Source organism: Ochlerotatus camptorhynchus, unplaced genomic scaffold (assembly GCF_037179485.1).
Source record: "Ochlerotatus camptorhynchus isolate MF236.1 unplaced genomic scaffold, CSIRO-AGI_Acam_v1.1 ptg000608l, whole genome shotgun sequence".
Taxonomy (NCBI): Eukaryota; Metazoa; Arthropoda; class Insecta; order Diptera; family Culicidae; genus Ochlerotatus; species Ochlerotatus camptorhynchus.
Window position 1 is genome coordinate 7,122 of NW_027041088.1, and position 144,179 is coordinate 151,300.

At 40.9% G+C, this 144,179-nt stretch overlaps 4 protein-coding genes across 4 annotated transcripts in view; 2 read left to right on the plus strand and 2 right to left on the minus strand.

Annotated features, from left to right (window-relative positions):
* The first annotated feature begins 29,533 nt into the window (after positions 1-29,533).
* Positions 29,534-33,606, plus strand: LOC135714088 (uncharacterized). Its single transcript, XM_065237355.1, has 2 exons — positions 29,534-31,681; positions 32,959-33,606. Exons 1-2 carry the CDS (start codon positions 29,534-29,536, stop codon positions 33,604-33,606), a joined length of 2,796 nt encoding a protein of 931 aa, XP_065093427.1.
* A 10,315-nt stretch (positions 33,607-43,921) lies between these two features.
* On the minus strand, positions 43,922-89,405 carry pb (proboscipedia). Its single transcript, XM_065237354.1, has 6 exons — positions 88,879-89,405; positions 55,289-55,446; positions 45,392-45,485; positions 45,225-45,329; positions 45,034-45,167; positions 43,922-44,975 (listed from the first exon to the last, which is right to left on the minus strand). Exons 1-6 carry the CDS (start codon positions 89,324-89,326, stop codon positions 43,935-43,937), a joined length of 1,980 nt encoding a protein of 659 aa, XP_065093426.1. The 5' UTR covers positions 89,327-89,405; the 3' UTR covers positions 43,922-43,934.
* Positions 89,406-124,373: 34,968 nt separating this feature from the next.
* LOC135714089 (uncharacterized) lies at positions 124,374-128,400 on the plus strand. Its single transcript, XM_065237356.1, has 5 exons — positions 124,374-124,945; positions 125,071-125,320; positions 125,379-126,056; positions 126,253-127,909; positions 127,967-128,400. The coding sequence occupies exons 1-5, from the start codon at positions 124,374-124,376 to the stop codon at positions 128,398-128,400; spliced, it is 3,591 nt and encodes a 1,196-aa protein (XP_065093428.1).
* Positions 128,401-138,818: 10,418 nt separating this feature from the next.
* Positions 138,819-144,179, minus strand: part of LOC135714090 (homeobox protein Hox-A2-like) — a 6,898-nt gene continuing 1,537 nt past the window's right edge. Inside the window, exon 3 of the mRNA XM_065237357.1 lies at positions 138,819-139,068. Within this exon, the coding sequence (XP_065093429.1) occupies positions 138,819-139,068 (250 nt within the window). The remainder of the gene's footprint in view (positions 139,069-144,179) is intronic.

Here is a 144,179-nt window from a genome sequence, read left to right on the forward strand (position 1 = left end):
ACGGGACAAGACAATGCACCATCCTACAATGGTTACAAGTGGTTCTGAACTCGTTAAGGGTGCCATTTTGAGGCTACAAAAATCGCCAAAAATCCATTTTTTTCACTTCGGTTGAACCCCACAAATCCATTTTTTTTTCACCCCAAAAATGCATACATTAACGCATTCTGATCCCGTTATTGTCATTCTCCACACCCACGGGACAAGACAATGCACCATCCTACAATGGTTACAAGTGGTTCTGAACTCGTTAAGGGTGCCATTTTGAGGCTACAAAAATCGCCAAAAATCCATTTTTTTCACTTCGGTTGAACCCCACAAATCCATTTTTTTTTCACCCCAAAAATACATACATTAACGCATTCTGATCCCGTTATTGTCATTCTCCACACCCACGGGACAAGACAATGCACCATCCTACAATGGTTACAAGTGGTTCTGAACTCGTTAAGGGTGCCATTTTGAGGCTACAAAAATCGCCAAAAATCCATTTTTTTCACTTCGGTTGAACCCTACAAATCCATTTTTTTTTTCACCCCAAAAATACATACTAAACGCATTCTGATCCCGTTATTGTCATTCTCCACATCTAGGGGACATTCCATTGCACCATCCTAGAATGGTTACAAGTGGTTCTGAACTCGTTAAGGGTGCCATTTTGAGGCTACAAAAATCGCCAAAAATCCATTTTTTTCACTTCGGTTGAACCCCACAAATCCATTTTTTTTTCACCCCAAAAATGCATACATTAACGCATTCTGATCCCGTTATTGTCATTCTCCACACCCACGGGACAAGACAATGCACCATCCTACAATGGTTACAAGTGGTTCTGAACTCGTTAAGGGTGCCATTTTGAGGCTACAAAAATCGCCAAAAATCCATTTTTTTCACTTCGGTTGAACCCCACAAATCCATTTTTTTTTTCACCCCAAAAATACATACATTAACGCATTCTGATCCCGTTATTGTCATTCTCCACACCCACGGGACAAGACAATGCACCATCCTACAATGGTTACAAGTGGTTCTGAACTCGTTAAGGGTGCCATTTTGAGGCTACAAAAATCGCCAAAAATCCATTTTTTTCACTTCGGTTGAACCCCACAAATCCATTTTTTTTCACCCCAAAAATGCATACATTAACGCATTCTGATCCCGTTATTGTCATTCTCCACACCCACGGGACAAGACAATGCACCATCCTACAATGGTTACAAGTGGTTCTGAACTCGTTAAGGGTGCCATTTTGAGGCTACAAAAATCGCCAAAAATCCATTTTTTTCACTTCGGTTGAACCCCACAAATCCATTTTTTTTTCACCCCAAAAATACATACATTAACGCATTCTGATCCCGTTATTGTCATTCTCCACACCCACGGGACAAGACAATGCACCATCCTACAATGGTTACAAGTGGTTCTGAACTCGTTAAGGGTGCCATTTTGAGGCTACAAAAATCGCCAAAAATCCATTTTTTTCACTTCGGTTGAACCCTACAAATCCATTTTTTTTTCACCCCAAAAATACATACTAAACGCATTCTGATCCCGTTATTGTCATTCTCCACATCTAGGGGACATTCCATTGCACCATCCTAGAATGGTTACAAGTGGTTCTGAACTCGTTAAGGGTGCCATTTTGAGGCTACAAAAATCGCCAAAAATCCATTTTTTTCACTTCGGTTGAACCCCACAAATCCATTTTTTTTTCACCCCAAAAATGCATACATTAACGCATTCTGATCCCGTTATTGTCATTCTCCACACCCACGGGACAAGACAATGCACCATCCTACAATGGTTACAAGTGGTTCTGAACTCGTTAAGGGTGCCATTTTGAGGCTACAAAAATCGCCAAAAATCCATTTTTTTCACTTCGGTTGAACCCCACAAATCCATTTTTTTTTCACCCCAAAAATGCATACATTAACGCATTCTGATCCCGTTATTGTCATTCTCCACACCCACGGGACAAGACAATGCACCATCCTACAATGGTTACAAGTGGTTCTGAACTCGTTAAGGGTGCCATTTTGAGGCTACAAAAATCGCCAAAAATCCATTTTTTTCACTTCGGTTGAACCCTACAAATCCATTTTTTTTTTCACCCCAAAAATACATACTAAACGCATTCTGATCCCGTTATTGTCATTCTCCACATCTAGGGGACATTCCATTGCACCATCCTAGAATGGTTACAAGTGGTTCTGAACTCGTTAAGGGTGCCATTTTGAGGCTACAAAAATCGCCAAAAATCCATTTTTTTCACTTCGGTTGAACCCCACAAATCCATTTTTTTTTCACCCCAAAAATGCATACATTAACGCATTCTGATCCCGTTATTGTCATTCTCCACACCCACGGGACAAGACAATGCACCATCCTACAATGGTTACAAGTGGTTCTGAACTCGTTAAGGGTGCCATTTTGAGGCTACAAAAATCGCCAAAAATCCATTTTTTTCACTTCGGTTGAACCCCACAAATCCATTTTTTTTTTCACCCCAAAAATACATACATTAACGCATTCTGATCCCGTTATTGTCATTCTCCACACCCACGGGACAAGACAATGCACCATCCTACAATGGTTACAAGTGGTTCTGAACTCGTTAAGGGTGCCATTTTGAGGCTACAAAAATCGCCAAAAATCCATTTTTTTCACTTCGGTTGAACCCTACAAATCCATTTTTTTTTTCACCCCAAAAATACATACTAAACGCATTCTGATCCCGTTATTGTCATTCTCCACATCTAGGGGACATTCCATTGCACCATCCTAGAATGGTTACAAGTGGTTCTGAACTCGTTAAGGGTGCCATTTTGAGGCTACAAAAATCGCCAAAAATCCATTTTTTTCACTTCGGTTGAACCCCACAAATCCATTTTTTTTTCACCCCAAAAATGCATACATTAACGCATTCTGATCCCGTTATTGTCATTCTCCACACCCACGGGACAAGACAATGCACCATCCTACAATGGTTACAAGTGGTTCTGAACTCGTTAAGGGTGCCATTTTGAGGCTACAAAAATCGCCAAAAATCCATTTTTTTCACTTCGGTTGAACCCCACAAATCCATTTTTTTTTTCACCCCAAAAATACATACATTAACGCATTCTGATCCCGTTATTGTCATTCTCCACACCCACGGGACAAGACAATGCACCATCCTACAATGGTTACAAGTGGTTCTGAACTCGTTAAGGGTGCCATTTTGAGGCTACAAAAATCGCCAAAAATCCATTTTTTTCACTTCGGTTGAACCCTACAAATCCATTTTTTTTTTCACCCCAAAAATACATACTAAACGCATTCTGATCCCGTTATTGTCATTCTCCACATCTAGGGGACATTCCATTGCACCATCCTAGAATGGTTACAAGTGGTTCTGAACTCGTTAAGGGTGCCATTTTGAGGCTACAAAAATCGCCAAAAATCCATTTTTTTCACTTCGGTTGAACCCCACAAATCCATTTTTTTTTCACCCCAAAAATGCATACATTAACGCATTCTGATCCCGTTATTGTCATTCTCCACACCCACGGGACAAGACAATGCACCATCCTACAATGGTTACAAGTGGTTCTGAACTCGTTAAGGGTGCCATTTTGAGGCTACAAAAATCGCCAAAAATCCATTTTTTTCACTTCGGTTGAACCCCACAAATCCATTTTTTTTTTCACCCCAAAAATACATACATTAACGCATTCTGATCCCGTTATTGTCATTCTCCACACCCACGGGACAAGACAATGCACCATCCTACAATGGTTACAAGTGGTTCTGAACTCGTTAAGGGTGCCATTTTGAGGCTACAAAAATCGCCAAAAATCCATTTTTTTCACTTCGGTTGAACCCTACAAATCCATTTTTTTTTTCACCCCAAAAATACATACTAAACGCATTCTGATCCCGTTATTGTCATTCTCCACATCTAGGGGACATTCCATTGCACCATCCTAGAATGGTTACAAGTGGTTCTGAACTCGTTAAGGGTGCCATTTTGAGGCTACAAAAATCGCCAAAAATCCATTTTTTTCACTTCGGTTGAACCCCACAAATCCATTTTTTTTTCACCCCAAAAATGCATACATTAACGCATTCTGATCCCGTTATTGTCATTCTCCACACCCACGGGACAAGACAATGCACCATCCTACAATGGTTACAAGTGGTTCTGAACTCGTTAAGGGTGCCATTTTGAGGCTACAAAAATCGCCAAAAATCCATTTTTTTCACTTCGGTTGAACCCCACAAATCCATTTTTTTTTTCACCCCAAAAATACATACATTAACGCATTCTGATCCCGTTATTGTCATTCTCCACACCCACGGGACAAGACAATGCACCATCCTACAATGGTTACAAGTGGTTCTGAACTCGTTAAGGGTGCCATTTTGAGGCTACAAAAATCGCCAAAAATCCATTTTTTTCACTTCGGTTGAACCCCACAAATCCATTTTTTTTCACCCCAAAAATGCATACATTAACGCATTCTGATCCCGTTATTGTCATTCTCCACACCCACGGGACAAGACAATGCACCATCCTACAATGGTTACAAGTGGTTCTGAACTCGTTAAGGGTGCCATTTTGAGGCTACAAAAATCGCCAAAAATCCATTTTTTTCACTTCGGTTGAACCCCACAAATCCATTTTTTTTTCACCCCAAAAATACATACATTAACGCATTCTGATCCCGTTATTGTCATTCTCCACACCCACGGGACAAGACAATGCACCATCCTACAATGGTTACAAGTGGTTCTGAACTCGTTAAGGGTGCCATTTTGAGGCTACAAAAATCGCCAAAAATCCATTTTTTTCACTTCGGTTGAACCCCACAAATCCATTTTTTTTTCACCCCAAAAATGCATACATTAACGCATTCTGATCCCGTTATTGTCATTCTCCACACCCACGGGACAAGACAATGCACCATCCTACAATGGTTACAAGTGGTTCTGAACTCGTTAAGGGTGCCATTTTGAGGCTACAAAAATCGCCAAAAATCCATTTTTTTCACTTCGGTTGAACCCCACAAATCCATTTTTTTTTTCACCCCAAAAATACATACATTAACGCATTCTGATCCCGTTATTGTCATTCTCCACACCCACGGGACAAGACAATGCACCATCCTACAATGGTTACAAGTGGTTCTGAACTCGTTAAGGGTGCCATTTTGAGGCTACAAAAATCGCCAAAAATCCATTTTTTTCACTTCGGTTGAACCCTACAAATCCATTTTTTTTTTCACCCCAAAAATACATACTAAACGCATTCTGATCCCGTTATTGTCATTCTCCACATCTAGGGGACATTCCATTGCACCATCCTAGAATGGTTACAAGTGGTTCTGAACTCGTTAAGGGTGCCATTTTGAGGCTACAAAAATCGCCAAAAATCCATTTTTTTCACTTCGGTTGAACCCCACAAATCCATTTTTTTTTCACCCCAAAAATGCATACATTAACGCATTCTGATCCCGTTATTGTCATTCTCCACACCCACGGGACAAGACAATGCACCATCCTACAATGGTTACAAGTGGTTCTGAACTCGTTAAGGGTGCCATTTTGAGGCTACAAAAATCGCCAAAAATCCATTTTTTTCACTTCGGTTGAACCCCACAAATCCATTTTTTTTTTTCACCCCAAAAATACATACATTAACGCATTCTGATCCCGTTATTGTCATTCTCCACACCCACGGGACAAGACAATGCACCATCCTACAATGGTTACAAGTGGTTCTGAACTCGTTAAGGGTGCCATTTTGAGGCTACAAAAATCGCCAAAAATCCATTTTTTTCACTTCGGTTGAACCCCACAAATCCATTTTTTTTCACCCCAAAAATGCATACATTAACGCATTCTGATCCCGTTATTGTCATTCTCCACACCCACGGGACAAGACAATGCACCATCCTACAATGGTTACAAGTGGTTCTGAACTCGTTAAGGGTGCCATTTTGAGGCTACAAAAATCGCCAAAAATCCATTTTTTTCACTTCGGTTGAACCCCACAAATCCATTTTTTTTTCACCCCAAAAATGCATACATTAACGCATTCTGATCCCGTTATTGTCATTCTCCACACCCACGGGACAAGACAATGCACCATCCTACAATGGTTACAAGTGGTTCTGAACTCGTTAAGGGTGCCATTTTGAGGCTACAAAAATCGCCAAAAATCCATTTTTTTCACTTCGGTTGAACCCCACAAATCCATTTTTTTTTTTCACCCCAAAAATACATACATTAACGCATTCTGATCCCGTTATTGTCATTCTCCACACCCACGGGACAAGACAATGCACCATCCTACAATGGTTACAAGTGGTTCTGAACTCGTTAAGGGTGCCATTTTGAGGCTACAAAAATCGCCAAAAATCCATTTTTTTCACTTCGGTTGAACCCCACAAATCCATTTTTTTTTTTCACCCCAAAAATACATACATTAACGCATTCTGATCCCGTTATTGTCATTCTCCACACCCACGGGACAAGACAATGCACCATCCTACAATGGTTACAAGTGGTTCTGAACTCGTTAAGGGTGCCATTTTGAGGCTACAAAAATCGCCAAAAATCCATTTTTTTCACTTCGGTTGAACCCCACAAATCCATTTTTTTTCACCCCAAAAATGCATACATTAACGCATTCTGATCCCGTTATTGTCATTCTCCACACCCACGGGACAAGACAATGCACCATCCTACAATGGTTACAAGTGGTTCTGAACTCGTTAAGGGTGCCATTTTGAGGCTACAAAAATCGCCAAAAATCCATTTTTTTCACTTCGGTTGAACCCCACAAATCCATTTTTTTTTCACCCCAAAAATACATACATTAACGCATTCTGATCCCGTTATTGTCATTCTCCACACCCACGGGACAAGACAATGCACCATCCTACAATGGTTACAAGTGGTTCTGAACTCGTTAAGGGTGCCATTTTGAGGCTACAAAAATCGCCAAAAATCCATTTTTTTCACTTCGGTTGAACCCTACAAATCCATTTTTTTTTCACCCCAAAAATACATACTAAACGCATTCTGATCCCGTTATTGTCATTCTCCACATCTAGGGGACATTCCATTGCACCATCCTAGAATGGTTACAAGTGGTTCTGAACTCGTTAAGGGTGCCATTTTGAGGCTACAAAAATCGCCAAAAATCCATTTTTTTCACTTCGGTTGAACCCCACAAATCCATTTTTTTTTCACCCCAAAAATGCATACATTAACGCATTCTGATCCCGTTATTGTCATTCTCCACACCCACGGGACAAGACAATGCACCATCCTACAATGGTTACAAGTGGTTCTGAACTCGTTAAGGGTGCCATTTTGAGGCTACAAAAATCGCCAAAAATCCATTTTTTTCACTTCGGTTGAACCCCACAAATCCATTTTTTTTTCACCCCAAAAATGCATACATTAACGCATTCTGATCCCGTTATTGTCATTCTCCACACCCACGGGACAAGACAATGCACCATCCTACAATGGTTACAAGTGGTTCTGAACTCGTTAAGGGTGCCATTTTGAGGCTACAAAAATCGCCAAAAATCCATTTTTTTCACTTCGGTTGAACCCTACAAATCCATTTTTTTTTTCACCCCAAAAATACATACTAAACGCATTCTGATCCCGTTATTGTCATTCTCCACATCTAGGGGACATTCCATTGCACCATCCTAGAATGGTTACAAGTGGTTCTGAACTCGTTAAGGGTGCCATTTTGAGGCTACAAAAATCGCCAAAAATCCATTTTTTTCACTTCGGTTGAACCCCACAAATCCATTTTTTTTTCACCCCAAAAATGCATACATTAACGCATTCTGATCCCGTTATTGTCATTCTCCACACCCACGGGACAAGACAATGCACCATCCTACAATGGTTACAAGTGGTTCTGAACTCGTTAAGGGTGCCATTTTGAGGCTACAAAAATCGCCAAAAATCCATTTTTTTCACTTCGGTTGAACCCCACAAATCCATTTTTTTTTTCACCCCAAAAATACATACATTAACGCATTCTGATCCCGTTATTGTCATTCTCCACACCCACGGGACAAGACAATGCACCATCCTACAATGGTTACAAGTGGTTCTGAACTCGTTAAGGGTGCCATTTTGAGGCTACAAAAATCGCCAAAAATCCATTTTTTTCACTTCGGTTGAACCCTACAAATCCATTTTTTTTTTCACCCCAAAAATACATACTAAACGCATTCTGATCCCGTTATTGTCATTCTCCACATCTAGGGGACATTCCATTGCACCATCCTAGAATGGTTACAAGTGGTTCTGAACTCGTTAAGGGTGCCATTTTGAGGCTACAAAAATCGCCAAAAATCCATTTTTTTCACTTCGGTTGAACCCCACAAATCCATTTTTTTTTCACCCCAAAAATGCATACATTAACGCATTCTGATCCCGTTATTGTCATTCTCCACACCCACGGGACAAGACAATGCACCATCCTACAATGGTTACAAGTGGTTCTGAACTCGTTAAGGGTGCCATTTTGAGGCTACAAAAATCGCCAAAAATCCATTTTTTTCACTTCGGTTGAACCCCACAAATCCATTTTTTTTTTCACCCCAAAAATACATACATTAACGCATTCTGATCCCGTTATTGTCATTCTCCACACCCACGGGACAAGACAATGCACCATCCTACAATGGTTACAAGTGGTTCTGAACTCGTTAAGGGTGCCATTTTGAGGCTACAAAAATCGCCAAAAATCCATTTTTTTCACTTCGGTTGAACCCTACAAATCCATTTTTTTTTTCACCCCAAAAATACATACTAAACGCATTCTGATCCCGTTATTGTCATTCTCCACATCTAGGGGACATTCCATTGCACCATCCTAGAATGGTTACAAGTGGTTCTGAACTCGTTAAGGGTGCCATTTTGAGGCTACAAAAATCGCCAAAAATCCATTTTTTTCACTTCGGTTGAACCCCACAAATCCATTTTTTTTTCACCCCAAAAATGCATACATTAACGCATTCTGATCCCGTTATTGTCATTCTCCACACCCACGGGACAAGACAATGCACCATCCTACAATGGTTACAAGTGGTTCTGAACTCGTTAAGGGTGCCATTTTGAGGCTACAAAAATCGCCAAAAATCCATTTTTTTCACTTCGGTTGAACCCCACAAATCCATTTTTTTTTTCACCCCAAAAATACATACATTAACGCATTCTGATCCCGTTATTGTCATTCTCCACACCCACGGGACAAGACAATGCACCATCCTACAATGGTTACAAGTGGTCACCAATATGGCGGAAAAATTCAAATTCATTTTCTGGTTTGTTTGTTTTGGATATAGGCCCATTTGAGATGTTACTTTAGACTTCTCCGGTAAAATGAAAAGAACTTTTCTTATGACTCATAGAGTAAAGAAAAGTTTCATTTGTAAAGAAAAGAAAAGTAAAGTTAAGTTAAGCTTGTCATCTGACTATGTGCATTTGCATATTGCTGGTTTTATCCACGGACAGCGAGGACTTGTAGCGATGGATGTTACTAAACACGTATTTGGATTGAGGTGGTCACTTTCGGACGTTTTAGCAGGAAAATGATTATGATATAGTCTGCACGGAAACAAAAACATACATCGGATTCATTCAATTTCATACGCTTTGAATATCTTAATATTGTCGCGCTTATGTTAAATTCTCATTTGGTTTCGGTTGAAGCGCGCCGCTCATAAGCGCGATGCAACCCCGCCCATAAGGATTATACACAGGTGTGTAACTTTGATAGTATTTTATGGCAGCGGCTTTAGGTGCGAATCCTGGATAAAGAGCCGCCGTGTGTTAAATCAATGGGCGCAGTCGTACGGCCATAAATAGAAAACAGATGGAATAATCGCTTATTGAGAAATTATCCTGCCACACACAATAATGTGAATTAGTTTCAGTGGACGTAAAGCACCATTGCACCGGTGTGTCATCTTTATTAAAAACAAAGCAAAGCGCTCTTTTCTTGCATACAAGCTCAATCTTTACAACAAGCTTTAGAGTGAAAAGCTCTTCGTTATCATACAAACGATGAGATCGACTCAAAATTGAGTTGGAGTTGACTCAATTTTTAAAAATTAAGTGTGCAATGCGCTCTTTTCTTGCATACAAGCTCAATCCTTACAACAAGCTTTATCGTGGAAAGCTCTTCGTTAGCATACAAAAGATGAGATCAACTCAAAATTGAGTTGGAGTTGACTTAATTTTGTTAAAATTGAGTTGAATTTTTATCACTGAAAACGAAATGAACTAGAACTTGAGTTGGAATTGACTTAATTTTGTTAAAATTGAGTTGAATTTTTATTCACTGGAAACGAAACGAACTAGATAGTAATTCAGTTTTACTCATTATCAACTTACGATGCAGTTTGAAAAAAGGGAAACAGGTTTATACGTTCTTCCGAATTCTTCCTCTACATCTCGTCAGCCGTGCACATGTCAGGGTGGCCAGCGAACAGGAAAAACCGGGAATACGTAAATTTGAAAAGTAACCGGGAAAACCGGAAAAAAACCCGGGAATTCGATGAGAGAACTGGGAAAAATAAATTAACCACACCATAGGAATAAATTTTCACACCAGAATTTCAGAATACATAAACCAATAAAACAAAGTGATTTTTTACCAAATGAACATCTCTCTCTATTTGAATTTCAGAAGGAACTTTCGGAGAGAGTTCGAACAACAAGACTAACAGTCGCCAACGCAATCATCAACTCCAGACTGACGTTCCTTGCCAAGTGCTCCAACCAGTCTACAACACAGCGATCCGGATTTCATCTGGCCCTCGGTATAGCTGCATGCATCGAGAGCGGAGTCCTTCCGTTCCCAAAGTACATCACCCGATCCACATACATCCGACACTTCAAAACACCAACCAACACAACCTTCATCTGGATACCTGGCCACTGCGGCGTCCAAGGAAATATCGAGGTGGACTACCTGGCGGCTTCGGGCCGACAAATGGTCTCCCAACCCAGTATTTATTTATATATATAGTAAACATATGTAATGAAGAAATGAAATATATCAGAACATTAAATACGTAACAATGAAAATACATTTATATGGATAAAAAATAATAATTATTTTACATACAATATGATGCAGCTCTATGTCTCCTCAGCTCCCAATAAGGAAGATGTAACCCTGAAATTTCAGGGTTATATTATGCAAATAAATATTTTTAGCTAGAATGATACTTGATATGTTTGTGTTGTGTTATGTTGTGGGAGAGCTTGGGATTAAACCCATGATATTCTGCTCATTAGGCAAAACCGATCCCTCTAAGGTTATCGAGCATCTCAAAACCAAAACACTAGACGGCAAAACATGATTAAGCCCTCACCTGGTATGTAATGAACAACAGAAATACGCGACAATTCATATATTTTCAGCATATGATGCAATATCACAACTGTTGATAAAAGGAACGGATCCCATCTTATTTGAGACCTGGATGACCTGAAATGTGTGTAACCGGGTTAATACTTATTTAAATGTAATGTAATATTGAAAATGCGTTATAATGCCATGTAACAAGATACAATAAACACAAGATTTTTACAAAACAGATAATGAACGATTCAGATTTCTTTTCAAGCTGGCACTATGCTTCCCTGGAGCCGCTCATAATAGCTAACATTAAGAATTAAGTATGATTAAAACGTAATTTACAATAATATTAAATGATGTAAAGTCAATAATGAAAGACATGTAGAACTATAAACACTATACATATACGATAACCAATAGCTAGCTTAGCTTAGATTGACTGCACATATCAATGGTTGCTAATCCGTGATTGATCAGAATCAGTGAAATTGTACAATGAATCAACTGAATGGGGCTGAGTGACCGTCCATTCTCTTTTTTTTAACTCTTTATTTGTTCCAATTTCAAAATAAATTACATTTCATTTTAACCTAGGTGCTCCAGTTACTACAGTAACTTACCAGCCTTAATTGTTATGATATATATCTAAGTATTTTTACATTGTTCCTGTCTTGGCAATTCAGTATTTTAAACAGGTTTTTTAAACCTGCATGTCAGTATAACAATTGATATCTTAAAACTAAAAACTAAAACTAAATCTTATTTAAGTATAAAGGGAATTAATCGTTGCAATTGAGTTGCTTTAGGTAGTAGAAACACTTCCTTAAGCAAAAAGCAAATAGATCCGCACGGCAAGAGAGCACGATGCGGACTGCCGTCCATTCTCATTGTACAAGTTTCAGTGACTCTATATGTTGTAGATCAATAACGGCGCCGGCCACGTCCTTGCAATCAGGTGGGAGTAGGGAAGGAATATTATAGTGACCTTTGTTGTTTGTGGGCCGTCTTTACCTCTGCACCCCAACAAAAGACACAGAAAAGGAGATTTTGTTAGTAAGTTATAGAGATGAACTAGCCTAAGGCTAAAAATCTCTTAAATAAAGAATTTAAAAAAAAAAAAAGTTAGTAAGTTGGGTTCGTTGGATCAGGATTCACCTTGATAAGTGATGCGACCATGATTTTAAATGAATCAGTGTTATCATGCATTATACTTGGATTTGCCCGAAGCCAAAACCAAATGGTGTATCATTGAGCCTTATTTCGGGTGTCACTACACGGTGGTAAGCAAGTGATACTCAGAATAAGAGCCGTGATTACCGTACAAATCAAATGGGAATCACTTCACCGTGACGACAAGTGACAACTTTTCACCGTGATGTGACACCCGTAATAAGCCCCATTATAATATAAATCTGAAGACGTTCCATCATCGAAATGCTGAAAATAAAGTTAGAGCATGAGCATGAGCAAAATTGATCGCCCGCGACTGCCAGCACCAAAGAGCTGAAAACCAATTCAAACAAATCAAATCAACAGACAAAACTAGGGTGAAAGCTGTAAGAGTGAATCATTACAGTATAAATCTAATGATGTTCCGTCATCAAAGAGCTGGAAGAAAACTCAAATAATTTAAATCAATAAATCCAGTTTGAATGAAGGCTGCAAAAAGACAATAATTATACAGCAATGACCCCATTTTGGCAGCTAGCAAAGTATGTGTATCTTAAACATTCATCTTGAAGGAGGAAGGTATGAAATTACAATTATGTGGAATTATTGAAAAATAACAGTCTGATGCGCAGAGAGATTGACAGGATCGGGTCATAACTGTAATGTGAATATTAGGAAGATTTATCACCATCAAACTATTCTTGAATTGACCTGGAAGAATGCTTGTGAATAATTGTCATACAGATACATTAAATTGATAAACTAAATGGTTTAAACAACAACTCCAGCCTGTAAAAAAGCTGAAAATAGGGAATCTTTACAATGTGGATCCCCCACGGTCTTCTACTCAGTAAAAAAAAGCGGCAGCCACCAGGCTAGTCGAGCTGCTCAATTTAAATATTGAAACCTTATTTTGTGAAGTTCTTAAGAATACCGATTGAAACACAATGTAAACAAATAAAAGTTAAGAGTCTCATCCGAATCAAACGATTCCAAACGATACGCATTCATAGAAATTAAGTTTAAATAGACAAAAGTAGAAAAAGGAACAATCTCACCAAATCAGTCCAACTGAATCCCTTGCAAGCAGCTATGTCACGCTTGATGTAGTAGCTCCGATCATAGACCCGCCCTACGGGGATCAATCATCTGGTCGAATGTAGTCGATTGCTCCATGACGCGAACACGAAGCGACCGCTCACAAAATCATTTAACGCGTAAACAAACTGAAATCAAAAACTATCACACGCGACGCCACAAATTTCTGTACCGGGAGCACAAGCGAAGAAAAAACAAACAACGCAGATAGCGACATCTCTTCTGATGCCTGCAAACATGATGCATGCTGAAAATCTCTTTAATAAAGTTAATAATAAAATCTAACATGAAGCTTTAGTGTGATAATTTATTAGCTAGAGAATGATCTTAGAAAAGGGTAGGTGGATAGTTCCGTTAGAGTACGGCAGGATTGAAAATTGAATAGAAGTTGAAAATGAGCGAAGGGCCATTACGACAGTACAAAGTCAAACCCACACATTTTGCCTAACCCGTACGTAGAGATGAACTAGCCTAAGGCTAAAAATCTCTTTAATAAAGTTTAAAAAAAACGTTACCCGTACGATATACGCGGAGATTTGAAGTATGTATTCATATGGTCGCGCTTATGTTAAATTCTCATTTGGTGACGGTCGGTCATAAGTGCGATGCTATCCCGCCCATAAGAATTATACACAGGTGTGTAACTTAGATAGTATTTTATGGCAGCGGCTTGAGGAGCGAATCCTGGATAAATAGCCGCCGTGTGTTAAATCAATGGGCGCAGTCGTACGGCCATAAACAGAAAGCAGATGGTATAATCCCATTTTGAGAAATTATCCTGCCACGCACAATATCTACCGGCAAAAAGTGTGCGCCCGCCTTTGCTCATTACTGTCTGCGGCTGTGGAATAGTTCTAGCATTAATGGCCTTTCGCTAATTTTCTATTCAATTTTCATACTGCCGTACTCTAAAGGAACTTTCCTCCTACCATCTTCTAAGAGGGTCTAATAATAAATTAATCTGAAAATCTCAAACTTCGCGTATAATATAATAATAATAAGTAATATAAAAACACTTTGAATATCCGGGACTTTGATTTCATTGAAATCCTTTTCAAAATTTTCTTTTAACTCTATTCAAAACATAAATCTTTCGAAATTTTATTTAGAAACCCCTTGAAGTATTTTAAATTTTGACTTGGGTTTTTATTGGGGGCCCATTAAAAAAAATTAAAATTCAGACATGTAACAAAAAATCCCAAACACGGACGCAAACCAATCAGCATACTCTTTCTGATCGTTACTACGTACGAGAAAACGCCATTCAAAAGATCAAGGTAGACAGCACCCGGCTTTATGACCAGTATAGCGGCGTGAGAACGTTCGCCGGAGTCACTGGAAAACAAATTCGCGGAAATGAACGAGCAACTATTGTGTTGCTCCTCTCGTCATGACCAACGTGGTCATCTCAGAGAGATAGCAGTAGGGTGGTTGTTGCGTGCTGTACCATCATCAGCATTGTTGACGGCTACTCCCGCCTTGAGTGGTTACATTCAAAGTTGGGTAAAGAAGAATTGCATTATAACACACCATCGACTGGAAATGCTGTCGCAAACGTGGGGCTTTAGGTAGTGATGAAACATCGCTAGAACTATTCCACAGCCGCAGTCAGTTATGAGCAGAAGGAGGACGCACATCTTTTGCCTGTAGACTTGAAGACATACTTCAAGTCTCCGCGTACATCGTACGGGTTAGGCAAAAGATGTGCGTCTAGATGTACTCTAACGGAACTATCCACCTACCCTCTTCTAAAGATCATTCTCTAGCTGATAAATTATCACACTAAAGCTTCATGTTAGCATTTCCAACCAACTCTGAAAACGCTAACTTCGCGTATGAAGTAACATAAAAACACTTTGAATGTAACCAGCTGATGCTGGAAATGCAGGATCACTTTCAGAAAACCTTTAAGGCACTTAAGAGATGAACTAGCCTATGGCTAAAAATCTCTCTAATAAAGAAAAAAAAAAAAAAAACTTTAAGGCACTGATGGCCACTGAAGTCCAAACACAACGAAGACTTCTCAACGTTGAAGCGGCGCTATAGACATCCACTTGCAGTAAGAAAATCAAGCACAATGCCTCTACCTAGTCCAGCTACAACACAAGAAATTGAAACTGAAACCCTAACCTCTCGATCAGCGCCAACGATTCAGTTGTGGATGTTAGCAGTGATGTGTCCTTTTCCCGGGACGCAGCTAGTGACACAACCATCACGCCCGACAACAGCCCGAATGCCGCCAAAAAACCGGACACCCCTCTGCCGTCATTTTTCACGTCCAAAGCAAACAAACGCCCGATATTGGAACTGGACCGCTCACGGTGACCTCCCCCCGCTCAGCCCAAGTTCCCAAGGTCCAGAAACCGCTGAAAACTCCACCGGAATCTCCGGACAAGTCAAATGGACCTAAAGAAAAACGTTGGTGCGAACGCCTTTCCCACACCGGAACTAACGGTAACCCCCCGGCACCGGGAGGGAACTGGAAGAGGGACGGACAAGGGTGGCAACACCTATTCCCCTGTGGACGACGAGGGAAAGAAGGTAACGCAAGATATCGGGACGGACAAGGGATGTTACGCCCATTCCCCGAAGGACTACGAGGGAAACAAGCTAAACAACACGACGCTCAACACTTTTTCTTTCGTTGCTGGAACATCCCTGGTCAAAAACTGTATTTCTGTGTATACAGATTCTTGGTCCTGAAATAATGCAGAAAATCTGTAAAATACAGATGGCAATCCTGCTGTTCACGTCGAAGATGACGTTTGTGCTAGGGTTGCTTTCCACCTTACATTCGAAACCCCTCCTGTTAAGCATACTCAATATTAAAGATGCTTCCATAGCTTATATGTTTGTGTTGAGTATGCTTAGATGGGAATTAAAATATGTATGCTCACATACAAATCAAAATATATAATCCGGGGCAAACTGATCACCGGGGTTCAATTGATCATTCCGTGTTACATTTTAATTGTCAGGTATGATATTTTTGGTGTTAAGATATCAAGAGAAATCTTAATGTTATTAAATAAAATTACCTAAATTTGGGCGCAACTGTGCCTACCAATAAATTAAGGTACAATGTTTCAAATATCAACAAATCCAGGGGTAATCGCCAAATTACCTGTGATTTTAATCAAACTGTTTACATTTAGGCGCAACTGTGCATTTAAGAAAACTTTTTGGGCGTTTCTGCTGAAAATACTTTTCACACAATGGTTTTAGCACCAGAATAGGATTCAGGGAACCCACATTTAATAAGAAAAAAAAATCAAGAAATACATTAGGAAGCCATTTGAGGCGTTGATTCATTTCAGCCCATATCGATATTTTCAAATTTAAGATTTAAAAACTTCCTAAAATAAAAATAAAATATTATATTATAAGAAATCATGCAGAACGAAGGATCCTTGATTTAAATACCATTAGTTTTTCTATTTAGTTATTGTAGATATTTACGTTAAATAGTTATGTAGATATTTACGTTAAATAGTGATCAATTTGCCCTGGATTACGGTACCAAGTAAAAATACGAAATGACCGATAAGTTATAACCATAGATAAATTATTGTGAAATATAAATTTTTTGAACATAGCAATGCATGCTTTGTGCACAATGAAACTTGATTATACTCAACCTCTTCTCCATTCTTCCCGGAGATGAACTAGCCATAGGCTAAAAATCTCCTTAATAAAGAATTAAAAAAAAAATCTACATTCTTAGGTAAACATTATAAACCTTTATTCAATACAATTTAAAGAGGAATTAAAAATTCAAATAAAACTTGTAATTGCTTAAATTCTCTATTGATGCTTTTTTTAAAGCAGGTATCACACAGTCAACAATGCAACAAGTATTCCTGGACTGAAAGCCCTCCGCTGGTGAAACGATGCCACCAAAAAAACCGTCAAAGCTCGCCGAAAAGCTCGCCGTAAATTGAAACGTATGCCGAACGATGACCCACGCAGGGAAGAGGTACTCACCCGGTACCACTCGCTACATATTCAATGTAGGAAGGAAGTAAGAAGTGCAAAACAACACAGCTGGACCAGTTTTCTCGAGAGCATCAACGCCTCCCAGTCGTCAGCCGACCTCTGGAGCGGGGTTAACGCGCTCAGTGGGAAGCGACATTCGGCACCGATACACCTTCAGGTGGATGGGGCTACCATTGCCGAACCGCTGATGAGCTTGGGAGGTATTGCGCCGAAATTTCGTCTATCTCCGAGTATGACAGCCAAGCCCACTCGATCATCGGTTGGTGACTTCTGCATCCCGCCCGACACGATCAGACTTAAAATCAACGATTCGTTTTCCTGGGAAAAGTTGCAATATTCCTTGAGCCGCAGTAACGTCAAATCGGCAGGTCCCGACGACATCGGTTACCCACATCTAAAAAATCTCCCTTTGGAGAGTAAGGTTAAAATGCTCGAGCTTTTCAACCAGCTTTGCTATACAGATTCCTATCCGGCGCTTTGGAAGGAGAGTCTCGTGGTACCAATTCCAACGCACTTGAACGCATGGTCATGATTCCTATCCGGCGCTTTGGAAGGAGAGTCTCGTGGTACCAATTCCAACGCACTTGAACGCATGGTCAACCGTCGACTCAATACGTTCCTCTAATCTAACAGCTTGCTTGACCACCGACAACACGATTTCGGCATGGTTTCGGAACGTCTACATACTTTGCAACCTTTGGGGACGTTCTCAAGGATGATCAAGGGCACCATGCTGAAATAGTTTCATTGGACATTTCAAACGCGTGCAACCACACTTGGACAACAGCCGGTTTAAGCAAGTTGGCAGGATGGGGTTTGCAGGGGCACATCCTGTATTTTATTCAGAATTTCCTGACTGACCGGTCATACCGAGTCACGGTGGGAAATACGCGATCGAGAAGGTTTGGCGAGGAAACCGGGGTCCCGCAAGGGTTCGTTATAGCTGTCAGCCTTTCTTGGTGGCGATGAATGGGGTATTCGAACGGCTACCCAGGCAAATCCACATATTTGTCTATGCTGACGATGTGTTGATCGTGACCACTGGACCCACACCCGCGAGAACAAAACGGCAGGCGCAAACGGCGGTATACGCTGTCGTTAAATGGACTGAAGCAGTGGGCTTCCAGTTACCGGCCAGGAAGAGTATTCGATTTGCGCATGTCAACACCGAGCTAACAGCACCCCAATCACGATCCATGATCAAGCTATACCGACCAGGAAAATCGTATGTGTTCTTGGCGTCCTGATCGACCGAATGCTTTCCTTCGTTCAACATTTTCAACAGCTCAAAAAGGACTGCCGCAGCATATTGCACCTTCTCATGACCATCTCCCGTCGTCATCGCTCCAACAACCGTGAAGTCCGTCTCCGCGTGGCGCGAGCCATCGTTGATAGTAGGTTATTCTACGGGACCGAAATAACCTGTCTCGCCTCGGATAATCTAGTGAAAATTTTAGCGCCGGTATCGACAACTACGTCCGGATTGTATCTGGTCTCCTGCCTTCCACTCCAGCAGACGCTGCCTGTGTCGAAGCGGGTCTCCTTCCCTTCCGGTACCGTTTACACGTCAGCATCGCCACGAAAGCCGCTGCATTTTCTGCAAAGACCTCCGGAAATCAAAGGGTCTTTCTCCTCGAGGAGGGGAATAGAGTCCTCCGCACGGCCGCCGACATCGACCTCCCCCCAGTGGCCAAAGTCTATTGGCATGGAGATATAAGTTGGCACTCTCCGCGTACTATATTGGACAGTCGGGTTAAGGAACGCTTCAGAGCAGGGGACGCGTCTGTAGTACTCCGTCAATCAGTGGCGGAGTTACTTAGAACCAACTATGCTGATCATACTCACCGGTATACCGATGGCTCCCGGTCAAGAAACGGTGTTGGAATTGGGATATTCGGAGATAATACTGCCGAAAGCAGCAGTCTTCCTCCGCAATCCTCAATATTCTCGGCTGAAAAAAACTTTATTTAAGAGATTTTTAGCCTTAGGCTAGTTCATCTCTATACCGACTAAGCCCATCCTAATATTAACGAACTCGCACAGTGTCATCCAAGCTCTGGCTTCGGAAGCACCTAAACATCTCTGGATCCAGGCGATCATTAAACATGCACCACCGCACACGGTCTACACGTGCATACCTGGACACTGTGGAGTTACGGGGAATGAATCTGCAGACCAACTTGCCGGAATAGAGCCATCGGGTCTAAGATTTTCCGATAAGGTACCCCAGGATCTTCAACGATGGATAGCCAAAACCTTCCGAGCGGCATGGGAGACCGAGTGGCACCAAACCAGGACCACCTTTATCCGCAAGATCAAGGCGATCACTGAAGCCTGGAGCGAAATGGACAACCTGAGGGACCAAAGAGTGATATCGCGGCTGCGAACGGGGCACACCAAGCTCTACTACGATTACGGTGGGCTTCCGTTCCGCAGAAGCTGTGTTATCTGTGGTGTTCCCTACACAGTGGAACACATCCTGTGTAACTGCCCTTAGTTCCAGGATCTTCGAGCTGCCTTCGACCTTACCTCCAGCATTAGGGATCTGCTTGGGGACGACACTCCGGCATCTGCAGCTCTCGTCACGTTTCTTAAAGAAGCCAAATTATACCACCTAGTAAAGTAGATTTTTTTTGTTCGGCCGTCGGGACATCTTAGCTGGATTGAAGTCCCCTATTGGACCCATGTCAGCTGAGCTCTGTTACGTTCGGATTATTTGTTAGTAGTATGTTTTTATTTATTTTTCTGTTTCTCCGTTTGTTCACCATATTTTAAAATGTTCTAAGTGTCTGCATAGATGAAGAGCCATTAGCAACTATATATAAAAATGTCATTATACACTGTTTTCGAAGATGCCTCTATCACCACGACCAGATAACAGACATCACTTTCAACACCACCAGCACCACCAGCATGAGATATCTCTCATACAGACTAGTTGAGTTTGTTTTGCTCTGTTTTTAAACCGTATCTGCGTTTATAGTAGTGTGCGATTTTACCCGGAGGATTCCCCTCTAAATAGGGTTAAAAAAAATTTTGCGTTTTGAGATAAAACAGTAGTGTACGTGGCCGATAGCAGAACATTTTTCCTGCGCCGTCTGTGTGCGGTATTTTATTGGAACTGGGCTGGGGTCGCCGTGATGGCGACTAACATGGGTGACCCACCGTCATGGTGGGGTCAACCCGATCCTGGAGGCAGTATGAGGAATCAACGAGGACCAACGTTACCCAACTATATGGATCCAGAAGGGAACCATGGTGGAATCAGGATCCTACGGATTCAAGGAGCAGGCGGAGCTAGTGGGCAACCGCTGCCGAATCGCCTATTCATCATCCGTAAGTCCATTCAAATGGCAAAATCGAGAGCGCTTTTTCGGAGGGCCAGGGTCGTTCCTAAGCCCTAAAAGTACGCAGTGCGCAACAGTACATCAAGTTGCAAGAGCTCAAGGTACTAACTGACGGAACAAAGGTGGAAGTTATCCCGCACCCTATCCTGAACTCCACGCGTTTCGTCGTCAGTTGTAGGGACGTCATCCGGGACTCCGAGGAAGAACTAGTTGAAGACCTGAAAGACCAGGGTATCAAAGAGGTGAGGAGAATCACCAGACGTGAGGGTGGAGGCAGGGTCAACACGGCGACCCTGATTATCACCTGTCATGGTACTTGTGCTCCCGAATATGTCGACTTTGGGTACTTGCGTTGCCGAACACGTCCGTACTACCCATCGCCCATGCAGTGCTTCAGCTGCTGGGCTTTTAGACACACGCGGATGCGCTGTAAGGCAGCAATATGTGGGATATGTGGGAAATGCTCCGGGGATCATCCGATTCCTGAGGACAGATCGTGTTCAAACGGCAAGTTCTGCGCCAGATGCCAAAACGATCAACATTCGTTATCCGATGGATCCTACCCGAGTTACATCCGGGAAAACACCATACAAAAAATCAAGGTAGACAGAGATCTATCGTACCCCGAAGCGCGTCGGCTATTCGACCAGAGCAGCGGAGCAAGGACCTTCGCCGGAGTTACCTCCGCCAGCCTTGAAGGCAAGTTCGATGAAATGAACAGGAAGATCGACGAACTAGCCAACCTGGTAAAGGAAAAAGACCGCACCATTTTGCAACTGCAAGCTGCATTGCAAATGCAAGGTGCACCGAACACCATCGACCTGGCAATTCCCGCTCCTACCAACTCCGTACCGGCTGACTTCACTGCGTTGTTTCAACTGCAGATGGAGCAGAATAACCAACTAATGCTCCAAATGCAGGACCGCTTCGAAAAGTCCATCAAAGCCCTGATGGCCACTGCAGTCCAGACGCAACGAAGACTGCTAAACGTCGAAGCTTCTCTTCCGAGTACCGCTGATACTACACCTAAGCTCGGAGTCAGTCAACCAAGCGTCTCACCACCGCTTACCCCTCTCGAAACACCCGCAAACAAACCCACATCAGCCTCATCCAGTCCGAATGATTCCTGCGACTTATCCTTTTCGTTGGATACAGCCAGTGACGCAACCATCACGCCGGACATTAGTCCGAACCCCGCCATGAAGGTAGACACCCCTCTACCGATTTTCCTCACGCCAAAAACTAACAAGCGCCCAATAACGGAACTGAACCACTCACGGCGACCCCCCCGCTCAGCCCAAGTTCCCAAAATTCTTAAGCCGTTGGAAAACTCACCAGAATCACCGGACAAAAAGGATGTACCCAAAAAGAAGCGGACTTAGCAGCCTCCCCTTTTTCGTCATCCAATGTCTACACCACCCACGCCATCCACCCGGACTACTCTTACGGACCACACTACAAACCACGCTACGAACACACCAAGAACAGAAACCAGCCATCCCCACCAACCGTGTCTGCGACTGGCCTCGGGTAGCCGGGGCCCCATTGGACTGGAAGCCACACCCCAACCAGAACCTTTGGTAACCCCCCGGTGCCCAGGTCATCCAGATGAAGAAATCTGTGCCTTGGGTACGCAGGGCACCGACAGTGCGGACGCTAGGACCCCACCGGAACTGGCGGACACCCTCTGCGACCAAAGGACGAAAAACGTGAAGAAGAACCCAGCACTCGGTCCCGGTATTCGGGACCCCATCGGTGCGGACGTCTTTCCCACACCGGAACTGATGGTAACCCCCCGGAGCCTGGGCCTGCCTGGAAGAGGGACGGATAAGGGTGGTAACAACCATATTCCTGAGGACAGCGAGGGACCACTTTCAAACGTGAGGATCGGGACGTCCCCCATTCCCCGAAGGAAATGAAGTACCGCAAAATATCGGGACGGACAAGGGAAGCTACGCCCATTCCCCGAAGGACTTCGAGGGAACCAGGCCAAGCGACACGACACGCAACACACTTTTTTTCCGTTGCTGGGACATCCATGCCTTGGACGGGCGGAACGTTGGGACATTCCTGCCCGGAGTGGGCGGAACGCCTCCGCTTGCCCCCGGTGGGGCTCTGTTTTATTCCGGACACAGCGAACAGTTTAACCCTGTACATACGATTGACAACACACTCGACATCAGTCGCGTGGACCTAAATACGGAACGGGAGTCGACTAGCAATACCTGCGCGGACAACACCGATCACACCGCCGTTGGGACATCCCTGCCTTGGGTGGGCGGAACGCCTCCGCCTGCCCCCGGTGGGGCCCCGTCTCATTCTGGACGTAGTGAGTCACCAAGCAGTAACGTAAGTCATACCTTTTTGACATCAGTGAAACGGCAGAATCGAGCTGCCCCTCCGTAGACGAAAACACCAACAGACATCCTGTTCCCGCCTTACCAGTTCCTATCAATTTCACTCTTCAGTGGAACATCAACGGGTTTCTAAACCACCTTAGCGATTTGGAGCTGCTCTGCCACAGCAATCCACCCTGGGTCATAGCCCTCCAGGAAGTCAACAAGGTGTCGGTAGACCAGATGAATCGCTCGCTTGGCGTAAAATATGCATGGGTCTTAAAAAGATGAAGGAACTTTCGGCATTCTGTGGCCATCGGAGTCTTGAAGAGTATACCGTTCAACGAAATCCACCTAGGGGACGATCTTCCAATCGTCGCCGTTCAACTGGAAGAGCCAGCGAACATTGCGATGGCTTGTGCGTATCTGCCATGCGGGAGAACGCATGTGCCAAATCTAGCCAACAAAATTACGGACGTTTTTAGGAAGTTGCCCGAACCGAGGATATTCGTTGGTGACCTCAATGGGCACCATCCGTCCTGGGGCTGTCCTCGTTCGGATCCCAGAGGAAGCCTCCTCATGGATGCTTTCGAACAGGAAGACATGACGGTCCTTAATCATAAAAACCCGACGTTCTTCAATGGGAGACACGCCACCGCTATCGATGTTTCGGTCAGCCGTTCCATGGCTGGAAAGGTTACGTGGTGTACAAACGCAAGACGGTGTATAAACCATAAAAAGCGTAGTGAGAAGAAAGACGAAGTGCCAGGGAACCCTCCCTCGGTGGAGGATTAGTGAATTTCCACGGGTGAGTCGTGAAATTTAGTGATTAGAATAATTAATTACCCAGGCGAGAGACAGCCACAGCAATCGGCCATCTCATAAACAAATTCACGCTCGGTGTCAGCTGAAACTTGCATGCAAGTTTGATCGATTTGCGCCAAAGTTTGATTGGTTTGCGTCCAAGTCCACTCATTTGCATCCAACTGGAAGATTTTTTAAATTGACCGTTGGGACCTATTGCTTCGCGGAGGAAATCGCTTGCAGTAGCAAATTAGGATAATTAATTAGGGGCCCATCAGGGTGTAGCAAATAAATAGGGGCTTTATTGCATTTCTTTCTTCGTATTACAGTGGAACATAAATGGTTACAACAACAATCTCCTCGGTAGTCCGAATTTGGGGGCAACCCCCTGGAGCTCGTTGGCAACCTCCTACGAAACAAGCCAACAAAGGAACGCCAATCAACATCAGGAAATAACCAGGAACGGGCATCTGGGGCCCCTCCATTTCGGGCAACCTCGGTAGTCCGAATCTGGGGGCAACCCCCTGGAGCTCGTTGGCAACCTCCTACGAAACAAGCCAACAAAGGAACGCCAATCAACATCAGGAAATAACCAGGAACTAGTAATCAGACCGGGGTCGTGTGATAACCTCACAATCCCCCCGCCGGAAAGTGGAAGCCCGGATAAGGCCTCGGGTAGCCGAGACCCCCAGTTCGGACGTCAAGTCCAAGCGGACCTGGGGAACTCCCCCTGGCACTCGTTGGCAAACTCCGCAGACCACCACCGCCGACTCGCAGTTCCCCCATGCCGCTTAGAAAACCGAACACCGACACTAAATCAGTATCGCCAATAGGGGATACTGAGCAACACCTGCAGTCTGGTGAATCACCCCCCCCCCCCTTATATAAGAAACCCGCCATCCTCTGATAATGTTGTTTTGACTTTTTCCGATGCCCAAACACAACCACGAGACACCGATGACCGAACACCGCCACGACCGAGGAAAACCAAATGGATATTCTAACTACACCACGACCAGCAAACACATTTACACCTGAAAACCGACCACGTATACGAAACATGACCCTCCAATCGACCACCGTACCTAAAACCACGCCCGGCGAGAGCGACAGCCATAAGACAGCCTTTTTTATATTAGTTTAGAGCTAGCGCCAGCTTAATTTAAAATAAGTAATTTTCTTTGTTCTAGCAACTCCCTTCTGGAGATTGCCCTTACTAGTCTCGAAAATCCCGTCTGGGATTATTATTAGGGCCCATACACAACTCTGTTATTTGGGAAGCCCCCTTCAGGGGCTTCCGGGTTTGGAGGCGAACCAGCCCCAGGCTGAAAGCCTCCCTAATAAAGATTAATTAATTAATTAATTAATTAACAACAACCTAGGGGACCTGGAAACCCTCATACGCGACCTTTCCCCAAGTATCATCGCACTGCAGGAAATCCACCGGATCAGTTCCGACCAGCTGAATCGAACCCTCGGAGGAAAATATCGCTGGGTTACCAAAACTAACCCCTTCCAACATTTACCAGTCCGTAGGCATCGGGATCGCGGTAGAACTACCATTTGCACCAATACATTTCAACCTGGACCTCCCGATTGTCGGGGTAAGTACTGAATACCCATTCCCTATTTCAATCATTTGTATTTACCTGTCACACGGGCAAATTGCGAACATCGGCTCCAACCTGGAGCGTGAACTGGCTTCGATCTCGGGCCCTATCCTGTTTCTCGGGGACATCAACGGGCACCACCCTGCCTGGGGAAGTCCCAGAGCGAACCCCCGGAGGGCCTCGATCACCAACATGTTGGAAAATCTTGACCTCTCGATTTTGAACGACGGTTCCAATACATTCATCCGCGGCCAAGTAGAAACCGCAATCGACATCTCCGCGGCCAGCGCAGCCACTGTAGGGAGGTTCCTTTGGAAGACCCTGGATAACCCAGCGGGAAGCGACCACTATCCCATCATTATAGGACTGGGGGAAGATTATTTTGACAGATTCCTGCAGCGCTATTCAGGAACTATGCTCAGCAACTCCCACCCACCCGTGGATTCAGGCTACCATAAAGTACGCCCGGGTCACTGCGGAATACCCGGAAACGAGGCAGCCGAACAACTCGCTGGAACTGGACCGTCGGGTCCCAGATTCACGGATAAAGTTCGGCAAACATACTTTTGAATATAAAAACCAATAAAAGATCCATAAAATATTGGAAAAAGTTCCATAAAAAACATTCAAATGATCCATAAAACATCGGAGAAAATCCTTAAAAAAGTGTGAATGATCCATAAAAAATATCAATATGATCCATATTTTATGTAAAATTTAGCAACACAATTGTTAAAATGTACCGCTAAATTTCTAAGGAATGAGCATTGAAATTGTACGAATTACCCATAAACATATTGCAATTCATGCATAACACATTCAGCAGTGAGCCTTAAGCTTAAGAAAGTGATCCATAGAAAATCAAGTAAAAATATAGCCATGTTCGGATTATTGAAAGCAACTTCCTCAGAGCAGTCTCGTTTTGGACAGCTTGAAGCTGAAAGAAGTTTTATTAAACTAATATAAAGTCGAAACCAATCTTAATGCTTATAATAAAACCTATTTCAGCTTAAAACTGTCCAAAACGAGACTGCTCTGAGGAAGTTGCTTTCATTAATCCGAACATTTTTGAAGAAGAACATCGGATCTAACCTCAACATGTCAGAGGGATCAACACCACCGTTGAGTGAAAAACAGAACAGCGATCGAAACTGTACGCTTTGTGACGGCCATGACCACGTAGATGATATGGTCCAGTGTGATGTCTGCGATTTCTGGACCCATTATAGTTGTGCTGGTAAGACAACAGCTGTAAAGGAGGTTCCGTAGACGTGCTCGAAGTGCACAAATATGCTGAAGGTGCCAAAAGGAACCAAGAAGTCTGTCCCAAAGAAACCACCTAGCAGAAAGAATAGTGCGAGGAGTGATGCCGGAACCGAATCTGGAAAAGGAAGTACCAATGGGGTCGGCCTGGAGGAATCCCTAGACCAGGAGAAAAGCGCAAATAAGAAAGCGCTGGAGGAAGAAAAATTCCTCCATGAAAAGCGGTAGGAGGCTGAGCGGGAGATTTTCAAACCAAGAGTTATCTTCCGTCACTCTTTCAACAAAGATTGGGTAGAGTTAGGATTTAGGGATTCAATTATTATTTTAGTTAAGCACACAAACGATGTAGAATGAGCTACTTACTAGTTACTTAGGGTAAATCAAGTATATAGCGTTTAGGAACAAATTGTATGTTACCAGATTTTAGGATCAAATTGTAGTATCTAGATTAAGCAAATATAGGGTTATTAAATTCAATATTTGCACGAATTCCACCTCCAACTAACCTACTTCAGTAGCTAGTTCACTACAAATCACTACAACTTAATTAAACGATAGGAATATTAACAAATTTAGGCAATTAACTTAATTAAGCTGTAAAACGTTTTTTAGATGGTTTGGAATTGTACCTTCTTTTTCTCTTTTTTTCTCGTTCATACTCCGACCTATCTAAGGTTTGGTTCACGGAACTGTGAGTTCACAGTTCCATTGAACCAAACCTAACGTCTGTCATTTCTGACAGCGACCGTTACCGTAGCTCTCCGAATCTCCCACAGGGTTGTCGCTGGGCTTGGCGGTACAGAGTTATCCCGATATTCCGAACAGCCATGATCCATAAACTATACGTTCACATACTATCACGTTTTGAACACTAGTTTTTTTAGGTAGAGGTGCGGAGCGATGGTCAAACGTCTAGAATTAGCTTCCAAAAGAAAAATAAATGTTAATTTTATGGATCATACCTAGGGTAGGTGTTCCAGTTATTGGTAGACGTTCTTTATATAGTGTGTTCCAATTATAGTCTATGGAATATACTTATGTTTTTCTACTCAGGTTTACTGTTCTGCCGTGTTTTTTGTTTGTCAGAAGAGCGGAACGATGGGCGAGCGTCTAGAATAAGCTTCTTAAAGAAGTTTCAAAATGGAAGCTTCTTCCATAGGATGCTTCTTAAGAATAATCTAAATAAAGAATAAGAATTTTCTTTTGAAAGCTAATTCTAGACGCTTGCCGGTCGCTTCGCACCTCTACCTAAAATACACGGGCAGGACAGTAAATCTAAACAGATGCAATGGAGCAATTTTTCAAGGTTTATGGATCAAAATTAAAAAAAAAAAATAGTGTCCTTAACATGAATAATATAGGGGAAAAGTTGGCTTCGGCAATACCTTAACCTATTATCGTCAGGGGGTAGACAAAGTCCTAGAGCACTCAAATTTGGCCAATAGTTGCTCAGAAACACAATGTATCCACATGTCAAAATTGAGCTCTCAAGGACGTTGTTTACCCCCTGACGATAATAGGTTAAGGTATTGCCGAAGCCAACTTTTCCCCTACGTATAATTTATGGATCATGCCTTTATTTTTAAATGTGCAAACATGATTTTTTATGGATCACTTTCTTTAGTTTAAGGTTCATTGCTGAATGTTTTATGGATCAATTGCAATATGTTTATGGGTAATTCGTACAATTCCAATGCTCATTATTTAGAAATTTAGCGGTCCATTTTTACAATTGTGTTGCTAAATTTCACATAAAATATTGATAATATTGATATTTTTTATGGATCATCCACACTTTTTTAGGGATTTTCTCCGATGTTTTATGGATCATTTGGATGTTTTTAATGGAACGTTTTTCAATATTTTATGGATCGTTTTATCAATTCTAAAGGTGCAAACTTAGGGCTGCCATAAAGTTCCACTCCAAGATGTCCGACGATGGATAAAGGCAACCGTGCAAAAGGCTTGAACCGACCAGTGGTTCAGCACCCGAGAGCCTTTCATCCGGAAGATTAAGGGAACCACGGAGGCATGGACGGACCTCCGAAACCTACCGGATCAGAGTGCTTTCGAGGCTGAGGACTGAACACTGCCGGTTGTACTACAACTTTGGTGGAGGACCCTTCCGCAGGAGCTGCGTAATCTGCCACGTTCCCGCGACCGTCGAACACGTCCTCTGTGGTTTGCCCCGAATTCCAGGATCTCCGGGAGACTTACGGAATCACCTCCAGCATCCGGAACCTGCTCGGAGAAGACTCGCCTGCTGCCGACGCCCTCCTAGTCTTTCTTAGGGAGGCTAACTTGTACCACGATATCTAGTCTGATTATGTTTTTTAGCTTCGTTTGAATGTTATTTTTTTCTTTCGGCTGTCGGTATGGCACCGCACGGGATGAGCCTTTGGACCTCGTCACGGTGGCGTCTCGTTCAGATTATTGTTGCTTGTTTTTAACTTGTTCTGTTTTAACGAAGAGCCAGGAAAGCTGTTAACACACCTACCGATCGAAGGCCAAGTCCGTATGCTTGAGCTCTTCAACGAACTTTCGACCACCGACTCCTATCCAGCATCGTGTCTGGTCATTCCGATCCCGAAGACTAACGAAACAACGAAAGATGCGACGAAGTTCCGGCCCATTGCCCTCACCTCCTGCATGAGCAAGGTGTTCGAGCGGATGGTGAACCGGAGATTGAAGACCTTTCTGGAGACGAATAGCTTGCTCGATCACCGGCAACACGCCTTCCGTCAAGGATGCGGCACCTCTACCTATTTTGCCACACTGGGAGACGTGCTGAAAGATGCCTTCGACCAGGGACACCACACCGAAATCGTTTCGCTTGACATCTCCAAGGCTTTCAACCGAACCTGGACTCCGGCCGTACTTGCCCAACTCGTCCGTTGGGGACTTAAGGGACACATGGTCCACTTCGTTCGGAATTTCCTCACCGACCGCTCCTTTCGCGTCGCCATCGGTAACGCCAAATCCAGCAGCTTTCGGGAAGAAACGGGGGTCCCCCAGGGATCCGTGATCTCTGTCACGCTTTTCTTAATTGCGATGAACGGTGTCTTTAACCGGCTACCCAAGAACGTGCACATCTTTGTGTATGCCGATGACGTACTCATCGTGGTAACCGGGCCCACCACAATCCGCACCAGGAACATAGCGCAAGCTGCCGTCACAGCCGTCGTGAAATGGGCCGAAACAGCTGGTTTCCAGCTCTCGGCCAGGAAAAGTGTTAGATGCCACGTCTGCCCGTCCCGACACAGGGTAAGCGGGGCCGCCATCAAGATCGCCGATCAAGCTATCCCCGTTAGGAACTCCGTTCGGATTCTGGGTGTTCTGGTGGACCGCACGTTGTCTTTCGTGCCCCACTTCAACCAGGTAAAGAAGGATTGTAGAAGCAGGGTCAATCTGGTCAGGACCATTTCCAGGCCACACCGATCCAACAACCGGGCAGTTCGCTTCCGTGTCTCGCAAGCCATCATCGACAGCCGGCTGCTGTACGGAACCGAACTTACGTGCATCGCATCGGAGAAGCAGGAGGAAATTCTTGGCCCGACTTTCAACAGTTGTATCCGGATCATTTCCGGTCTCCTACCTTCCACCCCCGCAGATTCTGCGTGTGTTGAAGCAGGGGTTCTACCCTTTCGGTACCGCATCATAAACGCCACACTGTACAAAGCTGCATCCTTCGCCGCCAAAACAGCAGGGAATGGCAGAGTCTTCCTCCTCGACGAGGGGGATAGAATCATGCAATCGATCGCCAGCATCGACCTCCCCCCGGTGGCTAGGATCCACTGGCACGGAGAGAAGAGTTGGCTCTCTTCCAAACTCATAATCGAAAACGCGATCAAGAATCGATTCAAAGCAGGAGACAACTCTGTAGCCCTACGTTGCACAGTAGCTGAGCTTCTCAGGTCCAAGTTTACCGATTTCACCCACCGGTACACCGATGGTTCCCGATCCAACACGGGCGTTGGCATCGGAGTATCCGGAAGTGGCATACTCGTCAGCAACAGCCTACCACCGCAGTGCTCCGTTTACTCGGCAGAAGCGGCCGCGATCTTCCACGCGGCCACTTCACCAGCTAATCAACCAATTCTTATTTTAACAGATTCGTACAGCGCTATCCAGGAGCTCTGCTCGGCAACTCCCACCCACCCGTGGATTCAGGCTACTGTCAAGTACGCACCCAGTAATACCGTTTTTGCGTGGATACCCGGCCACTGCGGAATTCCCGGAAACGAGGCAGCCGACCAACTCGCTGGAACTGGACCGTCGGGTCCCAGATTCACCGACAAAGTTCCCCTCCAGGACGTCAGACGGTGGATTAAGGCCACCGTTCGGAAGGCATGGACCGACCAATGGGCCAGCACTCGAGGGCCTTTCATCCGGAAAATCAAGGGAACCACGGAGGCATGGACGGACCTCCGAAACCTACCGGACCAGAGGATACTCTCGAGGCTGAGGACTGGACACTGCCGTCTATATCTCAACTTCGGCGGAGGACCCTTCCGCAGGAGCTGCACTATCTGCCACGTTCCGGCAACCGTCGAACACCTACTGTGTGTCTGCCCGGAATTCCAGGACCTCCGGGAGACTTACGGGATTACCTCCAGCATCCGGAACCTGCTCGGAGAGGACTCGCCTGCTGCCGACGCCCTCCTGGTATTCCTGAGGGAGGCGAATTTGTATCATCAAATTTAGTCCGTTTTTGTAGTCAGTTGCTAGTATCAGCTTTTTGTTCTTTTGTTTTCTGCTAGCTGTCGGGACGGCACCGGACGGGATGAGCCTTTGGACCTCGTCACGGTGTCGTCTCGTTCAGGTCATCGTTCCATGTGTTTTAACTTGTTTTCTCGCGAAGAGCCAGGAAAGCTGTATTTTACAGTTTTCAGTAGCAGGAGGGACACCACATGGGATGAGTCTTTGACCCTCATGATGGTGGTCACCCTAGATAGTCATTAAGGAAAACGATCAAATTGTTATGCTAAAACTCTGTCAAACAACTCCGTAGGAGGTTCTCCTTCTGAGGCCTCACCCATGACTAAAGAGATGAACTAGCCTCAGGCTAAAAATCTCTAAAATAAAGATTAAAAAAAAAAAAAAGGAAAGCTGTTACCCCACAGCTTAAGTAGCCGGAGGGGCACCACATGGGATGAGTCGTTCGGCCCTCACGATGGTGTCCATCCCAGGTATAGTCAGTAAGGAAACGTTGTAAGTGTAATGTTAAGATCACTTTGTCAAACCACTCTGTAGGAGGTTCTCGTTCTGAGGCCTCACCTTCTGACCAAAGAAATAAACTAGCCTAAGGCTAAAAATCTCAAACATAAAGATAAAAAAAAAAACACCACAGCAACTGATTCCGATCAATGGCGGTGCGGTTTCTTCCTTCTTTTTTTGGATGCTCATGTGGGCTCGCTGCTTCCAGACAGCCTTCCGTTATGTATTGGAGAACACCACCACACACCACGCCGTGATTGAATAAACACCATTCGGAGAGACCGGTTCGAATTCAACTTTGAAATCTGTGTTAGGCAAATCGCTTTTCACAGGCAATCGGTGCTCAAAGCAACAGTTGACAGTTGCAATTTTCAAGAGTGTCATTTTGGAAAAATTTAAGTCTTAAATTTAACAGATGCGAAATCAGAAATATATCTGATCGGTTGGTGATAAAATTATTGAAATTGGTCAAGGGGCAGCTGAGTTATTAGCGTTCAAAATCTTTCATAATTTTTATAAAAATCACAGACGTAGCCCTACGTTAAAAGTGCAATCGATAAGCTACCGGAACCGAGGATCATAGTAGAAGAAGCCACCACTACCCTATTCAGATTTAGCTGTACGCCGCAGTCGCTCCAGAAACCACCCGTAGGCCACGCTGGAGGTACGAGAGTGCTGAATGGGAGGTTTACCGAAACGAAATTATAACCGGTATTGAAAAGCAGGATCCTGGCAACATACCTGACCTCTCTAAGGTAATCCACGAAGCAGCCGTTGCAGCAATCCCGAAGACCAGCAGCATCCCGGGACGGAGAGCACTTCGATGGCGGTCGAAAGACACTAAGGCAGCAGTTAAAGCCCGACGGAAAGCCCTCCGCAAGTTAAGAAGAACGAGCCTAGATCATCCCAGCAGAGACAGCATCCTCGCACGATACTGCGAACTATACCTCCTATGCCGGAAAACCATCCGGAACGCGAAGCAGGACAGCTGGACAAGCTTCCTCGGTGGCATCGACGCTTCTCAATCCTCGGCGGACCTGTGGAATCGGGTAAATTCCCTGAGCGGGAAAAGACGTTCGGCCCCGCTGCAAGTTCAATCCGGAAACAGCACCTTTTCCGAGTCAATAGCCGTCGCTGACGAATTGGGGAAGTATTTCGCACAGCTTTCTGCTATCTCCGGTTGCAACGAAAAATTCCGGCACCACAATAACGCCACGTCGGCTTCTATCATTAGCTTCTCCGTTCCGGCCGGTAACAACAACCTAACGGTCAATGGGAACTTCTCGTGGGAAGAGCTGCAATATGCCCTAAGCAGGAGCAAGGTGCCCTCTACTAACCCATCTACCGATCGAAGGCCAAGTCCGTATGCTTGACCTTTTAAACAAGCTATGGACCACTGACTTCTACCCAGCTTCTTGGAGGGAAGTCACGAAGAATGTTTCCAAATTCCGACCAATTGCCCTGCATGAGCAAGGTGTTTGAGCGGATGGTCAACCATAGGCTGAAATCCTTTTTGGAGGCCAACAGCCTGCTCGACCATCGGTAGCACGCGTTCCGACAGGGATGTGATACTTCACCACATTGGTTTTTTTTTCTTAATTTTTTTGTGATTTTTAGCCGTAGGCTAGTTCATCACATTTGATAGTAGAAGGTCAGGCTTAGGGCCTGCCTCTAAGGAAACGTTTCAGTCTAACATTAACGTAACGTAAAACTGGCTCTGAGACAACATTAAAAAAAAAAACTTAATGTAAAATGGGAGTTACATCGGGACTGTGGTGAGGAATGGATGCGCGAACAAGGTAGAGCTCCACCGTAAGAGACAGTGCCCCAGTCCGGCAGAGATACCCCGACGGCAGGAAAATAGGAAGGTGGAAGAACACGGACAGCGCAGCCAACGACGAAAGTGCTAGATTTGGTTGTACAGGTGGGCGTCCTTCAAGAAAGCAATCAGCGCAGACAGCGTTGAGGGGTCGTTGCCAAGTAGCTCACTGATGTTCTCTGGGAGTCAGATTGGACAAACCTTGTGGAAGGGTGTCCCACCAAAATTGTGGGAAATCCTCGCATGGCCGGTCCGGAGTCTTGAAATGATCCGTTGGTCCTTGTACTTGAGGCTGTCTAGCCAGGGTCGTACGGTTTCTTTGATCTTTCTCAGAAAAGTGGTCCGCGACTGAAACCATTCCTCCTGCCAGGCTTCCATGATAATATTCGCGATCCAACGCTTGACGTCTAGGAGTGGTACGTTCCTGGTGAAGCGGGGACCAGATGGACCGGATCCCGCCAGCCTGTCTGCAGCCTCATTTCCAGGAACACCGCAGTGCCCGGGAATCCACGTAAAAACGGTTGGGGCATATCGTGTAATGGCTTGTATCCAGGGGTTGGGGCATGAAGTAGTTCGCCTCCTCGTGGTGTGCCCTGGAAACGCTAATTATCGAACCCAAGGGAGAGATATTGCGGCTAAACGAACTACCGCAGAGTAGGGACGCTGGAACCCCATCCAGCTCGTCCCAGGAGGTTGAGAAGCCCTGCACAAACCCTCGTTGTGCAAAGGCAGGAGTGACGCCGGGTTCTTAGAGTGCTTAGCACACGCAGCTGGTAAGCGGTCACATCTGTCCTAAGCTACCCTGATGGACAGTTGGCTGGCTATCACGTCTGCTCTAGAACCCAGGCGAACAACGAACAGCGAACAACAAGAGGAGGTTGAGAAGCCCTGCACAAACCCTCGTTGTGCAAAGACAGGAGTGACGCCGGGTTCTTAGAGTGCTTAGCACACGCAGCTGGTAAGCGGTCACATCTGTCCTAAGCTGCCCTGTTGGACAGTTGGCTGGCTATCACGTCTGCTCTAGAACTCGGGCGAACAACGAACAGCGAACAACAAGAGGAAGGCCCTGCACAGCTGCTCACTGTGCAGTAGCGAGTGTCACGTCGGACACAACACCAAGTGATGCGCCATAGCGCAACCGGCCCCCTCCCATGACGTAATGCTTTCGGGCGGTTCCGGGGAGGGCAAGGGCCTAGAGCACAGGGTAAGGTTTAGTGGGTCGGGAGAGCTATTTCTCCCATCCCCACACCCTGAATTATCTTCTCAGGAGTCTGGGAGCAGATTCCCCCTGTATAAAAAAAAAGGGCTGGCTCGGGGCTTCGGCTTCCAGCGTCCGGATGACGCTGTGTGAATCCGTTAGAACAAGGATCGGTTGATCAGCAGGAGTGATGGCTGCATCAAGAATAGCAGCGGCTTCTGCGGAATAAACGGAACACTCCTCCGGTAGACTTTGACTTGTTGCGGAGTTTGGTCCTGCCACTCCGAGTCCCACTGCAGCCCGTGATCGCGATCCGTCCGTAAAGCGATGAATGTTCGCCGGATAGACCGACCCAAGAAGTTATGCAACTGAACGCCTCAACGCTACAGAGTTATCTCCGGCTTGGAATCCTCTCTTAATCCACTTATCTATTTTGATAACGTTAGATCGCCAACTTTTCTCTCCATGCCAGTGGACCCTGGCCACCGGGGGGAGGTCAAGGTTGGCTGCAGTGTGGAGGGCTCTGTTGCAGTATGCATGCGCTCAAAACCCTCGACGGTGCATAACACACGTCGAAGTCGAACGCCGCGACCCAACATTGAGCAACTACGGGACGCCGGAATTGCCCAGGACTACGCGCAGCAGCTGGAAGTTGCACTACCCACGGAAGAGCAGCTTGGCGCAGCTTCTCTTGAAGATGGCTGGAGGGACATCCGTTCAGCCATAGGTAGTACTGCTGCAGCGGCACTAGGTACTGCAATCCCGGACCGAAGAAATGACTGGTTTGACGGCGAATGCAAACTGTTAGTAGAGGAGAAGAATGCAGCACGGGCGAGAATGCTGCAACACCGCACGAGATTGAATGTGGAGCGATACAGACAAGCGCGGAACAGACAAAACTCGGTTTTCCGAAGGAAGAAGCGTCAGCAGGAAGACAGAGATCGCGAGGCGATGGAAAATCTGTACCGCGTAAACGACACACGGAAGTTCTACGAGAAGCTAAATAGTTCGCGCAAAGGCTACGTGCCGCAAGCCGATATGTGCAAGGACTTGGACGGTAACCTTCTCACGAACGAGTGTGAGGTGATTGAGAGGTGGAAGCAGTACTATGACGAGCACCTCAACGGTGAAGCAGCAGAAAACGAAGGTGGCACGGCAACAGACCTTGGAGCACGCGCAGAAGACGACAGGCTACCGGCCCCTGATCTTCAAGAAGTTGAGGAGGAGATCGGTCGGCTGAAGAACAACAAAGCAACTGGTGTAGATCAACTACTAAGTGAGCTATTGAAATACGGTGGTGAAGCACTGGCTAGAGCGCTGCACTGGGTAATTGCCAAGATTTGGGAGGAGGAGATATTACCGGATGAGTGGATGGAAGGTGTCGTATGCCCAATCTACAAAAAGGGCGACAAGTTGGATTGCTGCAACTACCGCGCGATCACACTGCTGAGCGCCGCCTACAAGGTACTCTCCCAAATTCTATGCCGCCGTCTGCCACCATATGCAAGAGAGTTCGTGGGGCAATACCAGGCGGGATTCATGGGTGCCCGCGCTACCACGGACCAAATTTTCGCGATTCGGCAGGTTCTGCAGAAATGCCGCGAATACAACGTGCCCACACATCATTTGTTCATCGATTTCATATCCGCATACGACACAATCGATCGAGATCAGCTATGGCAGATTATGCACGAGTACGGACTTCCGGATAAACTGATGCGATTGGTCAAGGCGACGATGGATCGAGTGATGTGCGTTGTTCGAGTATCGGGGACACTCTCGAGTCCCTTTGAATCTCGAAGGGGGTTACGGCAGGGTGGTGGACTTTCGTGTCTGCTGTTCAACATCGCGTTAGAAGGTGTGATCAGAAGAGCTGGGATAGACACGAGTGGCACGATATTCAGGAAGTCCATCCAGCTCCTTGGTTTCGCCGATGACATTGACATTATGGCACGGAACTTTGAGATGATGGCGGAAACGTACATCAAACTGAAGGCTGAAGCTAGACGGATTGGACTTGCCATCAACGCATCAAAGACAAAATACATGAAAGCAAGAGGTTCTAGGGAAGACAATGTTAGCCTCCCACCCCGAGTTCAGATTGACGGTGACGAAATCGAGGTGGTCGATGAGTTCGTGTATTTGGGCTCACTGGTGACCGCCGAAAATGATACCAGCAGCGAAATTCAAAGACGCATTATGGCAGGGAATCGTGCCTACTTTGGACTCCGGAGGACGCTCCGGTCGAATAACATTCGCCGCCGCACGAAGTTGACTGTCTACAAGACGCTGATTAGAGCGGTGGTCCTTTACGGCCACGAGACCTGGACTATGCTCGTGGAGGACCAACGCGCCCTTGGTGTTTTCGAACGGAAGGTGTTGCGTACCATCTACGGTGGAGTGCAGATGGATGACGGAACGTGGAGGAGGCGAATGAACCACGAATTGCACCAGCTGCTGGGAGAACCATCCATCGTCCACATTGCAAAAATTGGGCGACTACGGTGGGCTGGGCACGTCGTAAGAATGCCGCACGATGACCCAGTGAAAATGGTTCTAGAAAGCGACCCAACAGGAACAAGAAGAAGAGGCGCACAGCGGGCAAGGTGGATCGACCAAGTAGAAGGTGACCTGCGGACCCTTCGCAGACTACGAGGCTGGCGAACTGTGGCCATGGATCGAGTAGAATGGAGACGACTTCTTCGGACAGCTGAGGACAACAAGGCCTTAGCCTGATTGATAAGGTAAGTATATGCAAACGCGTCATCGGGCTGAATGAGATAACGTCAGGTACAGACGAGGAAGGTTCACTCCAGAGGCTGGAACAAACCGCCAATCACAAATCCCTCAAAGAACAAAGAACCTCGCTCTCCGAGAGTTGAAAAAACACGGCCTACACACCAAATCCACCAAAGGCACGACAAACAAGCACCATCGATAAGAATCCCCTAGCAATCCCCTAGGTGTCGATCCCCGACTCCGAAGACAACATCGACATGGACACTGACACTAGCGGAACCAATTCACTAGCCCACGAACTCGACGTCTCATCGGATGAAATGGCAGACGCTCCCCCACTTACGCAATGACTCCCCACGACCAAGACAATCCTCGTCCACGACCAGTTAACCAACTCAAACATCTGCCACTGCGATGACACCCCAAACCACTACAAGTGGGAACAAAACTGTCAACCAGGACGAGGACTCAAATCTCCAAACCCGACAGGATAACATCAACACCGATCATGACACAACCACTACCACCACACCACGTAGCGAAGATATGGATAAGGCCTCGGGTAGCCGGGGCCCTCCCAGTTCGGAAGCCCAAAACCAACCGAATCTGGGGGCCAACCCCCGGTACTCGTTGGCAACCTCCATAGACCACACTCTACAACACGGTAACAATCAACACCCAGTAATGCAGCGGAGCAGGCGAGGCACCATCGGTGCGGAAGCCATGGCATCACCGGAACCGGTGGATCACCCTCTACCCTCCAATGCAACTGGAAGAGGGACGGATAAGGGAGTTCCATCCCATTCCACTTCGGACAACGCGAGAACGGACTCGGATAAGGCCTCCCCCGGCCCAACAAGCCGCCCTGGAAAAACAAAGTTTTTTTTTTTTGATCTTTATTATAGAGATTTTTAGCATAAGGCTAGTTCATCTCTTAAAAACATAAAGTTGCAAATACCGAAAAAGAAATACGGATCGGAACAATTGGCACAGACCTACGCGACGAAATGAGGACTACGACTGGAAGCTCGGAACATGGAACTGCAAATCGCTCGGCTTCCCGGACTGCGATATGTTAATCTATGACGAACTTCAACCACACTACTTCGAAGTCGTAGAACTGCAGGAACTTTGCTGGACGGGACAAAAGGTATGGAAAAGCGGGCATCGAGCGGCTACTTTCTACCAGAGCTGTGGCTCCACCAACGAGCTGGGAACCGGCTTTGTAATGCTGGGTAAGATGTGTCAACGTGTGTGGTTGGCAGCCGATGTGCAAGTTGAGGATTAATGGCCGTTTCTTCAACTACGGCATCATCAACGTGCACTGCCCACACCAAGGGATACCCGATGACGAGAAATAAGCATTCTATGCGCAGCTGGAGCAGGTGTATGACCCAGAGCAAAGTCTGAAATCAAATTGAAATCTAAATTTGATGTTGTGATTTCACTGATAATGATTACTCAGGTTGCTGTCGTTTTGGTCGTTTTAACGGTTAAAATATCAAAATTGAGAGCAAACAAATCATCCTGTGACATCACATTGAAAACTATTTCTGCTATCAGTGAGAGCAAACTGAAAACCAAATTTGATATCCATTTTTCCTGTTGATAACAAAACAAGTATTCAATTTGATGTTATGCTAAGGCACAACCGCACACACAACCGCGCTTTACGGGTTGTGCTTAGTAGGACGGAAATTAAATCAAAAACCCTATCAAATTTGTCAATTGCGTAAACTGAAATCAAATTATGATTTCAGTTTGATGTTGATATCAAAACTTGATTTCTGGACTTTGCTCGGGACGGCTGTTTGCAACGGGACGTTAAAATCGTCATCGGTGACATGAATGCTCAGGTAGGACGGGAGGCAATGTATAGATCGGTAATCGGGCCAAACAGCCTGCATTCCGTATCGAACGACAATGGCTAACGATGCGTGAACTTTGCAGCCTCCCGGGGTATGGTAGTCGGAAGTTTTTTTTTTTTTTTTTTTATTATTATAGTCACTTTAACACTCTTGGGTCATTCGTGACTTGTCCGGGGGTGAGATTTGAACTCGTGACTTTGGCGTGAGAGGTATGGATGTTAACCACTACGCCGGGGTCGCCCCCATGGTAGTCGGAAGTATCTTTTCCACCCGCAAGGATATCCACAAAGCCACCTGGAGATCACCTGACCAACACACAGAAAACCAATTCGATCACGTTCTAATCGACAGGAAATTCTTCTCCGACATTATCAACGTTCGCAAGTACCGCAGTGCAAGTTTCTTGTGACACACGAAAGTTCTACGAGAAGCGCTTCAAATTTCAAAGAGTTCACGCAAGCCGATATGTGCAAGGACTTGGACGGTAACCTTTTCACGAACGAGTGTGAGGTGATTGAAAGGTGGAAGCAGTAATATGACGAGCACCTCAACGGTGATGCAGCAGAAAACGAAGGTGGCACGGAAACAGACCTTGGAGCACGCGCAGAAGACGACAAGCCTCTGATCTTCAAGAAGTTGAGGAGGAGATCGGTCGACTGAAAAACAACAACCACAACAAAATCAACTACCAAGTGAGCTATTACGGTGGTGAAGCACTGACTAGAGCGCTGCACTGGGTAATTGCCAAGATTTGGGAGGAGGAGATATTACCAGATGAGTGGATGGAAGGTGTCGTATTCCCAATCTACAAAAAGGGCGACAATTTGGATTATTACAACTACCGCGCGATCACACTGCTAAGAACCGCCTACAAGGTACTCTCGCAAATTCTAAACCGCTGCCTGTTACCATTAGCAAGAGAGTTCGTGGGGCAATATCAGGCGGGATTCATGGGTGTCCGCGCTACCACGGACCAAATTTTCGAGATTCTGCAGAAATACCGCGAATACAGCGTGCCCACATATCATTTGTTCATCGATTTCAAATCCACATACGACACAATCGATCGAGATCAGCTATGGCATATTATGCACGAGTACGGATTTCCGGATAAACTGACGCGATTGGCCAAGGCGACGATGGATCGAGTGATGTGCGTTGTTCGAGTATCAGGGACACTCTCGAGCCCCTTTGAATTTGGCGGTAACGATGGACTTGCCATCAAATCATCAAAGACAAAATACATGAAAGGAAGAGGTTCTAGGGAAGACAGTATTAGCCTCCCACCCCGAGTTCAGGTTGGCGATGATAAAATCTAGGTGATCGCTGAGTTCTTGTACTTGGGCTCACTGAGCACGTCCTAAGAATGCCGCACGACGACCCAGTGAAAATGGTTCTCGAAAGCGACCCAACAGGAACAAGAAGAAGAGGTGCGCAGCGGGCAAGGTGGATCGACCAAGTAGAAGGCGACTTCCGGACTCTTCGCAGACTACGAGGCTGGCGAAGTGTGGCCATGGATCGAGTAGAGTGGAGACGACTTCTTCGGACAGCAGAGGACAGCAAGGCCTTAGCCAGATTGGTAAGGTAAGTAAGGTCTGAATCACAAAACTGTTATCATCCTATGCCATGGATTTTTAGGTTGATGAATCAACTCGAAGTCCTCATTGTAGAGGTGAGAGGGAACAAAAAAGGAATCAGTTAGCAAAAACCTTTAGATGTACATGAACTAGTCAGCTATTCACCGTTTTTCAAACATTACCGCAGTAGCATGTGCTGAGCCGTACCATCACCTATCCAGAAGCCTACGTTGGTTCCGGTGATGAAAGGTTTCCGCTTTGCAGTTGATATCAAAATTAAGGTAGACCGCATTGAAACTCGCCAAGCAGAATCCTAGGTCACGGATTATGTCCACATGCTGCAGAGGGTGATTATCGATCGTATAATCGAATACAATTGGCTTTTGGTTTCGATGAAGAGTGATAATAATGCATTTATAAAGACTTAACATGAGAAAATTCCAAGCACCACACTTCGAAACTGTCGATCAGGTATTGCAGTCGCAACCAGTCAGCTTAACATCGTACAACCACATAAATCTTGACATTGGCCGCATAGAAAGATCGACAACCAGTTAGAAATTCCAGTCCGACCTCGTTAACAAATAGTGTGAATAGCAATGGTCCCAAGTTTCTTCCTTAAGGAATACCTGAGTTATTTGTAAAATACATAGTCCGATTAATCTGAACCCATTTCCACACATAGCTCTCGATTGGTAAAACACGACATAAACCAACGAATAAAATCTTTAGAAATACTGAGCCGTTCAAGTTTGGTAAGAAATAACATGATCAACGCGGTCAAAAGCAGCTAGGTGAAAATAAGTTCTAGAAAATGAATTTGAATCAGGAAATGGTTAGGTTTTCATTATTAAGGAGGTTTTCAGCCTTGGGCTGGTTCGCCTCCGGAATCAGGAAATTTCCATTATTGTTTAAAAAAATCATAACAAAACAACGTATGAAAATATCGTTGTGTGGGATTGACTCAGTCTGCGCGAGAACGCCTTTTAAAAAAGTGCGTCTACACACTTTACAGTAGCCACAAATGAACAGCAGTTATCTGAAAGGAAGCAGTGCTGGCCAATTTCAAGCAATGTGAAGCTACGCAAATTTCAATGTACTTTCTGTTAAAAATGAAACCATACATTCTCAATAGGGTACAATAGATTAATAGCACGGTTGATTTTCGCAAGAGATGTCGCTAGTAAAAAAAAGTTAAGGCGATTTACTGTGTAAGCATAAAACCGATAAATGTAGATTTTTACGAAAACAGAACCCTTAAAATATACATATAAAAAAAAATAAAAAATTGCAATGCTAGAAGAAAACCTCATTCATCAAACTATGTGGCGAATATATCGCGAAATCTGATTGTAAGACCGTGGCTATCAAAAAAGAAAGTCGATAAAGAGAATCGATCAATGCAGATTATTATTATTATTATTTAGCTTTATTAGGGAGGCTTTCAGCCTTGGGCTGGTTCGCCTCCAAAATCAATGCAGATATGACCTTTCGAGATGTTCATATAGAAATGTGAATAATTAACCATAACAAACAATAATGGAAAGATTCAAGCAAATCGGAGAAGGTCGAGTCTGATTTTTTTTTTGCAGCTTGGTCTCAAAATTTTCAAGAATCCGGTCACGACGAAATAATATACAAAAGTTTGATTTTTTCAAACATACTGAAAAACAATATAAAATATCGATTTGTATCAGCTGCTATGAACAAATACCTGCTTACTGCCACAAACCTGTTCGAATGGGCTCAATTCTTCAAAAACATTGCATCAGTAACCCCACAATATTTCTATATAAGGGGCTGTTCATTAACTACGTAGACAGTAATTTTGAATTATTGACCCCCCCCTCTCCCCCTGCGTAGACAATTGTTCATTCAAAAAAGTTTAATTTTGTATGGGCCGTGGATAATTTCCAATATAACCGCCCCCCCCACCAACTTACTACGTAGTTTGTGGACAGTCCCTAAAGAGAAAATTGAATGAATATTGCTTCATAAAAATTTACCGCGTAAAGTGTTCAGATTGCATTCCACTTACGTGAAAGGTTCTTTATTGTAATAAAATTATAACATTTTGATTTATTCCTAAGTTTTTTTTTTATTGGGCAGCAGCTCCCGATGGAGAACTTGAAATTAATTAATAATACATTTTTCGATTATCTACCCTCTGAACGCGACGTAAATAATAAATGTCATCTTTATGAGCTTTTTATTATGAAACTTAAGAAGATTTTATTTCTTTATGAGCTGTGATAGTGTTGTTTTTTCATCAAAAAGCTGTGTATGGAGATAACCCGACATTTTATTATATTTGATAGATGCTCATCAGAATAACTTTGTTATTTACATACTTCAATACACCCATTATAAAAGATTCATTTCTAATGAGTCTTATTTGTAAACTATGATTTTGAGCTGACGAAGAGTAGAAAAGTAATTAAGAAAGCATTAACACAAGGAAGCAACGAAAAGTATAAACATAATATTTTTTAGATTTTTATTAACTAAGCTGATAATATTCAGGAGCGAAATCGTTTGCTAAATTGCTCAAAAAATTGAAATCAGAAGACGAATTAGAATTTTCCAAGTTGACGATGTTCGAATTTACGTTACTGCTAACTAAGTTTCCATTATTTGGTCCATAGCTTATGGGCATATTACTGCCATGTGTAGTATACACAACATCGTGGGTTGATTGTTGATGATTTATCTCCATCATGTTCGCTGTATTAGTACTGGGATTGGATACATGATGAAATGGACTATTTATTACATGAGGATCGTAATATGACTGATGAAAATTATAATTTTCTGATACCTCAGAAGCTGTAAGAACATTGTTTGTTGGAGCATACTCTATAGGAGACTGTACTGCAGGTGATCCAATTGTATTGGGGTGATGGTGGTGATGATGGTGGTATGCTGCTCCTTCGTAGTAGTACGATTGTACTTTCGGATCATAATAGCCACTATTAAACTCAGGCTGCCCATCGTATTCATTATGATAACATTGCGAACTGTTGAACGAAACATTGCTGGTGGTATTTTCATTGCTATAATAGTGTGAATTTTGGATAGAATAGCCGTCATTATGAGGTTGTACTCGTGCATTTTCAGGTGGCATGCGGGCACTAATATTTTTGATATTGATAGCGGGAGGAAATTCTGGTTTCTGAATCGGTATGTTTTGGGTCATATATGGACCATGCGTTCCAATCTTTGTGTACTGGTACCCCATATCCGTTTTATGCACATAATCCTGTTTATTCAGACCGCTGTAGTATCCACTTATGTTTGTTGAAGGGTGGCTTTCAGCATTCATGTGAGATTGAATTCTATTTCTTATGATTGGATATGATCCTAAGTGATTAAAGTGCGTTTGAGTACATGAGTTTGTACTCATTTCTGAAGATGTTGTAGGCTTTGTTATACCTGGAACATGAGGTGCATTGATGCTTCCATCTTTTTTTAAAGACTCAAGATTTTTTGAATGATTTATTATTTTGATTGTATTAGCACCATCTTTCCTGATTGTTGAAGGCTGCAAAATAGATAAGTGGCTATATTGTCTTATAATATGTATCTTAAGAGATATTTACGCTTTCCGATTTCTTCTTATCTTTGATATGTTCTTCTTCGTCATCATCAACACTACCAGTTGAAGCAACACTGGAGTCTGCATTAAATGTATTTCCAGATGATGTTCCAGCATCAACTGTGGAATTAGGTGTTGCTGAAAATGTAATTGATTGTATTGAATTGAAATGATTGTTTGTTTTATTGTATTTACAGTTATTTGGAGTGCTATTGTTCAGTCCTCTAGAGTTCGAAGTTGAATCAGGTATGTCGTCAGATGGCAGCTCACAACCTTGGCATGACTTCTTTGAATTGGAATCTAAAACAATATCTTGATGCTTTATAGGTGCCGGTTAACTGTACATAATAATTGAAAATTACCTTTCAAGTCATCCTTACTGGAATCTTCATCATCTGTCTTTGTTAAAGTTTGGCGCTTATGTTTCATTCGTCTATTTTGAAACCATACTTTCACCTGAAATTAGATATTACAAAGTTGTCAATACCATACAAAATAAAGAAGATCGCTTGATAAATCAAACAAGGTGATGCATATACGCGTATTTCCAATATACGCGTATTTCCAGGCACAGTAGAACTTTAATTGACCACGTTTATTCCAATTTTGATTCCATTTGTTCAGTAACGGATACTGATTTGAAAATAACCGATCATGAGACTTTAGTGATTAATGTCTTAGAGCATGTTAACGATAACGATAATTTTGTAAAATTGAAGTGCTGGAGGAAATATTCGAAGCAAGCTGTTTCAAATCTTGTTGAGAGAAGCCTGGATTTTCCATTCGCGGCCGGTAACTTAGATGAATCTACAGCTGTTCTTAATAACGCTTTGAAAACGTGTACCTATCAACTAGTTGAGCAAAAGTTTGTTTCTTTGAAAAACTCGAACAGCTGGTACAATTTGGATCTTTTGCGTCTTAAACGGAAAAGGGACAAATGGTACAAAAAGTTTTGTAGATCTAATAATGACAATCATTGGACTAGGTACACAATCGCGCGTAATAAGTATTCACAATCGATAAAGAAAACTCGTTGTGAATATGTTCAAAGGAAGATTGATCAGCATCAAAACAACAGCAAAGAGTTATGGAAAATTTTGAAATCTTTATTAAAACCTAGTAATTGTAAACCGCGGTCCATAACTTTTAATGGCACATTAGAACAGTGAGAACAAGTAATTGCAGCTAAGTTTAATGATTATTTCGTAGACAGTGTTTCATTGATTAATCAATCTATTGAATTGGTCGATGAACCTGACGAAATAAAACAGCCAGTTAATAGTAGTTGCAGATTTGAAGTTTTTCACCCAATTACATTAGATGAACTTAGAGTTATTTGTTTTTCATTAGGAAAATCGGCTGGAGTAGATAATGTTAATGCTAGAGTTATTCAAGATTGCTTTCATGTCATTGGCCACATCTTTCTGGACTTTATTAATGAATCATTGCAGAATGGACATGTGCCACATGATTCCTATTCAAAAAGTTGCTGGAACGATTAAAGCCGAAGAGTTTCGTCCCATCAACATGTTGCATACATTAGAGAAAATCTTAGAACTTGTTGTTAAAGGCCAGCTGTTGAAGTATTTGAATAGCAACTTTTTTTTTTTTTTTTTATTATAGAGATTTTTAGCCATAGGCTAGTTCATCTCTTATGAATAGCAACTCTTTGTTGATACCAGAACAATCGGGATATCGGGAAGGTCATTCTTGTGAAACTGCATTGAATTTGATGTTAGCAAAGTGGAAAGACAGCTTGGAGCGTAAAGATACGATTGTTGCTGTTTTTTTGGATCTGAAACGCGCTTTTGAAACAATTTCTAGGCCCTTACTGTTAAGTACAATCAAGCGCTTTGGAATTACGAGTACTGCATATAAATGGTTTGAAAGCTATTTGTCTGACAGAACTCAACGGACTGTTTTTAATGATTCTGTTTCCAGTCCCGTGGGGAATACCCTTGGAGTGCCCCAGGGAAGTGTATTAGGGCCCCTTTTATTTATTATGTATATTAATGACTTGCGAAGTGTTTTACGGTTTTGCGACATTAACCTTTTTGCAGATGATACTGTGTTATTTATTGCAGCTAAGGATTTAGAAGTTGCCGTCTCACACTTGAATGAAGATTTGCAGTATCTAAGTAGATGGTTGAAGTGTAAGCAGTTAAAATTGAATACAAGTAAAACTAAATTTATGGTAATTTCGCGGAATCGATTAAATGAGAACGTCTCTGTTGTAATTGATGATGAGGCTATTGATCGCGTTCAGGAGATTAAATATCTTGGCGTGATTATTGATGACACACTTAAGTTCAACTCTCACATTGACAATGTCATCAAGAAAATTGCCAAGAAGTATGGAATTCTATGTCGATTGAAAAACGATTTAACTGTTGCCAGTAAAATACAGCTATACAAATCAATCATCTCTCCTCATCTAGACTTTTGCCCATCCATTTTATTTCTGTCCAATGCAACACAAATATCGAGATTACAGCGCTTGCAGAATAAAATAATGCGTTTGATTTTGAGATGTAATAGATTCACTTCCTCAACTTTGATGCTAGACGCCTTACAATGGTTGTCGGTGCAGCAAAGAATTGTATATTTGACTATGGTGTTCATTTTTAAAGTAGTTAACGGTTTGCTGCCTCGATATTTGTGTGATCGAATTGAAAGAGGAAGTGACTATCATAGATATAATACTAGAAACGCGGATGAAATAAGAACACCACATTTCTTGACTTGTGCTTCACAGAATTCATTATTTTTTAAAGGAATAAATGTTTTCAATTCGATGCCTAGACACATTAAACGTTCAACAACATTAGCAGAATTTAAGAGACATTGCATTTCACACGTTAAAACTGTCTTTTGAACGGTTATCCAGTGATTTTTTTTTATGAATTGACAAATTATGTATCTTGACGAAGTTATATTTAACGGATTATTTTGCATGGATAGCTGTTATAACGACTTTTTAATAATTATTGTAGTACTGCAAAAACTATTTTGTTCGCTACGATGGTGATGATGGATTTTTGATATTTGATTTAATAGTAGTAGTAAAAAAAATAGTAGTCTACAAAGGTTTGAGCCTCGCGCGCGTATTACGGATATAGAGGACTGAATTTAACATTCGATAAAAAAAGTGCAATTTTGAAGCTTATTTGGAAGATACCTTGAGTTAGTAGTAAGTTTTCTGGCAAATGTTGGGGTTCGTGAGCATTCCTGACATTGCTGAAAATTATGATAGCATCAGATTGCGGGGTTACTAGTGTAATAGGATGCTTTGTTGATTGTTCATTAACTCTTGATTGCTTGTAATACTTATGAATATTTTAGGTGGACAAAAAGGCGAACTAAGAGGTGGACGCCTGAGCTTTTCAACATTTATATTGCTGTGAAGCAACTGTAAACTCTAGAGGGAATTTATATCTGTAACTGAAACCAGTTCGATTTTGTTTGCCAACCTGGTTAAAATGTCATATTTAATTATCTTAAAGATAAATCGTCCAGCTCAAACCTTTGTAGGGGTAAGAGGTGGGACCATCATCATCATCATCAAATTGGAGCTCAAACTACGCAAAAGATGTTCTAGACTATACCTCAATGATCTCAATTATATTGGTTGTAACTACCCTACACTAGTGGCAATACCAAACACCTAGCAATGTAAAATTAGGCTAGAAGTATTGGCCATCCGCTGTCATCTAGATTATCATTATCTAAATTGGTAAAAACATTAAAAAATTGATAGCGCCATCCAATATGAGTTCAAAAACCGTTTTTAGTATAACTTTGGCATACATTTGAAAAAAAAACAAAGAATCTGCTTTGTAATGTATCCCAAGTATTAAGCTACTAAAGATGGCAAGTAACGATTTTTCTATCTGCTGCTACTCCCACGAAGTTATGAACCAAGCACTAAAATAAACATTTTTTTTTTCGATTCCCATGAAAAAGGAATATAGATGGGTCCAAAATACAGTTTAGGGGCCTCATAGCCTAGTAAGTAAAGGCACGGTATTACCAAGCCGGAGGCGGCGGGTTCGATTCCCGGTCCGGTTCGAGGTAATCTTTCGGGTTGGAAATTTTCTCGACTTCCCTGGGCATAGAGTATCATTGTGCTTGCCACGCAATATACAAATTCGTGCATTGCTATTGACATCGAAAGCTCTCAATTAATAACTGTGGCAGTGCATTTAGAACACTAAGTTGAGAGCACACAAGAAGCTAATATGCGATAAGCAATAAGCTTGATATGCAAAGATGAAGATGATGGGACCCAGAAACAATAAGAGGTTGAAATATATTTTTTTAAATTCTTTTTTAAGGAGATTTTTAGCCTATGGCTGGTTTATCTCCGATGAAATGTGCTTTGGAGGCGAACCAGCCTAAGGCTGAAAGCCTCCTAAATAAAGCTAAATAATAATAATAATCCGATGAAATGTATGTATTTGACACATAAAACCTGCCAATGTCGCTATCAGTGCGTCACAATCAGCGAAAATATGACTCATGAGCGTTCACTCAGAGTGAGCGCTAACAAATCGTAAAATCGCATATTGTGACGCACTGAAAGCAAAAATGATAGGTTTTATGTGTCTTGTTTGCAACCTTTTCTTGTATCTTACAAGTAATAATCATCATTATAATATCTTATCATTTCATAATTCCGAAAAACATTTTTTTATAGAAATTGAGTGCAAGCAACCCTATTTTTTTTTTCTTTATTTACAAGGCTTTCAGCCATTGGCTGGTTTGCCTTGGGAGCAACCCTATTTACAAAAATGGGCTTTAGTATACAATATTTGCAACATTTCATGGAATGTCTGCAACATTTCATGGAATGAATGCTTTGCACCAGCATCTTCTCTTGCTGTTCTACGCTCGCTGGAACAACAGCAAGGTTTTTTTTTTAGAACGAAGTTTGTTGAATTTACAAAGTGATATTACTACTAAAAATGAAAAGAATTGTGTTATGCATAACAGTGACCCAGAGTGCGTTGAAAGAAAAAACATCCAGCAATCTCATTTCAAGGCCTGTTTTCGAGTGACTAAAGTTACATCCATTGTTGGACCTAAGATGGGGACAGTAGGCCGATATTTAATCCATGTTCATGAAAGGTTTTCATGTGAGAATTATAAGTTTAGTTACTGTTTTTTTTTTTTAATTTATTATTAGTTGCTGCTTATTAGACCCATTTCAGGGACATATGAATCCTATTATCTAAATAAAAATATGTTAAAAAGGAAACCTCTTTTTGTATGTTGTAATTTAAAGAATGGAACACAAGGAAGTTTGCTTCAAGACGGGCAGCAGTATGTTGATCGACTTGCTGACTTTTTCCCTGGAAGCGCTGTGTCTCCAGGATTTGGGACTAGTTTTGTTTTATGTTCATATTCTGCCACCCAAACGGCAGTGACGGGAGTGCGGATCGTGTTTCGTGAAAGGTTTCCTGTGGTGGTTCAAAAGACGGGCTTTTTACGACCGGCAATCCCAGTATTTCAGGGATGAACTAGCCTTCGGCAAAAAATTTCTAAAATAAAGTTAAAAAAAATCCCAGCATTTAAAAGGAGAACATTCGTTCCTTATGCAGCGGATTGGTATATATTCCCCATCATCATGTTTATTGACCGTCGTTGGAGTAACTAGTCCTCAGAACTGGCCGAATGCCTTTCCAAGTGTTTTTATCACACATGGCTGGAGTAAATGGGATCTTTCGGGTGAGACCCTTCTTTTTGTTTATTTATATAGGTATCTTTTAGAAAGGATTGGAATTCAAATTGAGAAACCCAGCTGGCTATTTTTTTCCTCTGTTCGGAACATAAAACCACTGCGACCAGTAATTAGATCTATTGTAGTATATCCCGTGTCCTTAGTTTAGTGCATGTTGTATTACTCCATCACTATTGAAAAATGATGAAGTATTCGGTTTTGATACATTGTCATTGAAAGGTCAATGACCATGCATCAGAACCCTAGTCTTAACCACTTCAAACTAGGGAACAACGAATAGAAGATTAGGAATCACATAGATGAAGACAAACTAACTCATTGTTTCCTTGTTTCAAGATCATCCTCGGTCCAGGCAACCCTACTAGACTAGAAATCAGTGGTAGATCTTACATCCCGTAACGTACCACGAAAAAGTGATCTACCCACGCTAGGGGGTACCCAGCTGGCTTGGCGGCAGTCGAGTTTGCTTACTGAGTAGAAGATTTAGCGGCGCCGATGATATAGTGGTTAGCGTGATTACCTCTCACCCCAGGAGGCCTGGGTTCAATCCCAGTCGGCGCCGCCGGGATGTTCTGAGGCACTGATCACGCCTTCCTTCGGAAGGGAAGTAAAGCCGTTGGTCCCCGGTTCATGAGTTGATGGGTCGATAGGTAGAGTCCATGTGTGGGACCTGCCTCCATGCGTCGGTAGCATTGGCGCTCAGCACGGAAACAAAATCAACGGAAAACAAATCAAGGAAAAAAAAAGTAGAAGATCGTGGATTTATTCCCAAGCTCATCCAAGTCAAAACAATTACTATGGTCGAAAAACCTGCTTAAGAAAATCATGACCTATATTCTATCCAACTAACTAACTCTGTAGCATCTATGCGGTGTCGGTGAGTCGCTGGCCTCACATTAAGTAAATGTTGCATCAACAATATCGGGTAACGGAGAAGACGGGCGGGTGCCGGTAATTGTCATGCTTTACCTGTTCTGAACTTTGATTGGAGAACTATTCACTTCCAAATAGTTTTCCTCAAGCAATCAGAAAAATAAAAAAAAAATGTCCTTAACAATAAAAATGTAATAGAACTTATTGTTTCGTAAAATTTAATCTATTGTAAATGGGATTTTTACAATAAGAAGGGAGGTTGTTAATTACCGTAACGATAACGATTTTTTTTACTGATCTCATTACAATTTTTTATTGTTTTTATATCATTTAACATTTTGATAACATTTGATTTATTATTAACCTATTATGGTGACAATTTTATCATTTGACCAATGCTATACAATTACAATAGGTTTAACGGTCAACATTTTTTTTTCCTTGATTTGTTTTCCGTGCACCTAGCACCGACGCCAGGGAGGCAGCTCCCATACCTCTCAAGTAGCACATGTTGTCACATACAAGTTGCTGCCACTATTTTGTGACCAAATTCATTACAGCAACCATGAAGGCAATAGCAATGCAACCAAAATAGCGCAAGATGTGAGTTGATATGTAACCAATTCAATGTTACAAAACTAGTTACACAGTAGTGACGAAATATCAATATTGGATTACATACAATCATAAATAAGTTAACTTGTATCGTTTAATAACTTTTGGCTAATTTTGGCGATTAATATTGTTTTACAGAGTACCTTTACGGCATAAACATATTGGGGCGTTGATATTTTTTTCCTTGATTTTTTTCCGTCGATCTTGTTTTCCGTACTGAGCACCAATGCTATGCAGTTTCATATTTACGGTGAAGTTGGAAAATTGATATTCATAAAATAAATGCGCCATCATATATTTTAATATAATTATTATCATATTTCTGGTCATATATGATTCGAAGAAAAAAATCTTCTGTGTACACTCGGTTTGATAGTTACACTATATAGTTCTATGATATGAACAAATAAATAAATAAATAAATAAATAAAATAGTTTGCCATTAGCCATAGCTGAAAATCTCTTAAACAAAGATAAAAAAAAGTTTGCCAAGTAACATATTTGTCATAAAAATAAAGTTTCAGTGTAACAACTTTTCCGCACGAACTTAACAGGTCGTAACTTTCGGTCAATATTGTATGGCAACTCAGTTGCAGTTCAACCAATTGATAACATAGGATCGACACCAAAAGGTTACACTTTGTCATCATTGAGAACAGATTAGTCGCATTTACTTCATGTTGACTTGATATGTACTGCATATATTGCATGGGATTTAACCCAGGCCTACTGGGGTGAGAAGTAATCACGCTTACCACTACACCACTGGCGCCTACGGTCAACAATATAATGTATTGTAATATATTGTTATTTTATTGCAATTTTTTTTTTTTTTTTATTTTCTTTATTTTTTATTTAACTAGTTCGTTTATTTGGAAGGTTCAATCGCGTTAGCATTACGGAACCGATAGTTCATTGTTCTTTGTTTGTAACAAAATTCACTTAATTTTATGTCTAGTAGGAGTTGGGCCGAATACTCGCGACTTACCCGAGGTAAGAGAGGTACATTGTCAAAGGATAGGATCAGGGGAGGAGCTTGGGGGTAAGGTTTCGTTGTTTTTTTTTTTACTGTCTTTGATTTCAATACAAAATTCACAACCTTTGGACTTGAATTCGTACAAAAACCATACCATATATTTCTGTGAGAAATTTAATTTATTCGGATTTAATTCCCAGAGGTCATTTGTACGTAGAATATCAGCAGTCGGGGTGACATTGGGCCTGAGATAGTACATTGGATCACATAAGGGGTGACATTGGGCCATTATCTATATGATTTAAGTAAAATGAGATTTAAATTTCATTCAACCATGTCTATGCCAGTCGTAAATATATCATTGATGAATATATTCATATGCTTCAAATTTATTATGGAACACTATATGTTTTAGTTCAATGTCACCCACTGACGGTACATAATAAAATCTACTCTCAGTTGAAGTCAAAACAAGCGGCACGCAACATATACATTTATCGTCCCATAACTTTGGAATCGCTGCCTTAAACACATCCACCGTTTCTTAAGATTGGTTATGTGGACATAAGCTCCATTATGCTGAAAAGATTAATATTCTGTTCCGTACATTTCCAGAACAGCACGCATTAAATTTTACTGTAATGTTTGATGAATATTGTTTGATTAAATATAACGGGTGTTCAATAAAATATGAGAATGATTTCAATACCGTCCAGCGCTCTTGTAAGAGCATCGCGACTATTATTATTATTATTATTATTATTATTATCTCTATTTAGGAATAGCATCGCGACTAAATTGCGTCGTACGGCTGACCAGGGCCCCTTCTCGAATATTCATTGACATTTTTTTGAAGAATAAACATTATGTTTTTAATAAAAATATACTGAATCCGTTGAATTTTTTTTTCAATTCTCATTTTTTATTGAACACCCGTTAAGTCGCACTGTATATCACGATGAATATAATGTTGACAACATATAGCCAGCTACGAATCATTTTGTCTAGGATTCACTTTCAATTGACTGGCTACTTGTCATTTTATTTTGCACGAAGCCTTTTTCAGAAATTTTTCGTGTTTGAAAACTATTCATGATTAAATTATTCTTTAAAACCAAAAAGAAAAATGTTACAAAATAAGACAGATAAGACCATTTTTATTAAATTTACATCTAAAGAAAAACTTTTTTCTGTACCGGCATTTTTCGTCTGGATTAAAGATACTCACCAGCCAAAACGACATAAGATTTTTTTTTTTCAAACTTTATTAAAGAGATTTTTAGCCTGAGGCTAGTTCATCTCTAGAAACGACGTGAGAGAGTATTATTGGCCTTATACTGCTAAATGAAAGTAAAACAAAATTAAAAGCATTGTCATTTATTATTCACTATCTGCGTGTGCCCGATCTTGCTCGGCATTCAATGTTAGCAATATTATGCGCCAATTTAAAAAAAGCATGCTATATTGTACGTAGCCCCTCCCACTCGTAGCTACCCCCTATGACCTTCACATGCCAAATTTGGTTCTATTTGCTTGATTAGTTCTCGAGTTATGTAGAAATTTCTGTTTCATTTGTATGGGAGCCCCCCTTTACATGGGGGGGGGGTCTCAAACCATCATAAGAACCTTTCCCTGCCCCAAAAACTTCTGCATACAATTTTTCACGCCGATCGGCTCAGTAGTTTCCGAGTCTATAATGGTCAGACAGACAGACAGACACACAGACAGACAGATAGACAGACAGACAGACAAAAGGCAGACAGATAGAAATTTATTTTGGTATGTATATAGATAACTTAAGTACTAATTAACTTTGGTTGTGGAATGTATTACAGGCTTTTCATTTGATTTGTGTCAAAAAATATGCATTTCTAATATTGTTTGCATAACTCATCAGCGCTTTGTGTTTCGTTTTTTTTGACACAATTTTAATAACATTTAATTCGACAACAACAACAATTTTGATCTAAAAAAATGCTCTACTATATTATGTTAAGTTCAAAGAATGCCCGTAGTAGAGACATAAAAAACAATTTCAATAAAGTAAGTCAATACCTGGCGTTCGGTGAGGTCCAAGCTCGCAGCAATTTCTATCCTTCTCGGGCGACATAAATATTTGTTAAAATGAAATTCTTTCTCCAGCTCCAGTAATTGGGTGTTGGTATATGCGGTCCTGAGGCGTCTGGGCAATCCGTTTTCAGCCACAAATTCTGCTGCAAATAAAAATTTGGTTGAAGGAATTGTTTATACCTCGTATCTTAAACATGGGTTCAACAGAGAAAAAATAGTGGTCAGAATCTAATGTGAGCAACTTATCATAAAAAATACAAATCACGTGAGAATAAGTGTATGCTTATTTGCATTCATAAATAACAGCAAAAACTGCCTAAGAACACAGTTTTTCAATGTTAGTGTGGATTTCTTACATCCTCTGCATATGTTTCTTACAACAAATATTGCGTTTATGCAATGTTTCGAACGAAAACAATAATATAGGTTATCCAGAAAACAAAAGCAATGTTGCTTTCGCGGAGATGAACTAGCCATAGGCTAAAAATCTCCTTAATAACAAATTAAAAAAAGCCATGTTGCTTTTAGAATCAAAATGAAAGCTAAATGGATCATCTCACGACCACACAGTGCAATGCATTATGAAAGTAAATAATATTTCAAAAACACACTTATGTATTCTACATCATGAATTAGAAATGCTGTTGAAAACATGTTTGCTTACAATATTTATTTTCGGAATACACATCACTGTTACCAAATGAGCGGCAATGATAAAAGGGTAAAAGACTAGTATGGTTTAACATATTAAGGTTAACACTGCACTTCAGAATCAGCCGGGCCTGCAACAACACACTGTGACACTCTCGAACACTAGTCCACCAGCGATGATTATTAGAGACGTACAGTAACTGATACAAAAAGAATCCAACGGACAAAGTTCTGCACGGAAAAACAAATCTACCCAACGGTTGAGTTCTTTTAACTTACTATTTTTGCATGTACTATTTGTACTGTTTGTTGTTAAAAAAGAAGAATAAAACAACCCACCATAAGGTCTTCCGTGCGGGAAGTTTAAATTGAGTAAGTGATGCACATCTTAATATTGAGTAGTTTGAGTAGTAAGTACTTTGTTTCTATGTGGTCTAATGCCAACTACTTCAAGCCGTTTAACACAAAATTATCTTCCTGCACGCAACCTTTAGTATTAGGTTCTTTTGACGTAGAACTACGTCTTTGTCGACTATACTGGGGTGCAAATCAGAAAATATGTGTGGTGAAATAGGTTTTGAACGCTTGCAACTTTGTCATTTAAAAAAGAAATTAAAATTCAAATAAGCCAATCAATAGGATGTTACATTTAAAATCTGCTGAATTAAATATTTTTTTTTTCCATTTTTCCTTAAATTACTTCTGACAAATGAACAAATGATAATTTTATCGCTGTTTTCTTTTTTTTTCTCAAACCCAGTCGTCATAATCGAGTGCCACTTGGTTGCACATCGTGCTGCTTGAACCTGAAATGATATAAAACAGCGCTGCTGTCGTGCCTCTGCTCATGCTGCAGCCCAGCCAATTCCAGGTTCCTCCACAGCCCCTGGTTTATCATACGCTGGTGCTGTCTCAGGTGAGCCTGTCGACGATTCTCCGTTCAGTGGCCATCGCTGCGAGACGGAACCTCAGCTGCCGGGGACTTCCAAGCTTCCAGCTCAAAACTATCGAAGCCATAGGAGTTGAGGTGAGCACATCGCTTGGTCCAATCACCATCATCGCGGTCTACTGTCCCAAGCAAACCAACATTAGGGACAGCTCGGCCGCAGACCTCCAAAGAGACATCATCAAGCTAACACGACGGTGGCAACATTTCATCATCGCTGGCAACCTGAATGCCAAGCATCAAGCCTGGGGCAATAGTCGGCGTAACCAGAACGGCACAATCTTGTACAACGATCTGCAGGAAGCCCACTGCAAAATCCTGTGTCCGGACACTCCTACCCGGTTGAGTCGATCCGGAGGATGCTACCATCGACATCTTCATCAGCAACATTGGCGATAACATCTCTCAACCTATCGTCTATCAGGAACTGAGCTCGGACCACTATCCGGTGGTGGCCGAAGTAGGTTCCTCGGCCAATAGGTTTCAAGTTTCCCGGCGAAATTACCATCGTGTCAACTGGCAGCAGTACCAGCACTGTGTGGACACAGCAATCGACTACGACGTTCTACCGGAGTCTTTCGAAGAAGTCGATCGGTGTCTGCAAGCCATCGAAGAGGCGATACCCCGTGCCAAGGAGCAACACGTACCAGCATTCAGACAGGTGAGTCATACTCTGAACCTTGACAGCCCAACCAAAGATCTTATCAGGCTCCGGAACACCATTTGTAGGCAGTTTTAGCGTTCAGGGCTGCTCCACTTGAAGACCGATGTCAATAGGCTAACCAAAATTATCCAGGTCATCCTGGAACTCATAAATAACGATTTTGCCAACAAGATTAGCTCTCTCCCAGATTGTGCAAAACCATTTTGGAAGATGACCAACATTTTAAAAAATAAGTCGAGACCGATCCCTCCGCTTTCCTCTGTTGACCAGAACTCGGACCCACCCCTACTCATAACCCCAGTTGAAAAGGCCAATGCTCTTGGCCAACATTTTGTGAATTGACATAATCTTGGCCAAACCATGGTGAGTCCCCATCAGCCTGCCGTACTGGAGGCAATGTCTAGAGTCGCTGAAACCCCTGTAGTAGTGCATGATGATAGTAAATATCGACTGATGAGGTGATAGCAGCTGTTAGAAGCACTAAAAACATGAAGGCCACGGGTATGGATGGTGTAGTCAACCTCGAGTTGAAAAACTTGAGTATTGAGTTCTTCAACCATCTTAACGTTATCTTCAACAAATGTTTGGATCTTGGCTACTTTTCTGCATGCTGGAAGCTAGCCAAAGTGGTTCCAATACACAAGCCTGGCAAAGATCCTACCAGTGCCAAAAGCTATCGCTCCATCAGCCTCTTGTCCTCCATGTCGAAGCTATTCTAAAAGTTTGCTGGTGTTTTCAAATGATAATAACATCTTTCACAAAGAGCAATTCGGGTTTAGGAAAGGCCACTCTACCATCTACCAACTCGGTTACTAACATCATCAAGCGGAACAAGTCAGTTTCCAATACATCTGCCATGGCATTGTTGGACGTCGAGAAGGCGTTCGACAATGTCTGGCATGATGGCCTAGTGTACAAGTTGCATCGATACAACTTTCCGATCTACCTCGTGAAGATCATCAAAAATTACTTGTCGAGCAGATCATTCCAGGTCTACTTGAACAATGTCCCCTCTGATACGTTCCACGTTGATGATAGGGTCTCTCAGGGTAGCCTGCTTGGGCCTACCATATTCTTTTTTTTTAGTCCTTTATTAAGGAGATTTTTAGCTCCTATACCTATCCTATTCAACATTTTCACGTCAGACGTTCCTCCCCTGCTGGATGGTGGTATCCTGTCAAGGGCCACCCACATTAGATCCGTTTGCGTTGCGTTGACGTAAATTTGACAGTTAGACAATAGATTTAGCTGTCACTTTGCCGCAACGCGTCCGATCCGGATCTACGCAATGTTCGCAGATGACACCTCCATCATCTATAAGGGGCGAGTGATCCGTGCTCTGGCGAGTAAACTACAATCAGGCATGGATGTTCTGTCCGATTATTTCAAGAGCTGGAAGATTTGTATCAATGCAGCTAAAACACAAACCATTCTGTTTCCACACTCGAATTCACCTCGGCTTGTTCCGCCTGCTAACGTCAAGGTCCATCTTGATAGCATTCCAATTGAATGGTCGAGTGAAGTAGTCTACCTTGGTCTCACCCTCGATAGTGAATTGCTATTCCGATCCCATGTGGACAAGACCAAGTGTAACATCTTGATCAGGTCGCTCTACCCTCTGATAAACAGGAAGTCCACCCTGTTCCTCAAAAACAAGCTTGCTGTATGTCAATCTAGGAGAGTAGTGCTAAGTGCCACCACCTAAAGCTTCAGAGGATCCATAACAAGACCCTCAGAATGATCCTTAACAGTTCACCGCGAACTCGTAATTCTGAGATCCACCACCTGGCCGGTCTTCAAACACTCGAGTAGTGAAAGACTTCCACGCTGGAAAGGTTCAGAGTCGCCTGTCTGCGATCAAACCACCAGATCATTCGTGATTTGGCAACCTAGTTTAAGTAGTTAGGTAGGGTTATTGGGTTATTAGGGTTATTGTGCTCAAGTAGGAAGGTTATAAATTTTTTTTTCAAACGAAAACAATCCAACGGCGCCGGTGGTGTAGTGTTAAGCGTGATTACCTCTCACCCCAGCAGGCCTGGGATCAATACCAGTCGGCGCCGCCGGGATGTTCTGAGGCATAGCATCTCTGATCACGCCTTCCTTCGGATGGGAAGTAAAGCCGTTGGTCCCCGGTTCATGAGTTGATGGGTCGATAGGTAGGGTCATGGTATGGAAGCTGCTTTCCTGGCACGTCGGTAGCATTGGTGCTCAGCACGGAAAACAAGATCGACGGAAAAAACAAACCAAAGGAAAAAAAAAAGAAAACAATCCCATAAAAGGGCATCCTGTCAATTAGCGCTAAACGTAATCATCACATTTCCCAAGGCGAACCAGCCAATGGCTAAAAGCCTTGTAAATAAAGGAAAAAAAAAAAAAAAAAAAAATCATCACATTAGAATAACCAATTAACTAGAAAAAAAAATTAAAGGGTTGTGTCCTAGACACGACCGCAGTATGACGTAGAACCTATTTATCTATCTATATCTATGATGCATGATATATGCATTTAGGTTAACATTCGACGTCAATCCTTTTATTACATATTTTGCAGAAAAAATACATCCAAAGTCCCTCCTTTTTTGCATATTCTGCACAAAACATACATTATTAGCCCAGCAACTGAAGGGATTTCCCGCCATTTCAATATTAATGGGGCGGAGCAAAAAGTTTCTTTTGTGCAGAATATGGAAAAAAAAAGGATGGACTTTGGATGTTAATATAATTTCATATATAGAGGTACCAGATATGTTTTACAGTCAGTTGTTGGTAATTCATCGAGTGTATGTCTCCTGTTCAGTATTTTTTTTTTTTTTTTTTGAAAATGTTGGCTCTACATGTAAAAAATTAATTGTTTATACATAATTGTGGTCTGCTTAAAATTTATGTCCCGGAAAAAAATGATCGTCAAAGTCCATGTCTTTTTCGGGTTATGTTAAGGGGGGAGGGAGAGAGGTTGTTAAGGGGGAGGGGGTTTTACATGCACGTTTTTTCAAGTCTCATTCCTCATTGTGGTGGACACGCCGTGATCCACCTTTGGCACCTGACTTGGTCCTGCTTGCTACAGGACCTAGTGCCACGCCGTCCGAAACGGTAATGAACAGAGGCAGGAGAGCAGCGCTGATATATTTCTTTTCAGGTTCAAGCAGAATGATGTGCAACCAAGTGGTATTCGTTTATGATGACTGGGTTTGGGAAAAAGGATTATTTCATGAAAACAGTGATAAAATTATCATTTGTACATTTTCAAAAGTTTAATTACAGAAAAATTAGAAAAATATTTATTTCAGCCGTTTTGTAATGTAATATCCGATCGATTGGCGTATTTGGATTTAAATTTCATCTATAAATGACAAAGTTACAAGCGTTCAAAACCTAACACTCCTTCACCACAAATATTTTTTGATTTGCACCCCAGTATAGTCGACAAAGACGTAGTTCTACGTCAAAAGTTGAAGAGCCAAAGGTTAACCAATTGAAATATAAAACCAAACGTTGAATCTTAAAAAAACAGCAGATAAACGTAAATTTTACTACTATACTGCCTCTGCTCATTACCGCTTCGGACGGCGTGGCACTGGGTCCTACAGTAAGCAGGAGCAAGTCAGCGGTTAAAGGTGGATCACGGCGTGATCACCTTAAAAGCCAACGATGAGGTGGAAGGAGACTTGGGTCCCGTTCAAATAAGGGGCTTGACGACGTCGACAGTTTATATGGGGGATGGTGTGGTTGGCAATTATCCCCATACATATCTGGTACCTCTTTATATGCAATTAGATTAACATCAGAAGTTCATCCTTTTTAACATATTCTGCACAAAAGATACTTTCTGCTCCGCCCCATTTATAAAAAAAAACAGCGGGAAATCCTGTCAGGGGCGGGGCTTAGAAAGGATTTTTTGTGCAGAATATGTAAAAAAGGAGGGACGTCGGATGTTAACCTAAATGCATATACCGTGCATCATAGAGAAAGAAGCTCTATCAACTGTTTCCAATTAGCGCAATTACTCAGGAGTGCTTGTGTGATTACGAACCCGCGTTTCAATAAAATCCTATTTTGAGAACATTATTCATTCTTTAGTATTATTAGAAACTAGAAAGTTAGACTTTTTCACCAAACACACAGTTTTCAAGTCCATATGTTATATTCATAGAAAAAACACGGCATACATTTAGTCGCAGTGCGAAAATAACATATAGGTCCAACCAAAATCGATAACCCTACTCCGCGGCAAGTTGAAACGCGTGGGGAAATTGAAACGGTAGAATCTAGCGGAAGTGAATAATCACTGAGATTGTTTTTAATATAGTAGTTTGCGGTAGTACACAATGCCTCTCAAAAATAATTACAGTTAATATTCAATTACACTAAGAGATATACGTACCGTTTCAACTTGCCCGGTGTACCTTAACTATGTAGCTTACTATCAAAACATTGAACAGGTGGAGAACTTGTATACGAACTTTTGCTCTGACTTTGAAATTCAATAACTGAATCCCCGTAATTTTCAATTATTTAATGATGAAGAGCGAATTTTAAAAATTGTGTATGGACAATTGTCTACGCAAAGGGAGGGGGTCTAGAATTCCAGAACTGTCTGCGTAGTTAATGAACAGCCCCCTATGGAGAAAATCGAAATGAGTACAAGGAGGTAAGTTGAAATGGTGGATATCCCATTCTCAGTACAAGAAATCACTTCAATAGTGTTGTTGTTGAACCATAGCCAAACAACAGCGATGGGTGCTACAGTATTAAAACAAATAAAACTATTATGTTTACCATAAAAAAGGAAGTCGAGTTGTATTAAATATCGAAAATCAATATTTCACTGTCATACTAAATTTATCATGTCACTTTCACTAATTCACTATTCACTTTCACTATCACTTTAAAAAAAGCAATAACAGATACGTATACCATTTACTACTAGCAAACTTCTTCAGTGTCTGTTCTAGAAGAAGTTTGCAAGTAGTATATGTATCTGCTATAGTTTTTTTTAAGTGATTGTGAAAGTAAATGGTTAATTAGTGAAAGTAAAAGTGATATAAAAGTAGTAGAGCTAAAAAAGAAAAAAACACCGTAATAAGGTATACAATTGATCTACTAAAACACTCATCAATTAATTCAGATTAAATCCATCGATTAATTTAGGTGTTTAAAAGCACATTAAGCTTGTTTTCAACTGTATACAGTGCTATATGGCTATAAGCTGTTCTGCAGTAAAATGGTATTGTTTAGAGAATCTGTTCGATGTATTTTAATACTTGCGTATTGTTGCAATTTACGATAATACATAAATGTATTGTAAACCCTCAGATAGTATGTGGTAAACAAATTGAGGGAGTCCTAAGGCATTTGATCAATAAGATTTATTTATAGTTGGGATAAATGGCAACAATACAGTATATGGTAATTTCACTATAATTTCATGGTTATATATCTGCATGGACCAAACTACAAGCCGCGTTCACCGGGGGATACTTATATTCCCTTCATCTATTGAAGGCTAGATATTAGACCGAGGTTAGGGATATATATTCTACTATTATGCATTTGTTAAACGATAATCGAACTAAGGACAAATTAACCAGAAAATAAGAATGGAGCAGGATGATTTTAGTGATTGTTTTCTTTACTGTCGATACTGACAAAGATAGCACGTGCATATTATATCAGCACTGACAATTATATTAGACAATTTATTACATCTATGGCGTTGCATGGGATTCGAACCATGTACCTGTCACTGTCCATTTTATTTGAGCTATCCTTGAATGCATCTTATGGCCAGCTCAATAATCAATAAAAGCTTGCATGACACAGAATTGCTATTAGCACTCCCGATATTAACTTAAGCTCTAGCACGGTCTTTTAGGAATGATTAATTTAGTTATCGTTGTTAACTAGAGAACAATGAACATTATCTCTTCACTTCTACAATTAGCAAAGAAAGAATAGCCAGGCCTTTTTTAACTACACACTTAAAACTAACTAATGTTATACGTTACGGAATCCATCTTTGACATAAGAAAACAAACATGTCATATACAATTATGAGCATCGAGATTGCAAAGCTCAGTACTCGACGAATAGTACGTTTCTTTGAGCTGAATTTCGCGTGAATCCAATCTTCACTTATCTCAAATTCGGGAATTGTTCCCTGGAAAATCCTGGAAAAACCTGGGAAAACATGAAGCAAATTTATTCATCGCTGAGTTCCGCACTTTTGGAGATTATGAGTGAACTAAACTCAAATTTGGGTCGTTCTCATTCGCCGTGTACTTATTTTTGTGGTGCGATATAGTGGAAGAGTGTGAGCATAGTTGGAGCATATACCGTTTATAATTTAACAATCAGTTAGGAAAAAGTGTTTTGAGCTTATGTAGTTTAGAATTTGTTCGGTAGGGTTGTGAAATTTTGAAATGATTAATACGTGCGGTAAAATAACTAAATTGAAACAAAGCTCAACAGTAAAATAAATATATATTTTTTTTTATATTTTTATTAAGGAGACTTTCAGCCGTTGGCTGGCTCGTCTCCGAAGTAAAATAAATAGAATATCTAGAGAGGAAATCAAAATTAATCAACTTGCCAACATAGGCTATCACATTTATTTTGGTGGCACTGGTGATAATAAGCTGTTTTTTTTCCCTACGGTTGTCTCGTTCGTAATTTCCGCGATTTTCGTATCTTACGTAATTTAGATGTTTAGCTCAAACCGGTTTACTGACTCTAGGTCGTTCCTTAAGCGGTTTTGGTGCAGGTTAAACCTTTGGCGACGGTCGAAATCAACGCGCCTACGTCTACGGAGCTTACGCAGAAGTGATTCGCAATTCGGTAGAGCTTGTCAAACGCTTTTGAGTTTATGTAGTATAGAATTTTTTTTTCCGCTGCTGCTGCCGTTACGCTTCCGCTGTCATTGTGCTTGGGCCTTAACAATTTGAGGAAATCTAATATTTTTTAATCACCCTAAATAACCAAAATCGATTGTAATATCACTATGCTTATATTGGCATAGCTTTCTTTAGACTGTTTAAACACATATCAATGGTTGCTACTTCACAATGAATCAAATTAACGGGTATGGTAGTAATGCGATCATTCTCAATGTACATGATTTAGTGAATCCATTTTTTAAAGATCAATAACGGCGCCGGTCACGTGCTTGTATTTAGTAAGGAATAGGGAAGGAATATTATAGTGACCTTTGTTGCTTTGGTGACCGCGTTTACGTCTGCGTCCCTACATATTTAAAAACATGTATGAGTGAAAGTTTATGCCTTCTGCAATAAGGGTTGTTGTTATATTATCTCAAACTTCATAGGTTTGCAAAAGACAGCGTATTATCTCGAAAAAGAAGGAGCTGCTCATGTAGGAAAACCTAAAGGAAAACTTCACTATTGATACTAAATGTCTTAAATAACGCTTTTTCGCAGAAATAATAAAACACACATTTCGGCAGTTTTGCGCCACTGGGCAATCCTATGTTCTAAGAATATCAGGACTTCGTTACACATTAAACTCAGTAATACACAGTCGCATATGCACAATACATTGGAGAGCACGATTTGATGAATATGAGGCCTCATCCGAGGATTTCCACGGCGCTTGGATACTATTCTTGTTGACTTTTGCATTGTTCGGATTGATTTGTTTGTCACTAATTAAACTATTTAAAATACTCCGAAAATATAGGGAAAAACTTGGTTGGCATAGAAATTTCTGAATAACTGTAAAAGCTCTTCTAGGATCATTAAGTTTAAAGCAAGCAAAACGCTCACAAAAGAAGCCCTATAAAACACAGACAAAACCGTGCGATTTATAAACTATTTGTTTCTCTAAATTCAATCGATATTTTGACTAATTTTATTCTATTTGAGAAAGAAGACTTAAAACGGAAGTTTTGTATTGACACTAGTTCTTCCAGCGTTCCTACGCTTAACAACTCTCCTGTCTATGTATAATTGCTGTTCATGAAAATGAGCAATGTATGAACGATACGAATATGAAGAATAAAAACCATCATTCTCTTCGCAACCTGTTATTTCAGTTCATTTTTCATGCAAGCATCCCAGCCATCGTCATGTGTTGCTTCTTCTCCATTTTCCTTTCCGTTAACGTTTAATAGTTTTTTTTTCAACCGGCCACGGTTTCAGCCTTCGTGTTTCAGCGGTAAAATTGATGTAGGTAAAAAATGATGTTTGTAAGTGCGGCAGCTTTTAATATTCGTTTTTCTTTGAATTGTTAAAGGCCCAAGCGCAATGACAGCGGAAGCGGAACGGCAGCGGCAACGGAAAAGCCCGATATGAGTAAGCCTATTTGTCGGATTGAAAAGAGTACCATCGTCTTACATCTATTCCTAAAATTACTTATTATACTAGATCAGTTTCTTATACTAACATAACAATTAAAATTAGGTCGTTCTATCGGTCGGTGCTTCCCCTATTTATCTATAATTTATTAGTGAAAAATGGAAAACTCTATAGTGGGAAGGTAAACAGTGAAATTTGTTATGAATTATAATCTAAAACGAAGTTTCCTAAACCTAGGGTAAAGTGAAATTTACCTTAAACCTGCGAGAAAGTTTTTTTATTTAATTTTTTTTTATGGGCTGTCTTTCCTTTATTTAACGTCGGTCTCTGTTCCGCAATCTAGTGCCAATCACCGACGGACATCGATTGCCATCCATTGACGGCAATCGAATGTGCAGGAAGGCAGCCTCCACACCTGCGTAGGATATCGCACCCATTCAACACACATGAACCTGTCAAATGTAAATATTAAAATCAAATCAAATCAATTAAAATCAAATGTAAATATTAAAATACAAAAAAAAAAATCAAATTATTATGAGTTCTTCTTCCTGGGTGGTGAATTGAATGCTGTTTTCGCCCGTGCTCGCAATCCCTTCCTTTCCTTCATCTTCTGTTCCTCCTTCTCTCTAATTTTTGTATCTTCCACAATTCAAGAGCTCTCTGATAAGCGAACCTTACACGTATAATATATTGACGCAAAGGGAAATTATTGACAATAACATTGTCAATAATATTATACGTTTACGTATATTTCTATTGTCAATACAAGCAATCGTATAGACCTCATCGTTCGCGTACTTATTTTCTGAGGCATAACATCTTTGATCATGCCTTCCTAAAAGTAAAGTAAAGCCGTTGCCAGCCGGTTCATGAGTTGATGGGTCGATAGGTAGGGTCCAGGTGTGGGAACTGACTTCCTGGCGTCGGTAGCATTGGTGCTCAGCATGGAAAACAAGATCGACGGAAAACAAATCAAGGAAAAAAATCGTTCGCGTACTTGAACCGGGATTTTGGCTTCTTGACATCGTTTTAACAGAAGCACCTCAACCGCTTCCTCCGTTTCCTGATCGTTGTTGTCCACCGCACCTTCAGCCACAACAGCGTACATACTGCTACTGCGTTGTTTTTTTTTGTGTTGCTGCTTTTCAGCGTCCTGGTGTAGCTCTTCTGGTTCATTCCGGGTCTTCCGCTTGGGGCAGAAATGCATCTGGTGCTCCTCAGTATCACAAAGGAAGCATTCGTCCTTATTCCCGTAATAAAATAAATTCCCTTTCCGACCTGTGTACATGTCGAGGCCCTACTCCACTAGGAATTTCTCCCGGATGACACGCTTTACTTTCCCGTATTTTCCCGGCACCAACGCCTCTGGTGTACACTAGCACTATTGAATGTTGCTCCAGAAGTGACATTCGTACCTCCACTGGCATTACATTACCATAATGGACAGTTGATTGCTCCGGGTTATGTATCAGGGCATAATGGATGCTTGTTCCCGAAATTTGATGAAGATCGCCTTCTCCTCCGCAATCCGATTTGTAGTGTCCTTGTCAACAGGATTCGCATCCAGTAATTTAACAAAATTTTCAATTTCGGGTGGGCTTGAAGCTTGCATTTTGACATGCAAGCAAAACACAATGTCAGTTATATTTCGACCATTATTCCAACGGCGATGGCAAAGCGCTCCAAAAGAAGTAAACAACTGTCGATAGTGTGAAAACTGATTTTTTTTTTTCTTTGGTTTGTTTTCCGTCGATCTTGTTTTGCGTACTGAGTACCAATGCTACCAACGCCAAGGTGGCAGCTCCTACACTTAGACCCTACCACGCATCAACTCATAGACCGAGAACCAACGGCATTACTTCCTTTCCGAAGGAAGGCGTGATCAGAGATTTTAAGCCTCAGAAAATACCGACGGTGCTGACTGAGATTGAACCCAGGCCTTTTGGGTGATAGTCTATCATGCTTATCATTACACCACTAGTGTGAAAAGTTGATGTTGTATGATTTTAATTATTTTTTTAAGTTTCACAAAAGGTAGCATTTTTAATAAGCTTTTTAAGGAAACATATTTAAAAAATATTCATGATTAAAAAACTTTTTTGGATTTTGGACTCAAAATTACTTGAAATGTTTTTTCGTGTATATTTTTTTCTGAAAAGTAAATATTGTTTTCTACTTTTTTTTTCCCAGACGTCATTAACCCGTAAAAGCCCGGGGCAAACTTTTTTTTTCAAATCATTTCATCCCAGAGATGCCATGATCGATTAAATTTGAATTTTTAAAACATCATTCTGGTGAGTGGTTCTTGCTTGTAGGGTGGTGCTCCTGCACAGGCTCCTTTCTCTTTGTTATATATTTATGAATATGTTGGCACGGGGGTGTTTTTTTTCAATCTTCAACATATATCTTACTTTTCATTGCGACAACATATTTTTTTTTCGTGGAACTTCCGGAAATGATAGACAACAATCATAAGACCACATACCTACCATGGAATCGGTTCCGGAAGTTCCGGCCTACAAATGGCACTCAAAATGATAAACATAGAAACATATGCCGACCGTAGAACCGGTTCTGGATATTCCGGATTATGGTTCCATATGGTCAAATTTAATATTTCTCATAACCATATCAAGCGACATATCAAATCACATCTACTCAACGAAATATGACCAATGGCACTCAAAACACCATGATAGAGCCATATGGCCGCTAAAAACCGAATTAAGGTGCTTCGAATATACATATATACACCTACTAAATGCCGATTTCTTGTTCTGAATGGCAATTGTAAAGAGCAGTGTTTCAGTGCAGTGTAGCTCGGTATTTTATTTTGCTGGGTCTCAGTAAAAAACATGCCGAGGTTCAGCTAATAAACAAGATGCCATGTGCCGAAATGCCGATTTCTTGTTCTGAATGGCAATTGTAAAGAGCAGTGTTTCAGTGCAGTGTAGCTCGGTATTTTATTTTGCTGGGTCTCAGTAAAAAACATGCCGAGGTTCAGCTAATAAACAAGATGCCATGTGCGAAGATGCGAACGTTTTTAGAAATTTATCCATACGAATGAATACAAGATTTGTAAAAATATACTAATATTTGAATGGAACCCAAGTGGGAAATATTATTGTAGCCTCACTGAAAATCGGTCAATACCGCTGATTTATCCCAGGAATGTAACTCTTTCTGTAAAACCGATTGTTCGATCTCCACTACGTTTTTTTTTTTTTTTTTTTCCTTTGGTTTGTTTTTTCCGTCGATCTTGTTTTCCGTGCTGAGCACCAATGCTACCGACGTGCCAGGAAGGCAGCTCCTACACCTGGACCCTACCTATCGACCCATCAACTCATGAACCGGGGACCAACGGCTTTACTTCCCATCCGAAGGAAGGCGTGATCAGAGATGTTATGCCTCAGAACATCCCGGCGGCGCCGACTGGGATTGAACCCAGGCCTGCTGGGGTGAGAGGTAATCACGCTTACCACTACACCACCGGCGCCGTTATCTCCACTACGTTGTCCGATGCAAAAATAAGCTTCGGTACGACATCGACAAGGTTCATCCTACACCTGCCCGATGTCATCCGGTCGCAGCGCCGGCGAGAATGTTCAGCACGACGGCAGAGAGATAGGGCAGATAATCCACCTCTTGCTCCTGCTTGCAACGCCGTTCGAAGCGGAAATGAGCAGAGGCACGACAGCAGCGCTATTTTATAACTTTTCAGGTTCAACCTGAACGATTTGCAACCAACTGATACTCGATTATGGTGACTGGGTTTCACTGGCGTGCACAGGGTGGGGCAAGGTGGGGCAATTGCCCCTCCTTTTATAAATAAGATGTTTATTTCCACATTTCCAAATTATGATATAAAATAACTTCATTTCTTGAGAACTTGATTTGAAGGTAAAATAACTTCATTTCATACTATAAGGGCACTGGAAACCTTTTTTTGCGTCAATTCCTTTGAGATGGTGTCTGAAAATTTCACCACAAAGGTGCATGAAAGGACAAACTTCAATGAAGTTTTTTGATCAAAAAATTGCACCACAGTGGTGCATACAAAAAAATTCTGGTGTATTTTTTTTTTCAAGGTGGTTCATGGAGGGATAAAAGAAGAGGGTAAATTTAAGGTTGAAAAAAATCACCTTCGTGGTGGTAAATCGAAGAGAAAGCTTTTTATTGAATATTTCTGGTGTAAAAATATCATCAAACATGGAGGGACTAATCAAAATGAATAACTCTGGTGGAAAAAATGAATCACGCTAAAAATTTGGAGGTGCACATTTAACTGAATATTTCTGGTGGAACGTTCGCATTACTGTGGTGAATGTAGAAGCAAGGTTAATTAATTTTTCTGGTGCATAATTTGCATCGTCCTGATGAATGCAAGCTTCATTGAAAATTTATGGTGGAAAATTTGCACCATTCTGGTGTCTGGGGATTGCACCACAAAGGTGCATAGGGAAACAAACTTCACCGACAATTTTTGGTGCACCGTTCTGGTGAATGGAGGAGCATGCTTAATAGAAAATTTTTGTTGCTTAATTTGTATTGCTCTGGTAAATGAAATCAACAGAAAATTTCTGGTGGAAAACTTGCACTGGGCTGGTAAATGAAGGCACAAGCTTTATTTAAAATTAAGCTATATTGAAAACTTCTGGAGGAAAATCTGCACCGTTCTGGGGAACGGATGGGCAAGCTTTTCGGAAAATGTTTGGCATTAAATTTGCATCCTTAAGCTCAATAGATGAACAAACTTTAATATCCTGATGAATATGGGCGTCTTAGTGGAATACCTGTATAATGAGAGAGAGAAGGATTAGTAATTTCCATTTAATTCCACTACCTTATTTGCTTATCCTTGACAGATACGCGTATTTCGTCTACAATATGCAGACTTCTTCAGTGCCTTGTACTAATACTCGAGTATTAGTACAAGACACTGAAGAGGTCTGCACATTGTAGACGAAATACGCGTATCTGTCAAGGATAAGCAAATAAGGTAGTGGAATTAAATGGAAATTACTAATCCTTCTCTCTCATTAAACTTTAATAATAATTTCTGGTGTAAAATTTGCACCATTCTGATGATTAGAGGGAAGCTGCTTTACTGAAAATTTATGATGAAAAATCTGAAATATATTGAAAATGTCTGGTAGAAAATGGAAAAAGGAAATCTGCACCAATCAGAAGATTGGAGAACCATTTTTTATTGAACATTAACGGTGGAAAATTTGCATCGTTCTGGTCAGTTGAAATTTTCTGGGGGCAAGATTGTTTTGAAAATTTCTGGTGTAAGATTTGCAACAATCTGCTGCAAATGCTGCTGGTAAATGGAGGGGCAAGCTTTATTGCACATTTCTGTTAGAAAAATTACAACGTTTTGGTGAATGGACGGACAAATTAAACTTGACTTCCGAGAAGAACATCAAGGGTATTGAAATCTGAAGACATGTTCCAAAAGAAATGATTTCTGGCGGTGATTTCATTAAAATTCTGCGAATAATTTCTAGTGAATCCTGCAGATAGTTCCAAGATAATTTTGAAAAGAATACCGAGAGAATCAAATTTTGAATGAAATTCCAAAGGGATGTTGGAAAAAATTTCAAGAAAATTCCGAGCTCATTTTGGGAAGAATTTCTGGAGAATACAGAGGAAATTCTTCTTAAACTTTAAGGCAATTTCAGCTCCAAGGTGCTCTGAGAAAAAAAAGTCCTGAAATATTCCGAGAAGGACCTCAAGGATATTGAATTATAAGGACAGTTTCAAAATATTTCTGGAGAGAATTCAAAGAAAATTCTGCGGATAATTTCTATTGCATCCTGCAGATAGTTTCAATATAATTTCGAAAAGAATGCAGATAATTTCAAAATTTGAGTGAAATTCCAAGCAAAATTTCAAGCGAATCCCGAGGATAATTTCTAGCTCATTCAGTTCCAATGTGTTCTGAGAAAAAAATCATGAAGAGTTCTAAATATAATTCCAGTGGACTTCTGAGAATAATTTCAAAAGAGATCTTAGGAGAGTTCTAAAAAATTCTGAGAACAGTTCAAAAGGATTTCTGCAGAGTATTCCAAGAAAATTCTGCGGATTATTTCTAGACAATCCTGCATATAGTTTCAAGATAATTCCGAAAAGAATACCGAGAAAATTAAATTTTGAGTTCCAAAGGGATTTTGAGGAAAATTTCAAGAAAGTAACGATAATCTCTAGCTCATTCCGGGAATAATTTCTGGAAAATACTGAGGAAATTCTTCTGAAGCTCTAAGGGAATTTCAGTTCCAAGGTGTTCTGAGTAAAAGTCAAGAAGCGTTCTAAAAATAATTCCAGAGGACTTCTGAGAAGAATCTCAAAAGAGCTCATAGAGTTCCAAAAAATTCGAAAAGAACCTCAAGGAATTCTGAGGATGGACTTTTTCTCAACTGTACAAAGTTTAAAGACAGCTCTTGGATTCCATAATTGAAAAGTAAGTAGGGTTAACTACCCCATTTCCGGCCTATTAAGCACAACCCGCACATAGTCTTTCTTAATCTAGCGCAGTTTAGCACCAAACGGAATGTTATTATCACTTATGGTTTCCAAATTTATTTACCTTTCCGAACGTACCGTAAGATTTGATAAAGAGAAACCAATCGTTGAGATATTGTCAAAAGTCTAACACTGCTTCTTGACGCCAAACTCGGCCTACGGATTCTAAACTCGGCCTAACGCATTGAAACGCCATTGAAACGCCAGTGAGTTCACTTCGGCCTATCGGATGAAGATAAAAATTGATTCGGTCGGAGCGCTTCTTTTGTTTTTGGGAATAATGGGTGCAAACTTTAATACCACGCGTTCTCATTGACTTCATTCGGTAGCTTATTAACTAAAGTATCGTACCAAACGCATAATTGACTTGTTAACTCTGAAATCATGGATTTATTTGAAGTTTTCTGCTCGATAGGCCCAAAATGGGCGATTAGGCCGAAGTAGTTCTCTACCCTATTAGTTTGCCATTGAACCTTGGTCGATTGTTGTCTTATTAAGAATTTGTCTAAGAATCTTCTCTGAAAATTTCAAGTCGTTTGTTACGGTGTTAAAAGGTTACAGATGTTTATGTATGTTGCAATAAATTCGGGTTTGTCCTTTATATCATCTTGAAAACATGTTGAATGGTCGGCATAATTTTCTGTCACCCTGACTGGCGGTACTTAGGGACAGGGTTCACATGCTCAATCCTTGGCACAAGTCGTCATTGCGTTAACAATCATGTACACGCTTATCAAAATAATTTTGTGCGTTTTTCGTCCAATCGTTACATATTTTTTAATTTTTTTAATGATCCTATTAGCCTTGGCATTTACGTCAAAATTTGAAAAAAAAAATTAGAACTACGGAGCATTGCGAAGAAAACCAGCAGAGGTGACGAGCGATTGGGGCCACCACGAGCAGTTTGCGATTGTCATCAGGTATATTGATAATGATCCGTCGACGGAAACATTCGTGGGTGTGCACCACGTACTTTGGAGTATTCACCATCCCCAGATTAAATGCACCAAGAAAATTGCCCCTCCTTAACAAGATTCTTGTGCACGCTAGTGCTGGGTTTAGAGAAAACGTTTATTTCATGAAAATAGTGATAAAAATATAATTTTTACATTTTAAATAGCTTTTTATGGAAAATTGGAAAGTTATTTATTTGCAGAGCTTTTTCCTATCGATTGGCGTATTTGGATTTTAATTTCATCTATAAATGACAAAGTTACAATCGTTCAAAGCGTAACACTATTTCACCAAAGTTTTTTTTTTATTTGCACCCCAGTATAGCTCACAAAGACGTACCCGAATAAAAAATTACCATACAAAAACCATAGAACCTATTGTTACAATACAATAAAACCTATTGTAGCAACAATAAATGTTATTGTTAAAAAAAAATAAAAATACAATAGAACTTATTGTTATGTACAATATAATCTATAGTTTATGAGACATTTACAATAGAAAATGGGGGTTGTTAGTTACCGTAACCATAAAAAAATCATTTTTTTCTCTAACAAATTTGATCTCATAACAATAAATTTTATTGTTTTTTTATTGTGCAAAATTTTGATTCCATAGAATTTGTTGTAAACCTATTGTGGTGACTATTTGATTATCTGGCCAATACAATAGAATTACAATAAGATTAATTGTAAACAATAGAATCTATTGTATTTTATTGGTATTTTATTGTAATTTTATGGTTATTTTTATCCGGGTAGTTTTACGTTCAAAAAATCATTGCATCGTCTGCATGGCCTACTTTTATCATTCTCTGCGATAATCGCTGTAAAGGAAGTTAGGAAATGCAACAAACATTGAATGTAATAAATTTTTGGTTTGCGTATATAGTTTTACATTACTTTGTGAAGCAACACCTTTGCTCATCGCAGTAATCGGAAAATAGGTCAACGCGGTCGAAGCCATACCAGGTTAATGTCATAGAGATCAGGTCTGGAAATGTGGATTTGTCGTCTCTTTCATGATGCAACAACTGCAACAACAATAAACAAAAACAACAACAGCACTGGAATTACCACAACGACATTTATGAACTCTACACGTGCACATACGGCATTACCTCTGCACAAAGATCATTATGCTGCTCCACGTATATAACTCTCTTTCTCTCTCTCTCTCGGCCTTGGTGGTACTGACCAACATTTATCAACTTTGAAAAAGGGAAAACCATCAACCCTTATCGAACCGAAAAAACAGCTGAACATTAACACCCTCTATACCTAGGCCCAATACGCCCGTCTATAGTCAGACTCACGGAACAATCTGCACCTGGCTACCAACGCTTCTTGAAGGCACGTCTACGGGACCTAAAAATCATCAATACTGTGCGAACATATCTGCCTTTTATTTAACTATTAAGGAGATTTTTAACTTCTTGGCTAATACATCTCCACCAACATATCTGTCTTTCCTGCATTGCCACCCACCTGCAGTATGTATTCGAGGAATAACACAAGCCTTCTGCACGAAATTCTCGTGGACGTCCACCACGAACTTGGAATCATCTCTACATCCAAATTGATAGAATTTGAGCATGTTTGGGTGGAATCACACATAGCCGGTAAAACGCACGTGTTCGCCTCAGTGAATTTTCCACTAGACCATGCTCATAAAAATACTCATGAAGCCTTCGTCCAAAGTGCTGAACAAATTCTATCTGAACTTCCTCCTGAGTTCACATCTATCGAGACTTTAATCAACGACAACGCTGACTTCATTCTTTCTTTTTTAATTAAAATATCTTACTCCCAATCGTTGAGGATAATTATATATTGTAGTTAATTTTTAATATAACTGATAATTTAGGACTGAATCAAATTAATCACATTAAAACCCAAAAATAGCTATTTGTACTTTTTACTAAAGAATTTCTTAAATAATTAAATCCATTGTGAAAAACTGGAGCATATCCTCTTTTTATACTTTATTTGTTTTTCCGTCGATCTTGTTTTCCATACTGAGTACCAATGCTACCGACGGGAGGCAGCTCCCACTCCTTGACCCTACCTATCGACCCATCAACACATGAACCAGGGACCAACGGCTTTACTTCCCTTTATGCCTCAAAAAATCCCGAAGGCGCCGACTGGGATTGAATCCATGCCTTTTGGGGTGAGAGGCAATAACGTTTGCCACTTAACCATTGAATAGTCTTTATTTGTGTGTGAAAATTAAAGACCCAAGAATGGCGAATACGAAGCTGTCTTCGAATACCAGTTAGCAGACTACAAAAATATAAAACGGAAAATAAACAGTGTCAATTGGCATCCAATTTTTAGGAAGAAAGGAAATGTCATACTTGCTGTAGACGTCTTCTACAAAATTATAACACAATCTATTTCGAAAGAAATACCATTGAAAAAAAGACGTCACTGAAACACAAAAAAATCAGTCTGGTATAACAGACAAATAAACAACATGAAAAACCTCAAAACGAAAGCTCATACAATTTACAAAAACCACAATAATAGTGAAAATTTAAAATCAATTTGAGGCTGCATTAAGCCTTCAGTAATGTATTTGAAGAATATAATTCAAAAACTGATCTTGAAATAAAGTCCTTCTCCGCTGAACTTCTTTAGTAACGTAAAACCCTAATTTAAATCTGACAATTTTCCTTCCTTAATGCATCTTGACGGGATAACTCGGAAAAACATTGCAAAATTTTTGAAAAAAAAATCATGAAATCTACTGACATTTCCTGAAGAAGATCTTGACTGGACCTATTTTGCATTTTATCCATAATTTTCAAGTAACATTGGCGTCAATCAACTTAAAGTGCAGGTAATTTTGCAGGTTTTAAAACATTTAGACGCTTAAAAAGGTCCTGGACTTGACGGAATTCCTCCAGTATTTATAAAAATTCCAGCAATGGAATTCATCGCAAGTAACAATCTAAATGCTTGATAGATTTATTCTTACTGTATCATTGTTTTATCATAGCATCCCTTGCAGCCTGTGGTTGTAATACGGTTTTATGTGCTTGTCATAAAATCAGGGCGGCAAGTCGTCTATAAAACTGTTTTATGACTACTAAATTAAAACTCAGACTTCACAGTTTTAACGGTAGCTGTAAGGTGGTTCTGTATCACTACTTATAAAACCAAAACAAAACATACAATTATGTTTTATGGCATACTTTTCATGACCGATATAAAACTTGAAGCAGTCTTAGACCTTCATTAAAGCCTCATTACAACTATCATCTTTTTCAGAGGCCTAAGATTCACAGATAAGAAATATACTGCAACAATAACAAAAAATACTCTGTAAATTGTTGCCATTATAAAAAAAAAACAAATCTACTCAGATACATGAAATGAAAACCCCTTCAGTGCTTTTGAACACGATGAAGATGAAACGATCGCCAATATGAAACTCCTGGAGGATCTACAGTTATGGTCTCCTTGATATAACATAAGGCACAGTGCGGTAAAGGAGCTCTTAAAAATGTTGAACAAGCGGCTTTCCGATACATCTTCGAAAGATCCACGAACCCTTCTTAAAACAACGCAGACAGTTTCACTAAATCCGGTTGGAGATGGCCATTACTGGCATCACGGCTTTAAACCTTGTATTGAAAAAGCTTTTAGTGGATCCAATAAGCATTTCTTACAACTTGATTAGGGGGCTGTTCATAAACTACGTAGACAGTTTTTTGGGATTCTTAAACCCCCCCTCCCCATGCGTAGATAATTGTCAATACAAAATTTTTAAAATTTGTATGGGCCGTGGATAATTGTCACCCCCCCCTAAATTGTCTACGTAGTTTATGAACAGTCCCTTACAAGAGAAAATATGAGGATCGCTTGGAATGTTGACTTTTTGACAGGTTGCCAAGGTTTTTGTTTTGTTCTGATTCGCTGTACCTTAAAGAGCTTAAATATAACTTAACGCTCTCAATTTGTACTACGAATTCCTAAGATACAACCATTAGGTTTATGTTATGCTATAGAATTCCAATCTAGGAGAATATGTTATATTTATGTATTTTTAAGGAGTTGCAAGTTATAACGAAAAAAATTTCGCCGTATGAACAAATTTCACAAAGTATTATTATTTATACTGTGTGTACGCTTTAATTGATAGGCGATAAAACACACATACAAACATACATCTATGTATAATTAAATAATATGTGACTGGTTATTGCTCAAGAGTAGTAAGGGGCTGTTAATAAACTACGTAGACAGTAGGGGAGGGGGTTGGTAATCATCCACAGTCCAAACAAATTTAAATTTTTTGTATGGTCAATTGTCTACGCAGGGGGACGGGGGGGGGGGTTAATGAATCCCAGAAAACCTGTCTACGTAGTTAATGAACAGCCCCTAACAGTTTTGTACTGAATAGATAATCTTTAAATGACTCTTTAATGCATGGTGCTAATGCAGAAAAATTAAAAATATATCTATATTTTAGTATTCATATGGCGCACTGAATTTATGCTCCTATTTGGTATAATAATCTCCATAAACATTGCACGACATGCTCTGAAGCATATACAGATTGGTTAAAATTGTAATAAAGTCACCTTATTTTCAATATACAATAATATCAGCTATTATTACCAACTGACAAGGATCATGATTTCACACCAAACATTGAAAGAATAAAACCACAATAAAATATTTCTCAATATTAATTATCATCCAAAAAACCCAACTTAAAACCTTCACGGTTGTCACAATGTTTTTGTTTTATCAACTTCTTCAGGAGCAATTTATACGGTTGTAATATAGTATATTTCTGTATATTTCTGATCTGTGAGTCTTAGGCCTCTGAAAAAGATGATAGTTGTAATGAGGCTTTAATGAAGGTCTAAGACTGCTTCAAGTTTTATATCGGTCATGAAAAGTATGCCATAAAACATAATTGTAAGTTTTGTTTTGGTTTTATAAGTAGTGATACAGAACTACCTTACAGCTACCGTTAAAACTAGGAACTATGAAGTCTGAGTTTTAATTTAGTAGTCATAAAACAGTTTCATAGACGACTTGCCGCCCTGATTTTATGACAAGCACACAAAACCGTAATATAACCATAGGCTGCAAGGCATGCTATGATAAAACAATGATACAATAAGAATAAATCTTCCAAGCATTTAGATTGTTACTTGGGTGGCTTTTTAATATGTCGCCAACAATTTGGAGAAGCTCATTCTCAGTGTCAATCTTTATTTCCACTATCTCATCCATTCCTAAATTTTTCGATACAAATTATATCGAAATATTATTTCTCTCAATCAAAAATAGAGTTACTGACATGCAACATAGAATCTTCAAGAGTCGTTCGACCTCGGTAAATTTACTTGAATTTATAGACTACTAGCTGAGTGTGCCCGGCCTTGCTCGGGATTCAATATTAGCTTGAGTTAATGTACCAATTAAAAAAGCATGTACGTAGCCCCCCCCCCTCTTATCTAAGGGGCTACCCCCTATGACCTCCACATGCCGAATTTGGTTCCATTTGCTTGATTAGTTCTCGAGTTATGCAGAAATTTCTGTTTCATTTCTCTCGTCTCGAACCTTCCCCTGCCCCAAAAACCCCAGCATACAAATTTTCACGCAGATCGGTTCAGTAGTTTCCGAGTATATAAGGATCAGACAGACAGACAGAAATTCATTTATATATATATATAGATTAACTGAATGATGCATGATGATGGGAACTACGTAGAAGATCTCTATACTGACCACATTGGCCAAATTTGAATTAAGCAAGGACTCTTGAAATGGTTTGAATCATATTTAACTAACTGCCAACAATTTTTTTTTTTTTCTTTATTATAGAGATTTTTAGCCATAGGCTAGTTCATCTCTTACCAACAAATAAAACAATGGAAATATATTGAAACCAATTCGAGTTACTTCAGGCGTCCCTCACACGGTAACCGCAAAATACCCAATAATGACTACAAAGTAAGCATTTTCGAGGGAAACTGGGACTACCCATTAAAAGAGTAAAATTTTACCCATTTATGAGTAATTACATCTACAAAAACAAGTAGTAAGTATTCATTTTTGAGTAACAAATACTCATAAATGGGTAATATTTTTACTCATTTAATGGGTAGTCCCAGTCTTTCTCGAAAATGCTTACTTTGTAGTCATTATTGGGTATTTTGCGGTTACCGTGCAAGGCTCTCATTTGGGAAAGAAATTAAATTTAATATCATTTAGTAGGAAAAGAGCAACATCCAATATTTTAATTACAACATTCAATTACAACATCAAAATGTAAGAAAATGTGAAAGAGTTAGGGATTTAGGAATTATCTTAGACTCCAAACTAACTTTTATAGACCATTATAACACAATTATTTACAAGGTAAATATCAGGTGCTTTTGCTATAACTTTCAGGACCCATACACAATGAAAACACTATATATTGCCTATGTCAATACTGGAATATTGCAGTATTGTATGGTCTCCGTTTTCAATCACACACGAACAAAGATTTGAATCAGTAACATTTCAGTACATTATTTCCTCTTCCATCATATGAAGAGAATGTTTATAGACGTACAAACTTAAAAAGAGCGTCGTGAATATGCAATGGTTTCATTTCCCAAGTAACAAAAATTCATAGAATTATGTTGAGTAAACTTCTTTACAACCAAAACGAGTCATACAAAGGTTATATAAACTGCTATAGAACATGTGTGTTGCTTGGGTTATAAACGATATAGTTTCGCAGCGCATTGACTCAACAGACGTTTTATCAAAATTAAATTGTTTTGCACCTACCGGCAAGTCCGAAATCGAAATTTATTTGCTATAAAACTTCAGCGCACAAATTGTACAAAATATGGGTCATTCAATAGCAGGATAGACTTTTACAAACAATACTGCGAAACCATCGACTAAACAATGTCTCGGCATCAATTAAAACAATATTCGAACTCCATACGGAATCATAACTGATAAGGTAAATAAAAATAGAAAAGCACAGACTGCTTAATTTTTATTTAATCCTTTATATAATTCATTATTCTTTTTTCCTACCATTACGACAAAATTGTACTGTTCTTTTTTTAAAGATTTTTTTTATTTATTTATTTGTTTAAGAAAAAAAAAGTAGAAGGGTCTGTGCCTAGGGGCACGAAAGGAAGCTTGACGTAGGACCGCTAGTGGACGGAACAAATGTGAACATTCAGTTCTTTTAATTGATCAATCATCAATTATCTTAACTCTTTCCGTTTTTTATTTGTGAGCGTATCAAATTTGTTGTATTTATTTCAAAGAGAAAGTTGATGAAGAGAATCCAAGGGACTGTCAACTTGAGTATTTTCGATTCATCTACCCGACTTTAAAAGGTGTATGTTGTTTTTGTTGTTGTTATTTATGAATTTTTAAGTTTTGTGCATTTTGATATTAAAGAGTATTCAATTTACCCCTCACAGTATTTCCTTCCGAATTATATGAATGGGATTTAGGTTAGCGACTGAAAGTCAATTTTTATTTGTTATATGCGACAGTTAGAAGATACTGAGAGGTTAGCACATATCATCGGCAAGAGACGTGCGTGTGAGAAAATTTGCGAAAAAATCTAAGGGCACCGGTGGGATTCGAACCCACAATTCCCATTCAGTACACGGGTGCATTGCCAATTATACAACGGTGGACCTATGGTCTACGGATGTATTTGGCTAATGACATATGAGTTTCGAATCCGTTTCCCTCCCTTAATCTTGCGGGAACTGATGACCTTGACCAATTTTCTAAATAATACTGTTAACAAATTCATGGTGGTCCTGAAAAGGGCCGTTTTGTAGTGATGGTTGAGTAATGCTGAGCTGAGTACGACGAGCTACTGAGTCCGATCCTAGCCTAGCGGTGGGACTTCTTCCTCCTTCTCTATGGTTGCTCATATGAGCTCTGCAGCTCGCTGCTTGCAGGCAGCCTTTCGTTGTTGTTGTTGAAAACACTCCTTCTGCTGCTGCTGCTGCTGCTACTACTGCTGTTGCTGGACTGGACACCACCACTTACGGTGATTGAATGAGCACCGTTCAGTGGGACCGCATCGAATTCGATTTTTAAGTCTGTGTTAGGGAATGCTGTTTTCAGACATTTGGTGATAATTTTGATCACCATTGCAACAGTTGTACATTTGGTATTTTTCAATAGTGACCTATTGAAAAAAAATTTAGTGGTCGTTGGGAGCGTGTGGTTCTGAGTATGGCGATGAGTGTGCAAAATATTACGCAATTCCATCCTCCCTATTCGCACGCGCCCGAGGTTCGGAGGCGAATGCCACTTCGACTTATTTCGTCTACTTACTACTCTCTGACGACTGTGCTGGGGAAGCAGCATATGCATGTAGGTAATTGGTGGATTTGTTAGTTAATTCGACGCTTTTGGTCAATACTGGACAGTTACCAGTTTTTCAATAGTTTCTTGTTGAAAATCAACATTCGGAAGCATTTTTATCGATGCGTAGCCATATTTCTGATCGATTGGTGATAAAATGATTGAAATTGGATCAGGGGCAGCTGAGTTATTAACGTTCAAAATCTTTCTTAATTTGTTACATGTTCCATTTTTGGTTTTCACAAAGTGTACCCCCATATAGAAATTAAAGACGTAGTCCTACGTCAAAAAACTGTAAATGTATTTGTACTAAGGACTGTTCAAGTTCTAAAACGGACTCATAAAATTGTCTGTTACTTCTTCATTATTCATTGTATCCGTATTGTTAATTCATGATATGTATAGAATCTGATGCAAACAAAAAGATGTTTTACTTAAATTAAAGATAATCTAACGTTCTGAAGTAACGAACCATCAAAGCAAGTATTCTCAAAAAATAAATTTAAAAAATACTATAAAAATAAAGTTTATCATTTTCATCTTTGTGTTTTTCTCGCGTAAGCCAACAAGGTTTTTCATACTATGAAATCCTCTTTGATGCCAGGCTTACGTAGAAATGTTTAAAAAATCTTATCCATTACATTTGTCAGATCATTTAATTAGAACCAAATGTGATAAAAAGTGTGTTGACATATTTAATAGTCAGAATGAAATTTATTTTTTTTTGTGTTTCAAATGTGTATATCCAATTCAAATTTATTGAAAACCGTCAATGAATAGTTTGAACTTACGGTTTTAGGAAACATCTGATTTTTTGAGATATTATTGTCAATTTTCCAAAGTTGTAAACCTGGGACGAAAAATGATACCGAAAACTATTCAAAATCATACAACCAGTTTTTTCTACGAAATTCAAATTTATTTTAGTTTTTGTGTATTATCTTTTAGAACAACTTAAATAAAATAATATCTGGCTTGATACAGTTGTTTACTTCATCCTGATGTTCAAGTTATATTAACATTAGTATAAACATTGCATTTTGAAGAACGTGTGATTTAAAATTTCGAAAAAAAAATGCTGCTTCAAATAAATTGTTCATTAATGTTGCTATGTTGCTTATGAGTATAGTTTGAAACTTGCCGAAAAAATAGTCAAATAAAAAATTAGGATTGAAAGTGTATATAAGTTTTATAACTTGAACAGTCCTTAGTTTTGGTCGGTTGACGAAATAACTAAATCTGATACCATATGAACAGCGGGAAAATTAAAAAGACTGCAGATTTGCATTGCTGGACCTGTTTTCCATGATATTGATACCGGATAACAAAGGAAAATGTAAGAAGGCACCAAGCACCATTGCATCAGCAATACGAGAACAAACCATTTGCAAATACGTATCCCATCAAATTAAATCATCGTGCACGGGATATAGAATTTATAATCATTATTATCTATATTTAGGAGCTGTTCGTCTTCAAAAACTAATAAAATGCGATCACCGGTCCGCGATAATACAGCCTAAAACATCTATTACTCATGAACAAAATGAGTGTAATAATTGAATTTAATTTGATTTGACCCGGGACTAACAAAAACATGCGAGCGATCCTCACACAGCACTCATTTTAATGTTTCCACAAACTGATCTATATTGAGTGGTTTCAAGTTGGTTGAAAACAACTCAATAATATGTGCATTGTTTACATAAGGGTGAATGACAACTCTATTTAGAACCTGTTTATATGATTGATACAAAATATTGAAATTTTATTATCTTTTTTTTTCTTTATTTTAGAGATTTTTAGCCGAAGTTCATCTCTAAAATAAATTTTACCTTGCAATACCCTGAACTTATAGGATCTAAAGAAACAAGCAAACCGTTGATCATTTTCCAGATTCATATTAACTTTTATACAGAAGACCATACTATATGCCCAGTGAATTCGAGACATTTTACAACCCGAAAAACTCTTAGACCGGACCGGCAATCAAACCCAGCCACCTCCAGCATGGTTTTGCTTTGTAGGTGCGCCTTTACTGAGTATGCTAAGGGAGGTCCGTGAATAATTTAAATTCTACTACTATTGTATCACAACATTTTAATTTTACTTCTATTATATCACTTTCAAAAATTTTTTCACTTTGAAAAACTTTTTACATTATAGGTTTTTAAAAGCGATAGTGACAGTGAATAGTGAAAGTGATACAACAGTGTTATAATTAAAATAAAATACAAAGTAATAAGATTATAATTATGGTTAACGTAGTTTTAGTCTTTCCCGCCAAGAAGGTTTTTTTGCTGTTTTGATATGCAAAAAAATAAATGCTCGATTAAAAGATGATCCATACAGCTTAAATTTATCGCATTGATATTTTTTTAATCAAACGTAGTTCAATTGTTATTATATAGATTATCAGATTTATTCTTCAGGACAAATATGGCAGAACACACCTTTAATAATGCTGGATTGACAATTAAGAGATGGCCGAAAACGTATGCATCACATTTGCCACTATCCCAAGTAACATTATTATTATTATTTAGCTTTATTAAGGAGGCTTTCAGCCTTGGGCTGGTTCGCCTCCAAATCCCAAGTAACACATATTCATGGCATTATGCGTTGCGTTGCGTGTGTAACGGAGTAAATTGTCGATTGAATAATGGCAACTGTCATGTATCAACGTTCTTATTCTGATTGCTTAAGGAACACTATTTGGGAGTGAATAGTTCTCCAATCAACGTTCAGAACAGGAAAACCATGACAATTACCATTGCCGGCCTCTGGATACGAACCAGCCCAGGGCTGAAAGTCTCCTTAATAAAGATAAAAAAACAGCCACGCCCATCTTCTCCATTACGGAGAAAAGAATAATATTGTTGATGTAACATCTACTTAACGGGAGGCCAGCGACTCACCGCCGCCCGCATAAATGCTACGGAGTTGGATAATTTGGTAGGAGATGGGTCAGGATTCGCTTAAGCAGGCGATGGGACCATAGTAATTTTTTTGTTCTCGAGGAGCTTAGGAGCAAACCCACGATCTTCTAGCCAAGCTCCTAAATTTAAATTCCAATCCTGTTAAAAATAAAATTGAACAAACAAAAAGGAACCGTCTCACCCGAATGATTCAATTTACTCCAGCCATATGTGATAAAAACACTGATGCACTTTGGGGGCCACTTGGCCAGTTCTGAGGACTTCTCCAACGACGGTTGATAGTCGTGGATATGAATTCGCACTCACGACGATTTATATCCTTCAGTAACACATATTCAAGGCATTTTGTTGACTAAACTTAATTACAACCAAAACTAGTCATACAAAGGTTATATAATCTGTTAGACACAAGTTCTATGTTGCTTATGATTGGAATGAGAGGGTTAATGTCATTTGTAAAATTAAAAATCTCGGTATTTGAACCTCTTATGAATAAGTATGAAAGAAAAGATCTTGCTTAGAAAATAGTCATTCAAAACACACGCCCGAATTTTCGATGCATCCTGAATTTACTGAAGTCGGCCGACAGCAATACCATTAATATGCATTGAGTTTTACATGTATATGTGTTTTTACATAAGAGATAAAAGTTCAATTGTAATTTATTGAATTTTGAACGAAACACTATAGACGAAAGACTATAGACTATAAACTATAGGATTCATGACCCTCCTCCCCCTGCGTAGACAATTGCCCATACATTTTTTTAAATTTGTATGGCCTGTGGATAGTTGCCAACCCCCCCCCCCCCCTTAAACTCTGTCTACGTAGTTTATGAACAGCCCCTATAGTATTAAATATATTAGTTTTTCAGTCGAATGCTTTTGGAAGAATTCAAATCGGACCATATTTGGCGAAGTTACAACATTCCAAAGTTACTTTTTTCACCTCAATGCAGATTTGAGCAATTTTGTAGGAATCTGAACCACACCTCATAAAACCGATTAAATTACAATATTCGTGCATTTTGTGGTCGATATGTGTATGTACACCGATGAATATGATTTGTACCAACAAACTGAAAGCAACTGAATATCTCAAAATTGTAAACAACGTGAAATATCGTCAAAAGGTGGCGAATACTGGAGCGTTTTCCCTATATGAATTTTTTTTTCACAGTATGAGATTATCCATGCGCTCTGACTGTATTGCAGTGTATCTACTGTTGTTGAACTATATATATGTACGATTACTAAAATTACCTAAAAATTATTATGCCTCACAAAAAAACAAAAGAAATGAATCACCTTTAATTTGAATTCAAATGAGATTTCTTTACTAGTTTCAATTCCCTTATAAACGATTGAAGCTGTTATTGCTGCAATCAAATCGAATAAGGTATCGTCATAGAAAATTTACCAAGGTTCTCTTGGTAAAGCGAATCGATATTCTTGGGATCGTAATTCTGTATTAGCAAATCTCAATTTAATTAATTGGATTACAATTTTTCAACTCCATTGGCTCAATCTGATGACAATTTCAGTGGATGCATGCGAATGCAATCGAGAATCAATCCAAAATTAATAAAATTTACATGCAAATAGACTACATTGTCATCAATATATCCACCACAAGAACTCTACAAAACAGCAGATTAATGATTTTAGTTTTTATACTTAATATGACAGGATCAGAGAGATGAAGAAGTGGTTACTATTTTTATCAAAATAATTATTTTATTAATGAAACTTGTTGTTTCTTTAAAATAAATATTTTATAAATGAAAAAAAAAGAAACTACTTACATCCAACCCTTTTTTTACGTGGGTACAAACTTCCAATTTTCTTTTTCTGTGGTTAAGTTGAAAAATTTGCAAAGGTACCATGTTTTTCATTGATTTATTTTTCTGATTTTTTTTACAACAGTTTCATCAAGTTTGATTTTATTTGAACATCGGAAAAAAGGAAAATGAGACCGCGTAAAAAAGGGTTTGGTGTATTAAATAGAAACACATTTAATAGATTTTAAACATCACTTAATCCATCTAGATCTATAAATGAGTTTTTCAAAGAAGAGCTAAAATAAAAGTTGTCCTCTACAGGCTAACTTTATCGAATGAATTACAAAGTTTTAGTTTAAATCAATTGTATTAGCAAATCTTAATTTAATTGATTCGATTACAACTTTACAACTCCATATATATCGATAATTCAAAAATTTACAAATAAGCTCTTAAACTTGCAAACTGGAATGCAGAGTTTTTAACAGTTTTGTAAGTTAAATGGCATGTTTGAGAATTGCCATCAGTAAGATTGGCTCAATCTGATGACACTACAAAAATAATAAAATTTATATGCTAATGGACTACATTATCATCTATATATCCGCCACAATAACTCTCTACAAAACCAGTAGATTAATGCCCAAAATTGAATTTTTGTTTTAAACATTTGTAAGCATTCACGATTCGACTCTTATTTTTTTAAATTTGATCGAACATTCGCGCCACTCTGTTTTATATATAGAGACTAGGTTTCCGACTTTTCTAATTTTCCTTTAAATTTTTCAGATTTTCTTGCTGTAAAAATGTTCCTTAGGCGGAGCTGAGCCCAACAATAAAAGACAGCTCAAATCGGACGATCCGTTTTTGAGTTATGTGCGGTCTTATGTATGTCACTCTGTTATATAATTTAGCAGAAAAAGAACAACACCAAACATTTCAATTGCATTGGGAAATCAAAATGTAAGCAAATGTGAAAGAGTTAGAGATTTAGGAATTAACTTAGACTCTAATCTAACTTTCATAGATCATTACAATACAATATTCTCAGGGTAAATAACATGCTAAGCTTTATCAAGCGCTTTTGCTACAACTTTCAGGACCCATACACAATGAAAACACTATATATTGTCTATGTGAGGTCAATACTGGAATATTGCAATATTGTACAGTCTTCTTTTACAATCACGCACGGGAAGTAAAGTCGTTGGTCCCCGGTTCATGAGTTGATGGGTCGATAGGTCGAGAGGGATTATAATACTACAACAGAGCAATTTTGATATGATTTCTTAATGAACATGTTCACGATATTTTTGAAACTTTGACTTTGATTTAATTTGAGTCAATTTCATTCATGCATTTGATTGTAAATCTTTATAAAAATACGTTTTAGCTGAAAATGTGAAGTACTTGATCTGAAATAATATCGCATTCTGCAATGAAAAATGTACGAAAAAAGTATTCAATCCTTCCTTGAAATGTTCGTAAAGTTATCATTTCAGTATTTTTGGAATGATTAACATTTATCGATTAAGAGGAACTAAAATTTGTTAACAGTTACTTAACAACTGGTTGTTTTGCTGTTTAAAAAAATCACTCAAATTATTAATTTAGGCTTTGAATCGAAAGTGAAGTACATTTACATATATACACTATAACTGGAACATAACAAATGCAATCAAACAAAGAACCCGGAAAAAAATAACCATACAATTAACATAAAATAAAATACAGTTACAACGAAATCTATTGTGAACAATCTATCTTATTTTACGTATATTGTACAAGAAATTCTAACATACTGTTATTACAATAGATGTACAATACGTCCAATATTGTAAGGAATTTCAACAATAGAACAACATTACAATTAACGGTGAATGGCTTAAGTTTGTTCGGGAAAAAGTGATTTTTCGTATGGTTAAGATACATTGTTCTATTGTAGGTTTCCCCATTTACCATAGATTGTATTGTGAATATAAAAAAATATATGGTTATTTTATTGTTTATTGTGTGTGAATACCATAGATTCTATTGTATGGTTACAATACATTTCAGTGCACCTCTATGGTTCTTTTTTCACGGAAAGGTAAACTGAAGCAGTTAGCTTGATTAATTATGTTATATAGCCTGAAAAGAAAAGTTCAAAAGATTTTCAATTATCAAACAAATATCAAAACTATGAAAACTGAACGACACTGTTATTGTGCATGGTTCATATGGTTTATATAATTATTCGTGAACCCATATAAGTTAATAAATACTATGTGGAGTTCCCAATGTGTCGCAAACGAATGATTGAATCAGTTCAGTAATGGTTTGGATGATATCTCCAACACACACATAAATACTTTTCTTGCCTTTTTTTCTAAAAATTTTGGATCATTTTTGTATTGTCCAATGTCCAGAAATACTTATAAATATTAATAAATTACCTTGTGTTTGACTCTTTCTCGCTGTCTTTTTCTCTTTCATCCAGGGGTATTCTGGAACGGAGTCTAAATTTTCTGTAGAGCCTACTGGATATCCTTGAGTAATCAATTTAGGGCTTTCAGAATCTATATGAGTTAAAAACTCTGCCATTGATGGTTGAGAATTAATAAATCCACTTTCATTTTGCATCCAATATGATGAATCAGGATGAACTTGGGTTTGAGGCACTGTATCCGTGGTTGTAGAACTTTGCGTAGCACATCTTATGGGTTTATCACTTATAAGAGGTTTTCGATTCAACCTAGAAGCTGTTTGAATTAAAGGTGAATGAGATTGCGATCTCGTTGCATCTGCTTCCACTAAAACACTTCCTTGCAATGATCCTAGGCCAGGCGTTTCTGTTTTGACCTGGGATCCGATATGGTCTGCGGAGCTGCACACTTCTTGCATTTTATTACCTCGTTTTATTACATATGCAGAATGCAATATTACGGTAAGTGATATCACATCTTAACATCAATCTTTTCAATCACTGTTGGTCACTGTTCCACTGCTGCTTTAATCTCCTTTGCCATTGATTTTGTTATGATTCTATACATGTAATAGTACTTCACAATTACATCACGAAATATATCCACTTCAAATTAATGCACTTTATTAAACTGAGCCGTTCCATTTAATGCAAAACATGCAGTAATCCTGGTGGTATGCTAACTGCTAACTTATAAATTCACTTCACTTCAAAATTTCAGCATATACTGCTAAACTTCACATTTCTGGTGCTTCTTTCTTAGCGCAAAAATAATGTGACTGTAATGTCCAGCTTTGTGATGACTACTAACATAAAGATAACATGTGTAAACTTACGAGACACTCTTCAGTACAGATGCCGAGTGCATTTTTTGTAATATTTTCCATGGAAGAGGGCGTCGACGTTTCTTCAGATAGCAGGTTGTACATGTTGCTGTTAGCAGTACCATAAAAAACATCACGCTTTGAACAAACATCGTCTACAAATGCTACACAATCCACTCGTTGGATCTACATATAACTTGAGTCGCGTCTTGCAGTGGGAGGAGCTTAAAGCGACCGAAGGATTATTGTCTGAGAGAAAAAGAAAACTCTCTGAGAGTGAAGAATTGTAAATTAGAGAAAACTAGGAATACCTATGTCATTCCAATAGACGCCTAAAGAAATGTGCCATTAGGGCTGTGTCACAATAGTCGGGTTAAATTTAACTCGTACTTAAAAGTGACAGATGGAAAACTATCCGAGCGTGGCTATTTCTGACATACAAGAAGTAAAATTTTTGTAATCGTGGCTGAGTTCTGCTCGAAAACCAGCCAGTCGGGGATTTTCAAACATGAAATATAACTTTTAAAATGTCACATTTAACTCATCGTAAAATTAGGGTTAACTACCGCATTTCTAGCCTATTAAGCACAACCCGCCTTAGTATTTCTTCCGACAAACGGAATTCTATTATTACTGATGGCTTCCAAATGTATGTACCTTTCCGTATGTAACGTAAGATTTGATAAAGAGAAACCAATCGTTGAGATATTATCAAAAGTCTAATACTGCTTCTTGACGCCAAACTCGGCCTACGGATTCTAACCTCGGCCTGTTGCATTGAAACGCCAATAAATTCACTTCGGCCTATCGGATGAAGATAAAAAGTGATTCGGTCGAAGCGCTTCTTTTGTTTTTGGGAACAATGGGTGCAAACCTTCATATCACGCGTTCTCATTGACTTCGTTCCGTAGCTTATAAACTAAAGTATCGTACCAAACGCACAATTGACTTGTTAACTCTGAAATCAAGGATTTATTTGAAGTTTTCTGCTCGATAGGCCCAAAATGGACGATTAGGCAGAAGTAGCCTAAACTCGGCAAATGGGACACAATCTTAGACACAAACAATCGAGTTCGTCCCGTACGGGACGTAATTTACACATTTGTGTTATCAACTAAACTAGTTTCAGGGGTATTAGTATTTCTTCCGACAAACGGAATTCTATTATTACTGATGGCTTCCAAATGTATGTACCTTTCTGTATGTAACGTAAGATTTGATAAAGAGAAACCAATCGTTGAGATATTATCAAAAGTCTAATACTGCTTCTTGACGCCAAACTCGGCCTACGGATTCTAACCTCGGCCTGTTGCATTGAAACGCCAATAAATTCACTTCGGCCTATCGGATGAAGATAAAAAGTGATTCGGTCGAAGCGCTTCTTTTGTTTTTGGGAACAATGGGTGCAAACCTTCATATCACGCGTTCTCATTGACTTCGTTCCGTAGCTTATAAACTAAAGTATCGTACCAAACGCACAATTGACTTGTTAACTCTGAAATCAAGGATTTATTTGAAGTTTTCTGCTCGATAGGCCCAAAATGGACGATTAGGCAGAAGTAGCCTAAACTCGGCAAATGGGACACAATCTTAGACACAAACAATCGAGTTCGTCCCGTACGGGACGTAATTTACACATTTGTGTTATCAACTAAACTAGTTTCAGGGGTCATCAACAAATTATGTTAGATTCCTGATGAATGTGGGCGTCTATTATGTAATACTTGTATAACGAATGACAGAAGGATTAGTAATTTCCATTTAATTCCACCACCTTAATTGCTTATCTTTGACAGTTACGCGTATTTCGTCTATATTGTGCAGGCTTATTGTGCAGTAGTTATACTCGACTGAAAAATCCATCGCAAGCTACCGAATATATATTAAATGTAGGTACATTTTCACTTAAGAGCTCGGTAAACTTAAATTTAATCTTCTGTAGAAGCAGGTGCTTACACGTTGCTGTGTTACAGGTAGTAACTTGAAAAGCCATGTGTGCCGTTTCCTTGATTCCTGTTAAGTGAAGTCGTGAGTAAAGATACCCGTTGTTTGTTGATGTCGATACTCTTTGCAACGTTCAATTTCCATTTTAAACCATGATGTCCTCCGTCGCCCGTTGGCAGTGATTATTAGACCCAGCTCCTCTCACCCTTGTAAGGAACCGTATGATTTTAAATTGAATCGCTGTCAAAATCTTATTTTTGATTAACTCATTGTCACTTCTAAATTTCACAGCACACATAAGCTTTTTCAAAACATCTTACTTTGACACTAGAACTTCACGTTTGCTCCAGTTCAGCAAACAGGGAATTACAATTTCGTGAGCGATTCAATGTCTGAGAATTGTTATAGCGCAAATCAGTCATCATGATAACCATTTCCGGAATCTTCGAGGAATCACCTTAAGTTAACCACCACCACCCTTGGAATTAGATGTCAATATTTTAAATTGACCATATGCTTGTATGGTAGTGGTCGTTATTAAATTATTTTCATTTAACTTAAAAATCGTTTGTGAGAAAACTTCAGCTATTTACTTTAACTCCATTGTTTGAAAATGTAAGAAATTTTCAGGCTCCCTCTCACCCTATCATCTTATATAATTCGATGATGATCCCTCAAGATATCGTTAGCATCGTACTTGTTTATTCTTCTTCTTCAAGCTGATTGCTTACCCCATATTAGCTTATAGCTTGGTCTCAACTTAGTGTTCTATATGCATTTCCGCAGTTATTAACAGAGAGATTTCGATGCCTGAACCATTTTTGCATTAGTATAATTGTGTGACAAGTACAATCATACTCTATACCCAGGGAAGTGGGGAAATTATACATCCCAAAAAATACCTAGACCTGATCGGGAATCGAACCCAGCTACCTGCAGCATGGCATTTATTTGTAGCTGTGCCTTTACTGATTGAGCTAAAGGAGGCCCGTTTATTAGTGGTGTGATTTACTCTTCGAGCACTGAATATAAATCAAACTTTGAACTATTTTACTTACAAAGAAGATATACAAGCCGCCGAAGTTCCGAAATGCTCCAGCCTTGGTCCAACGCTATGTAACGTGATGTACAACGGTGTGCTGACGATCAAGTTGCTCAAAGAGGTCGAAATCGTTGGCTTTGTGGACGCTAGACGGTAGAAAAAGGGGAAATGCAGACAACCAAGACAATCGAAACGATTGGAAACTGGATGCAAGAAGAGAAACTGCAGATAGCACACCTCAAAACGGAAATGTTATTGTAACTCTAAACCGTTGCAACCGACATAAATCATCATCGAAGAGCATGCTATAGCGCTTTGATAAGCGCGAGTTGAAATATCTGGGAGATCTACGACCGACTATACTTTAACAGCCTTGTCAACTATGCTTGCGAAAATGTGGCGAAGGACATTACGGCAGTTGCTAGAATCATGAACAACAGTTTGAGACTATGTAGTAAAAAGAGGTATATTCTAGATAGCGTATTTTCGTCGATATGCTTTGTAGCGCTAGAAACCAAAAAGAATCAAGTGAAATCTTGCTTGAGTCATTGCTGAAATGATCCCCATCTTTATCATTTTGGCGAAAGAAAACGAGTGTTACAAGCCGAAATAAACAAGAGGAGGACTTCTTTATCTAGATTTTTATAAGCTTTGGTAGCGAGCGTTTTGCCGATGAAATGTGTCACCAGGGTTACTTCCACTCAATTGCTATAAAAATTGTGTTTCCGAACTATGAAAACATTAGATGTTATAATGATAATTAGTACATGTAAATTACAAGAAGAAGTCGTGAAGTATATGTTTGACACATTAAACCTGTCAATATTTCTTTCAGTGCGTCACAATCAGCGATTTAACGATTCGTGAGCGCTTACTCAGAGTGTACGCTCGCGAATCATAAGATAGTCGATTGTGACGCTCTGAAAGCGAAATTGACAGGTTTATGAGTCAAACACATCCTTTACACCCTTTTCTTGTTACTTACAAGTACGACGTATAATTATATCATCTGATGATCTCATAATTTTGAAAACCATTGTTTTATAGCAAGTGAGTGGAAGCAAACCTGTGTGTCACTGTGGGGATGTCATACAAATACTTAGCATATTGGTGGAGAAAACTATTGAAAACGAATAATTTTATGCGGGTTAAGCAGCACTTTACTTCTTCTTTCAAATGCAATTAGTTTGGAATTAACAATTTTGACCAACTTCGAGTTGTTGGTTTTGGAAAAAATGCTATTTTTGGGTCAAAACAATAAATAAATCATAAAATATAAAAGATATAAACTTACATCTATGTACAAAATCACGTATCTTTATTATACAAAATAGATTGTAGAACATGTTGATGGTGGAAAACTATTACCAGAAACATTGATTTTTAAAAGTCTCGATACAAAATCTTAAATATCTCAAAAGCTGTAAGAGATACAGAGTTGATGTCTTGAACAAAGATGCTTGTTTCAATATTATATATAACTTTTCACAAGACATAATCTTGCTATCTCGACTTATAAAATTTGTTTTTATTTTCGTTTTCTGCTAGGTATATTAATCATAAAAAATATAGTTCAAAATAACCAGCTAATCATGTACACAAACTTTTTCAAAGATAATGTATAATATAATCAGTTTTCGCGTAATTAATAAAAACACACGTTTAAGCGCTTTTAAACCACTGTGGGATCAAGCAGCGACTCGAAATTATATCACACCATCTTTAATCACATTAGACAATAAGGTAATAAGACGACATATTAAGTGGCCAGGATAACACTAACTGCATCCGGGCAAGTTCCGGGTACCCCCAGAGAATATAATAAGTTTGAAGAGTTTGATACTGGGCTTTGCCCAAAGACACACACTTAGAAAAATTGATGTAAATGTAGGTGCTTTGAGACTGACATATACGAGCGTCAATTTTGACATAAAATTGAGTCATAATAGACGTGAAATTCATCTTAATAGAACGTACTTTCGAACTTTTCAGTCTCGGGCTCTTAATTTTACATGACATGTTTGTTTACGTCTTATCCTTTATGTCAAAGATGAATTCCATCACGTGTAAGATTAGGTATTTCTAAGTGTGCAGATACAAGTCACTGCCTTGTGGGCATTCAGAACAAATCTGAATAAGGCATCAATATGATGACTAATGATCTTAGTTTTGGATTCTGATGTGATATGTTGCGATGGGTATTTTTTCGAATTTACGAAGTGACCACTTTCACGTGGCATCCGGAATATTTATAGGAGTGGCCAATGTGGTCTTAGGTTCTCAATGTCAGTGAATTTGATTTTGAATTTTCATGTGATTTGATGTATCGCATCATAAGTTTAATCTAAAGTGAAATATTAGACACTTTCCTTGACGTACTCGAAACATGTCCGGATGTGACCAATATGTGACACTTGATATGACCATATTCGTTAAAAAAAACATGTGACCAAATGTGTCACATGATGGTTTGATACAATTTTGACTAATTTTGTGATACTGAACATGAACATGCTGGTCATATTCCGGGCATTTTTTTCTGAACCGTCTGGGCATTTTTCTGAACCGTAAGAACAGATCTAACAAATAGGTAAACTGATTCATTTAGAAGAATATATCTTAATTTGATGGTAAAATAATGTGAATTGTTAAACACTTAATTACCTTTATTTTTAAGAAGGGTAAAAAGGATAATCCAATCTACCAATCTACATTAATCGATTCTCTTCATCGACTCTCTTTCTCGTTTATTACTTGGCTGCCTTCATATTTCGGGATAATTTTTCTTCATGGTTTGTTAAGAAAGCATTATTAAGAGTGCTGGAAGATAAGAACATCTGAATATGTTTTTGGGGTCGGTTATTAACGAAAGAGAGAGTCGATGAAGATAATCGATCAATGTAGATTGGTCTATTTGAAAAGTGACGCGAGAATTGAGGAATTTAAGTAGGGGTGTTCTCCATAATGCACCCCGCGCGGTTTTTCTTTGCTTTCCAGGAGGAACGACGCATCCTCATCCATCCTCATCCCACATCCGTTTTTCCTCAAATTCGCATTCTCATCCACACTCACGAAAAAAAGAGACATGTTTTTCTATTCCTTCTATTTTTATACATCCCTATTTATTTATTTTTTTTCCAAGATATGCTGAACATCCCTCTTTATCTGCTTGTCTATTTCAATCTATTCTATAAATCGCACTCGCACGCCCTAGCAGCGCTGCCAAGTCTTTTTTTGAAATAAAATACATATGAATGAGTGTCGTTCCCCTGTTGCTTTCCCATTACTAATTCTGGGCTTATATGCCAAAATGCTAGTTCAAGTACAGAACTATCAATGCTGCTCGTTAAATTCCCGAATTGACAATCGGAAAGCTATGAAAAACAGCGCGGGGTCGTTTGACCCCACGGGTGCGTTTTAGACCTTCATACCCTACCAAGATTTTTTTCATGAAGTGTGTTGAGAAGCTGTTTTGATGTATTTTAAAGCTTTCCCATTGAAGTATTTTCAAGAAGGGTGTTTCGATAGATAGAAAAAATGATACACATTTATATGTATAGTTGTTTATCAGCATTCCGTTTTTATTAGCTCATGTAGTTGTATTGTGCTGCGTGCACCAGCATAGAAATCTATTTTAGCATGAATTCATTCTAAAGGTTAGGAAATTCAACATACTTAGTACATCTAGCAATGCTAACTGTTCTTAATCATTTAATAGTTATTTAAGTTTTTGTATGGAGCTGTTCAAGGCTATATCTCGGTATCAGAATAGCAACTTGTTTGTTATTACAATTCATACAACTATTTGCAAGTTAATCATTCTTTTGTTTTGAAGGATTTGCTTTTTGTTTTTAATATGCAATCTTTATTTTCAAACAGAAATGGCATCCAGTGCATGTGACTATTTTCATAGTTTTTTGCTTGTATTGATTTAAAACATATTTAACCGATAAAGTGCCGAATGCGAGAAAAGTGATTTATTGGTTTTAGTAGCTGTTCTTTTTTGATGAAAAATGTTATTATTTTATGTTTGATGCCTTAAGGGTGTAGTGTTCGATTGAGTTCACACTGCGTGAATCATAATTGCGTCCATTCTCTTGAAGGAAATTGGCAAACTATTGAAGAAAATTGTATAGCTTGTGACAGTGAGTGTATTTAATATGCAAAAATGTGTAAACAAGGGTGGTGGGGAGGTAAAACATTGAAAATGTGTAGATCCCAAGCTGTTCCACATAGAGACAAAAAAAAACAGTGATAGGCTTCCCAAGCAGCACACTTCCATCGAAATAAATTGCTGCAACCCCGCGACCCCGGCGTAGTGGTTAACATCAATACCTCTCACGCTAAAGTCACGAGTTCAACTCTCACCCCCGGACAAGTCACGAATGACCCTAGAGTGTTAAAGTGACTATAATAAAAAAAAAAGGTGACACACAAGTAAACACAATTTTTCAGTGACAAGTGTGCTGCTAGGGTTTAAGAAGTTGCACAAAAATCTTCTTTTCCCATGAACTTTTTGTAATCAATCTGTTTTTAACCAAAAGAAAATATAGGAAAGTTATCTTGATCAAATTCAAATTTCGAATCGTTGAATAATCATTTTTAAAAATGGGCAACAGTCTAATGGTCAGAGATTTCAAGACATTTTCTTTAGTGGATTGGACAACAAAAGTTGAATATAGATGAGTATTCATACAACTATTTGAATATGCATTGTCATTTCTTAGTTTCTATGCAAAAACGAAGCCCATTTTTTTAAATCCCACGAAAATCGATCAGTCTACATAATAAATGTATATCAAACCAAAAACATTTTAATTTCGCTATTTTTTACTAGGTGATTTTTAAATTGGGATTGGATGAAAATAAATGCATACACAGCAAAAAAATAATTTTGATATCACATCAAAGTGGATGCACTACAATCATGTCGAAAATTTCATGTAATTTTTATGACCACATAAATAAACAAATGCAGTAAAAGCAGCGTAATGTCAGTTCATGTATTGTATTAATGATAATTTTGTCCTTTTTAGCAAGTAATATTACACCATATTTTCGACATGTAGTGCATCCACTTTGACGTGATATCAAAATTATTTTTTTGCTGTGTATAATAATTGGTTGCAGATACTAGGTGATTAACAGATTGTTTTATTATTTTATTTATCAAGATGTTAAACTTGCGTCAGTTTAAATGCCTCACCCTGTAGACCCCCAGGGAAGATCCCTCATATCCCAGAGTAAACATAGGAAATTTTACGGTATGGTTGTTTCATGCGTTTGCCATTGTGTTATTTAAAAAAAAATACATTATGGTGATAGCCCATTCTAGTTGAACTTACATTTAACGAGACAGTTGCTTGCATTAGAGTTGGTCCCTCCTAATCGTTAAAAACAGTGACATACCCAAGTAACAATCTAAATGCTTGGAAGATTTATTCTTATTTTATCATTGTTTTATCATAGCATCCCTTCCAGCCTGTGGTTGTATTACGGTTTTGTGTGCTTGTCATAAAATCAGGCCGTCAAGTCGTCTATAAAACTGTTTTATGACTACTAAATTAAAACTCAGACTTCATAGTTTTAACGGTAGCTATAAGGTGGTTCTGCATCACTACTTATAACTGAAGAATAAAACCAAAACAAAACATACAATTATGTTTTATGGTACACTTTTTATGACCGATATAAAACTTGAAGCAGTCTTAGACCTTCATTAAAGCTTCATTACAACTATCATCTTTATCAGAGGCCTAAGATTCACAGATAAGAAATATACTGCTACAACAAAAAATACTCTGAAATATTTTGTCATTATAAAAAACAAATCTATTCAGATATATGAAATGAAAACCCCTTCAGTGCTTCTGAACACGATGAAGATGAGACGATCGACAATATGAAACTCCTGGAGGAACTACAGTTATACGATCCCTACATAAAGGGTGATACGGTCAAAATTTGGTCAATATCAACTTGACGTATTTCTTTCAATTTTGCATTTAAAAAACCTGAACACCCCTCATTTTGAACGTGTGTGTGTGTGTGTAGAATGTTGCTCCTATTTTGATTTTGGAATTCACTCTTCAGTTGTCAAAATGCCGTCCAAGCAAGAAGAGCAGCGTATCAAAATTTTGCTCACGCATCGCGAAAATCCGAGCTACTCGCACGCAAAGTTGGCAAAATCGCTAAAAGTTGCCAAATCAACCGTTACAAATGTAATTAAAGTGTTTGGGGAACGTTTGTTGACAGCCAGGAAGTCTGGATCGGGGGGAAATCGAAAACCGGAAGCCGCTGAGACGACAAAGAGAGTTGCCGGTAGTTTCAAGCGAAACCCTAACCTCTCTCTCCGAGATGCCGCAAATAAGCTGGGTGTATCGTCTACAACCGTGCATCGAGCCAAAAAACGAGCCGGACTATCGACTTACAAGAAGGTAGTGACTCCAAATCGCGATGATAAACAAAATACGACGGCCAAAGCGCGATCCCGGAGGCTGTACACGACGATGCTGACGAAGTTTGACTGCGTGGTAATGGACGACGAAACCTACGTCAAAGCCGACTACAAGCAGCTTCCGGGACAGGAGTTTTATACGGCAAAAGGAAGGGGAAAGGTAGCAGATGTTTTCAAGCACATGAAACTGTCAAAGTTCGCAAAGAAATATCTGGTTTGGCAAGCCATCTGTACCTGTGGCTTGAAAAGCAGCATTTTCATAGCTTCCGGGACTGTCAACCAAGAAATTTACGTGAAAGAGTGTTTGAATAAACGTCTGCTGCCTTTCCTGAAGAAACACGGTTGTTCCGTACTGTTTTGGCCGGATTTGGCATCTTGGCATTACGGTAAAAAGGCCATGGAGTGGTACGCCACCAACAACGTGCAGGTGGTTCCCAAGGACAAGAACCCTCCCAACACGCCAGAGCTCCGCCCAATTGAGAAATACTGGGCTATTGTCAAGCGGAACCTAAAGAAGACCAAAAAAACTGCTAAGGGCGAGCAGCAGTTCAAGGCAAACTGGCTTTCTGCGGCGAAGAAGGTGGACAAGGTGGCTGTACAAAATCTGATGGCAGGGGTCAAGCGTAAGGCCCGGCAATTCGGATTTGGAAAAGCGGAAGCCTAACTGAATATTTTTCCTGAATTTTATACTAATTGAACTTGAAAAAGAAATTTAATTTGATTTTTTTAATAAACGATTTCACCGATTTACACGCGTTTTCCCTTGACCAAATTTTGACCGTATCACCCTTTAAGGCACAGTGCGGTGAAGGAGCTCTTAAAAATATTGCACAAGCGGCTTTCCGATACACTTCCGAAAGATCCACGAACCCATCTTAAAGCAACGCCGACAGTTTCACTAAATCCGTTTGGAGATGGCCAGTATTGACATCACAGCTTTAAACCTTATATAGCTTTTAGTGGATCCAATAAGCATTTCTTACATCTTGATTACAAACGAAAATAGGAGGATCGCTTGGAATGTTGACTTTTTGACAGGTGGTCATGGTTTTTGTTTTGTTTTGATTCGCTGTACCGAATAAAACCAGCAAGCTAGTTATATAGCTTAAATATAACTTAACGCTCTCAATTTGGACTACGAAATGCTAAGATACAACCATTAGGTTTATGTTATGCTATAGAATTCCAATCTAGGAGAATTATATTGTTATATTGAGGTATTTTTAAGGAGTAGCAAGTTATAACGAAAAAAAAATGTCGCCGTATGAACAAATTTCACACAGTATGAATAATTACGCTTTAATTGATAGGCAGTAAAACACTTTCATACATCTATGTATAATTAAATAATATGTGACTGGTTATTGCTCAACAGTAGTAACAGTTTTGTACTAAATAGATAATCTTTGAATGACTCTTTAATGCATGGTGCTAATGCAGACAAATTAAAAATATCCCTATATTTTAGTATTCATATGGCGCACTAAATTTATGCTCCTATTTGGTATAATAATCACCATAAATATTGCACGGCATGCTGTGAAGCATATACAGATTGGTTTAAAATTATAATAAAGTCGTCTTATTTTCAATGTACAATAATATCAGCCATTATTACCAACTGACAAGGATCATGATTTCACATCAAACATCGAAAGAATAAAACCACAATAAAATATTTCTCAATATTAACTATCATCCAAAAACCCCAACTTAAAATCTTCAAAGTTGTCAAAATGTTTTGCGTATCATGTTTTATCAACTTCTTCAGGAGCGATTTATGCGGTAGTAATATATTTTTATGGTAGTCATTAGAAGGCTGTTAAAACTTTCTGACCTGGAGGAGGTTTTATGTTTTCATTTTTAACAATCACGTCTAGAGTGTGATAAAACTGACATAAATCCTATGCTCCTAAAGTAGTTCGCATATCAAGTTTTAATGACTGCATTAAAACTGGGCCAATTGGCCATGACATGGCTGTATTGCGGTTCTCAGGAGATTGTTAAAGCAATGTGGTCGTCAGTGGAGGTTTTATAATTTGGTTATATCAACTGCTATAAAACTTAAATAAAACAAAAATTGTTGCTTGGGTAATGCCCTCTTCAAAGCAAAAAAGTTTGTTCCCTGCCTTGGAACAGATGACCTTACCCGGGGTCTTGTGGGGCGTTAGTCAGTAAAGCGCGGCTATAAAGCAACAACATGCTGGAGCTGGCTGAGTTGGATTCCCGTACCTGTCTAGGAATTTACCGGATTGAACAATTTCTCGACTTCCCAGGGATAGAATATGATTGTACTTGTCACACAATAATATTAATGCAAAAATGGTACATTTTTAGAAAGCTCTGAATTGAACCGTTGCGAGCGAAAATAGTACATATCCACTAGGCTAAACCTTCCAGGAGACGCTTTTTTTTAACAAATTTGGCTGAAAAACTGGAAATAATTTGTGCCTGAATGCGAACAAAATTTACCGTAAACCAGAAAAAGTTGCAGAGCGAAAGTGTTACATGTATGGAATGTTACTGTCTTAAACAAAGTTGTTTAGGTTGCCAAGGTATTTCGGATGTTATACAGATTATGTCAGAGTTTTCTCACTACATAGCCCAAGCAACAATTTTGGTTTTATGATGGTTCTGGACACCATGATTTAGACTTGTAGCATGCTTTAAAACCTCGGTAAAACATGCAATGTTACTTGAGAGCACTATATGATCTTCATGCATATGCTGCTATGTCTTAACATCCTGACTGAGAAAGAATATACTATCTTAGAGAAAGTTGTTCAGGTTGTAAAGGCCCTCAGAATGATAGACTTTGATTATTAACAACTGTGGAAGCGCTCAAAAAAGGCAGTGTAAAATCATTGTAGGGACGCAATTAAACCAGAAAGAAGCAAGGTTGAAAATACTCATTTCGTCTAAAATAATGTTTTTCGGAATAATAAAACCAAAAAAAGGTATGATCACATGTTTTACTTGTAACTTACAAGAAGAGGTTAGAAAGTATGCGTTTGAAACATAAAACCTGTAAATGTTGCTTTCTATGAGTCACAATCAGCGATTTGCTGATCGCTGAGTGAGTGAGTGAGTGAGTGAGTGAGTGTGTGAAAAATCGCTGATTGCGACTCTCATGAAGTGAAATAAACAGGTTTAATATGTCAAACACATTCTTTGCAACCTCTTCTTGTATCTTACCTATTCAAAATATGATCATGGCATCTAATTATTTCATGATAAAAAAAATTAAAGGGTTATGACACTAGACACGACCGCAGTATGACGTAGAACTACGCAAAATTGATGTATGTCATGCATTTTTGGCTATTATGCTTTTAATAAATTTTTCAAGTATTTAAATGTTTCGGTTATGGTTCAATGTTGGTTCAAGTATTTTTCCTGGAATGTAATAAATTATGAAAATTCAAATATTTGGATTTACTAGCGCTAGTCTGTTAGCCAACTAGCACATGCTGAAAGACGCTGATGCTCTGCTTACATTATGCTGGCTGCTTTTTTGCACTAGCGCTAGCAAATCCACATAGATGCAAACACCACTTTAACCAATAACTTGCTCCTGCTTGCTGCAGCACCTAGTGCCACGCCGTCCGAAGCGATAATGAGCAAAGGCATGACATCAGCACTGTTTGATTTCTTTTCAGGTTCAAGCAGAACGATGTACAACCAAGTGGTATTCGGTTATGACGACTGGGTTTGGGAAAACTGTTTATTTCATGAAAACAGTGATAAAATTATCATTTGTTAGTTGTTAGTTGTTAGTTAGTTTGTTATTATAGAGATTTTTAGCCATAGGCTAGTTCATCTCTTCATTGTTTTAGCTGAAATGAGTATTTGCAACCTTGGAAAGAAGGAATCCAGACTCTTGTCTATATTTATTTTAGTTTGTTTTTCCTCTAGCATCTGTGTAACATATATATACCTATGTCAAACTTTCATCGGTAATAATGTGGATTACATTTGATATCAGAATAGTTTATTTTAAGTAATATCAGCTACAGCTATATTCTGATCGTCGTAGGGGATAGTGGACGCACTTGATACCCTGATTACATTTTGTATATAGGGGAAATGGCTCTAATGTGGACCTATGGATCTAAAGATTGGGTTCATCGATATAAATCTTTTGGTCTTTAATTTTTCTTGGAACAATTAGGGGCATGGGCCCAAATAGGGGCATTAACCCCATCTAATAGCGGTGCTGGTGGTGTAGTGGTAAGCGTGATTTATTCTCACCCCAGCAGGCCTGGGTTCAATCCCAATCGGCGCCGCCGGGATGTTCTGAGGCATAAAATCTCTGATCACGCCTTCCTTCGGAAGAGAAGTAAAACCGTTGGTACCCGGTTCATGAGTTGATGGGTCGATATGTAGGGTCCAGGTGTGGGAGCTCCCTCCTTGGCGTCGGTGGCATTGGTGCTCAGCACGGAAAACAAGATCGAAGGAAAACAAATCAAGGGGAAAAAGTCTCCCCTTATTAAGTGTTCAACATATGGAGGCGAACCAGCCCCAGGCTGAAAGCCTCCCTAATAAAGATAAATCAATCAATGTTCAACTTAAAATCAAACTGGACAGAAAATCTGAAGCCTCCCTAATAAAGATAAATCAATCAATGTTCAACTTAAAATCAAACTGGACAGAAAATCTGAAAAAAAATGGCACAAATTCAATGATATTAATGCAAGCACCGCATTATTATCATTGAATTGGTGCTGTTTCTTCAGATTTGGTTAAATAACCAAAAAAATATTTAGAATTTTTATGATGATGATGATGACGATGATAGTGGTTTACCACCCATTGTAGCACGGAAACTAAGTCCGACAGCAGAGGGCTCTCTTCTCTATTTGTCTTGATCAAGCTTAATAACCTCTGATTGTCCTCAACATGTCGCTGTATGAAGGGCCAAAAACGGATTGGGTAGATCGATAGGCAAAGTCGCCTATACGCATCTATGGAACAATAAAGAATCTCCTTCCAGCAAGTTTTCTCACGAACGAGTGTGAGGTGATTGAGAGGTGGAAGCAGTACTATGACGAGCACCTCAACGGTGAAGCAGCAGAAAACGAAGGTGGCACGGCAACAGACCTTGGAGCACGCGCAGAAGACGACAGGCTACCGGCCCCTGATCTTCTAGAAGTTGAGGAGGAGATCGGTCGGCTGAAGAACAACAAAGCAACTGGTGTAGATCAACTACCAAGTGCGCTATTAAAATACGGTGGTGAAACACTGGCTAGAGCGCTGCACTGGGTAATTGCCAAGATTTGGGAGGAGGAGATATTACCGGAGGAGTGAATGGAAGGTGTCGTAGGCCCAATCTACAAAAAGGGCGACAAGTTGGATTGCTGCAACTACCGCGCAATCACACTGCTGAGCGCCGCCTACAAGGTACTCTCCCAAATTCTATGTCGCCGTCTGTCACCATATGCAAGAGAGTACGTGGGGCAATACTAGGCGGGATTCATGGGTGAACGCGCAACCACGGACCAAATTTTCGCGATTCGGCAGGTTCTGCAGAAATGCCGCGAATACAACGTGCCCACACATCATTTGTTCATCGATTTCAAATCCGCATACGACACAATCGATCGAGATCAGCTATGGCAGATTATGCACGAGTACGGACTTCCGGATAAACTGATGCGATTGGTCAAGGCGACGATGGATCGAGTGATGTGCGTTGTTCGAGTATCGGGGACACTCTCGAGTCCCTTTGAATCTCGAAGGGGGTTACGGCAGGGTGGTGGAATTCGTGTCTGCTGTTCAATATCGCGTTAGAAGGTGTGATTAGAAGAGCTGGGATAGACACGAGTGGCACGATATTCAGGAAGTCCATCCAGCTCCTTGGCTTCGCCGATGACATTGACATTATGGCACGGAACTTTGAGATGATGGCGGAAACGTACATCAGACTGAAGGCTGAAGCTAGACGGATTGGACTTGCCATCAACGCATCAAAGACAAAATACATGAAAGCAAGAGGTTCTAGGGAAGACAATGTTAGCCTCCCACCCCGAGTTCAGATTGACGGTGACGAAATCGAGGTGGTCGATGAGTTCGTGTATTTGGGCTCACTGGTGACCGCCGAAAATGATACCAGCAGCGAAATTCAAAGACGCATTATGGCAGGGAATCGTGCCTACTTTGGACTCCGGAGGACGCTCCGGTCGAATAAAATTCGCCGCCGCACGAAGTTGACTGTCTACAAGACGCTGATTAGACCGGTGGTCCTCTACGGCCACGAGACCTGGACTATGCTCGTGGAGGACCAACGCGCCCTTGGTGTTTTCGAACGGAAGGTGTTGCGTACCATCTACGGTGGAGTGCAGATGGATGACGGAACGTGGAGGAGGCGAATGAACCACGAATTGCACCAGGTGCTGGGAGAACCATCCATCGTCCACATTGCAAAAATTGGGCGACTACGGTGGGCTGCGAACGTCGTAAGAATGCCGCACGACGACCCAGTGAAAATGGTTCTAGACAGGGACCCAACAGGAACAAGAAGAAGAGGCGCGCAGTGGGCAAGGTGGATCGACCAAGTAGAAGGTGACCTGCGGACCCTTCGCAGACTACGAGGCTGGTGAACTGTGGCCATGGATCGAGTAGAGTGGAGACGACTTCTTCGGACAGCAGAGGACAACAAGGCCTTAGCCTGATTGGTAAGGTAAGTCCAGCAACTTGATCTGCCGATTGGTCAAAAAGACAAGCCCCCAAACAGGAAGATGCCTCAATGAGTGGGGAGAAGAGCCCGCCCTTTATCCACAAAATGTTATCAACAGGGAGTTGACATTCCCACTCTCCCCGTCCAAATCGCTTCAATCGGGTACCTTGTTGGACCGTCCCTTCCCTTTTATATATGTATTTCAATGTATATACGAGTTGATTTTTATGATTATTGTCCATCATACTTACATTTCGATGAAGATCGTGATACTTATCATTATAGAAACCAATCTTGAATCGTAGATCAGGTCCATCAACAATACATTCGTTCCGAGAAGGGGTTCATGGTCATCCAGACAGTGTTACATGCAAACGAAAAAGAGATATAACCAGGATTAGTTTTTTAAAGTAATAGTCATCTGAATACCCAACTAACCATATATCAGTGACATTTTTCCACTCTGAACCTACATTAAAAGTTATTTTGTGATTATATGGTTACTTTGGTACTCACATGAAATGTTGTGCAAGTACCACATGTTCAACAACGCCAAACTATGGACAGCTCAATGTTAATACCATTTCCTTTTTGAATCAGCGTACACCAACATGATAATCTTCTAAGAAACACCTAAGAATGCATAGCCGGAGGCAAACCAGCCCAAGGCTGAAACCCTCCTTAATAAAGAAAACCTAACCTAACCTAAGAATGCATAGAGATAAAGCTCAAAATACAGTTTTAACTGAATGTACTTTATAAACATCAAACTGACCAATATTGGACCCTGCCAACACACGGTGCCTGCACGGTAATGTGAGCCGTCAGAATGGTTCATCGGTTGCGAAGTGAAGTGCTTCTCAAACTAAAGCGATACATTTCTCTATTTTTCAACGTTATCCTAACGTAAACTTAATATTATCACTCATTTTCCCGTCCACTCCCGAAACCCATCCACCACAGAAAATCAAATAAAAACGTTTCTGTATGAAAAACACGTCCAGACATAAACGAGAATATGGGTGTATATCTTCACTGTAAAAACTACGGGTAGTCATCGAAAATACTTGCATTTTATTCAGGCACTTTTTAGCAAACTGCAATCACTCTGTCATACTCGAAATGTGCCACGACCAAATTGGCACAACGACGCCCTATACGCTATCTGACCAAAGCTCTGGGATATTTAGAATTTTTATGCTGGCTAAAAAAATGTAAGGTAGTAGATGCATAAAATATGTACGTTCCACAATCTGATGTAAATGTAATCATAGCATTACCTTTCGTCTAGACACAATATAGAAAAGATCAATAATATCAATGATTTCACCGTTTAAAATCAATGTAATAGGTTTATTCCGATGCGTTAGTTTATTAGCTACAATATAAATCCTATTAGAGCGCATTGTATGAATATTTACGCTCATTGTTTAAAAAAAAAGAAGCGCTCATAGCGAATCCCTTTTTTCTACGTTTATCCGTAGGACGAAGAAAATCTAATGGCGTTTCAATGCGTTAGGGCGGAATTGAAACTCGTAGGACAAATTAAGATACAAGAAGCAGTAGGGTAGGAACTACTTCGGCCTTAGCGATTCCAAAAAGAGATGTAAAGTGGGGGTTGTGCTTAGTAGGGCGGATTTTAGATTAAAACCCCTACCAGAACAAAATCTTTTCTGGATTTCATGCAAACAGGGGGGATCAGTTTCCCTTAAGGTGTGGAGGGACTAGCTTCATTCGATTAATCTTGACAAGATAGGAGATATTCCGTGACAGGCATATACAAATTTAAAAAATATATATATATAAATATATATTAGGATCTGGCCCCATTTACTGCAGTAGTCAAAATTACAAAAAAAAAAATACCATACATATTTTTCCCTTAAAGACTTTATTTTTCTCTACAATTTTGTCTCAGACGTCATTTTGACCAAAGTGCCGTATTTGTTTTACTATTTATTGAAAAATCACAAAGACGCCCTTTTGGGAAAATTACAAAACTCAAAATGGCCAAATTTTTGGAGATAGGGGAAATGGATGTAATGTCGGATGTCGGCCAATGCCCTTAATTTGGGCCCATAAATAAATTCAGAAATCGACTAACTACTAACTACTTCGGCTTAATCGCCCATTTTGGGCCTATCGAGCAGAAAACTTCAAATAAATCCTTGATTTCAGAGTTAACAAGTCAATTGTGCGTTTGGTACGATACTTTAGTTTATAAGCTACGGAACGAAGTCAATGAGAACGCGTCATATGCAGGTTTGCACGCATTATTCCCAAAAACAAATGAAGCGCTCCGACCAAATCAATTTTTATCTTCATCCGATAGGCCGAAGTGAATTCATTGGCGTTTCAATGGCGTTTCAATGCGTTAGGCCGAGTTTAGAATCCGTAGGCCGAGTTTATAGGGAGCACCTAATATGTCGTTTGGAGGATGTTTCAGTGATACTGGTTTTTTTTGTAATAATTTTGTTTTACACACATTTTGATATGGTCTAAATAAAGTACTCCTTATGTTTTGCCAATTCAAATGGAAATACAAAGCCACTGTGGACGAGATTTAAATTTCGTGTTTTCGAATTTTGTTGACACTGAGCAATTGCCGGATAGTGAGCAATTATTTGTTTTGCATTATGCTAATGCAAAGGCAGTGGCAGTACTGATATCGTTTGCAGGAGACAACGTTCAATATGTAAGAGTGTACAATTTACCACTGGAGGTGCCAGATAATGTTCTAACGTTGGTGCTGTGGAAATACGGGAAAATGAATCGTGTCATTCGGGGGTAATTCTCTGCAGAGTTGGGCCTCGAAATTTACACAAGTGTGAGATGTGTGTACATAAACGTGAGAAAGGAGATTCTTTCTTCACTGCATTTCTTCAATCGAAAAGGGAATATATTTTATGACGGGAATAAGTATAAACGCTTCCTTTGTAAGGTGAAGGGCCACCGGATGAATAACTGCCCCAAGCGGAAGAACTGGAATGTACCAGAAAAGCAAAGCCACGATGAGGAAAAGCAGGAGTACAACGGAAAGCAAAACACCAGCAGTATGTATACTGGTGTAGTGACTGAAGATACGTATCTAGACAACAATGATCAGGAAACGGAGTAACAGGAAGAGGAATGGAAATGTAGCAGAAATGTATGTGGCAACGCCAATGACCGAGGAAAACGGAGAACAGACGAGTGAAAACGAAGTAGAGAAACAGTAGCAACAACTCTCTTACGCGAATGTTAAGGTCTCTTATGCACCTCACACGACAGACATTTCGTCAATATATTCATGTCAATCTTATCAATAATATTTTTGCTGGGTCATACAAACAAAGCTACTCCTTACTAAATTGTCGACTATTTCGAGACAAATTACAACTTTTCTGACTGATGCTCAGGATCTGGCCCCATTTACTGCAGTAGTGTTATAGATGCGGAAATTGAGGGAAAATATTGAAACACGAAAGGTCACGTGGTGCACTAACGCGGACCTGTATGGCAGTGATCACTATCCCATTCAAATACATTTTTTTATCTTTATTTAAGAGATTTTTAGCCATAGGCTAGTTTATCTCTTGTCATTCATTCAAATGCAGCTCTCATCCGCAACGGCCCCAGAAGTCACGCGAAGGCCTCGCTTGCGGTATGACGAGGCTGATTGGGATGGTTACCAACATACGATGCTGCGTCTGCTGCCATTCCGAAAACTAGTAGCGTTCACGAACGGAAAGCCCTCCGTTGGTAGAATGAGGACACTAAGGAAGCCGTTGAAGTCCGTCGAAAAGCCCTCCGCGAACTCAGATGAACTCCGAAAAACGACCCAACCAGGGAAGGGTTACTCGGTACCGCTCACTGCACTGAAGATTTTGTCCATATTGTACATATGCGATTTTTATGAAACTATTAGAGCTGCTTCATGACATGATAGTCGAAAGTGTAACATGTACCCTTTTTTTGTGCAGTTCCAAATTTAAAATAACCGGTTTTTACAAGAAAATATATTCGTCATTGTTTCTATTGGCTCCGAAACGTACCCAATTTGAAAAACAAAAATATATTCCCTCTGAAAAACACGGAAACCCTTCAAGCATTAATTATACGTTTCATACACAACATATTACCTACACAGAAAACTTATTCTTCTTCATGCCTTTATTTAACGTCGGTCTCTGTTCCGCAATCTAGTCCCAATGACCGACGGACATCGATTGCCATCCATTGTCGGCAATCGAATGCGCAGCTTCCACACCTGCGTAGGATATCGCACCCATTCAAACACACATGAGCCAGCACCAACGGCTTTACTTCCCTTCCTCGGCTGGGATTGAACCTAGACCCATTGGGGTGAGAAAGCAGTCACGCTTACCACTATACCTTAAAATTACATTAAATATCGTGTAAATTTACACCAAATCTAGCGTTAACAACGTGTGCCCTATATGTCCCAGACATTTATATGTATTATTCAAACAGTGTAGTCATAGGATTCAGCGCTAGTAGCACACATTTTGTAAAACGGATGAGGCAACTTTTATGTGACTTATTTAAGTCACGATCATGTAGCTACAACTTTCTGCCACCACTTTGTGCTGCTTGGGAGATGGGCACGACCCCCTTCGGTCTAGCTAATCTTTCAGGGTAGAAATTTTCTCGCCTTTTCTTCTATGCTCAGAAAAGGCGAGAAATATATATATATATATAAAGCGGGAAATGGATGTAATGTCGGCCTAAGTGCCTCTAATTTGGGCCCATACAAAAATTCAACAATCGACTATATTTTCAATAAAAATACCAAAAATATCCCAACAATCTGTATCTGACAACTTTTTCTTTTCATGATTGATATTTGGGTCTCGTAGTTTAACCTTGATATAGTTTTTACTGGTTATTTGCATGTAATTAGGTTTCACATCTTTTTAAAGAGCTGTTTTTCTATGTGAATAATATTGTTCGTGGACAATCCTTACTTCTTTAATATTTAATTAATAATTCCTTCCTATATCATGAATGAAGAAATTCAAAAAATGGTTGACAAACTACTGTTGACATAAAATGTCTGTATTCTTTTGAGCTCAAAGCTTTTACCAAATGGAATCTATTACAGTATGTTGTCTCGGTAGTACTTTTAAGCGATATGTTAGTTTTACAATCTTAAAAATAGTTGATACCAGTTATAAAATATATTTAAAACCAACGTCATACAAATGTTTCCGAAACACAAACTGTGAAAAAAAAACTCCCGACGGCTTGTTGAAGAATCACAAGAATAATCTATCTGCTTGAAAAGGCAGACGGAGATTTAAACGTATTATGAATACGGTATAGGGAGAATGATTCTTTCAATTGTTGGTATCAGCACAGCGGTATTGAATTCTCTGATAACTCACCCTTCGGCGTTTCGCTTGGTTATATCCTATATAGAAATATCTCCTAACTCACTCACTCTACAGACCAGAAAATACACACCCAACATAGACGACGGTACGTTTAAATGAACAAAAAATTCATGGCGGTCATCAATCTTCTTCTATGTTTGACTGACAGCTCTGGGTTGAAGTCGTAGGAAGGGAAGACAGTTTTCACCATTGATCAGTAGTTTTCCAATACAAGTGTTTCAATTTATAAAAGAATAGTTCTCGCGTAACATTTGAGAAGGGCCTCTCAACTTTTGTACACAAAACTTGTAATGCCCCTTTTGCGTGAATGGAAGGTTGGCCATGAAAACCAACATCACGATCGGGTGGGTAAAATTCTCCGTTTCCCGATAGATTTCTTGATTTGCCTGTTCGTTCTTCAGATCTCGCACATGGGCCTTCAACGTTTCGTTTACAAACACCTCCTAAATTTATTCACCTTTCCATTGATTTGATAAAGAGTAACAAATTGTTGAGATATTGATAAAAATCTAGCATCGTGTCTTGACTCCAATTCCGTCATACGAGTTTCAATTCCGTCACAACACATTGAAACGTTATTGAATTCACTTCGGCATACGAATGCACGGAGAAAAACTGGATTTGCCAGGAGCGCTTCTTTTGTTTTCGAAAAGAATGGATGTCAATAATCATATTACATCTATCCCCCGAAGAAAGCGTTACCCACTGAGTTCTATCCAACGCTCTTTCTCGGCAGGTTTTCAACCAACCGCTATGATTTTCTGCGATGAACTCGTTCACATCGAAATCATTGATATATTTTTTGTTTATATTCGCTATGACGGAAAAGCCAACGTAATGCTCTACCCTATATACTTTTATAGACAATGATCAAACGCCGATTTGCCAAAACTGCTAGCTCTACCACGCAACATAAACAGCTCATCAGGTAGAATAAAATTTTCCCAACCTAATGGCGATATTAGTATGCGTGGTTAGCTAGCCGTTTCGACAAATTGACGTTTCAATCATTGTTTACAAATGCAGATACGACTATTTTACAATTAATCCTTGAATTGTTCTTGTTCTTGCATTTTCATCTGAATGATATTGTAGTTTATTAAAGCAATCAGTTATTTTTCAATCATCTGAAGCAATTTAGTTCAATTATTTTAAACGGAAGCATTAATCAATACATTTTTTACGGATCTGATATTTTCCAGATTTTATATTTACTTGCGAGGTTATATAGTAAAGTACTAACATTTTAATATAATATGACATACTTTTTGCCATATAAAATAAGAATATCCAGTACCAAGTCAGGCTATAATCATATGAGCTCGAATTTTGAAATTTTTTTCTTATAATGACTTACTTCTTTGCGCAACGTGAACCCTGATTTCCTTTGACACGTACCGTCTAAAAGTAGCAGAAGTTTGAATGCTGAAACGTAGAGCCTGGAAATATAAATGCAGGAAGGAATACACGTTCATCGTTCCTTTGCCGACGTATCTTTTGCCCACTTTTACTTCCTTTTTCTTCTGCTATTCACTTTTTACACGACTCTACTCATTCATTTTCCGCTTGTATTGTTCTGTGATCAAGAAAATTCGTCTCCACACAATCAGCGAAGAACACCTAGAGTGTCGCCTAACAGCGGAAAAACGACAAGCATAGGCACGAAAAATCTAAATAAAATGTGTTGCATGATAAGCGTAGGACAGAAAATTTCATGTACGTCATCAACAACACTCGTGCCAGCACTTCACATAGAATAGCAAGACGAGGAGTAGAATGACTGTAAAAGGGAGAAAAATCAATGACTGAGTTTGCAGCATTTAAATGCGTAAATTGGATAGCTATATGGCCGCGTTGAAATGCATCGTGTTGTAATGCCCCAGCGATGAATTTACTTTAATGATAATAGACATTAAACACTACATGCTTGAATTAACTGAAATGCTTGCTTTATTAAGTGTATTATTGGTAAGCTCACTTATTGATTAAAATAATTTTTATATCTTTTGGATGTGACTTTAGCATTTGATGATATATTTTAGGTGATTTTCGTACCTGTTCATCTTTGACATTTGTTCCAGTATAAGTTGATATTTTTTTCTCTAGAGACTCCTAAATTTTTGGGTGAATTTTAGTAGATCTTAAAACTACAATACAAAGTCATATATATCAACAGACAATTCGTGTATAATGCACAAAAACTGGGATATGCCTACAATAGTCCAGGCAATATATATACAAATTATTTAACTAGTTTACAAAGTTACTTTATCAAATATTCAGTTAAACCAATAATAAAAAAAATTAACTTGACAAGCTATACGAGTTCATACGATTTAATTTGTACTATTGTACGGTACAAAAATGATACATCGTGTAAAGATCTCAAGTTTGTATAATATGCGATTCATTCTTATATGTGATTTGGACTAAATCTGTAGTATTTTATGATTCTATCTGTGCATTGTTATACGATTTTGGGTGGGGTTTCTTCTGAAGTATCAGCATTTTGGCCTCTTATTCGTGGTTTTTTTTTTCCTAGGTTAGTAAAGTGCAGCATTTTGTTGGGGATGTGTGTTAGAGCTTTTTGGCACTGAGTGCTGAAAAGTAGTACTTATCTTCTTCTTTTCCTTTATTTAACGTCGGTCTCTGTTCCGCAATCTAGTGCCAATCACCGACGGACATCGATTGCCATCCATTGACGGCAACCGAATGTGCAGGAAGGCAGCGTCCACACCTGCGTAGGATATCGCACCCATTCACAACACACATGGGCCGGGACCAACGGCTTTACTTCCCTTCCGAAGGCAGACGTGACCAGAGATTTTTATGCCTCAGTAAAATCCCACCGACCTCGGCTGGGATTGAATCCAGACCCATTGGGGTGTTAGAAAGCAGTCACGCTTACCACTACACCACCGGCGCCGGCGAGTAGTAGTTATCGACACTGTTATTTTACTAAGGATTTTGATTTGATTGATTAATTTCTTTATTATGGAGACTTTCAGCCGTTGGCTGGTTCGTCTCTGACTGCTAAGGAAAAGTAGGCCATTATGTTATTCAAAACAGTGTTAACAAGTGCCCGACTCGAAGTTGCTACTTTTTGTCACTCTTTTGAATAAAATGATTACCTACTTTTCCTACCTAAAATAACAGCGTCGAAAATTATTACTTAGCAGCACCCAGTGCCAAAAAGTTCTACTATTCGACACTCTTTTGAGTGCAAAAAACGTTGTTTGCAACTCGTTGCAAAATTAGATTTTGTTTTTAATCTTCACACTTAGAAATAGCTAATTTTACACGTGACGGAATCCATCTTTGACAGAAAGGACGAGACGTAAACAAACATGTCATGTAAAACTAAGTGCTCCGAGACTGAAAAGTTCGTTACTCGACGAAAAGTACGTTTGATTGATCTGAATTTCACGTCTATTATGACTCAATGTTATGTCAAAATTGACGCTCGTATATGTGAGTCCCTTTTGACCGCCTGATTACCGGAACTATTGCAAACGCGCCTTCGTGATTCTGGAGAAAAACGAGGAAAGTTCCCCCCTTGCAGAGGCTAACAATTTTCTCGGGGAAATCTCCAAACAAGCTCTACCCCCAGTGTGCAAGATACATTGGTGTGGAGCTGGAGGCTGGAAAAAAAACCACCAATTAAGACCGACTATACCATCAAACAACATTTTAAGGCAGGTTCCAACTCCTCTGCGGTTACTCAGGCGGTACTGGATCTGCAGAGAAAGAAGTACGCCGGACACGCCATCCGTTACTCAGATGGCTCTGTAGCCCAGGAAAGGGTGGGCATCAGCATCTCCGGAGATTGCCAAAAGGAATGTCATAAGCTCCCGGATGAATGTTCCATCTTCTCCGCCGAGGCTGCCGCGGCTTTCATTGCAGTCACAATCTCTGACGTCAGACCAATCGTGAACAAGTCGTTCTATCGTGACTCCGGTCCGACCACACTAACGTCTCCCACAATTACAAAGGGGACGGACCCTTCCAGAGGATCTGCGACCACTGCCGCGTCCCACAGACCTTCGAGCACTTCGTTTGCGTTTTTCCCAAATATTAAGGAACCAGGAGAAGCTATGACATCTCCGGCAACATCCGGGATGTCCTCTCCGATGACTTCGTCCGAACCGCTATACTATTCATCTTTCTGAAGGAAACCGACATGATCTGAACAATTACATGACCCACGTAATTCTCAATGACCAGCTCCAACTACCACTACCACTACACACCACGAAACGTTCCAGCCCCCAACCGTGATGTCAACCTACCGCAATCCAAATTGAAATCTACCTCGAATTACGCACATGTACCACGCCAGTTTATTTTAATATGTTCTTCAATTTTTGTTGTACTGATCTGTGTTTAAGTTAACAGTGTTATTTTACAAACTCTATCGTAGCCTTTACAAACCTTTTGGGCCTCCCTTCTGGAGTTTCTAAGGCGAACCAGCCGATGGCTGAAAGCCTTGTAAAGGAAAAAAACATATCACGCTACTTGCAGCGAATTGGCAATACTTTTCAAACACTAAGCTTTTCGATTCCAGTAAAATCTGGATTTGAATGAAATTACCTAAATTTGGGCGCAACTGTGCCTGCCAATAAATTAAGGGATGTACAATGTTTCAAATATCAAGAAATCCAGGGGTTGTCGCCAAATTACCTGTGAATTTAATCAAACTGTTTACATTTAGGCGCAACTGTGCATTTATGAAAACTTTTTGGGCGTTTCTGCTGAAAATACTTTTCACACAATGGTTTTAGCACCAGAATAGTATTTAGGGAACCCACATTTAATAAGAAAAAATTCAAGAAATGCACTAGGAAGCCATTTGAGGCGTTGATTCATTCTACCCCATATCTATATTTTCAAATTTAATATTTAAAAACTACCTAAAATAAAAATAAAATATAATATTATAAGAAATCATGCTGAACGAAGGATCCAACAGATTTAAATACCATTAGTTTTTTTTCTATTTAGTTATTGTAGATATTTACGTTAAATAGTTATGTAGATATTTACGTTAAATAGTGATCAATTTGCCCCGGATTACGGTAGCAAGTAAAAATACGAAATGACCGATAAGTTATAACCATAAATTATATTGTGAAATATAAATCTTTAAGAACATAGCAAGGCATGCTTTGTGTGCAATGAAACTGGATTATACTCAACCTCTTCTCCATTCTTAGGTAAACATTATCAACCTTTATTCAATACAATTTAAAGAGAAATTGAAAAATTCAAATAAAACTTGTAATTGCATAAATTCTCTATTGATACTTTTTTTTTAAGCAGGTACCACACACTCAACAATATTGTCATTACTCAAACGGTAATGTTATTGATGACACACATATACATATAAACCTGGCAGTGGAAGCAACTATCCCTAAAACCAGCAGTATTCCTGGATGGAAAGCTCTCCGTTCGTGGAACGAGGACACCAAAAATACCCGCCGCAAAGCTCTTCGCTAAATGATACGAACTCTCAAGGACGACCCAGACAGGGAAGAAGCTCTCATTCGATACCGGACGCTGCACAACAAATGCATTCTTTCCTACGCCAAGCAAGACAGTTGGTCCAACTTCCTTGAAAGTATCAACGTCTCGTAATCTTCAGCCGATCAACACCGCTCCATGTTCATACGCACGGAACCACCATATCCGAACCAGTGGACGTCGCCAATGAATTTGGTAAATATTTCGCCAAAATCTCAGCCATCTCAGGATACTACGACAAGTTCCAGCGCTTAGCAAATCAGACATTTGCATCTATCGCCAGCTTCAACATTCCGCCTGACACGGATAGCCTCAGGATTAATGATTCATTCTCCTGGGATGAACTGCAACAGCAGGAGCAGCAGAAAATCTCGATGAAATCGGCTACCCTCTTCTCAAGAACAAGCGCCAATGATTCAGTTGTGGATGTTAGCAGCGATGTGTCCTTCTCCCTCGACGCAGCTAGCGACACAACCATCACGCCTGACAACAGCCCGAATGCCGCCAAAAAACCAGACACCCCTCTGCCGACCTTTTCTACGCCCAAAACAAACAAACGCCCGATTTCGGAACTGGACCGCTCACGGTGACCTCCCTCCCGCTCAGCCCAAGTTCCCAAGGTCCAGAAACCGCTGAAAACTCCGCCGGAATCTCCGGACAAGTCAAATAGACCTAAAGAAAAACCCGGGGGGCCGGTTGGTGCGAACGCCTTTCCCACACCGGAACTGATGATAACCCCCCGGCACCGGGAGGGAACTGGAAGAGGGAAGGACAAGGGTGGCAACATCTATTCCACTGTGGACGACGAGGGAAAGAAGGTAACGCAAGATATCGGGACGGACAAGGGATGTTACGCCCATTCCCCGAAGGACTTCGAGGGAAACAAGCTAAACAACACGACGCTCAACACTTTTTCTTTCGTTGCTGGAACATCCCTGGTCAAAAACTGTACTTCTGTGTATACAGATTCTTGGTCCTAAAATAATGCAGAAAATCTGTAAAATACAGATGGCAATCCTGCTGTTAACGTCGAAGATGACGTTTGTGCTAGGGTTGCTTTCCACCTTACATTCGAAGCCCCTCCTGTTAAGCATACTCAATATTAAAAATGCTTCCATAGCTTATATGTTTGTGTTAAGTATGCTTAAATGGGAATTAAAATATGTATGCTCACATACAAATCAAAATATATGTACTCTAATCCGGGGCAAACTGATCATCGGGGTTCAATTGATCATTCCGTGTTACATTTTAATTGTAAGCTATGATATTTTTGGTGCTAGATATCAAGAGAAATCTTAAAAGCATATCATAATGAGACTCCAATGAATGCCCAGATGTATTTTTCATAACAAAATTTTTTATTTTATTGTTAAATTGCAATGTTATAGAGCATACAAAGTAGCATACAATATCAATATCTAAACAAACGATCATAGGACTGCAACGATTGATGTCGTTACCATTCAAGTAACATTTTTACTAAACTAAGTGTCAATGAGTCCAAATTATTTAATAAATTACGGTACAATGTTTCAAATATCAACAAATCCAGTGTTTTTCGCAAAATTACTAGTGATTTTAAATGAAATTACCTAAATTTGGGCGCAACTGTGCCTGCCAATAAATTAAGGTACAATGTTTCAAATATCAAGAAATCCAGGGGTATTCGCCAAATTACCTGTGATTTTAGTCAAACTGTTTACATTTAGGCGCAACTTTTTGGGCGTTTCTGCTGAAAATACTTTTCACACAATGGTTTTAGCACCAGAATAGGATTCAGGGAACCCACATTTAATGAGAAAAAAAAATTCAAGAAATGCACTAGGAAGCCATTTGAGGCGTTGATTTATTTCAGCCCATATCGATATTTTCAAATTTAAGATTTAAAAACTTCCTAAAATAAAAATAAAATATTATATTCTAAGAAATCATGCAGAACGAAGGATCCTTGATTTAAATACCATTAGTTTTTCATTTTGGTTATTGTAGATATTTACGTTAAATAGTTATGTAGATATTTACGTTAAATAGTGATCAATTTGCTCCAGATTACGGTACCAAGTAAAAATACGAAATGACCGATAAGTTATAACCATAGCTAAATTATTGTGAAATATAAATCTTTAAGAGCATAGCAAGGCATTCTTTGTGTACAATGAAACTGGATTATACTCAACCTCTTCTCCATTCTTCCCGGAGATGAACTAGCCATAGGCTAAAAATCTCCTTAAAAGAATAAAAAAAAATCTACATTCTTAGGTAAACATTATAAACCTTTATTCAATACAATTTAAAGAGGAATTAAAAATTCAAATAAAACTTGTAATTGCTTAAATTCTCGATTGATGCTTTTTTTAAAGCAGATATCACACAGTCAACAATATTGTCATTACTCGAACGGTAATGTTATTGATGACAAACATATTGACGCATAATAAAAAACCTTACCAACTATTGTCAACTATACACCTAACAGTGGAAGCAACTATCCCTAAAACCAGCAGTATTCCTGGACTGAAAGCCCTCCGCTTGTGAAACGATGCCACCAAAAAATTGACGGCGAAAAGCTCTCCGTAAATTGAAACGTATGCCGAACGATGACCCACGCAGGGAAGAGGTACTCACCCGGTACCACTCGCTACATATTCAATGTAGGAAGGAAGTAAGAAGTGCAAAACAGGACAGCTGAACCAGTTTTCTCGAGAGCATCAACGCCTCCCAGTCGTCAGCCGATCTCTGGAGCGGGGTTAATGCGCTCAGTGGGAAGCGATATTCGGCACCGATACACCTTCAGGTGGATGGTGCTACCATTGCCGAACCGGCCACTGTTGCTGATGAGCTTGGGAGGTATTCCGCCGAAATTTCGTCTATCTCCGAGTATGACAGCCAAGCCCACTCGATCATCGGTTGGTGACTTCTGCATCCCGCCCGACACGATCAGACTTAAAATCAACGATTCGTTTTCCTGGGAAAAGTTGCAATACTCCTTGAGCCGCAGTAACGGCAAATTGGCAGGTCCCGACGACATCGGTTACCCACATCTCAAAAATCTCCCTTTGGAGAGTAAGGTTAAAATGCTCGAGCTTTTCGACCAGCTTTGCTATACAGATTCCTATCCGGCTCGTGGTCTCGTGGTACCAATTCCAAAGGCTAGCGAGAAAATCAGTTCAATCAAGTTCCGTCCGATTGTCCTCACGTCCTGTATGGCCAAGGTACTTGAACGCATGGTCAACCGTCGACTCAAGACGTTCCTCTAATCTAACAGCTTGCTTGACCACCGACAACACGCTTTTCGGCATGGTTTCGGAACGTCTACATACTTTGCAACCTTTGGGGACGTTCTCAAGGATGATCAAGGGCACCATGCTGAAATAGTTTCATTGGACATTTCAAACGCGTTCAACCACACTTGGACAACAGCCGGTTTAAGCAAGTTGGCAGGATGGGGTTTGCAGGGGCACATCCTGTATTTTATTCAGAATTTCCTGACTGACCGGTCATACCGAGTCACGGTGGGAAATACGCGATCGAGAAGGTTTGGCGAGGAAACCGGGGTCCCGCAAGGGTCCGTTATAGCTGTCACCCTTTCTTGGTGGCGATGAATGGGGTATTCGAACGGCTACCCAGGCAAATCCACATATTTGTCTATGCTGACGATGTGTTGATCGTGACCATCTGGACCCACAGCCGCGAGAACAAAACCGCAGGCGCAAACGGCGGTATACGCTGTCGTTAAATGGACTGAAGCAGTACCGACCAGGAAAACCGTACGTGTTCTTGGCGTCCTGATCGACCGAATGCTTTCCTTCGTTCAACATTTTCAACAGCTCAAAAAGGACTGCCGCAGCATATTGCACCTTCTCATGACCATCTCCCGTCCTCATCGCTCCAACAACCGCGAAGTCCGTCTCCGCGTGGCGCGAGCCATCGTTGATAGTAGGTTATTCTACGGGACCGATATAACCTGTCTCGTCTCGGATAATGTAGTGAAAATTTTAGCGCCGGTATCGACAACTACGTCCGGATTGTATCTGGTATCCTGCCTTCCACTCCAGCAGACGCTGCCTGTGTTGAAGCGGGTCTCCTTCCCTTCCGGTACCGTTTACACGTCAGCATCGCCACGAAAGCCGCTGCATTTTCTGCAAAGACCTCCGGAAATCAAAGGGTCTTTCTCCTCGAGGAGGGGAATAGAGTCCTCCGCACGGCCGCCGACATCGACCTCCCTCCAGTGGCCAAAGTCTATTGGCATGGAGATATAAGTTGGCACTCTCCGCATACTATATTGGACAGTCGGGTTAAGGAACGCTTCAGAGCAGGGGACGCGTCTGTAGTAATCCGTCAATCAGTGGCGGAGTTACTTAGAACCAACTATGCTGATCATACTCACCGGTATACCGATGGCTCCCGGTCAAGAAACGGTGTTGGAATTGGGATATTCGGAGATAATACTGCCGAAAGCAGCAGTCTTCCTCCGCAATCCTCGGTATTCTCGGCTGAGGCTGCCGTTATTTTCCGTGCTGCAACTATACTGACCAGCTTTTTTTTTTTTAACTTTATTTAAGAGATTTTTAGCCTTAGGCTAGTTCATCTCTATACCGACCAGCAAGCCCATCCTAATATTAACGGACTCGCAAAGTGTCATCCAAGCTCTGGCTTCGGAAGCACCTAAACATCTCTGGATCCAGGCGATCATTAAACATGCACCACCGAACACGGTCTACACGTGGATACCTGGACACTGTGGAGTTCCGGGGAATGAATCTGCAGACCAACTTGCCGGAATAGAGCCATCGGGTCTAAGATTTTCCGATAAGGTACCCCAGGATCTTCAACGATGGATAGCCAAAACCTTCCAAGCGGCATGGGAGACCCAGTGGCACCAAACCAGGACCACCTTCATCCGCAAGATCAAGGCGACCACTGAAGCCTGGAGCGAAATGGACAACCTGAGGGACCAAAGAGTGATATCGCGGCTGCGAACGGGGCACACCAAGCTCTACTACGATTACGATGGGCTTCCGTTCCGCAGAAGCTGTGTTATCTGTGGTGTTCCCTACACAGTGGAACACATCCTGTGTAATTGCCCTTCGTTCCAGGATCTTTGAGCTGCCTTCGACCTTACCTCCAGCATTAGGGATCTGCTTGGGGACGACACTCCGGCATCTGCAGCTATCGTCACGTTTCTTAAAGAAGCCAAATTATTCCACCTAGTAAAGTAGATTTTTTTGTTCGGCCGTCGGGACATCTTAGCTGGATTGAAGTCCCCTATTGGACCCATGTCAGCTGAGCTCTGTTACGTTCGGATTATTTGTTAGTAGTATGTTTTTATTTATTTTTCTGTTTCTCCGTTTGTTCTCCATATTTTAAAATGTTCTAAGTGTCTGCATAGATGAAGAGCCATTAGCAACTATATATAAAAATGTCATTATACACTGTTTTCGAAGATGCGGATATCCCACCTCTATCACCACGATCAGATAACAGACCTCACTTTCAACACCACCAGCAATATCTGCCTTTGGCCTCGGGTAGCCAGGGCCCCTTTGCTACGCAGGGCACTGTGTGCCTTAGGTACGCAGGGCACTGTGTGCCTTAGGTACGCAGGGCACTGTGTGCCTTAGGTACGCAGGGCACTGTGTGCCTTAGGTACGCAGGGCACCGACAGTGCGGACGCTAGGACCCCACCGGAACTGGCGGACACCCTCTGCGACCATAGGACGGAAATAATAACGAAGAAGCCAGCAATTGGCCCCGGTATTCGGAGCCCCATCGGTGCGGACGTCTTTCCCACACCGGAACTGATGGTAACCTCCCGGAGCCTGGGCCCGTCTGGAAGAGGGAACTGATGGTAACCCCCCCGGAGCCTGGGCCCGTCTGGAAGAGGGACGGACAAGGGTAGCAACACCCACTGCCCTTTGGACAACGAGGGATTTTTTTCTACTGTGATGATCGGGACGGAAAAGGACGTCATTCCCATTTCCTGAAGGACACCGAAGAAAATAAAGCAATTGTCGGCCGAACACCTCCGAAGCTTTCCGCTCATCTGTGAAATCAACCGAACATTTTATCCTTCGTTGGAACATCCCTGTCTTTGGTGAGAGGAACGCCTCCTCCTGCCCCTGGTAGGGCTCTGTTTCATTCGGTCAGCGGCTTGAACCCATCGGCAATCTCTTCTGCTGTTTCATCGACGTCGTTATCAAACACTTTCGCGGGCCTCCGTCCGATGCTGACTTCACGAACGATGCAGCTGAGAACGCAGACGGAATCACCATTTCCGATCACGACAGCACCCGACTCTACGTCAACCATAGCCTGGTAAATTTTGACTCGACAACCGTTCCTCCGATTTTGGCGATTCAATTCGTCAAACTGCGAAACCACTCGAACCTTCCTTCGTCCATTGGAACATCCCCACATCTGGTGGGAGGAACGCCTCCTCCTGCCCCTGGTGGGGCTCGGTTAGCGGCCTAAGCCCTTTCGTTATCCGGAAATCCATCCAAGAGTTTCTCTGTAGCAAGATCGAAGGCCAGGGTCGTTCCTACGCCCTGAAAATACGAAGTGCGCAGCAGTACATTAAGCTGCAAGAGCTCAAGGTACTCACTGATGGAACAAAGGTGGAAGTTATCCCGCACCCTATCCCACGTTTCGTCGTCAGTTGTAGGGACGTCATCCGGGACTCCGAACAAGATCTAGCCGAAGACTTGAAAGACCAGGGTATCAAAGAGGTGAGGAGAATCACCAGACGTGAGGGTGGAGGCAGGGTCAACACGGCGACCCTGATCATCACCTGTCATGGCACCTGTGCACCTGAATACGTTGACTTTGGGTACTTGCGTTGCCGTTGGCAGCCGAACCCGTCCGTACTACCCATCGCCCATGCAGTGCTTCAGCTGCTGGGCTTTTGGACACACGCGGATGCGCTTGTAGCATCATCAACGTCGCATCATCGATGCGACATCATTAATCGACGGTGCAACATCTCGCACCCGATCGGTAGAAATAAATTTAAACAATAACCCTTTATTTTGCCTTCTGCACCAGTTTTCTAAAAGAAATTGTTTTCTATATTAGCCAAAAGGCATTGACCGGACTCCCGGCCTCTGTATATAAACCCTGTAGATATATTTTGATAATATAATTGTTTATCCACTAGAGAAGTGAACACAGTTTGCAAGGCAGCAAAGCCGATATGTGGGAAGTGTTCCGGGGATCATCCGATCCCTGAGGACAGAACGTGTACCAATGGCAAGTTCTGCGCCCGGTGCCAAACCGATCAGCATCCACTATCCGATCGGTCCTGCCCGAGCTACATCAGGGAAAATAGCATCCAAAAAATCAAGGTAGATAGAGACCTATCGTACCCCGAAGCGCGTCGGCTATTCGACCAGAGTAGCGGAGTAAGAACTTTCGCCGGAGCTACCTCCGCCAGTCTTGAAGGCAAACTTGATGAGCACTTGATGAACACCATCGACCTGGCAATTCCCGCTCCTATCAACTCCGTACCGACTGACTTCACTGCGTTGTTTCAACTGCAGATGGAGTAGAACAATCAGCTAATGCTTAAAATGCAGGACCGTTTTTAAAAGTCCATCAAAGCCCTGATGGCCACCGAAGTTCAGACCCAACGAAGACTGCTAAATGTTGAAGCTTCTCTTCCGAGTACCGCTGCTACTACACCTAAGCTCGGAGTCAGCCAACCAAGCGTCTCGCCTCTGCCTACCTCTCTCGTTACACCCGCAAACAAACCCGCATCAGCCCCATCCATTCCTAATGATTCCTGCGATTTGTCCTTTTTGTCGGATACAGCTCGTGACGCAACCATCACGCCGGACCATAACCCGAACCCCGCCATGAAGGTAGACATCTCTCTACCGATTTTCCTCACGCCAAAAACCAATAAACGCCTATTATCGGAACTGGACCACTCACGGCGACCCCCCCGCTCAGCCGAAGTTCCCAAAATTCCCAAGCCGCATGAAAATTCGCCAGAATCACCGGATAAAAAGGATGAACCTAAGAAGAAGCGGAATGTGAGGATCGGGACGGACAAGGGACGTCATTCCCATTCCCCGAAGGATATCGAAGAAGACACAACATCTGTTGGCCATACACCGACGAAGCAACGAAACCACCTTAACTTCTTTTCTCCCGTTGAAACATCCCTGCCTTTTTGGTGGGTGGAACTCCTCCACTTGCCTCTGGTGGGGCTCTGTTTCATTCGGTCAACGATTCAAACCCATCGGCAATCTCTGCTGCCGTACTTTTGACACCCGGATCCGATGGAATTCCCCCGCCTAGCTATCGCGGGTCTCTATCCGGCGCCGACTCCACGAACGGATCCGCCGATAACCCGGATGAAATCAATATCTCTGGCTATTACGACATCCGACACTCCGTCAACATGAGCCGTGAAAGCATCGATTCAGCAACCGCCTTCCCGAAGCCGGCTTTACCAAAGCCCGTCAAATTCCTTCTTCAATGGAATCTCAACGGGTTTTTCCAGCACCTAGCAGATCTGGAACTTCTTTGCCAAGGCAGCCTACCATGGGTTATCGCCCTGCAGGAAGTTAATAAACTAACGGTGGAGCAAATGAACCGTTCGTTAGGGTAGCAACTTCCGTCACTCGGTAGCCATCGGAGTCCTACGAGAGGTTGCTTTTCACCCAATTGATGTCGCATCCGATCTTCCCTTCATTGCCGTCCAACTGGAAGGCCCACTCAACATAACGGTCGCCTGCGCCTATCTACCATGTGGCCGGTTGAATGGCCTAAATAGCAGAATGAAGAGTGCCATTGAAAAACTCCCAGAACCGCGAATCCTCGTCGGGGACATGAACGGACATCATTCCAACTGGGGATGTCCGAAACCGAACAGCCGTGGGTCCGCTCTAGCAGACCTCTTCGAGAGCGAAGACCTCGTCGTGCTCAATGACGGGGCACCCACCTTCTTCAATGGACGTCATGCCACAGCTATCGACGTTTCCGCTCTCAACAGAGACGTTGCCGGCAAGATGCAGTGGATCGCCAACTCGGATCTTTACGGAAGCGACCACTATCCGATCAAAATTCAGCTACACGCCGCAGCCGCCCCAGAAACCACCCGTATTCCACGCTGGAGGTATGACAAAGCCGAATGGGAAGTGTACAGGAACGCCATCCTCTCCGGTATCCAGGAGCAGAATCCCGGCAACATCCCCGACCTAACGAAGATAATCCTTGAAGCAGCCGTCGCTTCAGTACCCAAAACCAGCAGTATTCCCCGAACGAAAAGCTCTCCGATGGTGGTCAGAAGAAACCAAGACAGCGGTTAAGGCCCGACGGAAGGCCCTCCGTAAATTGAGAAGGACGAGACCAGACGACCCTGGCAGAGACGGCATCCTCGAACGTTATCGTGAACTGCACATCCAATGCAGGCAAACGATCCGAAGTGCCAAGCAAGAGAGCTAGACGAATTTCCTCGACAGCATCGATGCTTCCCAGTCCTCGGCAGATCTTTGGAACCGTGTAAACGCACTTAGCGGAAAGAGACGTTCGGCCCCGCTGCAGGTGCAGTCCGGAGGCATCACCGTATCTGAGCCAACAGCCGTAGCTGATGAGCTAGGCAAGTACTTCGCGGAGCTTTTGGCTATCCCCGGATATAACGAAAATTTCCGTCGCCGCAACAACGCCACACCGACTTCCATAGGTAATTTCCACGTACCGACCGACAACAACAACACCGGGATAAATGGGGTTTTCTCATGGGACGAATTGAAATTTGCACTCAGCAAGAGCAAGGGCAAATCGGCGGGTCCTGACGAACTCGGGTACCCCCTACTAACACACCTACCGATCGAAGGGCAAGTCCTTATGCTTGACCTCTTCAACAAACTTTGGACCACCGACTCCTATCCAGCATCATGGAGGGAGAGCCTAGTCATCCCAATCCCGAAGACGAATAAAACCACGAAGGACACGACGAAATTCCGGCCCATCGCACTAACTTCCTGCATGAGTAAGGTCTTCGAGCGGATGGTGAACCGCAGGCTTAAGACATTCCTGTCGAACAACAACTTGCTCGACCATCGACAACACGCCTTTCGGCACGGATATGGCACCTCAACTTATTTCGCTACACTGGGAGACGTGCTGAAAGACGCCTTCGACCAGGGACACCACACCGAAATGGTCTCACTGGACATCTCCAAGGCATTCAACAGGACCTGGACTCCGGCCGTACTTGCCAAACTCGTCAGCTGGGGACTTAAGGGACACATGGTCCATTTCGTTCGGAATTTCCTCACTAACCGTGCTTTCCGTGTTGCCATCGGAAATGCCAAATCTAGGAGCTTTCAGGAGGAAACAGGGGTCCTCCAGGGATCAGTGATCTCTGTTACGCTCTTCCTAATCGCGATGAACGGTATCTTCAGCCAGTTGCCAAAGAACGTTCGCATCTTTGTGTACGCCGACGATGTGCTCATCGTGGTAACCGGGCCCACAACAACACGCACCAGGAACCTCACGCAAGCCGCGGTCACAGCCGTCGTAAAATGGGCCGAAGCTGCTGGTTATCAGCTCTCTGCTAGAAAAAGCATCAGATGCCACGTCTGCCCGTCACGACACAGGGTTAACGGGACCGCCATCAAGATTGGCGACCAGGCTATTCCCGTCAAGAACTCCATTCGGATCCTGGGCGTACTTGTGGACCGCACCCTCTCTTTCGTGCCGCACTTCAACCAGGTGAAGAAAGATTGTCGAAGCAGGGTCAATCTGATCCGGACCATCTCCAGGCCTCATCGCACCAACAATCGGGCTGTTCGCTTCCGAGTAGCGCAAGCTATCATCGATAGCAGGCTGCTGTACGGAACTGAGCTTACGTGCATCAATTCGGAGAAGCAGGTTGAGATTCTCGGTCCAACCTTCAACAGCAGCATCAGGATAATTCCTGCCCCCGCCGATTCTGCATGTGTCGAAGCAGGAGTTCTACCCTTCCGGTACCGCATTATCAACGCTACCATTTTCAAAGCCGCATCCTTCGCCGCCAAGACAGCAGGAAATGGCAGAATCTTCCTCCTCGATGAGGGGGATAGAATCCTGCAGACGATCGCCACCATCGACCTCCCCCCGGTGGCTAGGACCCACTGGCACGGAGAGAAGAGTTGGCTCTCTTCCAGCATCATTGTCGATTACCACATTTAAAACCGATTCAAAGCAGGAGACAACTCCGCGGCCCTCCGTCGCACAGTAGCCGAACATATCAGAACCCATTACGCCGAACATACACACCGGTACTCCGATGGTTCCCGATCCAACACGGGCGTTGGCATCGGAGTATCCGGAAGTGGCATACTCGCCAGCAACAGCCTTCCGCCGCAGTGCTCCGTCTACTCGGCAGAAGCGGCCGCAATTTTCCATGCGGCCACGTTACCAGCCAATCAACCGATTCTTATTTTGATAGATTCCTGCAGCGCTATTCAGGAACTATGCTCAGCAACTCCCACCCACCCGTGGATTCAGGCTACCATAAAGTACGCCCCGGTCACTGCGGAATACCCGGAAACGAGGCAGCCGATCAACTCGCTGGAACTGGACCGTCGGGTCCCAGATTCACGGATAAAGTTCCACTCCAAGATGTCCGACGATGGATAAAGGCAACCGTGCAAAAGGCTTGAACCGACCAGTGGTTCAGCACCCGAGAGCCTTTCATCCGGACGATTAAGGGAACCACGGAGGCATGGACGAACCTCCGAAACCTACCGGATCAGAGTGCTTTCGAGGCTGAGGACTGAACACTGCCGGTTGTACTACAACTTTGGTGGAGGACCCTTCCGCAGGAGCTGCGTAATCTGCCACGTTCCCGCGACCGTCGAACACGTCCTCTGTGTTTGCCCCGAATTCCAGGATCTCTGGAAGACTTACGGAATCACCTCCAGCATCCGGAACCTGCTCAGAGAAGACTCGCCTGCTGCCAACGCCCTCCTAGTCTTTCTTAGGGAGGCTAACTTGTACCACGATATCTAGTCAGATTATGGTTTTTAGCTTCGTTTGAATGTTAATTTTTTCTTTCGGCTGTCGGGATGGCACCGCACGGGATGAGCCTTTGGACCTCGTCACGGTGTCGTCTCGTTCAGATTATTGTTGCTTGTTTTTAACTTGTTCTGTTTTAACGAAGAGCCAGGAAAGCTGTTATCCCACAGCTTTAGTAGCCGGAGGGGCACCACATGGGATGAGTCGTTCGGCCCTCACGATGGTGTCCATCCCAGGTATAGTCAGTAAGGAAACGTTGTAAGTGTTATGTTAAGATCACTTTGTCAAACCACTCTGTAGGAGGTTCTCCTTCTGAGGCCTCACCTTCTGACCAAAGAAATAAACTAGCCTAAGGCTAAAAATCTCAAAAATAAAGATTAAAAAAAAACTTTAATAAAGCTATAAAAAAAAAAAAAAAAAAAAAAAAAAAAAAAAAACACACCACAGCAACTGATTCCGATCAATGGCGGTGCGGTTTCTTCTTTCTTTTATTGGATGCTCATGTGGGCTCGCTGCTTCCAGACAGCCTTTCGTTGTGTATTGGAGAACACCACCACACACCACGCCGTGATTGAATAAACACCATTCGGAGAGACCGGATCGAATTCAACTTTGAAATCTGTGTTAGGCAAATCGCTTTTCACAGGAAATCGGTGCTCAAAGCAACAGTTAACAGTTGCAATTTTCAAGAGTGTCATTTTGGAAAAATGATAAAGTCTTAAATTTAACAGAAATATATCTGATCGGTTGATGATAAAATTATTGAAATTGGTCAAGGGGCAGCTGAGTTATTAGCGTTCAAAATCTTTCATAATTTTTATAAAAATCACAGACGTAGTCCTACGTTAAAAGTGCAATCGATAAGCTACCGGAACCGAGGATCATAGTAGAAGAAGCGACCACTACCCTATTCAGATTTAGCTGTGCGCCGCAGCCGCTCCAGAAACCACCCGTAGGCCACGCTGGAGGTACGAGAGTGCTGAATGGGAGGTTTACCGAAACGAAATTATAACCGGTATTGAAAAGCAGGATCCTGGCAACATACCTGACTTCTCTAAGGTAATCCACGAAGCAGCCGTAGCAGCAATCCCGAAGACCAGCAGCATCCCGGGACGGAGAGCACTTCGATGGCGGTCGAAAGACACTAAGGCAGCAGTTAAAGCCCGATGGAAAGCCCTCCGCAAGTTAAGAAGAACGAGCCTAGATCATCCCAGCAGAGACAGCATCCTCGCACGATACCGGAGGTAAACAAGGTGACGGTGTAATGGATGGAACGTTCACTGGGAGGCAAGTACACTTGGGTTATGCAGCGTGGCAGAAACTTCCGACACTCGATAGCCATAGGTGTGTTGCGAGAGGTCGCATTCCACCGCATTGATCTACAGTCCAACCTTCCAATTATTTCCATCCAGCTAGAAGCCTTCAGTATCTCCATCGCCTGTGCCTACCTGCCCTGCGGCCGTCTGAACGGCCTAAGCAGCATATTAAAATGTGCCATCGATAAGCTGCCGGAACCGAGGATCGTTGTAGGTGACATGAACGGGCACCACCCCAGCTGGGGATGTCCGAGGCCAAATAACCGTGGGTCCGCTTTAGCTGACCTTTTCGAAAATGAGGACCTGGTCATTATCAACAATGGCTCACCCACTTTCTTCAATGGACGTCATGTCACAGCCATCGATGTTTCCGCTGTCAGCCGAGACGTCGCCGGAAAAATGCTCTGGACCACCAACTCCGACCTTTACGGTAGCGACCACTACCCCATTCAAATCCAGGTGCATTCCGCAGCCACTCCAGAAACCATACGTAGGCCACGCTGGAGGTACGAGAATGCTGATTGAGCGGTTCACCGAAACAAAATCCTAACCGGTATCGAAAAGCAGGATCCCGGCAATATACCTGACATCTCTAAACGTACCACGCTACGAACCACGCTACGAACACACCACGATCAGAAACCAGCCATCACCACCAACCGTGTCTGCGACTGGCCTCGGGTAGCCGGGGCCCCATTGGACTGGAAGCCACACCCCAACCAGAACCTTTGGCAACCCCCCGGTGCCCAGATCATCCATATGAAGAAATCTGTGCCTTGGGTACGCAGGGCACCGACAGTGCGGACGCTAGGACCCCACCGGAACTGGCGGACACCCTCTGCGACCAAAAGACGAAAAGCACGAAGAAGAACCCAGCATTCGGTCCCGGTATTCGGGGCCCCATCGGTGCGGACGTCATTCCCACACCGGAACTGATGGTAACCCCCCGGAGCCTGGGCCTGCCTGGAAGAAGGACGGACAAGGGTGGAAACACCCATACCCCTGAGGACAGCGAGGGACCACTTTCAAATGTGAGGATCGGGACGGACAAGGGACGTCATTCCCATTCCCTGAAGGAAATGAAGGTACCGCAAAATATCGGGACGGACAAGGGAAGTTACGCCCATTCCCCGAAGGACTTCGAGGGAACCAGGCCAAGCGATACGACACGCAACACACTTTTTTCCGTTGCTGGGACATCCATGCCTTGGACGGGCGGAACGCTTCCACCTGTTCTGGGTGTGGCTCCGTCTCATTCAACAGCGTCACCGAGCACCCTACTGGAGCCTATCAGCAACCTACGTACACCGAAAGCAACCTCCTTCTACTCAGCCGTTGGGACATCCCTGCCCGGGATGGGCGGAACGCCTCCGCTTGCCCCCGGTGGGGCTCTGTTTTATTCCGGGCACAGCGAACAGTTTAACCCTGTACATACGATTGACGACACACTCGACATCAGTCGCGTGGACCTAAATACGGAACGGGAGTCGACTAGCAATATCAACACGGACAACACCGATCACACCGCCGTCGGGACATCTGAGCTGGATGGCAGCCCCCGTATTGAACCCATTCAGCTGAGCTCTGTTTTGTTCGGATTTTTGTTAGTAGTCAGTACCTTGTCTTCTTCTGTTTGTAAGTTTTCTTCCGGCTGTCGGGACGGTTCCGCACGGGATGAGCCTTTGGACCTCGTCACGGTGCCGTCTCGTTCAGTTCAATATTAAATGTTCTTTTTAACTTCTGATGAAGAGCCAGGAAGGCTGTACTTAACAGCCTTAGCAGGCGGTGGGATGCCACATGGGATGAGCCGTTGGCCCTCGTGACGGTGTCTACCCGCAGAACAGCAGCAAACAACCCAACAACAATGTTAGTAGAATTAAAACACTCTGTCAAACAAAAACTCCGTTTCCGAGGTTCTCCTTCTGAGACCTCCCAAGACAAAGAGATGAACTAGCCTATGGCTAAAAATCTCTCAAATAGAGGATAAAAAAAAAAAAAAAATCATCTCTAAAATAATCCGTGAACCAGCTGTTGCAACAATCCCAAAGACCAGCAGCATCCCGGGACGAAGAGCACTCCGATGGTGGTCGGAAGATACGAAGACGGTAGTCAAAGCCCAACGGAAAGCCCTCCGCAAACTAAGGAAAATGAGCCTTGATCACCCCGGCAGAGACAGCATCCTCACACGATACCGTGAACTGCACCTTTTATGCCGGAAAACCATCCGGAACGCAAAGCAGGATAGCTGGACGAGCTTCCTCGATGGCATCGACGCTTCCCAATCCTCGGTAGACCTGTGGAATCGGGTTAATTCCCTTAGCGGGAAAAGACGTTCGACGATCTGTTCTCGACGATCTGTTGTCTCGTCACACGGCATAACTTTGAAAGTGTTTTTTCACCGCGAAACGTTTTTTTTTCCGCAAATAGTGTTTGTGCCTCAGGTGACTCGCGCATTTCAGAAGGAAGCAGCCGATCCTGGCGAAGTCGGACTGGCCACCTTAAAACCCGCTTCGACGATACCGAATTTCATCTTGTCAGCCTTAAAAAAAGCCAGCAGCACGAGCCGTGCAATATACCATACGGAAAAACACACGGACGGTGTGTATGACTGGCATAAACAACCAGCAGAAAGAAGTGAGCCAGCACACGGACGGTATCTATTGTTGCAAAGCATCAACAATATAAGCAGTTGAAACGGTAAGGGCAAAGTAGCACGTATCTGTTTTGTTTTATATTCTCACTCTCTGACTGTTTGCCTGTGAATCGTCTCTTTCTCCTCCAGTGGAATCGGTTCACATAGGGTGGCTCTTCAATATAAAAAGTAAAAAATTTAATAACTTCTTTACGAAAGTTTTCGATTTCGCATAGATGGTGCACAGGGGGCGTTAAGCCTCCCAATGATAAAATTAGAAAGCGTCATTACCAGGCGGCTTCTGCCTCGCCTTGGGTTGTCTGCTTTCGGCAGAAAGAGAAAGCCCTAAACTTTTTAGGGATTAAAAGCAAGGTTGCAAAGACTCATTTCAGCTAAAATAATGTTTTTCGGAATAATAAAACCAAAAGATGGTATAATGGCATGTTTTACTTGTAACTTACAAGAAGAGGTTACAAAGTATGCGTTGGAAACATAAAACCTGTAAATTTTGCTTTCTATGAGTCACAATCAGCGATTTGCTGATCGCTGAGTGAGTGAGTGAGTGAGTGAGTGAGTGAGTTTGTGAAAAATCGCTGATTGTGACTCTCATGAAGTGAAATAAACAGGTTTAATATATCAAACACATTCTTTGCAACCTCTTCTTGTATCCTACCAATTCAAAATTTGATCATGGCATCTAATTATTTCATAATTTAGAAAAACATTGTTTTAGCCGAAATGAGTCTTTGCAACCTTGATTAAAAGAGCGTTGACGCGTCGTTTCCCGGGGACCGAATTTCATCAGGTCAATCGGAAAAAACTGCGTATAACTGCGCCTACATATAATATCGCAAATGCTATTGCTGACGACGAGAGTTATAACGAAGAGTTTACGTCAACATCCCATCTCGAGATGTGGAGATAGACGGCGTGGTCTCTGCAGTGAGCCTGACGTTTGATGACGTCATGGAAGGTATGAAGCGCCTTCAAAATGCAGCTACATCTACCGTGGACGTTCTGGGTTGCAGGATATTGTATTAAGCGACAACGGTAGATGGTAAAAAGACTTATTCTCCATCAGGCTCGCTACAGGTGTCATTTGCGGAATCGGTTCTCCCAAAATGTTTAGAGTTTGAAAATGTTTTTTTTTCCCGATGTGACTTTTTGTACCAAGGGTATATAATTGTACCAATTGCAAAAGGTTGGGACACACAACAGCTTTTTGTGACAACAAGCCCCGTTGTGGCAAATGTATCCAAGACCACTTGGAGGGTGCTTGCCAACAGGAAGCAATTAAATGTGCTTACTGTGGCAAACAATCTCTTCATGCTTTGCAGGACTGACCTGCGTACAAGAAGCGTACCAACAATGTGATGCGTTCCATAGAGATATACGCTCTAAGCTGACGTATGCAGAAATGGTTAAGTTGGAAAATGGAACCTCTGCTTCGTTGGCATCAGCCGCACAAAGTGGAAATACTTATGAGATTTTGTCTTCCGATGAACTGGACTCTGATATAGCAGATGAGAGTGAGTCTCCGTAAGTACACGCCCCGGTAAAAGGAAGCCGACTAGCTCCCCGGGAATGAGCCGGAAAAAAATTAAACCCACTCTCAAAAGCTTGCACAAATCTGGAGGTAGCGGAGATTTATTGAAAAAGCCGAACAAATCGGTAATTGCTGCTCCATCTGATCCTTGCTGCAGTTATTCCACCCCGCCGCTGCCTAATAAAGGTAATAGTTAGAGGGTACCAAAAATAAACACCACGTCTATTTAAGGACATTGTGGTTACTATTTTGAATGCCCTCGGCTTTCCCGACGAATCGCCACTTCGAAGGTTTATTGACCTGCTTGTTCCTATAGTCGCAAACTACTTCAAGCAATTGACTGTATCATGGCCCCTCATTGGTGAATTCATATCTTTCGATGGATAATTCGTCGATTGATGATCAAGATATCATCACTTTATTACTAGTTTAATACCTAAATTAGACTCGTTCAAGTATTTGATTCACAATTCTGATTGTGATATATTTGCACTCAACGGCGCCGGTGGTGTAGTGGTAAGCGTGATTACCTCTCACTCCAGCAGGCCTGGGTTCAATCCCAGTCGGCGCCGCCGGGATGTTCTGAGGCATAACATCTCTGATCACGCCTTCCTTCGGATGGGAAGTAAAGCCGTTGGTCCCCGGTTCATGAGTTGATGGGTCGATAGGTAGGGTCCAGGTGTGGGAGCTGCCTTCCTGGCACGTCGGTAGCATTGGTGCTTAGCACGGAAAACAAGATCGACGGAAAAAACAAACCAAGGGAAAAAAAAAATCAATGATCGCCATGGTAGTGATCACTCACCAATTATTATTTCAATCATTTGGTCGTCAAAAATCAGATCAGTCAATTCAAGTTCCTTTTGACCTCACGAGGAATATTGATTGAAAAAAAAAAATTGCATCGGCGGTAACTCTTGGTATTGACTCTACCGATCCTCCACCATTGGAAAAGTATAGTTTCTTTGCCGAACTGACCTACAAAAGCGCATTAGAAGCATAGAAACGACGTGTTCGAAGTGCGTCCTTCAAAAGAAGACCCGCCACCCCTGGATGGGATGACGAATGCACAAAGTTGTATCTTGAGAAATCCGATGCCTTTAAATATTATCGTAGACATGAATGATCTGAGCTTTTTGAAAAGTATCTAAAGCTTGAAAAAAAAGCTTAGAAACCTACGAAAAGCAAAAAACCGAAATTACTGGCGTACTTTTATCGAGGGACTTTCTAGAGAAACCTCGATGGCAACGCTTTGGAAAAAAGCTCGCTATATGCGAAACCGCTCATCTTCCAATAAGAGTGAAGAATACTCCTCCCAATGGATATTCGACTTCGCTAAAAAGGTTTGTCCAGACTCTGTACCAGCACAACCAACTTTATGGGATACAGCCCGAAGTAACGGTTCCCTGGATGAACCATTCACAATGCTGGAATTTTCAATGGCACTTCTTTCATCTAATAACTCTGCTCCGGGAAGCGATATGATCAAATTCGTCCTTGTAAAAAACCTCCCCGATATCGCTAAAAGACGATTACTTAACCTAAATAGTTCATTTATGGAATCCAATATAGTTCTACCAGCATTGAGACAGGTTAAAGTAATAGCTATTCAAAAGCCTGGAAAACCAGCGTCTGATCACAATTCTTTCCGTCCAATCTCTATGTTATCATGCCTGAGGAAATTATTAGAAAAAATGATCCTATCAAGACTTGACCATTGGGTTGAATCAAACAACCTACTTTCAAATACGCAGTTTGGTTTTCGAAAGAGTAAAGGAACAAACGATTGTCTAGCGATGCTTTCATCTGATATTTAACTGGCCTTTGCGCACAAGGAGCAATTGCCTTCAGTCTATTTGCATATTATGGGCGCATTTGATTCAGTTTCCATAGACATACTGTTAGACAGTCTGCACAGTAGTGGATTACCCGGTATTTTCAATAATTTCTTGAATAATTTGCTGTCAGAAAAACAAATGACCTTCAATCTAGGTCAACTGACAACTTCTATAATTAGCTAAATGGGCTTACCCCAAGGTTCATGTTTAAATCCCTTACTTTATAATTTCTATATCAAAGATATTGATAACTGCTTAGATAATGGATGCACGCTTAGACAGCTTGCAGACGATGCCGTGGATTCCCTGAGAGGTCTACGTGCGGAAATCTTGCAAAGACCATTGCAAAATTCGTAAGAAATTCGGTAGTGCTTACAAGGAAGTGGTTTCCAGCCCAACTGCGTCTAAATCTTTAGGGCAGATACATTACCCAATATTGAACCTTCAAATAACTTGGAGTCTGGTTTGATTCAAAATGTAATTGGTGTACCCTTCTTCTTCTTCTTCTTCTTCTTCTTCTTCTTCTTCTTCTTCTTCGCATTTCAAGCTTATTGCATATCGCATATTAGCTTATTGCGTGCTCTCAACTTAGTGTTCTAGATGCACTTCCACAGTTATTAATTGAGAGCTTTCGATGACTGTACCATTTTTGGATAGGTATAATTGTGTGGCAAGTCCAATCATACTCTATGCCCAGGGAAGTCGAGAAATTTTCCTACCCGAAAAATTCCTAGACTGGACCGGGAATCGAACGCAGCCACCTACAGCATGGTCTTGCTTTGTAGCTGCGCCTTTACCGACTGAGCTCCCCTTAGCATAGTACCCCCTTGTACCCACATTACGTATTTGAAACAAAAGTTTCAACAAAGGATCACCTTTCTACGATCAATTTCCGGGACATGGCGGGCTGCTCACCCGGAAGACCGAATTAAACTGTATAAAACGACTATTTTTTCAGTTCTCGAGTATGGCTCTTTTTGCTTCCTCTCAGCAAGAAAAACCCACCTAATTAAATTGGAATAAATTCAATATCGTTTTTTACGTATTGCCCTTGGCTGTATGCATTCAACACACAATATGAGCCTAGAGGTTCTAGCGAGAGTAAAACCCCTGCAGAACCGTTTCTGGGAGCCCTCATTAAGAATATTGATTAAATGTAGTGTCAGTAACAACCTTGTGATTAAAAACTTCGAAGAAATGCTCGAATTGAGCATTCAATCTAGATTCGTCCGAATCTATCTTAATTATATGTCATCGGATATTAGCCTTCCGTGCTATAACCCCCCTCTTGTATGCTTTACTAACTACAGTTCCCCCATTGGATATGATCTCTCCATGAAACAGGCTATTCAAGGAGTTCCAGATCAACTTCGACCTATCTCAATTCCCCGTATTTTTTGCTGAAAAGTACCAACAAATCAATTGCAATGGAAGATTTTTCACTGATGGATCACGCATTGATGGATCCACTGGCTTCGGTGTCTTCAATGAATACTCAACCGCCTTTCGGAAACTTCAGGAACCTTGTTCCGTTTATGTTTCTGAGCTAGCAACAATCAACTTCGCATTGGGGATGATTTCCGACATGCCCATAGACCATTACTTCATTTTCTCGGATAGTCTCAGTTCGATTGAGGCTATTCGGTCGATGAAACAAGGTAGGCACTCATCTTATTTCCTTTCAAAGGTAAGGGAGCAGATGAGTTTGCTGCTCGAAAGATCATATATGATTGCCTTTGTATGGGTCCCCTTACATTGCTCAATCCCAGGCAATGAGAAGGCAGACTCTCTCGCAAAGGTGGGTGCACAACAAGGCGAGATTTATGATCACATGATGAATTTTTCCCATTAGTACGTCAGAGCCCAAGTAACATTGCTAGTTTTATCAAGGTTTTAAAACATGCTACAAGTCTAAATGATGGGTCTAACACATTCTCCCAGTGGCGGCTATCGACAGGACGTAGGAGGACGCAATAGACTACGGGACAGGGTAACTACGGTACTGTACTCATCAATATGAAAGGCTGCGGAGATGAACTAGCCATAGGCTAAAAATCTCCTTAAGGGGTTACGCCTACCTGCAAGACCGAAAAAAAGCGAAAGTTTGGATTTTTTTTTCTCAAAAACGACGCAACATATTGACCCAAGCGAACAAGGGGTCAAAGATGTCCACCGAATCACACGCTTTGCATGCTTGAACTGTTGAATTAGCTCTGGGTCACGGACTCCTATTCAGCCCTTTGGAAGGAGAGTCTTGTTGTGCCCATTCCAAAGGCAAGCGAAAATCCAGGGACGCATCCAAGTTCCGGTCGATTACCCTCACGTCCTGCATGGCCAAGGTTCTGGTGAACCAGCTACTCAAATCCTTCATGGAGACCAACAACCTACTCGACCATCGGCAGTATGCTTTTCGGCAGGTCTTCGGTACAGTAACCAACTTCGCCACACTGGGAGACGTGCTGAAGGACGCATACGACCTGTGGCACCACTCTGAGATTGTCTCGCTGGATATAGCCTGGACTCCAGATGTACTTGGCAAGCTCGTCAGCTGGGTACCTTCCGTGCTGCAATCGGAAACGAAAAATCCAGGAGCTTTCTGGAAGAAACAAGGGTCCCCCAGGGATCAGTGATCGCTATCACACTCTTCCTGATAGCCATGAATGAAGTTTTCAACCAACTTTAGCTCAGGTAGCCAAAATTCCCGGAGCGGACTACGCAGAATACACACATCGGTACTCTGATGGTTCCCGGTCCAGTTCGGGCGTCGGTATCGGAGTTTCAGGAGGTCGTATATTAGCAAGCAGCAGTCTACCACCACAGTGCTCCGTCTTCTCGAACGAAGCGGTCGCAACTATCCTGGCGGCCACGACACCATCAAACCGCCAGTATTGATCCTGGTGCCATTCAAGCCACAGGCTACCGTGGATGGCTGCTCTGGACCATCCGGAAGTGAACTCTAGCCTTGAAGTGAACTAAATAAAAATCATTAGAAACCCCGTTCCACTAATCGCCAGGACGGGATTTCATTTTGATTTTGATTACTTGGACTGGCACAACTCCAAGTTATTTTGCCAGTTCATCTTTGATCTGATTCAGGGATTCACCACTGGGCAGTTCTTTCATGACAACCTTGAACACACGTTCAGTTTTGGTGTCGTAAGTAAAAAAATGATGTTGTTTCTCAGTAAGATACTTGAGAAGACGTTTGAATCCGTCCAAGGTTTCAGCCAATACATGGCATGCACCGCTACCACCAATTTGCAGTGAAAACTTAAATTTCACGAAGTTAAAAAGTTCCATGCGAAGAGCATGGAAATCGGAAGTGGTTATCACAATAGGGGGAATCTTTTCCTTTTTGGCATTAAGCCGGGAAGTTTACTAGATTTTTTCCTGGATGATTGATCATTCTCATCATCCGTGAGCAAATCGTGCAAATTAATTTTGCGCGGCATTAAAACTTTTATCCAAATCGACGTACAGAGTAGCAGAGTACTATAAGAATCTGAATGATTGAAGAGGTATTTTCCAAATAAATATCCAAGCAGGATTAGTGGGGTTCAAACAAGGATCGAAGACGAATAAGAGTCAAACATGGTAGAAAATGTATAGGTATATTGAGCACTGAAAAGTGCTGTTTATATTTGTTGTTGCTTTAGGTAGCAGTAACACTTCCTTCAGCAAAAATCTTATAGATCCGCACGGCAAGAAAGCACGATGCGGATTGATTAATTGTTTAACTATTTCCACTATTTGTACTACATACCTAAACATTGTTGGATTCAGCGGAGTCGATAACTAAATGGCAACATCAATAGAAGAGCGGTAGATGGTCTCATCGGTTAATACCGATTCTATCGATCTGGGTGAACAGGAAGCATGGAGAAGTCAACTCCCACCTGACACTGTTCCTGTCACGGTTGCTTCAGGAAGAAACTGCATCGGTTCGGATACGCACGTCACCCCTATGTTTGGAGTGTTGAAATGTGGACGAAATTCCGGAGCATTTCTAAGGTTTGAGGCAAGATGTGCCATGGAGAATGTGATCGATGTAACGTGTCGAGGGCACTTGGGATGCTGTCAGCAGAGCACACAGATTATGGGAGCTGCAACGTAAATTGAGAGAGGAGCAGCGCTGAGAGTATGAGAAGTATATGAGCTCAGCACCAAAAGCCTCTCTCTTTCCCTCTCTTCACCATCGCTCCCCTCTACCCCCTCTCCACACTCTCCTCATTCACCACCTTGAAGTAGTCTTCTCCAGCCCGTCTACAATTTCTCAACAGGCTAGGCTTTTTCAAGCTTTACTAAACCTTATTATAACATATAAAAAATAATAATAATAAAACACACACACGTTTTTTTTTTCCTTTGGTTTGTTTTCCGTCGATCTTGTTTTCCGTGCTGAGCACCAATGCTACCAACGCCAGGGAGGCAGCTCCCACACCTGGACCCTACCTATCGAGCTCATGAACCGGGGACCAACGGCTTTACTTCACAACCCGCACTTAGTCTTTCTTAATTTTGCGTAGTTTAGCACCAAACGGAATGTTATTATTACTGTTGGCTTCTAAATTTATTTACCTTTCCGTACGTACCAAAAGATTTGATAAAGAGAAACCAATCGTTGAGCTATTGTAAAAAGTCTAACACTGCTTCTTGACGCCAAACTCGGCCTAACGCATTGAAACGCCATTGAAGTGCCAATGAATTCACTTCGGCCTATCGGATGTTTTTGGGAATAATGGGTGCAAACATTAATGTCACGCGTTCTCGTTGACTTCGTTCGGAAGCTTATTAACTAATGTATCGTACCAAACGCATAATTGACTAGTTAACTCTGAAATCATGGATTTATTTGGAGTTTTCTGCTCGATAGGCCCAAAATAGGCGATTAGGCCGAAGTAGTTCCCTACCCTATTTAATTTTAAAAAAATCGCATTATTGACCCGTCTTGTATTCGGTATATTACGATATCTACGCAAATAAAACCATGAAAATGTTCATATTTGAGTTAAGCCAAACACTGGAGTACTAGTGCCGTAACTGTCATACTCACTAAATTTGATATTCTGAAATACCTGCAGAAAACTTGAGCCGCGGGCAAAAAAAGGTACCTATTTGAGAGGAAGTGAATAGTAGTATATTCGTGGTTTGATGCATTCCTCTTCCAGTTGTATATAAAATCAGCTTTACCACTACAAAAGATGTGATTATACATGCAACCGGGAATACTAACTCAATTATAGGTTATAAACGTAATGACGTTTAATGACAGGCCTCATGCAATCTCTCGTTTTCTCTTATATTCCTGACTTCACGTCGCCATAGAGTAGCAACGCGCTCATTTTGTATAATTTTCAACGTGATCGTCGTGTTCGTAGTTAGTACGAGAAAGATATAAGTGGGCTGCCTTTGGATCGGCTACATGTGAGAAAATGTGTATAATTTTATTTCGTATCTTGATGGCAAGTCCCGCTTTCCATGCAATCCCTTTTTCAGGTTACCATTGGATTATTATCTGCCGCCATTCTTTGTCCGGTTTTCTACAAACTGATATTTTATACAATAATGGCGACTAAGCCTTTGGCTTTTTTCCGTTTTAACAACATCGTGTTTCTCTTTAGATTGAACTAAAAAGAAGAGGTATCATAGTTTGAAACTGTTCTTGAGCGCAGATGAAATGTTTCTCTTAGGACGTTATTGTCTGGAAAATATGCACAGTTTTGTGCAATAAATCATGAGTGAATTTTGCCGAAATTCTTAGATCGCTCACGCAAACTAACACCACCATTATGTAGGGTAAAGTTTCCTCAACATTATGGTGGTGTAAGGTTAATAGTGTTGGTTGGATTATCAAGCATAATCAAAAGGTATTGGGTATTTGACTCGTTTCCAACTACGCAATAGTTTTTTTGATACTATTTTCATTAATATGTTGGTGATGTCATCAAAACAGGGTTTCTGTTTCTTTAAACTTCATATGCTCGACGGGTACCCGTGTACCCAGTTCTTATTTGATTAAAACGGTGTAGAAAAATGCAAAAAATCTTCGCACACATGTTAAAAAGCTATATCTGATCGGATTATTTCTAGACCAACATTTCAAAAAAGCAGGAAAGCCATAATGTAAACTTTTTATTTACGTGTTCTTAAAGCAATCTACTGCATCAAATGGACGATAAAAGATCATCCTCAAGGTTCAGTTCTGCGCTACTCAAATTTATACCTATAGAGGTTTTTACGTCTGGTTGTATTGGTAGGATATATGAGAGCGTGTTACTGAATATCCGAGGAAAATACATAACAAATCGACGTCAAACTCATTTTGACAGATCTACTCTCATACATTTTTTAGGTTAGCCAGAGGAAAATAATAAACAACTTTACACGGCGTTGCTCCCGCTAGTGTGCGTACGTTAAACGTCACTAATCTCTATTACGATAATGAATGAGCTTAAAAATATATTGTACGATGTGTACACAAAGTGCGCAAAAAATTTTTGCAACACTGTCCATAATTTAAAAGAGGTGTAAAATCTAAGATCATATTTGAACATAAAATAATACTATTTTTATTTGTTGGGGGGGTTAACTTTCTAAGAGGATACATAATTATATAACCTTTTTTCAATGTATTTTTTGTATAGAGACAATTATTTAAAGCTTATTTTTTAAACGTTTAAGCTCGTAAGGAACTTAGATTTTACAAACATTCTTATTTCTTGTTGATAATGGAATCAGATTATAGATATGCTATTCGTTTCAACTTTTCCATGCATTTCAACTTGCCCCGATGTACTTTTATAGAGTTGAATACAAATTTAAGAATTTCTGGCTTAGATATCTTTATATATACCGGGACTTAGAACCTTAAAAACCCGGGTTAGAAACTCACGAGTCTGTGACTGGGAAAATAAGCAGGGGTATATTTAAAAACTCTGGATTAAGACCTTGTAATTTTCAATATACCTATACAAAAGACATTTAAATGTTTTTTTTTTAAATTTTTTGAAAGCATACAAACAAATTAAGAAAAATAAATTTGTTGTTTATTTTATAGATCCCTTATTCCAAATAATCACTCACGTTCAAAACTCATGGATGTCCTACAAAATTCAATTTTTCTAAAAATTCGTTTAACATTTATATTTGAATCTCTATAGTTACTCAATATTTTATTAAGATTTGCATTCTTCCATCTGTTATTGGTTTCAGTTTTTGGCATGCGGAAGTTGAAGTAGAAAAAGTGGAATGACCCATTCCAGATGACGAGATATGCAAATGTACAGCCCGTGGTCACTCTTTTTGTTTAATACTTATAATTAACTTCATTAAATGGCCATTTTATGTGCACCGATTAAGAAAAGACATGATTAACTATGTTTTAAAATAATTAGTTACGAATATTGTCACTAATAAATCCTACTAGATGTATGACAATGCATGACGTGACAACGTGACCTGAAAATAGCACTTTTCCAACTTTGACTCTATTGTAATAGAAATTGTCTGTTGTTTTGATATTACGCTGATAATTTCAATTATGTTTTTCAAGGTTTGTCGGTATTAAACCTCCATTTAGAATAATGGCAACACAGAAAAGTAGTTGAAGAGACCAAAAATGAGTGACGTAGAAACCCTTCTGGTTTAATGGCTAACACCAAGGAATAAACTTATTTTAAATTCATAAAACCATTAGAATGTTTATTTTATAGTTTATTTTTGTCTAATAAGTGTTTTGCAAATGTTTCGATAAATATAACTTAAGTGTATGTACCATTTACTATTACTGCCTATTTTTTTTCTGTAATTGACGAACTTTTGTGTTTATACAAAAGTTTAATTTCAGATTTGAATGACTATCGACAGTAACTCTTATTTATAGCACAAATCGCTCAGCTAATGGAAATCCCATCAATTGCGCTGAGTCATAGTGGTATTTTCCTATCAATGAATTATTTATAATACTAGCACTTTCTGACGAATTATTAATACTATTGTTTTCACAATTTCCCCATTGAATAGTTACAGATGGAGTTGTTTCGAGATTTCTTGGCTTCTCATTTCCAAAGGAT

Excerpts from the sequence above, each read along its gene's own strand:
- LOC135714088 (XM_065237355.1), top strand. The coding sequence starts at position 29,534 with ATGCTTGAGCTCTTCAACGAACTTTCGACCACCGACTCCTATCCAGCA. Across the intron at positions 31,682-32,958 it reads CTGCTGCCGACGCCCTCCTG|GATCCTGGCAACATACCTGA; the intron begins GTATTCCTGAGG and ends ATTGAAAAGCAG.
- pb (XM_065237354.1), bottom strand. The coding sequence starts at position 89,326 with ATGCAAGAAGTGTGCAGCTCCGCAGACCATATCGGATCCCAGGTCAAA. Across the intron at positions 55,447-88,878 it reads GAGAAAGAGTCAAACACAAG|CAGAATTTGTGGCTGAAAAC; the intron begins GTAATTTATTAA and ends TTTTATTTGCAG. Across the intron at positions 45,486-55,288 it reads TGGACCTCACCGAACGCCAG|GTGAAAGTATGGTTTCAAAA; the intron begins GTATTGACTTAC and ends ATCTAATTTCAG.
- LOC135714089 (XM_065237356.1), top strand. The coding sequence starts at position 124,374 with ATGGCCACCGAAGTTCAGACCCAACGAAGACTGCTAAATGTTGAAGCT. Across the intron at positions 124,946-125,070 it reads GAAACATCCCTGCCTTTTTG|CTATCGCGGGTCTCTATCCG; the intron begins GTGGGTGGAACT and ends TCCCCCGCCTAG. Across the intron at positions 126,057-126,252 it reads CGAAAAGCTCTCCGATGGTG|TCCTCGGCAGATCTTTGGAA; the intron begins GTCAGAAGAAAC and ends GATGCTTCCCAG.